Raw genomic sequence first — 115653 nt, 5'->3', positions numbered from 1 at the left:
TATACATATATGAATTAAATATGATAATAGTGTGCTATAAGCTAGATGAATGGACTCTCCTAAGCTATTGATTTTAACAGAGCAACACATTTTCAGAAATAAAGGTAGAGTTACATTTTCACTGATATAGCCAGGATAAATTCTTCAGGAAGAATATCGACAGAATCAATAATTCTAGTTGATTCAATTGAAAGTTCTCTTTACTGAAAACAGTAGAAGGATGCTTTTTGTGCAGGAAACTGTTACATTCAGAAAACACTGTATTTGTATTGAGTTCCACATAAAGAGGTGGTCAGTTGTGGCCATGGACTGTATAGAATATGGATGTAGTATCCGTGACTTCACCCATCTGTTTCTGAAGCGCTGTTTTGAAGCCAATCGTCGGCGGCAGCCATATTGCTGCTGTCGAGCGATTGTGACGTAAAGAGGCGGGCTTTGAGCCTCCTAGCCAACAGCTACAGTGTTCCCGCCTGTTAATCAAGTCAGCTGTGCCTCTCATTGGAAGACTTGTAATCTCAATATCTTTGAAATTACTGCGTTATGAAAAAATTCAGCCTCCGTACAGTGTTTGCCGATCGAGAAATGAGCTACCCAGACTACAGTCGTTTTTTGTACCAGACTGTAAACATGTTTATTTCTGCTGTAAAGATCAACTTTTTTGAATTGGTGTGTGTGTGGTTTCCGGTACTTCCAGGGGCCAGCCTTAAGCGGATCCTTGATGAACTGTAGTTTTTAGAACTTCCGCATTGGACTCATATTTTTAGACTGGAGTTTGCCGCTTGATTTAAATCGAATGCATTTTCTTTCGTCGGTCCTTTTAATAGTACAAAAATAATTTGCACATCATTGTGTTATAGACAAGTGCATAGGAGAGGAATCAGTCCATCATACATGGAATGCAAGCTCCTGCATGCTCTCTGTCAAAATTACTTTTATTGTCATTTTGCTCGCAGAGGTCTCTGAATTGTGACTTAGACAAACTTTTTCTTTTTGAGTCCTTAAAGAATTAAGCTTAGGAGATGATGCAACTCTGTTGTGTTACTTATTAAAGTAAAAAAAATGCTGCACAGAAATATATAACATCTGTATGATACTTTGATATAGTGGTTAAATTCAATATGATTGGTGGCAGAAAGGATTAATTTACGATATTCAGTCAGGTATGAGTGCACACAAACTTCATTCCCCCCCTGCAGGAGTCAGTGCATTGGCTAAAAGGTCTGACCTGAACACACCCCTATCCTGTAGATATTTAGAGTTATGAATAAATTGGTAGACTTTTACCAAGACTGATAAATTACTGTTCTTTATATAAAGTATGTGTTACACACTTTTCAAAAACAGCAGAGGTTTTATCTCATCAGCCTCTTCTCTGCTGCTGCTCTGTTCTGAGGAGTTCTTAGAGGATGACAGAGGGTCAACAGTGGAGGCCGTCTCCATACTAATGAGCTGTTGAAGGCTGTTCCTGCAGAAAAACTGGCCTCATTAACACCATGCATCAAAATCCTGCAGACAGAAGATGCACCAACATAGAGACAAGAATATGCTCTAGGACGTTTTACTACACAAACAAACTAAAATAATATGGACAGATAGCTGATTGGAAATATGTTCTGATAATTGGCACTACTGTTTTATAGCTAAGGGGAAATATTTACAGTTTCTTAGTTAGTTTTTTCAAATGTTTCTCACACTCATGTTGTTATCTCTGCTTCCAGGGTAATTGTGGTGAAAAAACAACAACTTTTCTCATAGTATGACTCCAGAGGTTTCCTCCTGCAGCATCTCACTACCTGCCTGTCTCTACATCTGTCTTTCTGTCTACCTCTCGGTCATTTATTGATTAGAGCTGCCCTGCTGCGCTGCCTCTCTGTCTGTCTGAGGTTTTTCAGTCCATCTACCAGTGATCAGTTTTCACACCACTAGCTGCTTATTCATTTGATAGAATTGTAGTGTGTGCTGCTGCATTAATAGGAGACTCCTCAGAACTCCTCTGCTCTTCAGTCTTCTCTTTATTTTCAAACAGCAGCAGGGTTTGTTTGGTTCCTCCACCCTAAAGGAATACAAATGGAAGCACTTAGAGAGTCTTCATTGAACAGAGCTGGCAACTTTGTCTTGACAGTATGTGTTTTTCTGTCCTTGTGTCCCAGTGGGAGGGAGCTATAATCTATCAATCTGCTATGTCAGCATTAGTTAGAAAGGAAAGAGGAGGGCACTGAGAGAGGGAATTGATCACATTGGTGAGAGAGAGCAGGAAAAAAAAAAGAGCAAGGATGAGAGATGAAAGAGAGTTGAAGAGGCGAGACAGATTGCAGGGGTTTCCCACTGCTGGTTACTGCCTGATCATCAGAATGTCTCATTAGGAAAGAACACAGCACGTTCAGTGTTCACGGCTTCTTAAGGAAAGTGCATCAAGTTTTAAAGATTCACTATTTGAACTTTGCTACACCTAGCTTAATGCAGCAAAGAAGACACAAAATAATGAATTAATTTTCTTCACATAAAGGCTTTAATTTAAAGAAGGCTACTGAGTGCAACATCAGCTATGCAGAGAGGTGCTCGATTTTCCCTCTCCTGCATCACCTTAAATACCCATTACATAAGAGTAATGGTTCCCATCAGGGTGCTTGCTGTATAGTGTGATGTTTTTCTTTATGTATTATTATGGCTTTGTGTTTGCTTTGTTTCAACATCATGGCTAAAATGTTGATTATGTGGTTTTATATATCTTGCATAAGGAGCTGTCAGTCATGACTCAACATAAAGCACCAAGCCTGAGACTTTTGCAGCCTGCAGACTAGATAGACTTCAACCATTGTTGTCTCAGTAAAAAAGGCTGGTTAATAAAATCTTTCATCTTTTGGTGCAAGGGTCCTTTGGGAACGCTTAACACCAGAGACATTTTTTGGCTTTAGTAGCTAGTTTGAATTTGAATCAGAATCTTTAAAGCCAGTCAAAGTGACTCTGAGATAGAAGTTTGCTTCAGTAAAACATGACTCTTTTAAGAGTAATGCAAGATCAACTGAGAAATGTGTGATTTTCTTCTCCCTCCCTGAAGACAATTAAATTAAAGGCCGAGGCTCGCCTGGACCTTCTGCGGCAGGTTGGGGTTGCTGTGGATACGTGGCTGAAGAGCGCCATGAACCAGGTGTGTTACATAACTGAATGCTGGAGTAGATATAGTAGATGTACCCTTACTGCAACTCTATGTGAGTCTTTCCTACTGTGTGAATGATATATGTAAGTAAACCTGTGTGCGTCAAATTAGTCCCATGCATGAACCCCAGTCTGCATCGTGCTGCATCTGCGCACTGAGCGTGTCTGTTTGCAACATGTGTTTAAACCCCTTCACTCTCTCTGTGCATGCTGTAGGTGATGGAGGAGCTGGAGAATGAACGTTGGGCCAGCTACACTTCCCACGATCCCTCACTGTCGGTGAGACGCTTTCCCTCACTGTGCGTGCGTTGCCACTTTCTCGCCAAGACATCCCAATGAGCTCAAAGCGGAAGATTTATGAATGATATTTAAATCATTGGAGGTTGAGTTGAACATCTATACATTTTGATGAGCTCATTATGTTAAGATAATTTAATTCAGTTCGATGACTTGGCGAGAAAGTGCAAAGCTCACATCTACAAATCAGACGTAGGATTATAAGCCTTCACCACACATCAGTGTCAGCTGGTTTGTTTTGCATGTATGATGTTATCTTCTAATGAAAACCACCACACCACTGAATTGCATCACAGTGTTTTAGTCATGTACTCGCTTCATGCTCATCTGTCTTCCCAGTTCAGCACATTCAGTAGTGCAAGTTTGAACTCTACGGCTCTGGCTCATATTCATTGACTTTTCATTCTTTATGATATCATTATACGTGAAAACCACCCACTTCTCCTGAAAAATCACTTTCTGAATGATGTGAGTGGAAAGATAATTGACCTCAGCTTTGCTGCCTAATCATCTGTATCGCCAGTTAAAGTCTCTTACAGTGTTGCACTTTCCAGCTGGAATACTGATGTGGTGAATGAAAATTCAGACTTCATTTCATGACCCTGAACTATATCAGCTAAGATATTATGAGGACAGATCTAAAGCCTGAAGACATCTTAATCACTACATAAGGATTATGATTGGGGAGGAGGCGGACCAAAGGGAACATCACACCTCCTTTATAACAGCACACATCCTCCGTCATATGGAGGGACACTTTGTAATAAAACGTTCTGCTTTCTAGTTGAGAGTTAGTGGAACGATAATAACAATCTCGTATTTATGCTAAATCTGTAGCAGGAGCTTGAGGCATCTTAGCTTAGCTTAGAAAAATTATGAGAAACAGCAAGAAACAGCGACCAACGGTTGAAGAAAATAACTACCTCAAACTTGGAATGCTAAATTTATAGCCGATCTCCAGCAGCCTGTTGCACCAGCTGTGCACAAGTTGTGTCCTAAGTTAGGGTGTAAAGTCCATCCTTAAACCACTTGTTGAAACTAGTTAGTTTGTAGCTTAAGTTGTGTCATTGTTTGGTTTCACCACGGAGACGTAAGGTTCATCTTAACTAGTAGACCGTAACGTCCAAACTAACCACAACATTGTCGCAAATATGACGTTTACACTTCCAGCAGCCAATCAGAGGAAAGCACCAATTCTGATGATCTGTTATCTTTCGTGCCTAATTGTCTCTGAACTGACCAACAGCTGAAGCAAACTTCTGCCAACTGCCGCTACAGTCGCAGAACAACAACATCAAAAGTTATGTAAATCTTGATAAAGTGTCCCAGTAAGGTGATAACTATAGCCTAAATCCTTAATCTATAGTGTCTATAATAACAGTGAAATCAAGTGGTAAAATTTTCAACTACAACATACATCAATATTCAAGAGTGCAAATCTTGGTCATCTTTCCAAAGGATTTAGGCTAATCTCTTGCAGATAACGCGTTGTCGAAGTAATATAGCTGGGAGAACCCTCTGTACCTCCTGATCCTCCAAATGAACTCACCTTTCAAAACGACTTGCCATGCAACAGGTACTCAACGGAGGACTTTACACCTACTAGGAGCTAAGTGTAAGACAGGGTTCTCACGTGTCCTGGAAAACCTGGAAAACCTGGAAATCAGTTGACCAGTTTTCCAGTACTGGAAAACACCTGGAAAATGGGAGAAAAAGTAAAATGTCCTGGAAAATCACATATAGTCCTGGAAAATTATTCCAACATGGCTGTGTGCGACCTGACCCGATTAACAAAACACATCCCCCTTCATTGAAAGTTGAGTGCACGCTGTGCTGGAAAAGACAGCGACACTGCAACTTTTTTCACATCTTTTCTCCTTCACTTCATAATCATGCATTCACAGAAAACGGGGGTATATTGTTTATGTTTTATGGTACATTAACCTTGTAGAGTGCTCTTTTGATTCAAAGAGTCTTATATTTAAGTTATAGTGTGACCAGCGGAGTCGGGCAGAGAGCTTGGCGGTCTGTGCCTCACAACTTTCTCTGCAGGCTGAGAGCTCATTTACCGTACTCTAACTCAGTTGTTCTCAAAGTGGGGTCCTGGGACCCCTGGGGGTCCGCGAACCATAGTGTGGGGGTCTGTGAAATAATTTGAATACATTTCTAATAAATTATAAAATTGTGCTGTGTCATTACAAAACAGCAAATACACCATTGTTATGATACTATTTGGTGGCTCGAAGGGATATGTGAGTCTTGTTACTGTTAATTTTCTGAAAGCGTTTAAGATCACTTACTTGAAAAGTATAAATGCTGTCATGTTGAGTCCACAAGGAATGAAATTGCCCTCTGTTTTAAAGTATACAAGTGGTATTTACTTGATTCAAATTGAAGTGTTATCTGTTTATCACTGTGGTACAGGTCTGAAGTATTTACATTGATACGTTTTACAATACAAATAGTTCCAAGGGAAACGAAGAGTGCAAATGGTAGTAAGCATGTGCTTTAGTGATGGGAAGTTCGGCTCTTTTCAGAGAGCCGGCTCTTTTAACTCAGCTCCCAAAGAAGAGCCGGCTCTATCGACTCCCGAACAGCTCTTAATTTAGGATCTTTTGTAGCCGTATGTTTTACCTTAACTTTTCAAAAAATAATGGTTTGTGTTGAAAACCCCTTTAGGCCTTATAATTGACCAATTTGATGCATTTATACTGTTACAAAACCCCAGGGTTAGGGTAAGAATGGTTAGGGTTAGGGTAGGGTTGTGATTAGGGTTAAGGCTATGATTAGGGTAATGATTAGGGTTAGGATTAGGGTTAGGGTTAGGGTTAGGATTAGGGTTAGGGTTAGGATTAGGGTTAGGGTTAGGGTTATGATTAGGGTTAGGGTTATGATTAGCGTTAGGATTAGGGTTAGGGTTAGGGTTAGGATTAGGGTTAGGGTTAGGATTAGGGTTAGGGTTAGGGTTATGATTAGGGTTAGGATAAGGATTAGGGTTAGGATAAGGGTTAGGGTTAGCATTAGGGTTAGGATTAGGGTTATGATTAGGGTTAGGATTAGGATTAGGGTTAGGATAAGGGTTAGTGTTAGGATTAGGGTTAGGGTTATGTTTAGGGTTAGGATTAGGATTAGGGTTAGGATAAGGGTTAGGATTAGGGTTAGGATTAGGGTTAGGGTTAGGGTTAGGATTAGGGTTAGGATTAGGGTTAGGATTAGGGTTAGGGTTAGGATTAGGGTTAGGATTAGGGTTAGGGTTAGGGTTAGGGTTGTGATTAGGGTTAGGGTTATGATTAGCGTTAGGATTAGGGTTAGGGGGGGTTAGGGTTGGGGGGGTTAGGGTTAGGGTTAGGATTAGGGTTAGGGTTAGGGTTAGGGTTTCGATTAGGGTTAAAGTTAGGATTAGGGTTAGGGTTAGGATTAGGGTTAGGGTTGTGATTAGGGTTAGGGTTAGGGTTAGGGTTAGGGTTAGAACCAGAACTAAATTTAAGCAAACAGAACCAGAACCAAACTCAAGCAATCCCAACCAGAACCGAACCAGAACCGAACCAGAACTGAACCAGAACCAAACCAGAACCATACCAGAACCGAACTAAAACCGAACTGTACCAGAACCGAACCAAAACCGGAACCAAGCAAACAGAACAGGAACCAAACTCAAGCAAACCGAACCAGAACCGAACCAGAACCGAACCAAAACCGAACCAGAACCGAACCAAAACCGAACCAAAACCGAACTGTACCAGAACCGAACCAGAACCGGAACCAAGCAAACAGAACCGGAACCAAACTCAAGCAGACCGAACCAGAACCGAACCGAACCAGCACCGAACCGTACCAGAACAGAACCAGAACCGAACCGAAACCGAACCAGAACCAGAACCGAACCGAACCAGAACCGTACCAGAACAATACCAGAACCAGAACCGTACCAGAACCGTACCAGAACCGTACCAAAACCGGAACCAAGCAAACAGAACCTGAACCAAACTCAAGCAAACCGAACCAGAACCGAACCAGAACCGTTCCAGAACTGAACCACAACCAAACCAGAACCGAACCAGAACAGAACCGTACCAGAACAGATCCAGAACCGAACCAGAACTGAACTCAAGCAAACAGAACCAGAAACAAACTTACGCAAACAGAACCAGAACCAAACTCAAGCAAACAGAACCAGAACCAGAACCAAAATTGGAGCAAACAGAACCAGAACCAAACTCATGCAAACAGACCAAACTCAAGCAAACATTATTAATGTCCTCAGGTTGGCATTGAGAAAAATCAGATGCCTCAGTTTGGATGGGCTGATCCGATTTCTCCTCTCATTGAGTATTTGCCCGGTCTTCAAGAAGACTCTCTCTGAAGGAACAGATGTAGACAGGATACACAGCCTCCCCTCCATCACCTGTATCATATATCCTGACATGTGATTGGCCGCATGGCTGCCATGCTGACCAATCAAAACAAAGTTCTGCTGTGAGCAGAGCTGGGGCTGAGCACTGCCATAGACTACATGTCTTTCAATGTAGACTTCCACTGAGAGGAACATATTAGACTATTTAGGAACTAAATTAGGAACTAAATTTAGACTGTCATACCAGCTTGATCATCAAAAAGAATTAAGTTGTTACTTAGGCTGATGTTGGAACCATCTCAGTTGGTGCAACGCCCAAAACGTTAGTAGAGTGTAAACTCCGTCCTAAAGGAGAAATTACGTTCAAACTAGGCTACGTTTGAAGTTACGCACAGCCAGTGGAACAGGCTGCTGGCATCTTAGCTTAGCAAAATGATAAACAGCAAGAAACAGCTACCAATTGTTGAAAAAAAATAACTACCTCCAACTTGGGATGCTAAATTTTGTAGCAAAAACTCGAGGCAGCTTGGCTTAGCATAGCTTAGCTAAATGTTGCAAAAAAGCAAGAAACGGCTACCAAAGGCTGAAAAAAATAACTACCTCCCAATACACTGAGAAGGCTGTCCCACCCAGGACTTTGTGTGGAGACATTTAGTTGTCAGGACTGAACCTACCCAGTCTGCTCCACTGGATGCACTTGACACTCACATGATAATGCAGCTTGTAGCTAACTCTGGAGAGATACTGAGTGTGACAAGAAAGTGACAGAGAGTCTGCAGAACGAGGAGGAGTGCCTCCAGGAAGAGACAGATGCAAAAAAAGAGGGATACATAATTGAAGAAGCTGGGAAAGGAGAAAAGATAAAGTAATTAAAGAATGAGAGTTAGAGAGAGAGTGAGTGAGAAATAAGAGGTGGTGTGATAACGAGGAGGGGGTGAGGATGGAGCAGAGTCAGGGTGTTTATGCTGAAGCAAAATTGAATGTAGAGGTGAGAGAGACAGATTGTGAGAAAGTGCAGGAAACAGTGATGTTGCTGGAGTCCTGACGCATTATACCTTAAACAGACGCAGTAAACTCTCTGTCCATGCACCCCAGGGACACACCTCATCTTTTCCACTGAACAACACACTGCAGGCCCTGAATTTAGGCTGAGGGGGCAGGACTGAGTGAAAAGTATTCAGTTCCTGCAACTCAAGGTGAATCAGCTGCAGCTCCCTCTCTCTCCCTCTCTCTCCTCAAAACATACTGTATATTTGGGCAGATGTGCAACCTTCTGACAACAGAACACTGCACCTGACTGAAACTTTGCTGATATTAAACATGTTAGATCAAAACAACAGAAAGGCAACTCTTGTCCAACCAATGATTCCAGTATGTTTGTGCCAAGCACTGAACGTTGTCTTCTGAAAAAATACTGCAATCAGAACCCATTCTAGTCAGTTTCCCAGAAATCCACTCAAATCACCACCTCTGGGTCCCGGGGATTCACTACATTGAAAACCCATCATCATAACTAGGGAGTACATACTTAAAAGTCCACGGTATCCAGGAAAATTAACATTTGAATTGGTAAAAATGGACAACATGATGAAGAAAACAAGGAACTCTGATTATATTTGATCCAATCCCAACTCCACACATTTACATCTTTTACATATTACCTGCAGTGTGTTGCTGATTCAAGGGGAATCTTGGGTATTTATTCATGTGTCCTTTGGGATTTTTCTTCTTGCATTATTCTTACGCCTTACTTCTAAGATAAATCAGACTCGACTGTACTTGGAGACTATTCCATCTGGCTTAGGTGTCATTTACAAAACAGACCAGGAGGCATGTCAAGTATTCAGACCTTTGACAGTGACCTGGAGCCTTAACAGAGTTAATCAAAGTGAAGGGGATTAAAATAACAAGGTGCAACAAAGGGAAAGAAGAAGGATAGGGGTAGGAGGGAGTGTTAACCACAGTTTCCTGATTAGCAAGAGGTTAAGAAGTGAGTGATAGTCGAAGGCAGAATAAAGAAAGGATGGATGAATAATTATCTGTTGAGGAGAGCGCAGAAACACAATGAGAGCAGGGAGTAGACACCTCCCTCGGCCCGTTCTCCATTCCACTCCACTTTATTGTTACGACTTTGAAATTCTGTAAGCCAAGAACCCTGGAGTCCGTCGGGCAGCCATTGCCTTCATTACAATATCACTTTCACAGTTATTACCTCCAGGAACAATAAAATCATCCATCGGTCGGCACAGTCAGTACACACTCTGAGACGTATACCTGGTGATTTTTTTATTGGGTTATTACTGAAATACGTGCTGGTCATTTTACCTCAGGGATAAAAGTGGAATCAGTCAAGAGGCAGTGAAGCGTTCTGTTAAATCAATGAAGTAAAGTGGATCAGAGTGATGTGACGCAACAAACCTCAAAAGAGATGTCAAACTCTTTCAGAGACTTCAATTCATCTCTATTGCTGTGTGTAGATCACTCTCTGTTTACAATATGTGTCCCTGCAAAGGTAGTACTGTAAAGATGAGGACTGAAGTGAATTAACTCTATGTCATAACAGTTTCTTTCATACTTCAGTGTGTGTTACTTTAATAAACCCCCTAAAACATCCCACGTAGGAATAAAAACAGTGTTGTGCAGATCATGTACACTTATAGCACACAGTATAGAAAATTGTCAATCATGGTTCCCAGTTGGGACATGTTACATTTTCCATTACTCTGGTTTAAGTCTAATTACCTGCTACACTAATAAGACAACTTGTAGGTTTCCACCTAATTAAGCTTTAGTTTGAAGCTGTAATGATTTCCACATTCATATTCCGCACTACAAATCAACAGAACCACTTGCATTTTACTCAGACCATAGACTGTATAAATAATGGACGTAGTATCCGGGATGTCACCCATCTATGCCTGAAGCACTGTTTTGAAGCCAATCGTCGGGGGCAGCCATATTGGAAATGTTGAACTCAACCTAACTGCTGTCCAGCTAGTGTGAGGTAAAGAGGCGGACTTTGGGCCTCCTAGCCGACAGCTACAGTGTTCCTGCCTGTCAATCAAGTCCGCTGTGTCTCTAGTAATGTAAACTTGATATCTTCTAACCTGGGTTAGAAAAAAATTCTCTGACCCTCCCCCCTACAGTGTTTGCAGATCAAAAAATGAGCTATCCAGACTTCACTCGTTTTTTGTACCAGGCTGTAATCATGTTTATTTCTGCTGTAAAGATTGTCTTTTTTGAATTGGTGTGTATGTGGTTTCCGGTACTTCGGGAGCCAGCCTCAAGCGGATCCTCGATAAACTGCAGTTTTTAGCACTTCCGCATTGGCCTCTTATTTGAAGACTGGAGTTTGCCGCTTGACTCAGACACATAAAAAAAAGACTTAAAAAAGAAATGAATCCAGAGAGAGTGAGGTCAAAAACTGTGTGGCCTCACTTGCTGCTGGTTTGACTGTAGCCCTATGAAATGCAGTTCTTCAGCAACAATATAGTTACCTACTTTTGATATGTCAAACATTTCAGTGATCCTCATACATTATAAATGTGAGACATGAAACACTTTATTTATTTAATTACTGTAAATTTGAAGTGTGAATAAATCTTCAAATTCTATAAATGATGTAAATATTCCTTCCAAATCCTCTTATATCAATAAACCATAAAAGTATCTTACATATAATATTAACCTAAATTATTGCATGCTTCTGTAAACACCATGAACTGCATTAAGGCCCCGAAATTACCGTCAGCGTCATCACTACTTTGTATTTATTGCCAGTAACCAAACGGTAGAATGCTAACTGTCACGTTTAGAGAAGGACCCAAAGTGCAGACTAACATAAAGGTTTAATTAACAAAAAACAACAGGAGAGAAATAAAACTTACTTTTACAAATCCAATGGAAATGAACACAAGATGACATGGTAACACTCAGGTTAGAATTTTCAATGAAGGGAGGAAACAGAGACCAAATACTAACAGGGGCATTCAGACACAGGTGAGACAATGAGACACATGTGTAAATTATCAAGGTGCAATTAAACTGGAGGGAAACATGAGGGCAGGAAGTAAACTAAACCAGATACACAGGGGGCAAAAACTACAAAATAAAACAGGAAACACAGGAGACCGAACTATGTAACACGAGAAAATGCAAACATAAGGAATAAAGAACAAGACATGAAACACAGGGAATAAGACTACAATTAACACAGGAAGAACAATTAACAAATCTTAACAAAAGCAACTCATGACACCTAAGGCTAAACAAATATATCATGTTAGCATGCATTATACTGTTACATACTTAAAAGGTATGTTTCTTTCAGAGGAAATCAAGAAAACATGGAATCATTCATGTGTTTCTGCCGTCTGATCTTTTGTGGCACTAACAGCTTTAAAAAGAGTTTGATCCTTTTAAGAGTATCCACACCTGATTATCCCCCCCCCCCCCTAGAGAATAATTAATGTCTAGGTAACCAACCTGTCTCATATCAAAACACACTCCTGCTTTGTTCCACACTGGTGTCGAGTTTACTGTGTCAACAGAAATCTGATGACTAAACACAATGACTTAGGAATGAATAAACACACACACACACATTCACACACAAACGCACACACTCACGCACGCACACTTTTGTTATGGTCAGCTCGGCTTGCTCTGTGTGATGGATCTTTCTACCAGCTCTTGATCACATGACCCTCATATAAGCCAGTGAAATTCTCATGGAACAAAAGAGGGAGGGGCTGCTGGATCGTATGAAACTTTAGTGCTTTACACCTGTCTCCAGATAGTGGATACTTTGACACCTACACTGAGCTAGAGAGAGACACTGAGGCAGCAAGACAAGGTAAGCACTGCTGTGAATTAAACTGTAAGGAAGGGGAGGGTTAAATTGTTAAATGGACAGAAAGGGGTGAAGAAATCCACATGAAGGAGGAGGAAGAGGTTAGGAGTCATAACAGAAGATGTCATTTGTTGATTAAGTGAAAGAATTAATGGTGATTTTGTTTTCTTTTCAAACTGAAGTAAAGAGTGTTGTCTTTTCACTCTGCTGCCTAAGAAGTGAAAGGGAACTCAAATGCATTGACCTTACCTGGGTATGTTTGTGTGTTAAAGGGCACAGTGGACTTGGAGCGTGAAGAAGGCGAGGAGTGTGAGGAGAACATGGAGGTTTTTGACGACAGCAGCTCCAGTCCTTCGGGAACTCTCCGAAACTACCCGCTCACCTGCAAAGTCCTGTACTCGTACAAGGTATTACCAAACGCACCAACACACACGGAAACACTTGAGCAAAGAAAACCTCTGCAGTTACTTGCAGGTATCAAATGTCTGAAGCTACGCAGAGCCACATGCATCTCCATGTATGTGCTTGGACGGAACAACGTTTTCTGAGTCTTTCAGTAAAATCTATCTGATTGCACAGACTTCGACAGAATGTTAAGTTTTACATATTTTTAAACTCTCTTCTTCTGCGTCTCACCTGCAGGCCTCTCAGCCGGATGAGTTAACAATTGATGAGAAGGAGATGTTGGAGGTCATTGAAGACGGGGACATGGAGGACTGGGTCAAGGTACTCAAACACACACATATGTACATTATTTACGTGTGCAGTCACACATGGAATTATCTAAAGAGCTGTCTGTTTTTGCTGAATTATGCATCACACCTTTGCATGTTTTTCTCCTTACAAGTATGCTTTCATCCCCCACTGTAGCAGATGCACTTCATTGAGTGTATGCTTGTGTGCTTTTGTGCTTCCAGGCTCGCAACAAGACCGGTCAGGTGGGTTATGTACCAGAGAAATACCTACAGTTCCCAACCTCCAACAGTCTGCTGAGCATGCTCCAGTCTCTGGCCACGCTCGATGCTCGATCACACACCTCGTCTAACTCCACTGAGCCGGAGCTGCACTCCAACTGCGTCAATGGAGACACCAACGGTGAGTGTGTGCTACACCAGGCAAGAGGTAAATTGTTCTCTGAAATAATTAAGCTGAGTTTGGGTAAAACAAGCTAGTTCCACTTGTACCATTTAAATGACTCTTTTCATTCCCTTAATGAGGTTATTACGTGCCTCTGATTGGAAGATTTTTCTCTCTGCTGCTCCGCTGGAGATCTTTGATGATTATTCTACAAAGACAGGTGTTATTAGGAAAAGCAAGTGTTGGTTTTCCAGCTTACCGGGTACAACTATTTAAAAGAGGAACAGAAGCAAAACAACTGTATAAATGAAGCTCAGAAGAGAACAAAAAACAAGAGCCTGAACTGTATCATAAACATTAACTTGATTTTTGCCCTCTCTTTAAATTCTGGCTGACTAAATTGCCATTTATCATCCTTGCTGAAGTTAAAAAATCGTCATTCTTCCTTCCTAACCTGCCTTCTGCACTTATTTTTTTCTCTCCACTCTCCTTTCCTCCTCTTTCCTCTCTAATGATATGTGTCAGCTCTACCCGAACACTGAGACTCAGCTCACAGGGAAACCCTGTCACCAATTATACCACAGTTCCTGCCTTCTCCATATCTCCCTCTCTCCAGTGGTGTACATCATTCTCTTTATGACAATGAGGGCCGGGAAGACAGGAACAACAATAACCAGAGCATAATTATTCCCTCCGTGCATCTCTTATTGCTTTCTCTCTCTCTCCCTCCTGCCTTACAGCCATGTTTGTCCGGGCGCTGTATGATTACGAGGGCCAGGCGGACGAGGAGCTGTCTTTCGCAGAGGGAGCGGTGATCCGCCTGCTGAGCCGAGACACTCAGACGGATGACGGCTTCTGGGAGGGGGAGCTCAACGGGCGGGTGGGCGTCTTCCCTTCGGTGCTGGTGGAAGATTTCACAGAGAATGGGGAGACCAGTGGAGGAGTGCTGGGCGACATACAGGTACACAGGGATAGGTGTCGCATACATCACACAGACATATTAAGTAACTCAAGAAACATTTAACGTTAAACACAGAAAAGCAGATTAAAAATGGAATCCTAATCCCACTTAAGTAGCACATAGACATTCAGTGCATCACTTTTGATGAGCTGGAAACTTATCAGTCTTTCCTCAGGGCACAAACACAGAGGATAGAGTCTAGTCTGCTGTGCCATCCCCCATAACTCCTGCCCTTCCTGGCTCTACATTAGATCTATCAGCAGGGCAGAGTTCACAAACAGGAGATCAGAACTGCTATATTCCTGCAGGGCGCTGATAAAACCCTGCACTCCAATCACAGCAAGAGGTCTTATCTTTGGCACTGAGTGCTGCCTTATTAGTGGCACAGCAACAGGAAGGATACAGCCTCTCCCTTCCTACAAGCCTGTAGACATAACACACACAACAACAACTCTTAATGTCTTTAAAGGGGAAGTTTGGTTAGAAGTCTGTATCCTCCTGGTTGCTGCCAGTTCCATGCTTGTGGTCACACCTTGAGCAAGTATAGCAGCTTTTTCCCTGTAAGGTATTCCCAAAAGTAGTTCTATTGTTCCATTAAAGACTACAATTTCAAAGCTGTTCTGATGTGTCTTCTGACAATGATTACAAATAAAATGAAAAAGGATTGCTTCAAAATACAAACCATCATCTTCCCTCAGCTCTATTTGGCAGTTTGGCATCTTTAAGTGCCTTCTTTTCTTTATATAGTGCATATAGATTGTTTCATTCACTTCCACACTTCTTATATATCACTATTCAGCTACATCAGGCCGCTGTTTTCTATAAAAAAAGCTCTAAAAGCCCACTGTGCACTTTCTGCTCGGCACAAACAGCAGACAGCTTTAAGCTAGGTGGCGAACAAATAGAGGTATTAAGCAGCTATGAAATATTTCCCTCAGGAGTTGGTAGCGGCCAATGACAGAGCTAACACACTGAATATTGTCTTTCTTCATTACTTGGTTGTGATATAGCTTATGCCCTGCCCCAGAGTGGCCAAAAAATACATAAATGTTGGTTTAAGGAGCTTCAGCAGTGATTACTCTGAAATGTTTTTCAAAAGATTTGAGATGTGGGTGTCCTGATTTCGTTTTGTATTACTCTCCCCTTCTCTAGATTTCTCCATCCCTGAAGTTGCCATCATCCCTGCCACCTCTTCCGCTGTATGACCAGCCTCCCATCAGCCCTTTCACCAGCCCCGAGACCTCCACCCCACCTCCTCTCCCACGCTCACCCTCCACAGCACTCAACGGGGAGCACAAGCCTCCGCAGCCGGCACCGACACACAAGGGACCGCATCCCACCCACAGTAAGTCGTGCACACACACACGGACAGAATTTGTGTCATTGAATTAATTGAGAAGAGGTCAATGTGGACTGTTTACTGTGAGTTTATAGAAACCTCCCTTCTCTCTTTCTCTCCCTATAGATCAAAACTCTGGCAGGAGTCCAGTGTCTCCAGGATTTCCTCAGCCTCTGAGATTCACCCCTGAAGGAGGCCAGAGCAAACTACGACCTGTTAGTATAATTGTCAAAATAAAGAAGTGTGTTCTGATTGTTACACATCTATGATCTTCTACTCATGGAGGGGCATTCACTGATAATGAAATGCAGCCATTAATAGTATCAAGAACTGGGCATCAATCACTGTTAGACTGCTGTTTGAACTCTCATCCTGACGGAGCTCAGTTCTGTCCACATATAGAAGCTGAGCAAACTGAGGAAGGGACACTTCTCACCAGTTTATTATGGAGCCGCAGACTGATTTAACCCCTGATTTTATAACAGAAATGCAGTAATTTCAAATTAATAATGAAAGACTAAATATCAGGTATATTATTGCTAAGTCATCCAGAGGTGTAACTGTTATGATCACTGAAAAGTTTGAGCCTTAAAGCACTCATATAAAGTGCGGCGCAGACACCACCAGCGCTCAGAAGACGGTAAAAACATCCCTCTAACTTTGTGTGCCGGTGTTTGTGAATGGGACGCTTTTTGCTATGAGGCTCATTTGCATATAAAGGAGTCTATGTTGCCCCAGATGAATGCAAACCGGCTCATTTAAGTTTATTTATTCAAACAACACTGAGGCCCAGTAACGCTATTTACTCTGCAGTTTGTGGTGCATTGAACCCTTTTGATTCCTTGATTCCTGTAATTTGTGTCTTTTGGACTCATTAGCACCTGTTTTGCGGAAAACTACGCAATCTTTTTGTGACTCAGGCGTTCAATATCTCATGTTCATAGGTTTGATTGGTCTAAAAAGGATTTTCTTACTTTTTGTTTTAACACGATTTCTAGATTCACAAATGAAGCTGTCAAACTAAACTTTAGAATTGTTTGCTTACGTCTTGGAAAAGAAGGTAAACTAATAAGAGTTGATATGTGACCTTTTCATGTGGAAGTTTGTTGTTTACTAATGATTTGTGATGCCTATGGCAGACTTCTGTATCGCAATGTTATCTGGAAGATTGTTTGTCGCTGTGTTAAAGATGAGGGCTTCAAGAAAGGGGAAAGATTTTTCACCTTTAAAAGGAAAGAAAGTTGTTGTTGTATGTTGTATTAAATATGTGGAGGTGATAAAAGAGTCAGCAGACAGTTATTCAACTATTTGATTACCTATTCATTGTTAAGCAGTAACATGTGATGGCACACTGAAACTGTTTATGAATTTGGGACAGATAGCCAAACAAAGAGAGCAATTTGACGATGCCACCTTTGGTTTTGTGTAATTGTGTTGACACTTGGTTCAATGTCTTACATCTTTTAGACCAAACAGATTGATGAACAAGGAAAGTCATTATTAGTAACATCCCTTTGTATCACATACTTTGAATCACACTGTTTACTAAGTTGGAAATGTCATATAAGTGTTGAATATTCAATAGTTTTCATCCCAATCATGATTTCCAGTTAAAATGTTCATTGAATTTGAAAGAAATCTTCAAAAATATGATTTGGTTTGACTTTTAAGAGATAAGATTTGTGTTCTAAAAATGTGGCGATGATTTTTATTTGTGTACCACATTATTATGCTGTCAATCAGGGAAAGTAGGACATCTCTGTTATTGCCTGAACAATAGTTCCTCCCTTTTTCTTTGTGCCTAAACTCTCATTTATTGTCTTCATTTTTCTTCACCACTGCAGGTGCGAGCTGCTCCTCCTCCACCCAAACAGCACCCCCGCCGACAGCAGGAGAAGAGCGACAAAACAGAGGAGGTGGAGATCACACTGGTGTGACAGACAGCCAAGCTGGCAGGCGGTGTTACAGATATAAAAAATAAAAACAGATGACAGACATACGTATCCTACAGGCTGGGGAACTGAACTGCTCTGAACTTGAAGTCAGCCAAAAAAAAAGACGTGAAGTAATCTGAACTGAATCACGTCCTGGGCCCCCAGCCTCTCCACATCTTCTCTCATCCTCAAGTTGAGGAGGGGAGCAGAGACAGAGGATAAAGAGAGTATCCAATTAAATAATCTCCATATTAGCTTCCTAATGAAGTGCAGCAGTAGCTGCCCCCACATCCCTCTCTGCCCTCTCCCGTCCTTCCATTCTTGCCTTAAAAACTTCACCTCATCGGGCAGCAAGCCCGAGCACACTGAAGAGGAGGAAGAATGTTTGCGGGGGTTGTGTGAAGTAAAGTTAATGATGGGTTTGGCAAGTTTTCTTTTACCTTCTTAGGCTTACTTTAAATTTTTAAACCTGGTTGTTTCTCTTCATACGAGGATCATTTAGCTGTGTTTGAGAAAGTATCTTTCCTATCACCAGTTAGCAAATTAATAAACCCTGAGCAGCATTATGGAGACCTGAAACTGTCTAAATAAAGTTAAGGAATAGAAGAGAAGTCAGAAATTTGATATGGGTTGTTAAAGAGTTACAGCTTCAAATATTTATTGATTATCTTATTTGACAACATATTGATACATTTTTCCTCCTCAAACTTCAGTTTAATGTATTCTTACAACATTTGATTGAGAAAGTTGTGAAAACTATTGTCTGGCTTGCAATCTTAACTCAAAAACACTGATAGCTAAACAACTTGAGATCCTGTCTTTTAAGCTAGCTAAGTAGCAAAGGCTAAATTACTGCATGCCCAAGCCTGGGCATATTGATACTGTGGTTACTGTAGCTACTACATTCTTCTTTGGCCTCGCTGTACATTTCAAACTCTGCTGGCATGTTCAAAAGCAGTTTAGCTAGCTAGCTGACAAAGCTAGCTAGCTTAATTTTTGAACTTTTGAATTTATTTTATTTGACACTTCGAGAAAAGAGACAAGAAATCAAACATTAATAGTTATTGAGTAGTATTTAAGTTTGTGATGTTAGAGGGCAGCATATTTCTTAAGTAAGAAATAGCCTAGCCATTAGCTTCAGGCTAACCTGCCTGAGCTAAAACAGTCACAAGAGTTGCTAATCTAAGTCTCCAAAACTATGCAATACTTTGAGTTTGTTATGAACAGGAGTGTCATAGCTGGTGTAGTTTTATATCAAAGTAAATTTCCGTCTGTAGCCAGTAATAAAAAGCTCTGCGCTCTTGACGGTTAGCTAACAGTGTTTTCAGGTGAGCTAGCTAGCTAACTCGATTTGATAAGGGAATTGGGGAATTTTGAGAAATAAGCTACAGAAAATTGAAAAACAATTAGTGGATGTGAAATCTTGTAATTTTGACTTAATTTATAATTTAAGCTAGATTAAGAGTGTCAGGGCTCCATGTTGAGTAAGCAAAATGAGAATGAAGAAGAACAAAACTTGCCAAATGTCATGTTTTTGAGTGCAGTTCTGGGTAAATGGACAGAGTAACTGGGTTGTGTGTGGACGCAGAGCCCCCCCTGGCCTACCCTCGCCATATATAGTCCTTATCACCATGCGTATTAAATGTGTAATAGTACAGTACATTACTGTTGTCATAGGAATGTTATGCACAGCGTTTCATATAGACTAACTGCTGAATGGAAAAACATGTCTGATATGTAGTGGAAGTTTTATCCTCATCTTATACTGAAAGGGCATTGTAAATACAGTGTGAAGGAGAGATGAAAGAGGAGAGGAAAGGAGAAGAGAACAAGAGAGAAAACAGAGGCTGGATCCTCATTTCTGCTCTTTCTTTCTTCAAATGTCCTCCCCTCCTTTCTGTCTCTCCCTCTTTTCTCTAATGTCTGTTCTGTCCGTTGGCAGTCAGTGTGAATTGGTGGCTATCATATACACACATTCAGCTACATTATATTACACACACACGGCTATAACTTCTCTCATTCTGTGACCCTCACTGGTTTGTTCAGGAAGAGACCTGTGATGCTTTCAAAGGCAGTGAAGTTGTTGGTATTCACTATGTGGTGACAAAGAAGAGATTTATTAGAGATGATACAGACATTGATCATATTTGGGTTCTGGAGGTTTTATTAATCACAGAGTGAACTGTATAGCTTTTATCCCTACAGATCATATCTCCTCTCACACTGATTTTTTTCTACTATAACATATATCCTTTTGAGCCGACATGCATTACGTCTGCATCTTCATCGCATCACTTCCTCTCTGCTGTGTTAAAAACAAAACATGTACGTTTGTAATACAGAAGAGAAAACATAGCAAATTCAGATTTTCCAATTTTATATGATCCTTGATCCTCGTGTCTTACATTTCCACTCCGATTAAAGGTGGTTCAAACAAAAAATAAAAGAAGTATGCATCATGCTCAATGGACAGAACTAGCAAATGACATTCAAGTAGTGCTAAGTACAATTCCTTTTGTGTTTTTTCACTCAAAGTAAACAAATCCCTCCCCTTAAATACCCTTCAAGCCTTTAAAACTCCTTGCCTAAAGGGCAGCGTAGCACTTTTATTTATTTGTACCTCCCCTTGAAAGTAGCACTACCTTAACACAGCATCAGAATGAGTAGAAAAGACTGATGAATCACTGTAGTTCAATACAGAAGTCAGAGCTTCTCTTTTCATTCAGATTCTGTAGTGGATCCTTTTTTTATTTCAGTGTGACTGATTTCTTTTTTTACTACTCTTCTCTCTTGCAAAGAGTCGGAGAGATAACAGTGGACTGTAATTTGGTGTTCTTCTTAACTTATAAAAACAACAACTAAAACAAAGCCCTGCTCATAGTGAGGGATGTTGTGAATGAAGACTTGGAGAGAAAGCGGTTTTATGTCAAGTTGTTCACATCGATCTGTATTTGATGCTCAAAATTGTCCCCAGTTCCTTACTAACTATATTTATTCAACTTCATTTTGATTTCTCAGAGCATTCACTCTGAAAGCCTTTCAGAATAAAGTGTTCTTACAGTATCATCCCAAACTGCAACACACAAGAAGAATCTGAGCTCCTGAATTAAAAGTTTTGTGCCCTGTTGTGAGACGGCTTCAAGAAACATAGAAATGTTTAATCTGTATTATTTTTCAAACACTATCAGTCGTTGCAGTATCATGGCACATTTCTTGTGGATTGAACTTGTTGAGGTTATTTAGTTTTCTCGTAAACTAACTGCAACAGAGTGTAAGGACTGATATTTAGTACAAACTATATGGTATTAGTGTGTAGTATTGAGGAAAAAACTCTCCTAAAAGTCTGATCTGGGCCTAAATTGTTTGGTTTTGCTGGTGTGGGTGAACTATTTCAGACTGAGGAAAGAGATGCAAGAAATGAAATCAGCCTGAAACATCGTCCACATATAGCAAACCATGCTGGAACTGGTTACAGTTTGAGATCCAACTCTTTGCTCCTCTTCTGTTGTATCGACTTGTAAAAGTGTCATCAAGTCGAGCTGAAGAGGAACGTCTATTTGAGCCGTCTGAGATCATACCTGTTATGATTATTTCAATTTTGTTTAGAAGACAGCAATTGCATTCCTCCGAACTTCCAACCATGAATGCTGTATCAGTCAATCTAGAGTGATGTTCACTTTTTCTTGCTTGTTGCGACTTCAAACATGAACAGATCTCTAATGGTCTGTTTGGCCAGATACAGTGTTCATTTATTTTATATTGGCCTTTTTTTGTATTACATTATTATCCCCCCCTCATTGTTTTATCTGGAGCAGCTGCACTGCTAGTGCAACTAACAATGTGGTTGAACAACTGGCCTTCTCTCTCTCTCTTCGTAGACTATTGCCATGGTGACAATAATGAAAATAGGTGCAAAAGTCTTTCTGCATATTATTATTGGCTGTACAATAAACAAAGTTTGTATTTATTGTGTACAAATGTTAATTAATAAAAAATATTGAAAAGTTGTTTGCATGACTGAATGTCCTTTATATTTTTACATTCACATTGAGAATTTGCATGTGTGTTGAAAAGACACTCATGTCGCCAGGGGAGGGTGTGATCATGAGAACAGTAAACACTGGAGGCCAGTTTCCTGAGTGCAGCAGACGGAGGGAGAAAGGGGACTATGGCAAAGAGGAGAGGTAGAGAACATGTTGAAAGCTGTTGATTGAAGCGTATTAGGAAAACATGGACCGGACCACCTGCAGCTCTTCTTGTATCAAACTCTACCTGTGCTCCAACCCAGAAGGTATTTTGAATCTTCATTTCCCCAGAGCATCAGCTGAGTATTCTGAAATTTGACATACATAGATGTGTATTTTCTTTTGTTGGTGCTCTATAGATAGCGTGGTGGAGCGCAGAGCTTTGAGAGAGAACGTGTTCCCAAAACTTCGAGAGAACTGCAGACACACGCTGGGTCTGGATCTCAGGGTGAGTAGAAACTTTTTTTCCTACTTTGGAAAACAGAACAATAACTGATCAGAGCGCAATTCTTCAAATGTTACTTCCTTTTGACACCATATATAAAAGTTGGCTGAGGTTGTAAGCATGCATCAGTCACATGGTACGACATAAACAACTCATGTACTAACACAACTCACCTACTGACTGTCAAGAGCACCTGGTTATTGGAACAAATCTTGCTTTATTCTAAATCTGTGACAAAAATGAGATCTGAAATGCAATGATAAAACATAAAGTTATTCCTGTTCACAGTTTTTTGTCCCCTGTTTGTGTTTTTTTCCCTCTTTCCTCATCCGCTGATGAAAGAAGTTTATTTTCGTCATAGAAATAAAGCTCTCAAATCAAAAGTAGATGTCTGTATCAATCTATTTAATTTTAACTTTTATCTAATGGTTTATTTATTAATATTGTTTACATTATTTTGCTTGTAAATAAAATATACACAATGGAAACTGCTGGTGCTATCACATGTAGTAGATGTTTAGTGTGTTATTGTGGTGGGTTGGGCTGTGTGTCTTGTATCTTTTACACTTTCCCCCTGAGGCCACTCTTGTGAATGTGCGTTCAATTCTATTCAACTTTTCTTAATTAAATTTGACTGTGACGAGGATGCAACATGACGCTGTGAGCAGTGTGTTAGTGTGTTTGTTGTAGCACCAGGACATTGTGCCATCACCTCTTTTCATCAGCATGTGTGATGAAAAGGAAGGCAGGATATCACATTTCACTGAGCCGGCAGCAGGCCAATTGTGTTCTTTCACAAACCAGTCATCAACCATCTCTCTACTACTTTTATTGTATTTATTACGTTCTGAATGTGTGTGTCTGCAGGTGATCGACCCGTTTGAGTCCAGTGATCCCAGTCGTTGGCCGGATGAAAACACCAGATGGAAGCTGATTACAGAGTGCAGAGAGAGCTCTGCAGGACCATTTCTTCTGGTAAATAAATCACCGGGATTCATGAGCGTACAGTAGTGCAGGATCATGTACAGTTTCCTAGTGTTTGATAATATGCCATTAAATCATAGTTTGACCAGTGGCAGGCACTTAGACTATCAATAACACTCACTGTAAATTATACCAGAGTGGACTATCTCAGAGTTTCCAGTATTTCAAGAAAAGCTTTCTAGGGTTTTGGGGACTGTAATGTGATTTAACAAATTGAGATATGGAGTGTCATTATAGCTGTGTATGTTCAGGTTCAGTTACCAATCTACAACTGAGCTAACTGAGCTAACCAACATACTTTGTACTGTAGGGTTACAACAAATTCGACCAGCTCACCCTCAAATACCTCCAATTAAGTTCACAAGTTTAGCAGCTTGCTTTATTTCATGCAAAACATAATTTAATTTTAACCACAATTAAATTCTGACATAAAATGACACCAAAAGAATAATAACACAAGGTAGTAATGTCATTCTATTACTGTCCAAAATGCCTGACATGACTTTAAGTCAATATAATGATTGTAAGAATCAGAATTTACTGAACTTATCTTATTTTTCCATTATTGCAGCATAGTCAGGAAGTATGATATTTTAAACATTGAACATTTTCAAACCTATACTAACATCTGTCTTGTTTTTAAAGTTTTAAATGGGCTTGCCCCTCCATCATTGATCAAATGTATCAAAAAAACCCCACAACATGATAAATACTAGAGCACAAACAAGAATAGACTGTGATGTACAGAGATGTAAAAACAAATTCAGCCAAATGGTAGTGTCTGTCAGAGGCACACAGTTCTGGTACAAACCACCAGCTCACATTAGGGAGCTTGAGGACTACAGTACCATTAAAAAAACACTTAAACATTTAAAACAAACCAGTCATGTACACATGATTAATCTGTTTCCTCATTTGATGTCTGTTCCCGGGGGCTTTAGACTCCGCTTCCGTCCTGTTTTTATAATGTCACAAAAATGTAAGTTTTTTATGTAAAATTTGTTTGTAAGTCAGTTCATGTAGTGTCCTGTTAACTGTCTTGTGACATCCTGTAATTTTTAATTTTGTTGTTTTATGTTTTATGTAAGTATCTGCCTTAGGACTACGGATGAAATGTAGCTATTGTGCTAATTCCGGCATATTGACATTAATGCATACAGTTGAAAGGTTGGTTAATGTGCATTGTCCTAATCAAATAAACTCAAATGAATTAATTTTACCATTCATTACAAGTTTTTCTGATATAAAACAATTAATCATTTTTCTGACAAATCAAGTAGAATTGAGGTCCACACATTTTGGTCATTCACAGAATCTGAACATTTCTAAAAATAATAAAAGAAGGTGTCATCTTTAAGTCCAGTACATACATAAACACAAATACATGTGTACTTTTTCAGTGTTATAAATATACAATATCTAATGTGCTGCTGTTCCTTCTGCCTCCACATGGTGGTGCTTCAGGTTCTAATAGGACACCAGTATGGGACAGCCAGTCTACCCGCCCAGGTAGAGGTGTCAGAGTACCAGCTGCTGCTGCAGGAGAGCCAGCAGGCGGGTGTCAGCACCCAGGAGCTGGAGAGGGTGTATCAGAGGGACGAGAACAGCATCCCTCCCTGCTACTGCCTGAGAACTTTACACACCTGCTGCCCTCAGGTAACCACTCTGAAGCTCAGGGAACAAACTATTGATGTCTTAAATTACTGTCTAGATTAAATTAAGTAACAATCCAAACTTTCTTATTGAACGAAGAGTAGATTTTTAAGTACAGCTTCTAAGTGCAAAGTAACGATTAGTTCTCTCACTGAGTAAAATGATCTGTTTAGTGTTCTTTATGTTGTAAATATAAAATAATGCTGTTTTAAATCATGCATTTATCTGTAAGCCTTTTACTTGCATTGTGTAAGCGACTATCCTTAAGACACATCTGACTTGATAAGTAATAAATGCTTTTTAGAAACAAGTTACCACAATTCTGATGCTTTCTTAAAAGAATCAAACCTTCTTTATTAAAGCAAGCAGAGTTTAAAGAGCGAGAGGAGATTCAGACAAAGGCTAAAGAAGAAGAACTAAGGAACATGATTCAGACCACTGTGAGTCGGTGTGTCCAAAAAGGTCTCATGACCCCAGCGAGAGCCCAGAGCTACTACAGATCAGGTGAGATACACATCCCTGTGTGTGTGTGTGTGTGTGTGTGTGTGTGTGTGTGTGTGTGTGTGTGTGTGTGTGTGTGTGTGTGTGTGTGTGTGTGTGTGTGTGTGTGTGGTTGTGTGTGTGGTTGTGTGTGTGTGTTTTCTGTTGAAGTGATGTGTCACAGGGTTTTTCTGTTTCTCTCCAGCCCTTGACGCAGACCTGAGATTTGCTCTGGAGAACCGTCCTGATAGTGACATCATCAGACGCTGCCTGGTTTACATCCACAAGGTCATTAATGCTAAAGGTCAGAAGCTGGTGAGGTCAAAAAATCTGCTGCAGTTAGAGGTAAGAGCCATTCATCCCTTCCTCTTATGTATTTATGTATCTGTTGTTACTAACTGCTGGATAAACATGTAAACTCTTATCTGTTGAAAAAACTCCTCTCTTCACTTCCTCCTGTGTTTTCAGGTTCCTACATTAGAGCTAGGGTCAACCCCCTCTGATAAGCAGTTATTATCAGAGCTTTGCGACAACTTCCTCCCAGGTCTCGTCACTTCCTCTCAGCTTCTGGTCTATACCATCGCCACGGAGTGTGATCGGCGCCATGGTTACACTACAGCCAGGAGGCGGGGCTACTCTGAGTCTCTGTGCCAGCAGGTGTACTCTGACCTCTTGGGGTTGATTGACAGCGTGAAGGTGTTTGACACCAGTGAAGACATTCAGCTGGGTGATGCTTTGACCAGAGAGCAGGCTGAGCAGGAGGAGCTGTGTAACATCATGTCACGATTTTATGACATCAATCGACCAGAAGCAGAAAAGGTCAGGATGGAGGTGTTTTCAGATTATTAACAGCCTTGTGAAATTAAATCAACATGAAAGAATGACTGAGCAATAGCTGCTTAAAACAAAGTTAGCTGTTGGGCAGGCTCTGATTGATAATACTATCCAGTAATTTATTAATCAAAGTCAAACAGGTATTTTCTGATCTATTTCCCTGTGTTGTGACACTCTGATGAAACTTGATGCTAATAGTTTACACTGCATGACCAGAGTTTCCTGATCATCTCTTGCAGGTCAGAGCCTTTGTGGAGCAGAGCCACCTACAATGCCCACTAGTGGTGACAGGAGGACCGTGCACAGGGAAGACAGTTCTGCTGGCACACTGTGCTCAGCAGGTGAGTGGACAGACCTTTAACTGAAGATAACCTCCATTATCTTGACATACCTTTGATACATAAAAGCACCTGTTAGAAATGTTGATGAGTTTGGCGCACCCCTGTGGACAACGCAGGATGGTTTTCCCCTTAGCTGATCTTGTCCTGTACAAATATCTAATTATTTGGTGTGGAAAAATGTTAAAAAAGTGTCTCTTCTGACACTTACCCTGCTGCAGGGGTGACAGGCATAGAAAATAACAGCTGTAAAGAAATAATCTCCTCTTATTTGCTTTTGTAGAAGTTGAGAAAATCATTACAGGAACTTTAAGTATGAATTCAGCACATTAATTGACAAAAAAAAAAACAATTTTAATGATATCTTAATAATAAAATGCATGTTTTGAAATATAGCAGGGCTAGGGAAAACATTAACAGTTGTGTGGTATAAAGACTTGAACTTTTTCTCTTAAACACGACCCACAGAGGGTAACTGTTGTATTGTGGGAGGCAGGCAGTGTGAGTGGAAAAGAGAAAAGAACTTCAACCAGGATTTTACTTTTTCTATTGGCTCAAGTTTTATTCAGGCCAGGCTCAAACAAGAAACACACAAACATTAATGGGGAAAACTAGAAAAAAATATGACTCAAGCAGGAGCAAATACTCCTCTCACTACAGTGACCAAAAACAGAGCAGAGAGCCAACTGCTATTTCCCTAAACCTGTAATAGCAGGCTACCAAATCAGGCACGAGCTCTGAAATCACTGCCACCTCAACTCAGGTGGGCGTAACCACCTCACTAGAAAGGCTCAGTAGTTAAACAATATTAATGCACAAAAAATGAACCCTCCCAAGAGATAAACCAAGCATATTTGAGTGAGAAAGCAAATCAACAATAACCATTTTTTCATTTTACCTAAACAGAAAAACAAGTAGAGTTTTAATAAAGTTCTAATTTAAATACACAAAGTAACAAACACTGACTCCGACACCACTGATTTTAAGATCAAGACAAATGTGCACCTTCTTATTGATATGACTTTCAAAATTTATTTCAAACCAAGTCAGAGTGTGGCATTAGGCTTCATGACAGTAACAGAACAATAACACTTAGTAGTTTGTCAAATAATGATTAAAGTTATTTTTTAAAAGCAAACAACACAAAATTCAGGGATTCGAGCCTCTCATGTATCATTTCTAGTCCACTCTTATGTTTTTGGAATGTGTGATAAAAAATCAAGATGTTTGGAGAAGCGTTTTTGGGTCTGAGAAAGGGTGAATTTTTCAAGTCCTGACACTTTATTAACCAAACATTACATTAACTGATCAGGTACACAGAAAATGGCATTTATTTCTTTACCCTAATGGAAATTGCACAAGTCAGGGCCTACAGGGCTTTTCCATAATAGTACAATTTACATAGGTCCTCCTATCATGTTAAAAAGTGTTCTATTCTCCTCCTCAGATAAAGTCCTGGCTACCAGACTGTGATCCCGTCGTGATCAACTATTTTTGCAACCTGTCAATCAACCTGTCCCCAAAGCACCTGTTGTCAAGCCTGTGTCACCAGATTGCTGCTAGATATAAAAGCAGATCCTCCTCAGAGCAAAACACCAGCGACCTTGAAGATTCAAGCTGTGACCAAAACTCCAACTTCCTGACGTCAAACCTCAACCCTCATCATAAAGCCACAATAAAAGAGGATGTCTCTGACCAAGACCTTGGCACCACACCATGCCTCGATCTTTATGGCATCATTAAACCTGATATTTGTCTGTCTGAGCTTAAAGAACAACTCTCATCCTTCCTCTCCCTCATGCCTTCCACCAAACAGCCTCTAGTTCTAATCCTTGTCGGTCTGGATCGCATTGAAAACAACTTTGGACTTGAAATCATTAAAAGCCTCCCCATGCCAGCTCCTCCAAGCATCAGATTTATCTTCTCAGTGTCCTCCATCAGAACCCAAATCCTTCAGGCACTCAACCAACAAAGAGGTCCATCTTCATGTATGCCAGAGTGCAGTGAGGAGGAGTCAGGATACATTCATGTGCATCTAGGACCAGTGGACAGGAAGGAGTGTTCGAAGATGTTGGCATCACTGCTGAAAAGTTCAGGGCGGAGGGTGACGTCAGGGCAACAGGCGCTGGTGAACCAGGCGCTGGCTTCTTGTTGTCTGACAATCTACGCTCGACTCCTGAGGCAACACACCGCCCTCTGGCACTCTGGTAACCAATTAACTAAACTAACGGATGGTATCCTGAAGGATAGACTAATGACATTCTCTTACATTTTATTCCTCTCTCTTTTCTTCTCTTCATTAGATTCAGATGTCATCGAGTCGTCTCTCCCTGATGGCGTCCATTCCTCCATTTCTGCGATGCTGGATCACCTTGAGCAGAAACACGGCCACTCTATCGTGGCCCGTGCGCTCTCCTACCTCACACTCTCCAGGACTGGACTCACTGAGGCAGAGCTCGCTGATCTGCTGTCCAGCGACGACGTGGTGCCGTCTGAGAATACTCAACATTCACACTCTTCCGCTGATCAAGTTCTGCAAACTGATGTTGAGAGACTGTTGTTGGATTTGGGGGAGTTTCTAGGAAGACGGACTGTTGGCGGGTCAAAAGTTTTGTTTTGGGTAAGCAGACATTTCAAGTTGGTAGCTGCTAGGAAGTATTTTGGTTCTCCTGAACTGAAGAGAGATATTCATTCTACGATGGTGGACTATTTCAGTGGCCGATGCTCTTACAGTAATGATCAACCGCTTCTTGTAAAGCAGAAATCTTGTACCAACAATGAGAACACCAAAGTGGAAACATCCTCAGACAGTCAGCCATTCATCTTCACCTCTGGACAAGTTAACTTAAGGAAAGTTGTAGAACTGCCGTTTCACTTGCAAGAAATTAACAAATGGGAGGAGTTGGAGCATGGGCTTCTGTTGTCTTTGGGGTTTCACGAGGCTATGGTCCAAGCAGGACTTCTGAGAGACCTGGTAGCCATGTTGGAAAGTGAGCAAGGATCCTACCATTACTGTTTTTTAAAGGAAAGAGCAATCCTTGCAAGTGTTTTCAAGTCCTGTGCTTGCTTGCTGCAGAGCTCACCCCTGCAGCTGCCCACATTGATGGAGATGAGCCTTGTTCCTTATCTTGAGGTCTTTCCTGCACTTAAGCGTTATGTCAGAGCGATCAGAGAGGACAGGAAGGAAAGAGGAAGTGGACTAGGAGTAGTGCTTTGCCCCGCTCCTTCCTCAGTCCCCTCTGTTCAGTGTTTGAAGTGTGATGTAGAAACCAAAGGTGTTTCTGTTACAGGAGCAGTTGGGACAGAGTGTGGGGTTGTGGTGGAAGTCACGGATGATGGTGCGGCTTGGGTTTGGAAAGGCTCTGGGTGTGATGTAGTTAAACTATCTCTGAGGTCTGAGCAGAAGGATGTGAAGTTTGCAGGAGTGAAGAGTAGTGGTCAGTTTGTGCTGCTTTCCACACTGTGCAACAAGTTTTTCTTGTGGGATGTGGCCGGCCCACAAATGATTCTACAAGTCAAGGACACTTTGACGACAGAGTCAGGTACACAACTAACAAACAAACTTGAAGGGTTTGTTACAAGGCAGAAAAAAATGTTCATGTGGTGGGAAGATGAGACTTTTGTATGTGTGTTGGATGTGTCCAGTGACACTTTGATGCATTTCCAGTGTCAGGGCAGTGTGACCTGTTTGGTTTGCTCCTCTGATGGCGCTCACATGTACTGTGGGCAGGAGGAAGGAACAGTGTCTATATTTGACACCATGAATGGTAGTCTGCTTGGAACATGGTCAAACTCAAACAACAATGCGGTTACCTCAATAATCCCCCATGAGGATGAGTTGGAACTGGCATGTGTTGACAAGACGGGCAAAGTTACCCTGTGGGAATTGGTTGCCAAATTTGAACAACCTAGACTTGTAAAAGAGATCCGTATTGGGGGGGAATCTTGCGACATCCTCAATACAGATAACTCAGAGGGACATAACACTTTGTTGGTGTGTCACTCTCACCAGGTTACACTATGGGACACATGTGACTGGGAGCTGTGGGACCAGTTCCTTGCTCCACAGGGAAAGGCCTTCACTCAAGCTTTGCTCTCCCAGGAAGGCCACCTTTTCCTGGCTCTGTTAGACGACTGTCCCTTTGTCTTGGTGTGGAGGGTGAGCACAGGGGATTGTCTTCTCTCTTTAGAAACAAACAGGCAGCCCCACTCACTCCTCAAGACAGCCTCAGATGTGATATGTGTTGCTGATGATGGCTGCCTCACAGTGTGGGACTCTGCGATGATAGAGGCCGCAGGTTCACTCCCCAAAATGAGTTTTGGAGTTGAAGAAGTTGCAGCTGAAGGAACAGGGGACTGTTTCTACACCACTGATGGGTCAGAGGTGGTGTGGAGATGGAGGTTGAAAACAAGACTTCCTCATGCCTACTTCCTTCATGATGGTCCTGTGGAAAAACTGTGCCTTTCTCCTGATGATGTCCACCTTGTGACGCTCTCAGGAGGTGAGGTCTACACTTGGCAGACAGAGACAGGTCAAAACATTCTGCGTATCAGAGGCAGCAGAGCGACGGACATCCTGATCACCCCGAATGGTCTCTTTGGCGTGAGTATTTCTGATAGATACTTGTCCCGGGTTTGGAAGCTGTTGCATGGGAGCATTGTGTGCAGTATAAACCTGTACCTATCTGATGCAAAGGTGTCACCTGAGAACACTTTCCTTATTGGGCTTCGCCATGGAGACTTGTTAGCCGCCAGTTTGTGGACAGGCTCAATTAGCAAGCGTTTCTCCTGTGTGATGAGCTCAGAGCCTGTTGTTGCCTTCTCAACACTTTCAGAGCACCCAGACTTTGTGGTAGTATTGGCTGCCTCAGGAGCAGTATACACTTGGAAAGTAGCAGAGGAAACGGTGTATAGCCACTTTCAGCTGCCTCATACATTTCCCTGTCAGCCACAAGACTTCCAAATGTCCTCTGATGGGAGCTACGCCCTGCTGTCCGCTGAAAATGAAGCTATAAACCTTCTGGACCTATGCCAGGTAAGACTGTGCTCAATCAAGGCAGAGGGTCCAATCACCAAAGCCTGTTTGGATAAAACAGGAAGCTATGTTGCGTACATTTCCCATCCCAGGAGCCAACAGAAAGGCTGTGTCTGTTCTCTGCATGCGAGGCCTGTTCTCACAGTTGTGTGCCTGGCAGACGGGGAAAGAATGGGAAGTGTATGTCTGTGTAAGAATCCATCCACTTTGGTCGTGTGTAAGCGGCAGTTTGTGTTAGTGGGCTTTGAGGACGGGTCTGTAGGTGTTTACTCTATTTGTGATGTCATGATCAACGGTGAGGAGTCATTTGGGCGCAGGAGAAACGCAAAAGGTCAGGTAAAGCAGTGTCCCTTTGACGTAGCACCATTCAGCTGGTCACCTTTAGACACCCCCAATGTGAAATGGCCTTAGGATATTTATACGCTGTCGCTGGAATGTTTTTTTTTTAATGCATTAAAGCTGCTGTTGGTAGTTGATATAAGTCAGTTCTGAGAGATTTTGAATGTCAACACTACTCCTCCCCTCTCTTCTGTCGTAACCCCGCCCACAAAAGATCGTTGTGCGCTTTCTATGAGGAAGTTGTGGCTTCCCAGCCAATCAGGGCGACGTAGTGGGGCTGCCACTCAACCATCAGGACAGAGGGTTGGGGACTAGCTCTGATTGGTCCGTGATAACGGGAATGAGGAGAATAATAACATTGCTTGATACAAAGGCATTGGAAAACACAGAGATTTAGCCATAATCTCAAATTACTTCAATTACAGATGAGTACCGATTGGTATTATGACCTTTTCTCCAAACCCAGCTGAAAAAGTACAGTTTTTTAAAACCATTCATACCAACAGCAGCTTTAATATAGACAATAAATGTGACAGTACACATAAAAATGTGACTTATATATAAATATACTGTAAATAAAAACTATAAATTATATATATATATTCTGCATAAATAAAAATACTGCACACTTGTATTTGCTCTATTTCTGGTGATTCTAAATTGTTTCTAAGCAGAAAACAGCCCTGCCATAAAACTACAACCTTAAGTTTCATTATCACCTCATTGCACAAAAATGCAGCCAGCAGAGCACGTACTGTACATGGTTGTCACTTCTATGAAAACAAAACCTATAAACTAATTGTTTAGGCTGCAACTACAGAACAAATTGATACAAAGAAATCATCCTGGCATATGTCTGTGACATAAAATAATATATTATTGCTGCTTTATTGATTTACCCATTTCAATGTTAAAAAGTAATGACAATTTGGAATACATATAAAACTGCAAATGTCCTTGGATTACATAAATCAGAAAATAGTGGATTCATTTTGACGTTTCACAATTTGAAACATCAAAGTTAATGCCTCCTTATAATAAAACAAAAACATTACATTTAATATAATTGGAAACGGTTCACCCATAACAAAATCAACGTACTAGTTTATTAGTGTAAGTCGTTATCACATGACATGTAGTTCGTTGAACTTAAAACAACAAAATCTACTGAAAAGGCAAAGCTCTAATATTTCACATAGCTGCGGCTATTTCTATGCTGCCTTTCCTAAACCTTGGTAAGCTCGTAAATTAGGGTTCTTCATTCTATATTTTATTTGTGGTGAATTTCTCGCTTTGATCAACAAAGTAAATGAAAACAAATTATAAAATGTTTAGTATCTTAGAACAAACAGAAAACAAATTCATTAATTCGCAGAATAAGTAATGCTATTGACCAATTAAGATAGGGAAATTGAAATCTCCGACGGCACCTGAAGGCAGCATTAGATATGATAAAGTTTTACCACTGAGACCTTTAACACATCAGACCAGGTCAGTCCAGCTGTAGACATGGTGCAGCTGTACTGCTGGGGAGATGGCTCCTGCGGACAGTTTGGTCCTCAGACGGCCCTCAGCCCGGTTTCCTGGACAGTTCCCGGGGTCATCACAGACATCTGCTGCGGGGACCAGCATACTTTATTCCTCGCCGAGGATGGAGGTGTTTTATCAAGTGGACACAACTCTCAGGGACGAATCGGGCGAAAAAAATGCAAAGATGGAAGGACACCAGGTAAAGTTACAAATCTGTAATTTCTGAAAAGTGGACACAAAGAGGAATTTTTGTTTTCTCTTTTAGAACTACTTAATTTACAGGTTAAAACTGAGTATCACACCAATAACATCAAAGTAAAGTGTTGTGTGGTTTTTTAAAAGCAGAGTTTGACAGAGTTGGCTCTTTTCCACGAATCTGTAAATCAAATTTAATCTGGGGGTGATTTATTTTTATTTTTCATAGTGATAATAAAACAAGTGTAAATAGAGTCTTTCTCCCCGTTAACATCGAGATATCACGTTTCAGTTTCGTTTCTCTTCAGTCCTCCCAGAACATGAAAGTTAGAATAACTTCACTTTGACTTGTGAGGAGTTCAAGTGCAAATAGGAATTATGAGAAGTCAATGAGTGACGTATGTTGCTTGGAGGTTGCAACGAAAAGTTAGCAATCTTAAGTGGATTGATAAGAGCAAAAAAGAGATTCAGACTACAGGCAAATTACTAAAATGGTACCAAAACTTCCCAGCATTCACCCCAGAAGAGAAACTGCACCATCCTATGGTGTTTGATTTTGGGTGAGGACATTGAGATATGATATGTATGTGATGAATATAATATGTAATGAATATGGTGTGTGATTAATGTATATGTGGTGAGTGTAGTGTGTTGTGGATATATATGTAATGTATGTGTATGAATTGATGTGCTTTGGCAATAACATGTCTTTGTTCATGCCAATAAAGCAAATTGAGAGTGAGAGAGAGAAAAGGTCAATCAAATTATTGTGGTTCAAGAAGTATTTAAAGTATTAAGGTAAACATTTAATTATATCAAGTGAAAATGTAAAAACAAAACACTTAAGTTAGTAATCTGCAAAGCTACGGAAGAGGATTAGGTCCACTGGAAATAAAAAAAAATAAGGTCAAAATGATTCTTTAGAATTATTTTTCTGAGAAAAAAGTCAGATTTTAATCTCAGAATTCTGACTTTAATCTCAGAATTCTGACTTTTTACTCATAATAATAATAATAATAATAATAATAATAATAATTACTTTTTTTTAAAATTCTCTGGTGGCCCTAATCGTCTTCCCTACGAAGTAAATTGTTCATGAACGTGAAAGATTATTAAGTATGTATATTTATTAGCAGATCATTGTACCTTAAAGGCCCTGTGAGGAGTTTTGAACTGGCAGAGAAACAGACTGAAAATGATACTGATGCCTCTTTATGACCTTTAATAGCAAACAAGACCATCAGCAGCAACACTGACACCTTCTCTGTTGTAATTTTTGATGCCTGTGTGAGGGGGTAGGTGTCAGACCAGATGATGGACATCTCACTTCAGAAACAGCCTTTATTTGACTGTTTTCATGGAAAATAATCACATTGCCTGATAATGTTGACTGTTGAAGAGAACAGGATGAGGCTTTTGTTGAAAACACTACTTTTGCATGTATAGGACAAGAGATAAGAGGTATCACTTTGTCCACAAGGGGGCGCCAGAATCCATACAAAACAAAAGTTCCTCACAGCAGCTTTAAGTATTAATAAATATTCAACATTTTTTTTTTTATAACTTTATTTTTCAAGTGTGTTACACCAATGTGACATACAGTAGGGTAATCTCCTTGTACACAACAGTTACAAAGTAGACCACCTAAACAGAACAAAACAAAAGGAACAACAAAAGGAACAACAAAAGGAACAAGACAGATTAATCAAGCATACAGATTTAAAGTTTTGTACTGACAATTACACACACAAAAGATCCATACACTTTTTTTTCTATCATACTCCACCCTTTCTATTGTTCATCCCCACATGCAGTACTTCACCTGGGGTGCATAGCATGAGATAAGTTAATGGGAAAAGAATAAAAAATAACAAAAATAAAAATAATAATCACAAAGCAATCACAAATATTCAACAATTAGTTGTCACAGGGTGAGAATGAATGTATTTTTACTATATTTTACTGGTTTACTGGTTTTTAATTTAAGCTTAATGTAACTGTAGAAAAATAACCTGCCCACACATTTCAGCAGAGTCCAATAGTGTACAAAAAATACACAAAATAAGTGCTCAAACTTGAGTAGAGTTTGGGGAAAGATGACTGATTATTCCATTCCACTAAATAAGTACTTCACTGTTTCAGACATTTGATTTGGACGTTTTGAGAAGGTTTCAGATTAAAAAGTTCAGGAGGATGTTACAATCTGTTTCTTCACACTAAACATCTCAGTTGATGTCTTTCTGTTCATCTTTCTCTCTCTGTGTCGTGATTTTTAAGGTCGTGTCGAGGGGCTGGGTGATGTGGTGTCGATGGTGTGTGGACAGGATCACTCTCTGGCTCTGTGTGCATCTGGACATGTGTTCTCCTGGGGAGCCAAAGAGGACGGACAGCTGGGCATGTTACCGGGTCAACAGGGCAACAGTCACAGACCAAGGCATGAACCTGTATGCACTTATCACTGTTCATCATCAAAGCTCTTTATTTTCTAACTAGTTTTTGTCTCATCAACATGCAGTCGTGTGCCCATACCAATGCCAGTACCAGTGATTCAAGTCGCTTGTGGAAATGTTCACTCTCTGGCTCTGACTAAAGGTAAGACCACAAACATGTTCTGATTACGTTTCTGTGTGTTTGAAGCTCATTTTGACTTGAGCTGACTATGATTTCATATCATTGAGATAAAAATGTTCTTCTTGAACCTGTATTACTTACTTCCTGTTTTACACTTTCCAGGTGGAGATGTTTTCACATGGGGCCGCAACAGCTACGGTCAGCTGGGTCTAGGGAAGAACCACTTACTGCAGCACACACCTGTCCTGATAACAGCTCTGACTGGCGTAGCGGTGACACAGATTTTCGCTGGAGCAACCCACTCTTTCTTCCTCACACTGCCCGGCCTGGTGTACTGCTGTGGGGCCAACAAATCAGGCCAGCTGGGGCTCAACAGAGTGGATGAGAAAGGTACAAATACTACTCTCTTGTTCACATTCGGTAAGCAGCAGATTGTCTCAATGAGACTACTACTACATGTGTCAGTTTGCAGGACCCACAGGAGAAGGAGGTATCAGGCATTGCAGTCTTAACATTTATGCCACCATGAGGCAGTACAGGTTATTTTTTATCATCTTATAAGTAGGTGTTTGAATTTTTGTTGTTTTTGAGGGGTTTCATTTAGTGCTGAAAAAAGAAAAACTTATAACTGAACTATTGACCTTATATGTTTGTATGTTTTCATCATTTTTTCAGACACCTTTAACCACCAATCTCTTTTATTATGATCTCTCATCAACACAGGCAGGTTCAACATCTGTGTGGTACCTGCCCTCAGACCTCTGGACGTCACCTCTATCAGCTGTGGAGAGGCACACTCTGCTGTGTTAACAAAGGTACACTCACTCTGTCTAGTTGTCTTACTGTAAAGGTAAATACAGTGTAAGTATTTTTTTATGATACTATGCTGTGATTTTCCAGGATGGTAAAGTTTTCACTTTTGGAGAGGGCAGCCACGGTCAGCTCGGTCACAACTCCACTGAGAATGAAACGAAACCCAGACTGGTTGAAGGTCTGGAAGGACCCACTGCACAGGTATCATGTGGCAGGTAAATAAATCTGTTTTTAATGAGGAACTCCAAAACTGTGGTGGATTTCAATAAGGAATCATTTTCATAATTCTGAAGTTGAGAAAGCAACACATTAAGTTTTTCAATATGTTTTAAATCACTTGTTTCCCAGACGTCACACTCTGGTGTTGGGCTCTTCTGGCCACCTCTGGGCTTTTGGCAATGGGGTCAAAGGTCAAATTGGAAGTGGATGCACAGAGGACAGTCTGACTCCCACTGAGGTGAAACTTCCATGGATGACTGACAAGGAAGCAGTCGCACCCAAAGGTACGAATGTATCTGTTTGTATGTGTTTGGTGGTGTTTGGTGTGAGTAACGGTCAGACCTGTCTTTGACATTTTATGCTTTTTGTAAATATCCCATTAGACACATCAGGCTTTCTCCTCCTCTGGAACAGCATTATTAGATTATGTTTCATGTAAAGTTCCCCACATATGTGCATCATTTGGCAGTGAAACAGTGCATGGAAAGCTGTTTTTTTTTAAACTCTAAGAGATGTGTTGAGAAGATGTTATAAGACTGGATTTTAAATAACATTCCTGATTCAGTGTTGATTTTTTTTTTTGTGCAGACCTGAAAATATCTGCTGGTTGGAACACAAACTTTGCTTTCTCCTCGCCTGCACAGGTAATGTGTTCAACTGATTAAATAAATGTTACTTCAGGAAATGCGTGTTTGTATAAAACTGATATCCATCTTGATTTTCCATGTTTCAAAAATACTGTTTATTCTCTTGAGAATAAAGTTGTTTGTCTCTCTTCCAGAGCTTGGTCCAAAGACAGATAACAGGGCGCCTTGATGAGACCAAACTGCAACGTTGGTTGTCAGTGAGATCCGGCACCCCAGAGGCGAAGAGGTCTTCACTCATAATTGCTACTGTTTGTGTAACTAAAATTGTGTTATCAGTCTTGTGCATAAACTACAGCGTCCCTCTTTCTTTCTTCTTCAACAGAGAAATATGTGAAATATTTTTCACAGGTTCCAGTCTTGTTGCAAGTTTCACAAAAGCAAGGTGAGTCATTTTTCTATCAGCTATATAGCTATAAAGTGACAAAATCCGGCCTCGAACTACAAAAATCTCTTTTACTGATTTTGCTGCTGAATTCTTGTTTCGCTCTTTGTCAGCAGCTTTCCAAAAGAAGCAGGTGCTCTAACGGTGGACCTCGAGGCAGCTAGTCGAGTTTTCGATCAGCTGCTGGCCGTACCATGGATCAAACAAACAGTTAAGAACATGGATCATTGTCATTGAGATCATATGTTTATTTACACGAGGCACAACCCGCTGTCATGACTTACAAGCCCCTCACATCTTTTAAAAAAGGACAGTATACGGTGGAAACAGTGCCAAGTTATCTCATAAATCTCTGTTCTCTGCAGGTGAACCTTAAGGTCCTGTTTGACTTGTTGATGGCTTCCAAAGATGACATCAAATCACCAGAGATCATCTTGCTGCTGCTGACGTGTCCCCTTCTCCTAGAGGACTGTCATGTCATTAATACAGTGGTGCCTTTGTCTATCGTCATCTCAGATCTGAGTCAGAAGAATCGTGAAGCACTAAGTAAATAACTCCTGCTTGCTTGGTCACAGGGTTGGGGAGATTTTTGATGATTCATGTTTACTGTCAATTGTTTTAAACTAACACAGAGTTAGACTTCAAATATAACAGGGAGCCTGCAAAATATAAATAATCAAATATGTACCTATCCAATTACAAACCACTTACTAAATTGCATGGTATCTAATCAGGCATGATTGTCAGCAGTTGAAAAATCTTTAAAAAGCATGGTAGTTGTACTTGATATGTTATTATTAAATGTGCAGTATATGTTTGTTTTTGTTTTTTTGCAGAAAGTTGGTGGTCGTCCCTGACACCCGCCATGCTGACCAAGCACATCATGGTGTTCAAAAACGCCCTGGCCTTCATGCTGAAAAACGGCCTCCTGGAAACTCACAACCCAGGAGTTGGATTTCTGCTGGAGGTCCTCAAACTTCTCTACAAGGTCAGTGTTGGGTTGTGTGTAGTATCTGTGACGATGTCCAATCAGAAAGTAGATAAATGATCTATAGAAGCACATGGTGGATTGGAATTTGACCTCTTGGGGTCTAGTAAATGTAGCCTAGTGGTTAAATTGCGCGCCTATATACATCCATAACATCACCTCTCTTTCTATTTTCAAATCACATCTCAAAACACATCTTTATAAACCGTCATGTTCACTCTGATTACACCTCTTCACTGCACTTTATCTTATCCTGTTCATTTTATTTTCATTTATTATTTACACTGGATCACGTCTTGTCAATTTTATGAGCCTAATTTTTATATTGTTCTTTTTAAAACTCTGCCCTGTACAGTGACCTTGCTTGCTAAGAAAGGCACCTTTAAATAAAATGTATTACTATTATTATTGTTAGTAATATTGATTTAGAGTTATAACATTTTTTTAAATTTTGATTTTACAGGCAAACAAAGCTGGAAAGCCCTACAAAGTCCCACTGAGCACCTTTTACGTTGAGGAAATTGATGATAACGTGGATCCAATGTCCGATGTCGTTCTTTGGGCCCAGTTCTGTAGAGTGGAGGTGTGAAGATGCTGTACAATATAAATCATGTTGCAGTATTTCAGAGGAAAACCTTACTGTTTATTCTGTGTTCGGTTATTTCTGAGGTATAACTCTGTAAATCTTTCTCTTAAAGCGCGACGGAAACATACCGACAATTTTCTGCTGCTACCCGTTTGTGTTCACTCTGGTTCACAAGGTGGCAGTCTTTAACATCTGTGCAACCGTGATAAAGGTACAGTACACACATATTTGTGTTTTTGTACATAACATTAAATGTACGATCTGTTTTGAGACATTTTTTTGTCTAATAACAGAAAGGACAACAACTAGTACATCAAATGTCTGGGAGGATACCTGCTGAATTAAGTAAAGGACTTTCAGACCCTGCAGCAGCCCCGGTCTTCCAGCTGACTCTGAGACGTACTCACCTGGTGGAGGACACCTTCAGACACCTCGCTGCAGCCGACCACTGTGCCTTCCAGAAGGAGCTTTTGGTAAACACTCAATCAAAAGATTGCCCACTTTTATTTTGTTTTCTTAAGCCTTTACCTGAATTTGGTATTTTAAGAATTATTATATCCTTTCTAGGTGCTGTTTAAGGATGACAGGAAGTTAATGAATGTCAACAAAAGCGACCTCTTCTTGCACATATTTGACGAGCTGATCCAACCTGAATCTGACATGTTCATGTACAACAAGAGCGAAACTTTGCTCTGGTTCCCTTCCAAGGTAAGACCAGATCCTCAAAGAGGATATGGCATGTAGTGAACTGATTTGAAGCTCACGAGTACATAAAAGTCTGCAAATTACAGTGAAAATAAACAAGTTGTCAGAGTTTACGTCCTTTACATTTGATCGTTTCATCCCTTGAAAACTTGACCAGTTATTTTTTATGTTTGATCTTGTCCAACCAAACAGCCAAAAGTTGAGAAGAAGACTTACTTCCTCTTTGGTGTTCTGTGTGGACTGGCTCTCTACAACAACAACATCATCCACCTGCCCTTCCCGCTCGTGCTCTTCAAGAAGTTGCTTCGTGTCAAACCCTCGTTGGATGACTTGAAGGAGTTTGACCCCGTGATGGGAGAGTAAGATTTAACCAACAGCTGTTTTTTGCCACCTTATTTGACAAAAGTTAAAATGTCTTTGTTTGAGTTTTGATGTGTTTGTGACATTTTTAGGTGTCAGATGTGTCAAAGTGATGTTTTTGTGTGTCCTCAGGTCTCTGCGGTGCATTCTGGAGGACTACACACCTGATGAGGTGGACAGCCTGGAGACCACTTTCACTGTAGGTTTAACAGATCACTGAACGACTGCTAGTTTCACTTCATACTTTCACAATTGACTCTTGTTCCTGAACATTTTTCTTATGATACTCTAATCGGACTCTAATTATTCATCACAGGCGCCCTGGGATGGTGAGGAAGTTGAACTTGATCCGAAAGAACCTGGAAAACCCGTCACAGCAACAAACAAGTATGTTTACATCAAATTACTGTCCTTATGTTTTCACCAGTTCAAGAGTTACTGAGGATTTGACTTAAGGATATTTTCTGATCATTCAAATACAGATTGCACAGGTGACAAAAACAAAACAGGAATGTTAGAAATGTCAGCTCTTGGTAAAAGCTGCTCCTATAATGTTTGGATTTTTTTCTTCTGAATAGAAAACAGTTTGTGAACGCCTTTGTGGACCATGCCTTCAACAAATCAGTGGAGGGAGTGTTTAAAGAGTTCGAGAGAGGGTTCTTTAAGGTGTGTGAGCACGACGTGGTGGGCTTCTTCCAGCCAGAGGAGCTGCAGGCTGTGATGGTGGGCCAAGAAAACTATGACTGGGATGTGTTTAAGCAGGTATGCTGAAAACCTGCACAATAGTGTACAATATTCATAAACCCTTAGCTGGTCCGCTCGGCTGCATTGTATTTCCCGCATTTACAGCACACCGGCTGTGTATATCATCTCCTCCTCTCTATTCTTCATGTAATCATGTTTGTATGATAAACAGCAGCATGTATCAGCTGTAGATTAACATAACACGCTCTGAACTACTGTGGAAAAGGAAACAGAGATCATAGCGGGCCCAGAAACAGGCGACCGGCTACCAGAGAGACCACACTGCCCTCAGGCGTTTTGGCTGAGAATTGCTGCACGTCACGGACACATCAACGCAGAATTATGTAGAGCCATGTCTGCGTCAGCCCCTGCTGTGTAGGGGCGACGCAGAAGTATAAATCAGCTTTAAGTCCTCACTTGCCCTCCAAGACACCAGGTTCAGTGACTGTGGTCACTACTCAATGAAGCTTGCCAGGTGCAAAGTGAACTTTGAAAACTCCAAAATCAGCCCTGAATGTAAATGGCAACACAGTGGCAGTAGTGGCATCTTCCCCAGATATTCTCCTACCCACAACACCCAGGGAGTCATAAATCTATGGGTGGAATGGGTCTTTATCAGGCTGCACTGGCTCTCTTGTCTCCTTGTATGCCCTCTTCTGATCCAGAGACTCAGTTTATGCCTCTGATAGTGGTCTACCCAGTCACACTCCTGTTTATGCCACATTACCTATAATAGTCATTGCCTTCAATGGAGGGATGTCTGAGACACTTACCATGTGAGGCTGATTTAATTCTCTGTTGGAAGGGAGGAAAGAATTAAATGTTTATTGCATCTTTTCAATCAGAACACAGTGTATGAAGGAGACTACCATGCTGAGCATCCAAACATCATTGCCTTCTGGGAAGTGTTTGAGAAACTGACAGATGAGGAAAAGAAAAAACTCCTCTGTGAGTATGAAACATGACAGCGATGATCATCAAGGGTCAAATGTTGGATCATCATTTCATCTAACACAGTCCCTCTTCTTTTTTTCTGTTCCCAGTGTTCGTCACAGGCAGCGACCGTGTCCCTTTCCTGGGTATGGAGAGCATCAGGATGAGAGTTTCTGTCCTTCCCAATACCAACGAGATCCATCAGCCAGAGTCCCTCACCTGCCACAATCTGCTGTATCTGCCCCTCTATCAGAGGTACCCGGTCGAGGAGACGATGCAGACAAAGCTCCTCCAGGCTATCTATCACAACAGAGGCTTCAGGAAAGAAGACCCCGCAGAATAATGTCACCACGGCTTCTTTAAAAAGATAGCTATCATTTTTCAGTTAGTTCTTGTGTTCTTATGTCTTAAACCTGCCTACTGTAACTTTATTTTAGTTTTAATGCTATATAATCATATGATAAATTCAGTAATTACATTATAAAGGAACTTAAGAGCAGTGGAAGAGTATCCTTAGCTTTCTCTTATTTCATCTCAGTTTTTTAATGTTCAATGTTTTGCAAATTACCCACATTAAACACTTAAATCTTGGTCATTAAACTCTTTTAAAACCTTCTGTTTAATGTTTAGTTGATGAAGCAGCACAGCTAAGAGTTATGAATGGAAGTGTAGTCATTACTCCATCTCAACTTCACTTCTTATTGTAAGTAAATAACTCCACAGCGTTCTACTTTTTGTATCTTGAAGTATCTTGTAGCATTAAGTTCTCTCTGTTGTTCATATTGTACACCTTAAAGAAAAACGTATATATTCATGGTGTCAGAAAGAACATTTAGATTTTAGGAAGTTGATTATCTTGTACTCCTCTTTGTACCCAAACAACCTACTAAATAAAAGTATTTCACTTTAAATCTGTTGAGTTGAAAATGTGTTCATTTAAATTATGCTATTTTATTTATTTTTCTGTACACAAGCTCCATCAGTCAAAATTCTTATTTATACATCATTGATCATGTCAGTGGTTTGAAAGGTTGTGCACTTTCTGTGTACTTGAGCAGTCAAGGCTAAGATCCATTCACAGTCAGGGTTTGAATTTGTATAGGGGACTAGTGTTTGTTCCAGGTTTTATCAGATGAAGTAACCTCGTATGAGTATCTGGCTGACATGATAAGGTGGCCTAAGTCCTCAGCCAGTAAATGAAACTGAAGTATAAGTGTTATCTCCGACGACACCTGAAGGCAGCATTAATTGTGACTTAAATTCCACCACTGAGACCATTAACACACCAGACCAGCTGTAGACATGGTGCAGCTGTACTGCTGGGGAGATGGCTCCAGCGGACAGTTTGGTCCTCAGACGGCCCTCAGTCCGGTTTCCTGGACTGTCCCGGGGGTCATCACAGACATCTGCTGCGGGGACCGGCACACTTTATTCCTCACCAAGGATGGAGGTGTTTTATCAAGTGGACACAACTCTCAGGGACGAAAAGAAGGCAAAGATGGAAGGACACCAGGTAAAGTTAAAACAAATAAATAATCTGATACTTCTACAAGATGAAGAAACAGGAGTCGACATAAAGTGATTGTGTTTCTTTTAAGAATTGACAAGTTTAAAGTGAGTATGCATACATTTTTTTTTTTACTGGTAATCCGTTTTCCCCTTAAAAGTATTAAATACAGTGTTAAACTAAGGTTGTGTTTTTCATGAGAGTGGCAATGAAACGTGTCATTGAAATTCAAAGCCTATGCGTCACTATCACAATAAACATCACGCAGGTAAACAACCTGATCAAAGTTTCAGTTTCGTTTCCCTCTGATCTCTCCAGGCAACGAAAGTTAGCATTACTCAAAGCCCTCTGTCATATGTTGAGTTCAAGTGCAACTAGGAAATTTGAGATGTCAATGAAGGGGTTGAAAATTAAGTTTTTTTTTAGCATTCAGCCTTTTAGTGGACATAAAGGGGGAATAGTTAAATTAGCATTGAAGAAAATATTTTAATATTTGTTTTATACAATTGAATTAATTATTATTATTACAAATCATAATTAATGAATGTGACAGTGTCAAATGCAATATATGTGGCAATGCGTTACACTACATTTTCCTTAGTGTTATATAATTTTGTACAGTATGTATAATATTGGACCATCTTACCCTAAATGTGTATAACTAATAATTATAAAAATATAATAACAAGAACTTCATCACAGAGTGAGATGGAATTTATTTTCACTATATTTTTCTAGTGTACTTGATTTTGATTTGATTTGATTTGATTTGATGACTTTATTTCGAACACGTAAAAGTAAAAATACAAAATAAAAGCATACAAGTAGAAAAGAAGAAAGAGTTATACAAACATACAAGAAAAAAAGAAACAGTTATACAAAAGAAACAAAATCAATATTAGCAAGCAGTGAAACAATTTACTTTACATGTGCGAAAAGGAGTAGGAAGAAGTAAAAACTTATCTAATTCTACCCCTCTATTCACTATTTTCTGTCCATATACGAGTGCAATCCCACAAGTCAAATCTTCATATATTACCTGCATATTTACACCAACAAACAAAAGTGAACCCCTGGTGATTCTCAGCACTAGTCTTCCTCCTTGTACCTCATGAAAATCATTTCTTTGTACTTCTTGAATTGAATTGAACTATAAAAGGTTTTTGCTTTTACTTTTTTTATTTCAAACTGAGAAGTTCATGCACACTGAAGAGTTAGAGGCTAAGATTTAGTGAGCAACAAGGCATATATTCTATAGCTACCAATTCTAAAAAACATACAATTGAAATAGAGCTTTTCTGACCCCTCAGTAATCTATTATATATTTTAATTTTTTTACCTTGATTGGTCGCTGTGACTGTGCTGTGCTGCAAAGACGAATTTTTTGGTGACTCAAAAAATCTGTTAAAATCTGTTGAGGTATTTTTCCCTCCCTCAGAAGACTTGCAGCACATGATTTGAAGCTCCAATCCAATTATCCTCTAAAATTGTGAAAAGCATATAAACTGCTGATTCCATTTTTACTTTGTTGTCATCTTGTTGAGGCTGTGCCTGTTCTTCTTCCCTGTGCTGTACAGGTGCTTCTCAAAAAATCGGAATATTATGAAAAGTTATTTTTTCTGTGATTTGAAGTTAAAATTGTATGTTTCAATTTACAATTAACATCTCAGTTGATGCGTTTCTGTCCATGTTTCTTTCTCTCTGCCATGCTGTCTAAGGTTGTGTGGAGGGGCTGAGGGGTGTGGTGTCGATGGCCTGTGGACAGGATCACTCTCTGGCTCTGTGTGCATCTGGACATGTGTTCTCCTGGGGAGCAAATGAGGATGGACAGACCAACAGTCACAGACCAAGGCAAGAACCAGTTTGCACTTATCACTGTTCATCATAAAAGCTCTTTATTTTCTTACTCATTTTTGTCTCATCAACATGCAGTCGTGTGCCCATGCCAATGCCAGTACAAGTGATTCAAGTCGCTTGTGGAAATGTTCACTCTCTGGCTCTGACTCAACGTAAGACAGCAATCATGTTCTGATTACATTTTGTGTTTGAAATAGAAAAGTGGCAGCTCCAGTTTTAAATCTCCAGAGCCCCTTGAAGTCTAAAAAATATATACATTTTACACTGGTAACATGTTATTAGTGGTCTTGTGGACACAATGCAATTATATTTAGGATGCATGTATGGCAAATATATAAATATTTGAATGCAAAATAAGAGAAACATCCAGAAAGAAAAAACTATACTAATAACAAGATTTGACATTTCACACATTATTCCATCATCCTTTCAGAGTGCACAGATTTCTCATTATGTGGTAATTCTCATTACCTTCACTATTTTCCACTCTCCAGGCGGAGAAGTTTTCACGTGGGGCAGTAACAGCCACGGTCAGCTGGGTCTAGGGAAGGATGTGTCACTGCAATGCACACCTGTCCATGTAACAGCTCTGACTGGCGTAGCGGTGACACAGATTTCTGCTGGGGCGACCCACACTTTCTTCCTCACACTGCCCGGCCTGGTGTACTGCTGTGGGGCCAACAAATCAGGCCAGCTGGGGCTCAACAGGGTGGATGAGAAAGGTACAAATACTACTCTCTTGTTCATAGTTGGCAAGCAGCATATTGTCAAAGAAGGGCCTCTTCACTCTTATCAGTCTGTTCTTACATTTGTTGGTAGTTTGATGCTACCGGCTGGCAATGAGCGTAATAGCTGCTGTTTCATCTTGAAAGAAGCTGTTTGATTCCTTTTTTGCTTTTGAGGTGTTTCGTTCAATGCTCATGATTGCTAAATCAAATGTAGTAATATCTTTTAAACATCAACATGGTTTTATTATGCCAAACAATATTTCTATCCTGTGAACAGAGTTTTTTTTATTTGTCCAAATGTCTACCTAGTTTTCTCCTGACAGCCAAAAGGCCCAAACATTTTTAAATATACCGTATCACCACAGGCAGGTTCAACATCTGTGTGGTACCTGCCCTCAGACCTCTGGACATCTCCTCTATCAGCTGTGGAGAGGCACACTCTGCTGTGTTAACAAAGGTACACTGTCTTTGTAGTGTGGATTTGATGGTTCACTGTAGGGATCCACTGATATTGGTTATTCAGGGCCAGTACTGATACGATTATGTGTAGTTGATTAGATGGATAAATGATATTTAGAACCGATACGCAGTTAGAGTAATATTTTTGTTGAAAGTTAGAATTAGGGACAAACTCCAACAGAACATCAAAACTGAAACTTCTAACATTGTATACATGATTTAGAAGTTACCAAGTTACACTAACACATTTACACCACACAATTGTGAGACATCTAACCAATCAGAAAATGTTGTGGGAGGTAAGACAGAGTATGTGTAATAGATAATGTTCATCTTTTCATCAATATCTGGGGGCATGATAATCAATGGCAATTTAAAAAAATAACATTATATGACTCTGTGATTTTCCAGGATGGTAAAGTTTTCACTTTTGGAGAAGGCGGCCACGGTCAGCTCGGTCACAACTCCACTGAGAACGGAATGAAACCCAGACTGGTTGAAGGTCTGGAAGGACCCACTGCACAGATTTCATGTGGCAGGTAAAACTTAAGGAGGTGGTTTTATGAGAATCTATAATTTTGATGTTATTTAATAGTGTTATAATTGTTGGCATGTTTTAGTGACATAATAAAATTATATATTTTTTTACAAGCTGTTATTGAGAAAACTTGTAATTAAGTCTGTCAATGCATTTTGAATCACTTGTCTCCCAGACGTCATACTCTGGTGTTGGACTCCTCAAGCCAGCTGTGGGCTTTTGGCAATGGAGTCAAAGGTCAAATTGGAAGTGGATGCACAGAGGACAGTCTTACTCCCACTGAGGTGAAACTTCCATGGATGAATGACAAGAAGGCAGCCGCTCCCAAAGGTACGAATGTGTCTATGTTTATATGTGTTTTGTGGTGTTTATCATATTTTAATGAGTGTGAGTAACAGTCGGACCTGTCTTTGACATTTTATACTTTTGCAAATATCCCCCATGAGATGCATCAGGCAGTGAAGCAGAGCACTTTCTCTTCCTCTGTAATGGCATGGCTTCCAAAGATTATTAGATTAAGTTTCATATAAAGTTCCCCACATATTTGCATCATTTGGCAGTGAAACATTGCATTTTTTTTAACTCCAAGAGATGTGTTTGAGAAGGTGTTATAACACTTGTGGATTTTGAATAACATTCCTGTTTCAGTGTTGATTTTTTTTATGTGCAGACCTGAAAATATCTGCTGGTTGGAACACAAACTTTGCATTCTCCTCACCTGCACAGGTAATGTGTTCAAACATATTTGGGGCCTGATCAGCTCTTCGATTGACAATCAAATATTCAACATTTTCACTAAAGACAGTATTTTAGATGTGCCATAGCTGAATATTTTTTACAGTCAAAATTCACAGCACATGCAGTAAAGCACTAGCTCTTCCACATTGTACTCAGAAAAATGTTGTATGTCTCTCTTTCAGAGCTTGAACCGAAAACAGATAACAGGGCGGTTTGATGAGACAAAACTGCAACATTGGTTGTCTGTGAAAAACGGCAACACAGGGGCAAAGAGGTGTTCATCAATACTCAACTAATGTTTGTAATAGTGTAAGGTGTCAGTCTAATGCTCAGTAACTACAGCATTCCCCTTTCTGTGTTCAACAGAGAAATGTGTGGGGTGTTTTCGACATGTTCCAGTCTTGTTGCAAGTTTCACTAAGACAAAGTGAGTGCTTTTTTTATCAGCTGCACTTGTTTAGGATATATTGGTGCAAAATTACTTCTCATTTTAAGATTTTGAAAAAAAAAGGAAGATGGTTTTGTTGCTGAAACATTGTCACACTTTCTATTTTTAGTTGGTCTTTAACAGAAGCAGGTGCTTTGACTGTGGACCTCGAGGCAGCTAGCAAAGTTTTGGACCAGCTCCTGGCAGTACCATGGATCAGAAGAACAGTATAGAACATAAATTCTTTTTTACATGCATCCTTTAGATCAAATGTTTATTTGTCTGAAAAAGTAACTGGCAGTAATGACTTAATAGTCTCTCCTCTTCTGATTTATTCCTTTACAAACAGATCTATGTGGTGGAAACAGTGCCAAGTTATCTCATAAATCTTGTCTCTGCAGGTGAACCTTAAGGTCCTGGTGGACTCGCTGATGGCTTCCAAAGATGACATCAAATCACCAGAGATCTTTTTGCTGCTACTGACGTGTCCCCTTCTCCTAGAGGACTCTCATGTCATTAGTACAGTGGTGCCTTTGTCCAACATCATCGCAGATCTGAGTGAGAAGCATCGTGAAACACTAAGTAAACAGCTCCTGTTATCTTCATGTTTGGTCCAAAGGTTTGGCCAGTGTCAAATACTTGTGTACTAGTAAATAAAGCAAATGAAAAAAAAAAGTGTTTTTTTTCACGATGATGAAATAAGTTTGGATTTTCCTTGATGATCCTATTACAAACCGCTTTTCTTTATATGTCACATCAAAATCTGTACATAGTTATGAGTCTTATAAAACTTTTCCTGCTTCTGGAAACTTTAAAAAGTTTCAACTGGATTTGATATGCCGTTATGGAACACTCTGTATGTGTTGTGTTTTTCCACAGAGAGCTGGTGGTCTTCCCTGACACCAGCCATACTAACCAGGCACATCTTGGTGTTCAAAAATGCCCTGATCTTCATGCTAAAAGAGGGCCTCTTGGCAACTCACAACCATGAAGTCAGACTCGTGTTGGAAGTTCTCAAACTGCTCTACAAGGTCAGTGTAGGGTTGTGTTTAGTGTCAGCTGTGCTGTGTTTTGAATGTGTATCACATACAAGAGACAACTAAAGGGTTTTTATAAGTAAAGGGTAAGATAATTTAACATCTTGCCTCGATTGAATGAGGAATTGGTCAATAACTGAGAAAAAACAGAGTGTTTCAGTGATGTCTTTAACTATCAAACTGCTGTTGTCTTTTGATTTCACAGGCAAACAAAGCTGGAAAGTCCTCCAGGGTCCCACTGAGCACCTTTTACCTGGAGGGAATCAGTAGTAAGGTGAAGCTAGTTGACGATGTAACTTGTTGGGACAAACTTTTAAACCAAGAGGTAATAAAATTAAGTACAGTATCCACGATAATTCAGAGAAAAATCTGACCTTATATCCTGTGTATTCTCACAGCTTAATGATCTCTCTTTAAACCATGTTTACTTTTTGTTGTCTTAAAGCATGATGAACAGACCCCCAGCAATAAGGAAGCAGCAGCAATTTTCTGCTGCTACCCGTTTGTGTTCACTCTGGTTGACAAGGTGAAGGTCTTTAACTTCTATGCAGAAAGAATAAAGGTATAGTATATATTTTTAAATCATTGCATCATCGCTGCACTTTTCATAATTTGAGTAGTTTTATCTACTGTATAGTTTTTTACTGTAAAACATTTATTGATTCCTTTGTGATAAGACATCTTTGTAAAAGAGGGTTTTGTAATTACAGATAGGGCATAGAGTTATATATCAAAAGGCTCTGATAAAGTCTGCGGAGGTGAAAGGACTTTCAGACCCTGTGCCAGCCCCGGTCTTCCAGCTAACTCTGAGACGTACTCACCTGGTGGAGGACACCTTCAGACACCTCGCTGCAGCCGACCACTGTGCCTTCCAGAAGGAGCTTTTAGTAAACACCAACATGTTTGTCTTCTTGTTTGCTTGAAGGCTTTGTTATGTAGATTTGTCTTTAGGACACAAAACAAGAAAAATATTATAGCAGGAGTTTAATATAATATGATTAGAAGAACAACTCTTCATGCTTACCTGTGCAACTGAAGTCTGACAAGAACACAGCCAAAAAGGTCAATTTGTTGGACTGATTTACATTAAATCTCACTATTAAAAAAAGAAGAAATCCAGAAATGGTTACATGTGAAAAATTGCAAATATAAGGGAACGAGAATCTCTGCAGCAAAAATCTCAAAGGCTTCTGTCTTGTGATAAGAATGAAATAAATCTCAGATTTGAATGACTTAAAGCTCCTGTGAAGAACTTATGTGTTCAGTTTTGGCGCCCCATGTGGACAAAGCAGTATCTCTTCTCTCCTTATCCTGAAACATGCAAAGATATTTTCAAACAGTAACCTGCTCTCTTTGAACTGATGTATACTCTATATTTTGTATTCAATGTAACTTGAGCGAGGTATTCTAAGAATTATCATATCATTTCTAGGTGCTGTTTAAGGATGACAGGAAGTTGATGAATGTCAACAGAAGCGACCTCTTCTTGCTCTTGTTTGATAAGCTGATCGCTCCTGAATCTGACATGTTCATGCACAACGAGAACATGTGCTGGTTCCCTTCCAAGGTAAGACCAGATCATCTAGGAGGGAAACACTGGCATGTAGTGATCTTATTTGTAGCTATCTTGTACATAAAAGTCTGCAGATTACAATGAAAATAAGAGGGACAAATGATGAAGGAAAACTCTGCCTTCACTGATGTCTGTTGCCCCACTGTACATTTCCCTTCCTTTATATTTTAGTTTATATCCTTTAAAAGTGACCATTTCATCCTGTGAGAACTTCAAAAGTTATTCATTATCACAAAATCCAAACTATGTTTGTATCATCAACCAAACAGCCAAAGGTGGAGAAGCAGGATTACTTCTTCTTTGGTGTTCTGTGTGGAATGGCTCTCTACAACAATAACATCATCCACCTGCGCTTCCCACTTGTTCTCTTCAAGAAGTTGCTTCGTCTCAAACCCTCGCTGGATGACTTGAAGGAGTTCGACCCCGTGATGGGAGAGTAAGATTTAAAAACACAAAGCTTTATTCTTCATGCTTTTTTAACCTACAGCTGTTTTTTGACATCTTATTTGACAAAAGTTCAAATTTCTTTGTTTGAGTTTTGATGTGTTTGTGACATTGTTTTTTTTTTGTTGTTGTTTTTTTATAAATATATTTATTAGATTTTTTTAAACAAACAAAACATATACATTTGGCTCACATATATATACAGTTAGGCCCAAAAATATTTGGACAGTGACACAAGTTTTGTTATTTTAGCTGTTTACGAAAACATATTCAGGATACAATTATATAATCAATATGGGCTTAAAGTGCAGACTCTCAGCTGTAATTTGAGAGTATTCACATCCAAATTGGAGAAAGGGTTTAGGAATTACAGCTCTTTAATACCCAGCCGCCTCTTTTTCAAGGGACCAAAAGTAATTGGACAATTGACTCAGAAGGCTGCAAAAAAAAATAACAAGGCTGCATGGGCTCTTCCCTCATTAACCTGTCATCAATTAAGCAGTTAAAAGGTCTGGAGTTGATTCCAGGTGTGGCGTTTGCATTTGGAAGCTGTTGCTGTGAACACACAACATGCGGTCAAAGGAGCTCTCAATGGAGGTGAAACAGACCATCCTGAGGCTGAAAAAAAAGAAGAAATCCATCAGAGAGATAGCAGAAATGTTAGGAGTGGCCAAATCAACAGTTTGGTACATTCTGAGAAAAAAAGAGTGCACTGGTGAGCTTGGGAACTCAAAAAGGCCTGGACGTCCACGGAAGACAACAGTGGTGGATGATCGCAGAATCCTTTCCATGGTGAAGAAAAACCCCTTCACAACATCCACTCAAGTGAAGAACACTCTCCAGGAAGTAGGTGTATCAGTATCTAAGTCTACCATAAAGAGAAGACTTCATGAGAGTAAATACAAAGGATTCACCACAAGGTGCAAACCATTAATCAGCCTCAAAAATAGAAAGGCCAGAATTGACTTTGCCAAAAAACACCTGAAGAAGCCAGCCCAGTTCTGGAACAGCATTCTTTGGACAGATGAGACTAAGATCAACCTGTACCAGAATGATGGGAAGAAGAAAGTTTGGAGAAGAATTGGAACAGCTCATGATCCAAAGCACATCACATCTTCTGTAAAACATGGTGGAGGCAGTGTGATTGCATGGGCATGCATGGCTTCCAATGGCACTGGGTCACTTGTGTTTATTGATGATGTGACAAAAGACAGAAGCAGCCGGATGAATTCTGAAGTGTATAGGGATATACTTTCTGCTCAGATTCAGCCAAATGCAGCAAAGTTGATTGGACGGCGCTTCACAGTACAGATGGACAATGATCCAAAACATACTGCAAAAGCAACCCAGGAGTTTTTTAAAGCAAAGAAGTGGAATATTCTGCAATGGCCGAGTCAATCACCAGATCTCAACCGAATCGAGCATGCATTTCACTTGCTCAAGACAAAACTTAAGGCAGAAAGACCCACAAACAAGCAGCAACTGAAGACAGCTGCAGTAAAGGCCTGGCAAAGCATCACAAAGGAGGAAACCCAGCGTTTGGTGATGTCCATGGGTTCCAGACTTCAGGCAGTCATTGCCTGCAAAGGATTCTCAACAAAATATTGAAAAGTAACATTTTACTTAGGGTTATGTTTATTTGTCCAATTACTTCTGAGCCCCTGAAATGAGGAGCGTTTGTATAAAAATAGCTACAATTCCTACATGTTTAATCATATATTTTTGTTCAACCCCTTGAATTAAACCTTAAAGTCTGCACTTCAATTCCGTTGTAGTTGTTTCATTTCAAATCCAATGTGGTGGCATGCAGAGCCCAAATCATGAAGATTGTGTCACTGTCCAAATATTTCTGGGCCTAACTGTATATATCATGGTTATATATATATATCATGGTTAGCATTCAGGTTAAGCTATAGCACAAAGCCTCTTGTAAGAATAGTGGAAACATTTAGCCCAATATATATATCAGGAAGGGTTCCCATGTTCTACGGAAAACATCGTTTCTGGAATGTAGTCTGCAAGTTAAGTAGTCCAGTGGGACATATTCAAGTATAACTCTCTGCCATTGTACCTTGGAAGGGACCCTATCTGTAATCCGGTTTAAAAGAATACATTTTCTGGCACAGAAAGTTAACATCTTATAAAGTTTCCTCTTATATTTATCAGTAACAGTAACATTAGGTATACCTAGAAGTAATGACAATGGTCCACCTTTGGTATCAATATGTAGGATCTTGTTAATTTCTTGTTCTATGACCTGCCAGAACCGCTGGATTTTTCTACATGACCATAGGCAGTGTGTGAGACTACCGGTTTCTGCCTTACATTTTTGACATTGTGGGGATGAATTTGGATTAAATTTGGCGGTGGGAAAGAGATATATGAGCTCTGTGCAATATCATTAATTGAACTGCCTTCACTCTGTTACATACACTTAGTGTTTTTGCATCCTTCCAGTTATCATCTGTGATATTAACATTAAGTTCTCTTTCCCATATGCTTTTTAAATATGACGTACTTTTAGTGTCATTTTCTTTAAGTATAGTATAAAAGGAACTAGTAGAGCTAGTGGTTTTTAAGAACAGCTGCCTCTCACAGTTTGAAATATTTTGACACTCGAGTATTGAGGTGTCCTTCCTGACAAAATTCCTCAACTGCAAATATCGGAAAAAATCTTGTTGTTGAATTTTGTACTTTTCCTGCAGCTGAGCAAAAGACATGAAAATGGAGCCCTCCAGTAACTTAGACAGATTAGTTATGCCTCTCTCTGCCCAGGAGCCAAAACATTTTTTGTTCGCTGTTCCAGGTTGTGTGTGTTCTTGACATTGTTAGGTGTCAGATGTGTCAAAGTGATGTTTTTGTGTTTCTTCAGGTCTCTGCGGTGCATTCTGGAGGACTACACACCTGATGAGGTGGACGACCTGATGTATACTTTCACTGTGGGTTCGATAAATCACTGAACAACTGATAGTTTCACTTCATACTTTCACAATTGACTCTTGTTCCTGAACATTTTTCTTATGATACTCTAATCGGACTGTAAATATTCATCACAGGCGCCCTGGGATGGTGAGGAAGTTGAACTTGATCCGACAGAACCTGGAAAACCCGTCACAGCAACAAACAAGTATGTTTACATCAAATACTGTCTTTATGTTTTCACCAGTTCAAGAGTTACTGAGGATTTGACTTAAGGATATTTACTGATTGTTTAAACGGGGAATGCACAGCTGACAAAAACAAAACAGGAATGTTAGAAATGTCAGTTCTTGGTTAAAACTGCTTCTATAATGTTTGGATTTTTTTCTCCTAAATAGAAAACAGTTTGTGAACGCCTTTGTGGACCATGCCTTCAACAAATCAGTGGAAGGAGTGTTTGAAGAGTTCAAGAGAGGGTTCTTCAAGGTGTGTGAGTACTCCGTGGTGGGCCTCTTCCAGCCAGAGGAACTGCAGGCTGTGATGGTGGGCCAAGAAAACTACGACTGGGATGTGTTCAAGCAGGTACGCTGAAAACCTGTAGTATTCATTGCTACCATTGTTCTCAAAGTAGAAAAACTATCTCTCCACCCAGTGACATATTTAATATATTTGGGGACTATGCAAGAATGCAGCAAAGCAGTATTAGAATCCCCACATATTTCTGCTTGCAGCTGCTGTATGCAAAGTCACAAGATGCTACCTAAAGCATCATTGGCCCTGCAAGACACCAGGTTTAGTTACTCACAGAATCTCAGGACCCCAAACAGATGTAACAGTGTATGTGGTCCTCAGACATCAGTCCCTGAATGTAGATGACAATGACTCAGTGGCGGCTGAATAAATATTTGACAGATCCTTCCCATGGCCCCCAGGGACTCACAGTTGCCTGCTGAAAGACCTACAGGGGTCAGTATATGCCTTTGATTGTAGTCCTACGACACTCCTGTTTAAGGCACACATAGAGCTGGTCAGTTGCCATGAGGGCCGGTCTAGCCCTGACATACAGTTCTGGCACTCTGACAGGGCAAAGTGTGGATTATATCCATCTTATTATGTCTCTCTTGTAAAGGCCGAGAAAGGACAAAGCTTAATCTTTTGACTGAGATGTGAATCAGAGGACACCTGAGGCAGAAAGGCTGGACTCTACAATCCTCAAGTCCTTTAATTGTGGGATGTCTGAGACCCCTATGTGAGGCTTGGTATTAGTGTGTGGTCTGAAGAGAGACACTGATTTCACCTGGTAGTCTGGTTTTCATAATGTGTACACCTGAGTGCTAGCAGGCCTGGTGGTTACACTGATTGCTTTCAGTAGACAGCTCAAAGAAAATAGTAATCACAAACACAGCACTGCTTTATATTGGCCTCCTGAAGTATGCTAGTAATACTAGTGTGTCTTAATTATACACCCTACATGCAGGTGGAGACATTTGCTTGTACGTACATATGAAATATTTATTGCATCTTTTCAATCAGAACACGGTGTATGAAGGAGGCTACCATGCTGGGCATCCAAACATCATTGCCTTCTGGAACGTGTTTGAGAAACTGACAGCTGAGGAAAAGAAAAAACTCCTCTGTGAGTATGAAACATGACAGTGATGATCATCAAGGGTCAAATGTAGGATCATCATTTCATCTAACACAGTCTCTCTTCTTTGTTTTTGTTCCCAGTGTTCGTCACAGGCAGCGACCGTGTCCCGTTCCAGGGTATGGAGAGCATCAGGATGAGAGTTACTGTCCTTCTCGATGCCGGCGAAATCCATCAGCCAGAGTCCCTCACCTGCCACAATCTGCTGTATCTGCCCCTCTATCAGCAGTACCCGGTCGAGGAGACGATGCAGACAAAGCTCCTCCAGGCTATCTATCACAACAGAGGCTTCAGGAAAGAAGACCCCACAGAATAATGTCACCATGGCTTCTTTAAAAAGATAGCTATCATTTTTCAGTTTGTTCTTATATTCTTATGTCTTAAACCTGCCTACTATAACTTTATTTTAGTTTCTAATGCTATATAATCATATGATAAATTAAAGTATTACATTAGAACAGTGGCACACTCGGGCTGTGTGAGGGGCAGGAGAGAAACCCCCCTAAAGAGGGCACCTTCAATCAATCAATCTCTTTTACAAACAGAGGAAGTCTAGACCATACTCCAGGTTCAGTTATTAACAAAGACCCAACATCAAGACAGGATTATCCCTGTCCCCTCTTACAGACAGGACTCAGTCTGATCTGATCTTAATGCACCATGAGCATTGCATGGGGGGGGGTCTAAGTCTTGGTAGTCTAAGCCTATTGCAGCATAACTACGAGCTGGTCCAAGCCTGAGCCAGCTCTAACTATAAGCTTTATCATTAAGGAAAGTTTTAAGCCTAATCTTAAAAGTAGAGAGGGTGTCTGCCTCCTGGACCCTGACTGGTAGATGATTCCAAAGGAGAGGTGCCTGATAACTGAAGGCTCAACCTCCCATACATATGTAGGGTCTGGAAACCCAGGAAACTTTGAGTATCTAACACTTAATTTCCTGTTCTGGTGAATACTTTTGTGACCTTTTGTGGTGGGAATTGAATTATGTAAAAGGAAAATACAAACTGATTTATATATTATTGATTATATTATTTAATTAAAGAAGAACAAATCCATGCATGAAGCTCACATTCCAGTAAAATGTGTACTCATTTTTGCACCCAAATAACCTACTAAATAAAATATTTCACTGTAAATCTGGCTGTCATGTTCAAAATGTGCTAATTTTAATGATGTTTTGTTTTTAAGTCTAAGGAAATCCATTTAACCATAACCAAACTCCATCAATCAAAATTCTTAATTTATTCATCATTGATCATGTCAGTGGTTTGAAAGGTTGTGCACTTTCTGCGTACTTGAACAGTAAACGCTAAGATCCATTCATGGTCGGGGTTTAAATTCCCCACAATATCCAGGTAGAGTCAGTCCTTGTGAACACGATGAGCACTTTGTCACACCATTCAGAGAAAGTTTTTATTGGCACCTCAGTTCACTGAACATTGCAGGAAAATGCAAAGCTCCTGATTGTTTTGATTAACCTAAAGTGAATGTGAATCTTACCCTGGTTTGTGTTTTACAAAAAACACGTTAAAGCAAAAGAAGTGTTCCTGACATTAAATCAAGGACATTAAATTTGAAGAGCAGTATATGATTTAGTCGCTTTGTTCAAATTTCAAGCCTGAAGCTTTCTCTGAGACAGCAGTTGGTTGGGTCATCTCCCTCTCCTGGCAGAGCAGGGAGCAGGAGTTGGAGATGGAGATGATAAGGGTCAGGTGTGGTCATTTCTTTTCCCTTTGTCTTTGAACATGCTGGCACTGCAGTCAGGTTAAGTTGTAAGGAAGCGTAGAAGTTGATATTCGGCTCACAGACTGAGCATGAACTGAAGAGAACCCTGCTAATCCTCCATTTTGATTTATGGATCATTCATTATGGAAGTTCAGTCCTGTTCTTGTTTATTGTTATTTTCAATTACAAATGACAATGTATTGATGTTATTATCATTTATTGTACAGAAGCAAATCATCCTTTTTTCATCCATTCTTCATCCATCCACCCTCAATTCATCCTCTTTTAGTCAATAAACAGAGACTCTTGGATTTCTGTGTTTAAATGTGCACACCAGCTAAGGGTTCAATGATCACTATTTTCTAAGACAAAAGTAACTGCACCAATTCTAGCAGAGTTACGTAGCGGGTTTGTGTGATGTAGTGTGCTGTTATGTTTTAATTTGGAGTAGTTTATTTTAGCCCTAGGCTGCATTATTATTATTATTATTATTATTATTATTATTATTATTATTGTTATTTTTATTATTATTGTTATTTTTATTTTTTATTATTTTAATCATTATTATCTAAACCATTGTTTTAACATGTATTTATTTATCTTATTTATTTTGTGTTCATCTGATCTCGTTAACTCTACCTTATTTTTAACTTTTCTTTCCACTCTTACTTATTTTATTAATTTTACTGTGTTGATTTTCTTTTTTAAGTATTTCTTTCTTAATCATGCCTTTTATAATTATACCATTGCTGTTGTTTTCTGACTGTCTGTTACTCTGTGAAGCACTTTGGGCTACATGTTTTTATGTATGAAAGGTGCTATATAGATAAAGTTGAGTTGAGTGCTTTCTTCCTGTCGGCTGAGAAATGTCACTGGATATCAGACAAGAGCAACATCTGTAATAATACATTTTCAACCAAACATATATAGGCCTACTGAATATTTATTTAAAAATTAATAAGCCAATAATTATATGTGTGGAAATAAAATGAAAGCCACTTGCTCGAATACACACACTACGGAGCATATTGCATTCATATGAAAAAAAATATTCTGCCCTGTTTTTCTGAATTAACTTATTTATTTATTTAACCAGGTGAGTTAATTGAGAACCAATTCTCATTTGCAATAACGACCTGGGCGAGATAATTTTCTCTGAATTATAAATAAATGAAAGTTTTTCTCTAGATTAAAAAAATGTTTTAAGTTTTTCTAGATTAAAAATAAAAATCTGCTCTGTTTTTCTGAATCAACGATATCGCTAGTGTAAAATCCCAGCAGCACCTAAAGGCAACATCAGGAAGTAAACATTCCCCGGCTGTTCAGTTTAATTCGGTGAAGATATTTTTCATTCACAAAAAAAAAAAGTTCTAGTGATTCCAAGAAAATGATTAGTTCTGAAATACAGAGATTTATTTAAATAATGTGAATGTAAGACCCCCTTAAGAAAAAGACAAAAAACAAAGGTGAGACAGGTGACATGTTACTGTAAGAGTTTATGTGTGTTTTCTGTGGGTAAAATGCATTGACTGTATAATGGCGTTGAGACAGCCAAGTTCATCTTTTAGTGGACTAGTGTTTGTTCCAGGTTTTATCAGATGAAGTGACCTCGTATGAGTATCTGGCTGACATGATAAGGTGGCCGAAGTCCTCAGCCAGAAAATTAAACTGAAGTAAGTCCTCAGCCAGTAAATGAAACTGAAGTAAAAGTGTTATCTCCGACGACACCTGAAGGCAGCATAAATTGTGACTTCAATTCCACCACTGAGACCATTAACACACCAGAACAGCTGTAGACATGGTGCAGCTGTACTGCTGGGGAGATGGCTCCAGCGGACAGTTTGGTCCTCAGACGGCCCTCAGTCCGGTTTCCTGGACTGTCCCGGGGGTCATCACAGACATCTGCTGCGGGGACCGGCACACTTTATTCCTCACAAAGGATGGAGGTGTTTTATCAAGTGGACACAACTCTCAGGGACGAAAAGAAGACAAAGATGGAAGGACACCAGGTAAAGTTACAACAAATGAATAATCTGATACTTCTACAAGATGAAAAAACAGGAGTCGACATAAAGTAATTGTGTTTCTTTTAAGAATTGACAAGTTTAAAGTGAGTATGGTATGCATACATGTAAAATTATGATTTTTGATGGGTTACCTGTTTTCCCCTTAAAAGTATTAAACACAATGTTAATCTGAGGTTTAACTCATAGACAGTGTTTTTGTGAGTCTGTAACAAAAATCCATGAGAATCCTGCTTATGTTTTGAGAGTGGAAATGAAACAGGTGTCACTAAAATACATATAGCCTGTGCGTCATGATCACAGTAAACATCACGCAGGTAAACAACCTGATCAAAGTTTCAGTTTCGTTTCCCTCTGATCTCTCCAGGCAACGAAAGTTAGCATTACTCAGAGCCCTCTGTCATATGTTGAGTTCAAGTGCAACTAGGAAATTTGAGATGTCAATGAAGGGGTTGAACATTGTTTAGCCTTTAGATTAAACTAAGAGTGAGAAATGAGAAGTGGACATAGAGGGGGAATATTTGAAGTAGCATTTTGAGTTCAAGTAGCATTTGATTAAACATTTTTGAGATTTGTTTTATACAATTGAATTCATTATTATTACTTATAATTAATACATGTGTCAATTTCAATGCTTGTAGGTCAGTGGAGTTGCGTATGTGTTTGGGGAGGGAGTTCCAGAGGGTGGGGGCAGCAATGGAGTATGCTGCGAAGATTACTTTTTTGGTGACTCAAAAAATCTGTCAGAACTTGAGGACTTTTTTCCTCACCTAAGAAGAATTGTGGAACATGATTTGCAAGCTGCAATCCCGTTATCCTCCTCTGAAATAGTAAAAAACCTTTACAGTGGTGATGTCATTTTTACTTTGTCATCTTGTTGAGGCAGTGCTTGTTCCTCTTCCTTGTCCTGCACCTCAACAAATATGAATATTGTTTTTTGTAATTTGAAGTTTAAATTGTATGTTTTGATATACACTTTAGGTCTCAGTTGATGTGTTTCTCTTTGTGTTTCTTTCTCTCTGCCATGCTGTCTAAGGTTGTGTGGAGGGGCTGAGGGGTGTGGTGTCGATGGCCTGTGGACAGGATCACTCTCTGGCTCTGTGTGCATCTGGACATGTGTTCTCCTGGGGAGCAAAGGAGGATGGACAAACCAACAGTCACAGACCAAGGCAAGAACCTGTATGCACTTATCGCTGTCATCATAAAAGCTCTTTATTTTCTAACTAATTTTTGTCTCATCAACATGCAGTCGTGTGCCCATGCCAATGCCAGTACCAGTGATTCAAGTCACTTGTGGAAATGTTCACTCTCTGGCTCTGACTCAAGGTAAGACAGCAATCATGTTCTGATTACACTTTGTGTTTGAAATAGAAAAGTTGCAAATCCAGTTTTAAATCTCCAGAACCCCTGAAGTCTAAAAAAAATATACACTTTACACTGGTAACATGTTATTAGTAGTCTTGTGGACACAATACAATTATATTTAGGATGCATGAATGGCAAATATGTAAATATTTGAATGCAAAATAAGAGAAACATCCAGAAAGGAAAAGCTAGAGTAAGAAAATTTGACATTTTACACATTATTCCATCATCCTTTCAGAGTGCACAGATTTCTCATTGTGTGGTAATTCTCATTACCTTCACTATTTTCCACTCTCCAGGCGGAGAAGTTTTCACGTGGGGCAGCAACAGCCACGGTCAGCTGGGTCTAGGGAAGGATGTGTCAGTGCAATGCACACCTGTCCATGTAACAGCTCTGACTGGCGTAGCGGTGACACAGATTTCCGCTGGAGCGACTCACACTTTCTTCCTCACACTGCCCGGCCTGGTGTACTGCTGTGGGGCCAACAAATCAGGCCAGCTGGGGCTCAACAGGGTGGATGAGAAAGGTACAAATACTACTCTCTTGTTCATAGTTGGCAAGCAGCAGATTGTCAAAGAAGGGCCTCTTCACTCTTATCAGACTGTTCTTACATTTGTTAGTAGTTTGATGCTACCTGCCAGCAATGAGCGTAACAGCTGCTGTTTCAGCATCTTGAAAGAAGCTGTTTGATTCCTTTTTGCTTTTGAGGTGTTTCATTCAATGCTCATGATAGCTAAATTAAATGTAATAATATATTTTGAGCATCAACATAGTTTTATTATGCCAAACAATATTTCCATCCTGGGAACAGAATTATGTTTATTTGTCCAAATGTCTACCTAGTTTTCTCCTGACAGCCAAAATAAAAGGTCCCCTTCATTTTTCATATCACACACAAAAATTAAGAAATGTTGTTTGTTATGGAATGTATGAAATTTTCAAAACTTCCTTAAAGCATCAGTATAACTTAAAAGTATTACAAATAACATATCATTTAAAATTTGGTTTATGTTTAAAAAAAAATCACAGCTGTTATTGTTTGATAAGGAAACACAGTTGTAGCCTTAAAAACAGATCAAAAATCTGTAATTGAACTATAAAACTACATGTTAGTTTCATCTTGATGATGAAGAAATCCTTTGATGTTACCTAACAGGAGGATTGTGTTGGTTGTTTTATTTTCTGCAGAAAAAACTTCCCTTTATTATGTGACTTAAATGTAGTGATAATGACACAAGGCATAATCTGCGACTATTAATGTCACACATTTGTATGTTTTTGCCATTTTGTCAGCTCATTTTAGTCAAGCCTTCTTTCCAACCTTTTTTAAATACCTTATCACCACAGGCGAGTTCAACATCTGTGTGGTACCTGCCCTCAGACCTCTGGACATCTCATCTATCAGCTGTGGAGAGGCACACTCTGCTGTGTTAACAAAGGTACACTGTCTTTGTAGTGTGGATGTGATGGTTCACTGTAGGGATCCACTGATATTGGTTTTTCTGGGCCAGCACCGATGATGTTTAGAACCGATACGCATTTAGAGTAATTATTTTTGTCAAAAGTTAGAATTAGGGACAGACAAAACTGAAACTTCTAACATTGTATACATGATTTAGAAGTTACCAAGTTACACTAACACATTTACACCACACAATTGTGAGACATCTAACCAATCAGAAAATGTTGTGGGAGGTAAGACAGAGTATGTGTAATAGATAATGTTCATCTTTTCAGCAATATCTGGTTAAATGATAATCAATGGCAATTTAAAAATATATATATTATATGACTCTGTGACTTTCCAGGATGGTAAAGTTTTCACTTTTGGAGAAGGCGGCCACGGTCAGCTCGGTCACAACTCCACTGAGAACGAAATGAATCCCAGACTAGTTGAAGGTCTGGAGGGACCCACTGCACAGATTTCCTGTGGCAGGTAAAACTTAAGGAGGTGGTTTTATGAGAGTCTATAATTTTGATGTTATTTAATAATGATCACTTGTCTCCCAGACGTCACACTCTGGTGTTGGGCTCCTCTGGCCAGCTGTGGGCTTTTGGCAATGGGGTCAAAGGTCAAATTGGAAGTGGATGCACAGAGGACAGTCTTACTCCCACTGAGGTGAAACTTCCATGGATGAGTGACAAGGAAGCAGTCGCACCCAAAGGTACAAATGTGTCTGTGTTTGTATATGTTTTGCATAGACTGTATAAAATATGGATGTAGTATCCGTGACATCACCCATCTGTTTCTGAAGAGCTGTTTTGAGACCAATCGGCGGCGGCAGCCATATTGCTTCTGTCCAGCCAGTGTGACGTAAAGAGGCGGAGTTTGAGCCTCCTAGCCAACAGCTGCAGCATTCCCGCAGGCAGCTGTGCCTCACATTGGAAGACTAGTAATCTCAATATCTTCGAAATTGCCGCGTTAGTAAAAAATTCACCCCCCTCACTGTGTGAGCTGATCGAGAAATGAGCTATCCAGACTACACTCGTATTTTGTACCAGGCTGTAAACGTGTTTATTTCTGCTGTAAAGATCGACTTTTTCCCATTCATGTGTATGTGACTTCCGGTACTTCTGGAGCCAGCCTAAAGCGGATCCTCGATGAACTGCAGTTTTTAGCACTTCCGCATTGGACTCATAGTTTTAGACCGGAGGTTGCCCCTCAGTGTTTTGTGATGTTTATCATATTTTAATGAGTGTGAGTAATGGTCAGACCTGTCTTTGACATTAAATGCTTTTGTAAATATCTCATTGGACACATCAGGCTTTCTCCTCCTCTGGAGCCGCATTATTAGATTAAGTTTCATATAAAGTTCCCCACATATGTGCATCATTTTGCAATGAAACATTGCATTTTTTAAACTCCAAGATATGTGTTGGTGAAGGTGTTATAAGACTTGTGGATTTTGAATAACATTCCTGATTCAGTGTTGATTTTTTTTTATGTGCAGACCTGAAAATATCTGCTGGTTGGAACACAAACTTTGCTTTCTCCTCACCTGCACAGGTATTGTGTTCAAACATATTTGGGGCCTGATCAGCTCTTCGATGTACAATCAAATATTTAAAATGTACACTAAAGAGAATATTTTAGATGTGCCTTAGCTGAATAATTTTTAAAATCAAGATTCAAACACAGCACATGCAGTAAAGCACTAGCTTTTCCACATCATACTCGATGTTGTATGTCTCTTTCAGAGCTTGAACCGAAAACAGATAACAGGACGGCTTGAAGAGACAAAACTGCAACATTGGTTGTCTCTGAAAAAGGGCAACACAGTGGCAAAGAGGTGTTCATCCATACTCAACTAATGTTTGTAATAGTGTAAGGTGTCAGTCTAATGCTCAGTAACTACAGCATCCCCCTTTCTGTGTTCAACAGAGAAATGGGTGGGATGTTTTCGACATGTTCCAGTCTTGTTGCAAGTTTCACTAAGACAAAGTGAGTGCTTTTTTTTAACGGCTGCACTGCTTCAGGATATTTTGGGGCACATTTAGCTCCCATGTTAAGATTTTGAAAAAAAAAAGAAAATTATTTAGTTGTAACACTTTCTATTTCTAGTTGGTCTCCAACAGAAGCAGGTGCTTTGACTGTGGACCTCGAGGCAGCTAGCAAAGTTTTGGACCAGCTCCTGGCAGTACCATGGATCAGAAGAACAGTAAAGAACATAAATGATCAAATGTTTATTTGTCTGAAAAGTAACTGGCAGTAATGACTTAATAGTCTCTCCTCTTCTGATTTATTCCTTTACAAACAGATCTATGTGGTGGAAACAGTGCCAAGTTATCTCATAAATCTTGTCTCTGCAGGTGAACCTTAAGGTCCTGGTGGACTCGCTGATGGCTTCCAAAGATGACATCAAATCACCAGAGATCTTTTTGCTGCTGCTGACGTGTCCCCTTCTCCTAGAGGACTCTCATGTCATTAGTACAGTGGTGCCTTTGTCCAACATCATCGCAGATCTGAGTGAGAAGAAACCCGAAACACTAAGTAAACAGCTCCTGTTAACTTCATGTTTGGTCCCAAGTTTGGCTATCCAAATTTGGATCCTATTTCATCCCGCTTTTCTTTATATGTGACATCAAAATCTTTTCAGAGTTATGAGTTTTATAAAACTTTTCCTGCTTCTGGAAACTTTAAAAAGTTTCAACTGGATTTGATATGCCGTTATTGAACACTCTGTATGTGTTGTGTTTTTCCACAGAGAGCTGGTGGTCTTCCCTGACACCAGCCATACTAACCAGGCACATCTTGGTGTTCAAAAACGCCCTGGTCTTCATGCTAAAAGAGGGCCTCTTGGCAACTCACAATGAAGTCAGACTTGTGTTAGAAGTTCTCAAACTGCTCTACAAGGTTAGTGTTGAGTTGGGTTGTGTTAAGTGTCAGCTGTGCTGTGTTTTGAATTTGTATCACATACAAGAGACAACTAAAGGGTCTTTATAAGTAAAGGGTAAGATAATTTAAATCTTGCCTCTATTGAATGTGGAATTGTGCAATAACTAAGAAAACCATAAAGAGTGTTTCAGTGATGTCTTCAACTGTCAAACTGCTGTTGTCTTTTGATTTCACAGGCAAACAAAGCTGGAAAGTCTTACAGGGTCCCACTGAGCACCTTTTACCTGGAGGGAATCAGTAATAAGGTGCTGCTTAACCTCGTAACTTATTGGGACAAACTTTTAAATGAAGAGGTAATAAAATGAAGTACAGTATCAACGATGTTGCAGTAACTCAGAGAAAAATCTGACCTTATACCCTGTTTATTCTCACTGCTTAGTGATCTCTCTTTAAACCATGTTTACTTTTTGTTGTCTTAAAGCATGATGAACAGACCCCCAGCAATAAGGAAGCAGCAGCAATTTTCTTTTGCTGTCCGTTTTTGTTCACTCTGGTTGACAAGGTGAAGGTCTTTAACATCTATGCAAACAGGATAAAGGTATAGTACATATTTTTAAATCATTGTACTAACATCGCTGCACTTTTCATAATTTGAGTACTTTTATCTACTGTATAGTTTTTTACTGTGAAACATTTTATTGATTCCTTTGTGATAAGACGTCTTTGTAAAAGAGGGTTTTGTAATTACAGATAAGGCAAAAAGTTATATATCAAAAGGCTCTGATGGAGTATGTAGAGTTGTACGGACTTTCAGAGCTTGCACCAGTCCCGTACTTCCAGCTGACTCTGAGACGTACTCACCTGGTGGAGGACACCTTCAGACACCTCGATGCAGCCGACCACTGTGCCTTCCAGAGGGAGCTTTTGGTAAACACCAACATGTTTGTCTTCTTGTTTGCTTGAAGGCTTTGTTATGTAGATTTGTCTTTATATTACTTAATTGTCAAGAAATTAAAGGGGAACTCACACTGATGTAGCTCACACTTTTAGTTATCAGGACGTTTTAAGACTCATACAAGAAAAACATTCTAACAGGAGCTTAATATAATATGATTAGAATAACAAGCATTTATGCCTACATGTGCAACTGAAGTCTGACAAGAACACAGTCCAACAAATTTATCTTATTGGCTGATTTACACTAAATCTCAGATTTGAATGACTTAAAGCTCCTGTGAAGAACCTATGTGTTCAGTTTTGGCGCCCCATGTGGACAAAGCAGTATCTCTTCTCTCTTTATCCTGAAACATGCAAAGATATTTTCAAACAGTAACCTGCTCTCTTTGAACTGATGTATACTCTATATTTTGTATTCAATGTAACTTTAGCGAGGTATTCTAAGAATTATCATATCATTTCTAGGTGCTGTTTACGGATAACAGGAAGTTGATGAATGTCAACAGAAGCGACCTCTTCTTGCTCCTGGTTAAAAAGCTGACCGCTCCTGAATCTGACATGTTCATGCACAACGAGAACATGTGCTGGTTCCCTTCCAAGGTAAGACCAGATCATCAAAGAGGGAAACACTGTAGTGATCTTATTTGTAGCTATCTTGTACATAAAAGCAGATTACAATGAAAATAAGAGGGACAAATGAAGGAAAATTATGCCTTTACTGGTGTCTGTAACCCCACTGTACATTTCCCTTCCTCATAAGAGTTTATATCCTTTAAAAGTGACCATTTCATCCTGTGAGAACTTCAAAAGTTATTCATTATCACAAAATCCAAACTATGTTTGTATCATCAACCAAACAGCCAAAGGTGGAGAAGCAGAATTACTTCTTCTTTGGTGTTCTGTGTGGAATGGCTCTCTACAACAACATCATCATCCACCTGCGCTTCCCACTTGTTCTCTTCAAGAAGTTGCTTCGTGTCAAACCCTCGCTGGATGACTTGAAGGAGTTCGACCCCGTGATGGGAGAGTAAGATTTAAAATCCCAAAGCTTTATTCTTCATGCTTTTTTAACCTACAGATGTTTTTTGCCACCTTATTTGACAAAAGTTCAAATATCTTTGTTTGAGTTTTGATGTGTTCGTGACATTGTTAGGTGTCAGATGTGTCAAAGTGATGTTTTTGTGTGTCTTCAGGTCTCTGCGGTGCATTCTAGAGGACTACACACCTGATGAGGTGGACGACCTGATGTACACTTTCACTGTGGGTTTGATACATCACTGAACAACTGCTAGTTTTACTTCATACTTTCACAATAGACTCTTGGTCCCGAACATTTTTCTTATGTTACTCTATTCGTACTCTAATTATTCATCACAGGCGCCCTGGGATGGTGAGGAAGTTGAGCTTGATCCAACAGAACCTGGAAAACCTGTCACAGCAACAAACAAGTATTTTTACATCAAATTACTGTCCTTGTGTTTTCACCAGTTCAAGAGTTACTGAGGATTTGACTTGTATAATGTTTGGATTCATTTTTCCTGAATAGAAAACAGTTTGTGAACGCTTTTGTGGACCATGCCTTCAACAAATCAGTGGAGGGAGTGTTTGAAGAGTTCCAGAGAGGGTTCTTTAAGGTGTGTGAGTACCACGGGGTGGGCCTCTTCCAGCCAGAGGAACTGCAGGCTGTGATGGTGGGCCAAGAAAACTACGACTGGGATGTGCTCAAGCAGGTACGCTGAAAACCTGTAGTATTCATTGCTACCATTGTTCTCAAAGTAAAGAAACTATCTCTCCACCCAGTGACATATTTAATATATTGGGGACTATGTAAGAATGCAGCAAAGCAGTATTAGAATCCCCACATATTTCTGCTTTCTGCTGCTGTTTGCAAAGTCACTAGATGCTACCTAAAGCATCACTGGCCCTGCAAGACACCAGGTTCAGTTACTCACAGAAGCTCAGGACCCCAAACAGATGTAACAGTGTATGTGGTCCTCAGACATCAGTCCCTGAATGTAGATGACAATGACTCAGTGGCGGCTGAATAAATATTTGACAGATCCTTCCCATGGCCCCCAGGGACTCACAGTTGCCTGCTGAAAGACCTACAAGGGTCAGTATATGCCTTTGGTTGTAGTCTACTTAGACACTCCTGTTTAAGGCACACATAGAGCTGGTCAGTTGCCATGAGGGCCGGTGTAGCCCTGACATACAGTTCTGGCACTCTGACAGGGCAAAGTGTGGATTATATCCATCTTATTATGCTTCTCTTGTGAGGACGAGAAAGGACAAAGCTTAATATTTTGACTGAGATGTGAATCAGAGGACACCTGAGGCAGAAAGACTGGACTCCTCAAGTCCTTTAATGGTGGGATGTCTGGGACTGGTTACACTGATTGCTTTCAGTAGACTGCTAAAGGGAAATAGTAATCACAAACACAGCACTGCTTTATATTGGCCTCCTGAAGTATGCTAGTAAGCACCCTACATGCAGGTGGAGACGTTTGCTTGTACATGATATATTTATTTTATCTTTTCAATCAGGACACGGTGTATGAAGGAGGCTACCATGCTGGGCATCCAAACATCATTGCCTTCTGGAACGTGTTTGAGAAACTGTCAGATGAGGAAAAGAAAAAACTCCTCTGTGAGTATGAAACATGACAGTGATGATCATCAAGGGTCAAATGTTGGCTCATCATTTCATCTAACACAGTCTCTCTTCTTTGTTTTTGTTCCCAGTGTTCGTCACAGGCAGCGACCGTGTGCCTTTCCAGGGTATGGAGAGCATCAGGATGAGAGTTACTGTCCTTCCAAATGCCAACGAGATCCATCAGCCAGAGTCCCTCACCTGCCACAATCTGCTACAACTGCCCCTCTATAAGAAGCGCACAGTCCAGGAGACGATGCAGAAGAAGCTCATTCAAGCTATCTATCACAACAGAGGCTTCAGGAAAGAAGACCCCACAGAATAATGTCACCACGGCTTCTTTAAAAAGATAGCGATCATTTTTCAGTTAGTTCTTGTGTTCTTATGTCTTAAACCTGCCTACTGTAACTTTATTTTAGTTTTTAATGCTATATAATCATATGATAAATTAAGTTATTACATTAAAAAAGAAACTTAAGACAAGCGGATGAACAGCCTGTACGTTTAGCTTTCTCTTATTTCATCTCAGTTTTTTAATGTTCAATGTTTTGCAAATCACCCATGTTAAACATGTAAGTCTTGGTTATTAAACTCTTTTAAAGCTTTCTGTTTAATGTTTAGTTGATGAAGCAGTAAAGACGAGGTATGAATGAAAGTGTAGTCATTGCTCCATCTCAACTTCACTTCTTACCGTTGAGTAAACAACTCCACAGCGTTCTACTTTTTGTATATTGAAGTATCTTGTAGCATTAGGTTCTCTCTGTTCATATAATACACCTTAAACAAAAGCTAATATTTTCATGGTGTCAGAAAAAACATTTAGATTTTAGGAATTTGATTATCTTGTACTCCTCTTTGTACTCAAACAACCTACTAAATCTGTCAAGATGAAAATGTGTTAATTTAAATTATTATTTTTTTTTGTACACAAGCTCCATCAGTCAAAATGATTTATTTATTGATCACTGATCATGTCAGTGGTTTGAAAGGTTGTACACTCTCTGCGTACTTGAACAGTCAAGGCTAAGATCCATCCACAGTCAGGGTTTGAATTCCCCACAATATCCAGGTAGAGTCAGTCCTTTTGAACACGATGAGCACTTTGTCACAAGATTCAGAGAAAGTTTTTATTGGCACCTCAGTTAACTGAACATTGCAGTATTACTCAATAACATGTTTCATCAATGCAAAGCTCCTGATTTTCTAAAAGTTTCCTGAAATAACTTAAAGTGAACGTGTATCTTACCCTGGTTTGTGTTAATATTAGCTACATTTACAAAGAGCAGAGTCACTCATTTCTCAGTGACCTCAGGTGATTTACAAACACGTTTAAGCACAAGAAGCATTTCTGAAGATAAAACATTTCAAGTATATCAAAGAGACTAGAAACATTTTCCATAGAACAGACCATCTCATCTCTCCGTCTTTATTCCCTCTGACTTTAAATTTAAAGAGTGGTTTATAATTTACTTGTTTTTTAAAAAGATATCAAAGTCATTGTGAGCCCTACATCTTAATGTGACTTTAACAGTTCTATTCAAGAGTTGTCAGGCAGCAAAGCTCATACATTTTCCATAGCACATACAAAACGGTTGAACACATAAAAATGAGGTTTCACACACCCACACTTACACAGACCTTATTTCAAGATCCATTGATTTTAAAACCTTAAGTGGATTCCTTTCTCTTCATGAAGTGGACGGTTTGTGTGACGTTAGTGTGCTTTTTTCCTGCCGGCTCAGAAATATTAGACAAGAGCAACATCTGTAATAATACTTTTTCTTTAAACAAATGTACATACTTAAATATTGCTATAAAACTTAATCAACAAATAATTACACACCATAGAAAAAAAATATTAAAGCCACTTGCTCTTGCTACAAACGTTTAAAGACACCATAAAAAGAAAACAAAAGGAAAAAGGCAAGACTAATGACGTGGTGCTGTGCTGTAAGAGAGAAGGCTGTGATGCATCACTTCTTCTCTCAGTCGTCTTGTAGCATGTGATAGTTATCTGTTTGTAGATGAAGCGAGTCTTCTGAATGTACACTTGTGTCTTTATGTCCGAAAAAAGATGAGATACCATCCAGACAAATGTGTGTTTCATCCAACTCCAGCTTCTTTTGATATGTTAGCGTCTGTGTGTGTGTGTGTGAATGTGTGTGTTTTTTGGGGGGTGAGATGGCGTTCAAACAGCCGAGTTCATCTGTGACGCAACAAGTGTTTGTCCTGTTTTATCTGATGAGGTGATAGGTGAGCCAGTACATGAAGATGGGCTGTGCTGCTGCTATAGACATGGTGAGGTACATCCTCAGCTGGTTTCTGGTTCCTCTCACCAGCCGTCCCTCTGCCGCCGCCTCGGATAACAGCTTCAGACGCAGGGTGCGGATCTGAGAAGAGACAGAGATGAGGTATTCTGACAACCAAAATACAAATGTACATTTACTTCGGATAATTATTACTTTTATTGTGGGGGTGTGATGAAAACATACGTCAAAATGCTGACCACTTTTGATAAACATATGGGGAAAAGACTGCTCACGTTTTACTCTTTGAAATTTAAATGAAAGATTGGGAAAAAAAAGCAGTAATGCAGCACTTTTACAAAGCTTATAATGTTCAGATCATAGCAACTTTGTTAAAATGTGTTATATAAATAATGTTTTAGTAGAGGTCATAAACGCAGAGTAAGTCAAGACATGATACCACTGCAGTATCTGTTACATAGTAGGGCTGCGGTGTGTTAAATTAGAAGGGAAACTTGTTCACAGTATTGTGAACTCTCTATTAATACACTTCTGGAGGTATGATAAGCCGCTACTCACCATAAAGACAAAAATGGCAGCACAACACCACAGTAGAGAGAGATAGTACGCTAGCCTCCCAAACAACAGGCCTGCAACCACACCTATGATCATCCTAAAGACAAACACACAGACACACACAGAAGATAAGAGTCACACATCCGTGTTTTCTGGAATAAACGAATGATAAAAAAAACAAATCAGACTGATAAAATGTGGCTTGCTGATCTTTACATACCCGACATATTTATATCCAGAGAAGGCGAGCAGGTCTATGGTGGTGAGGTCGGTGTTTACCGTCACGAGGTAGAGTGACAGCAGGACAGCCAGGACTTCCATGATCAGCCAAACCAGCGCTGAGCTGGCCTGAACTCCCAGCAGCTCTGGGGAGAACCTGCAGGGTGCACAAAAAATACAGTGTCTAATTTATTTGCTGTGACAAACAAAGCAGTCACATGTGCAACATAGATGCTCATTAAGTTTCACTGGTGTATTTGTGTCTGAAGTGCATTTACCAACCCAGTTTTAGAATCATCTACTATCCATTAAATCAATTAGTGAGGTTAATTTATTACTCAAACATCCTGCTGTGGCGTAAAAGTATCAGATATTTCTGTGTTTATTTGGGAGCAATAAAAACATAAATACCTGCTTTCTAGCTCCTCACTGCTTTAGACTCAAGTTATCATGAAGCACTGAAGTAGCATGTCTACTTAAACCCAGTGTGACATGTATGAAAACATGAATGTATGTGTACTTATTCTGTGTGCCGAGGGCCAGCCCAGCCACCAGGACGTATGTGATGAAGCCCATGGAAGGGATGTACAGATCGGGAGCGTTCACATCAAAGCGTGGAGCCACGGGAGTGTCCTGTTGGTAGCTCACCTCCCAGTTCTACAACACAAGAATGATCACAACCTTAATTTCATGAGTGAAGACTTAAATATTTAATCAGTTGCAACATACAGAAAAATGTCAGTTTTTCTCATGCTCAGTGATGAAAAAGCACCTGAGGTTTTATTCATTTAAAAACATTTATGTGGAGTAGATGTTAGCAGACTTACCTTATGCATGTAAGGAAAAACTAAAAGGCCCAACTTCTTTCCCACGTACACTGTGTCCACAGCAAAGTAGTATTTGAGCTTGGAGATTGGGATGAACCTGTCCAGCTGAAACAAGAAAGCACAAAGACATTACTACATTACCACACGTTATTGATGGAGTATGTTATTTTCTGATATAGGATATCGTCTAATGTGGCTTTTGACTCTTGACCTAGATTGTTTTGAGGAAAGCCCATTCAGTAGAAATATCCGTGAGTATTCTCACGTTCTTAACTCGACTGTTTCGAGAGAAGTCTGTCATATTCTTTAAACTAAAAGTATCTGTGGATGTTTCTTACATTCTTGTCCATCATCTCCCTCCCCTGGGATGCCAGTGAACTGCCGTATGCCATGGCCAGGTTACCCATTGGATCTGACAGGATGGACTGTCCAGTGATTCCAGCTGCTTGAGGTCCAGGTCCACCTTGCTGGTTTCTGGAACAGGATGGAAAAAATGCATCAACTGAAGGAATATGATGAATGAGAAAAACATTTAGAGTAATATATTGTTAAACTAAAACTACAATGAAACAGACTGTCGTATATACAAAAGGTTATGTATCTTTTCTTCCATGGGAAGTTACATTTGGCGGCATGAACTCTTTGCTTTCAAAATGTCTAAGAATGTACAAAATGTATCCCACCTGTACCCCGCCTGTGATCCAGGTGTGGCTCCGCTTGTGTCCTCGAACAGCTGGTTTCCATCTGAGCCATCCATGGAGCTATTCCTCAGACGCATGTTAGGCTCTGGATAAAAGAGGCCGTGGTTAGGGGAAGAGATTAGTCAATAAAAGAGTAGATCTGAACCTCCCAAATCATAATACAATTTGATTGGTTACAACAAAAACCAAGTGAAGATTAGTAATGCAAGCAAATGCAAGGCAGCCACGAGTTAAGGGGAGTACTCAAATGATGGTCATGTACGTCCAGTCAGTCACCAGCACTGTCTGCATTATGGGCATGCTGGTACTTACTGGAGTTCTGGGTTCATTTTCACAAAATGTTATATCAATACTCCACTCATAAATGGTAAGGTTAGGTGTCTTTGCAACATTTCTACAGTTGTTTGATTTTCACAGTTTCAAAGTCTTTCTTTAGATAACTTTTAGAGTTATACAGCATATTAGACATAAACCACATCAGGTGTTATTAACATAAATCAGACATCATTGGACTGGATCCCTTTAATTTAATCTTGAACGACTTCAGCACACAGTTCATTCCCCACTTCTCACAGACAGGGCTCTAATGTAAAACTGAATGGCGGAAGCATCACTTAACGTCATAACACAGGAACTGCACAAAGGCTATATTGTGTGTATCATATCCCGATCTCAATGCTCAGAGAAGGATCTCTTCAACTCTATTCCCTCGAGCAGATACAACACCACCACACACTTATTCAAGAGCAGATTACATCATCCTTCTCCCCGCGACACATTAGTTTACTCCTCTCCTTCTCCTCCCGGATGGCGAATTAAGTATGATGACTCAGGCATTTGACCTATAATTTTCTCGGTCCACGCAATTAAGTACATTTAAGTTCAAAATCTGACACACTTGGTGAGCAGCAGCCTCGTGAAGAGTATGAAATAACATGTTGTGCACTTTTCTACCGGGGACTTCACATACCCTTATTAACCCTCCTGTTACCCTCAAATTTCCTAACATCTTTTATCCTTGGGGTCAATTTGACCCCAACAATTTAAACCTCCAGAAACTGACCCAGGTTTATGTGTCAGGTAGTTTATGTTTCTTTGTTGACTACCTATAAAGCCCTTTAAATAAAATATTTTTCAAGCATAAACATAATTTAAAGCATTTAGAAGGACTCTATTTGTAAAACAGAACATCAAGCTGCTGTGAGTTTGTCATGCTCTGGTCAGCCCTGCCTTGTTTCTATGTTATCAAAACATATGACACAGGACTCATCATTGAATGTCTTCAGAGACATGGTGGCTCGAAATATTATATCTCAATATAAAGGTTGGCGGTTCGATCCCAGCTCCTGAAGTCACATGTGGAAGTGTCCTTGGTTATCGTGACCTCAATATCATCCAATACAACCAAAACAAACGTGTGTAAAATGTTGATATTTCTTATGTTATATACAGCTAAAACACCCTGGGGTCAAATTGACCCCAAGGAACACAGGTGAGTAATTTTTTTTCAAAAATGTATAAGCATCTACAGGATTATACAATAATGGTAACAGGTACATGAGTGCCTTTTGAATTGTGGCATCAATAATGCACATATGAGTAGACTTTTTTTTTAAAAAGTACAAAAATCCTGTTAACCTAAGAGACAATGTTAAACAAATACAAGCAGAGATATCTGAGAAAATAATAGCTGCATTAACATATTTGCTGATGACGAACAGACAACTTTACAAATAACAGTGACCGCACTTGTGATTCCAGCTTTAACATAAAACATAAGGAAAAAAAGAAAAAAAAGAAGGTAATAACAACAACAATAATAATAATAATAATAATAATAATGATAAAAGTGTGGTAAAAATAATAATACAAATATATACACATAACAGAAATGTATATACAAAAATTTGTAGACATAGTACATTTTGTTTTACAGGAAATTGGATATATCAACATTTTAATTTTACGTTTTCCCAGTTGCCCCCATTAAAATGGGAAAAGTCATGAAATATGAAGCCAGATTTCAATTTAGAGACGTTAAACATTAAATGGGGTCCAATTGACCCCAAGGATAATAGGAGGGTTAAATCCTTAGCTTTAAGCCTTTCTATAGTTTATTCGGACATCAAGCATGTCAACATATCTGGTAGCACACAATACGTCTATTGTAGCTCAATGTACGTCTTGTCAAAGCGAAACTCCAATGTCTAACCCAGAATGAAGCTTGGAAACAAAGCATCATCATGCTAGGCTAACGTAAACGACATCGTTTTAAAGTCCAACACACGTAACATCTTAATATAACACCACTGCTCTGATGGATCAGCCATACAGTCTATCTATGGTGTCAGCCTGTAAATATAACAATACCCCGCGGACACAGAAACCTCCACACAGAGGGGTGTGTACAGCTGAGCCTGTTCAAAGCTAAACACATTGGTGAGTTAGCACTAATTAACTCGTGTTTATGGGTATACTAAGCGCATTTATGAAGCCAGTGGTCTTTATTAAGTTGTCTAAATTTAGCGTTTCAGCGTCCCTGTTTTGAGAAGTTGTGTAACATTAGTTGTTAGCCCCGATCGGCTAAAAATAGTGGTGTTCAGAGACAGCATCATGAAGCTCAGTTCACATTTTAACTCTGCAAGCTAGCAAGAACAAGCTTTACACGTGCAGCCGATTAATGACTGATATGATCATAAAATCACGTACGTAACTTACGCTGTCTGAAGCCACTCTGAGTCGCTGTATAATCCATTTTGGCTTATTTGTGGTGGCAGTAGTCGTGAGAAACCCTCGACACAGTTGCGAGTCAACTTAAGTTAGCAAGCTAGTCAGGGGAAGTTGGAGTCATTCATAAATTTACACGGAAGCAAACCAGATCTTCTTCTTCTCTGGTTTCAAACTGGGCAACAACAACGTGTAGTGCAAACACCGCCGCCTAGCGTTTCGAAGTGACCTCTTTTCAGTGATACAGCTGCAGTTGGTAGGGTTGGGGTAAAAAAAACTGTACTTATTTTGTGCTGTGTTTGGCAAAAAAGTCATAACACTCATCAACAGCCATCAATAAATGAGGTACTCTGAGATTATGGCAAAATCTCTTTTTTCCTCTGCCTCTTCTGCCAGCAATCCATAAATTCCAATCGCTCCCGTCAGCTCTGACCAATCAGAGCCACTCTCCTGATTGGTCCTCCTACATTGTCCAGAATTCAGCTGCCCTGTTACTCACCCACTCCCGCTCCAGAGCTCACATCACATCCATCCTTCAGCACCTCCATTGGCTCCCCATACAGCACCGAATCCCCTTCAAGATCCTGCTCATCACCTACAAAGCCCTCAATAACCTCGCCTCCTCATACCTGACCGACCTCCTCAAACGCCACTCCCCATCTCGCCGCCTCAGATCATCTGATGCCAATCTCGTGTCCCCTATCAACAAGTCCAAGCACCACACCTTGGGGGACAAGGCCTTTGCCATCGCTGCCCCGGCTTTTTGGAACTCTCTCCCTCCACACATCTCCACACTCTGACTCACTTCAATCATTCAAAAACCACCTCAAGACCTACCTGTTCAAAAAAAGCATACAACACATGACCCCTACCCCCGCCCCACCTCTGTCCTTGTTCTGTTTTATTTACCTGCGTTATTTTTACTTTTATTCTATGTAAAGCGACTTTAAGTATTAGGAAAAGCGCTATATAAATCCTATGAATTATTATTATTGTCCTGATTGAGCATCTGTTTGTAGGCGGGGCTTACAGGAGCAGAGAGGAGGAAGAGGGATGTAGTGAGAAGGAAATCTGGTGTGGAGGGGTAGTGTAAACATATAAAATCTCTCCCAGAACTGATGTTTATTCCAGGACTACCAACAGCAGCTTTAAATGAAAAGTTATTATCCATCTTATTCTTCAACGACCTTAGTTTTTATGTTTAACTTTATTCATTTTTCACCAAGATTAATATATACAATCTATTTTTAAAATATTAATCAAAACACATTACAATGTATTTGCTGCTTAAATGTTGGTGCTAATGGAAACAGTCTGAAAAATGGCGAAATGAGGTTTCTCCAACATCTTAATATTGTATCATATTATAGCTGACAACAGAAAATGCTGGCAACAGAGATTTTCAGGGAAGATTTCCATATAAAGATACAGACAAAGTTAGGTATACCTTTAAAACAGGAACCGCCATATTCAGTGGTCAGCAGTGTCAGCAAATATGTCTGTGTCCATGGGAACAGTGTCCAGGAACAGAAAGGAATAAACATTATTGGGAAAAGTTAAACTGCTTCTCTAGGGAGAAATTGAGTCTGATTTACCAGGAAAACTCAAACATAGTTATTAAAAAAGATCACATTACAACATTTAAAGTATAAAATATACATGACATGCTTTGTTATCAATGGCTGTTCACATTTCACTTATTCATTTCCCTGATATCAAGTAGTTTAAATTTAGTTTTTGACATTTAATTCAATCATGTTTTTGTTCTTTAAATAGCCAACTACTTTGAGTAGAGTACAGCTGATCAAAAGAGGCTCTTTTAAAGTTGGTTGTCTGGTTTTATTTGTGTGTTTCTACTGTATATGTGAAGCCTTCGGGTCCTTTAAGAAAGTGTCTTTGATACCAAGATGACTCCAAAGTGTTTTACTATTTATGCCAAAGAGCTTTTTTCCTCAGATTGAAGAATGTATTATGAACTGCAAACAATATGCACACATGCACACACAGGAACACTGCAGATAGAACACTCTTTCTTTCAAACTATTAGAGCCCAAAGGTAACTGCAGATCAAATATTGGGAAAAAATAAACACAAATAAATCTATGACCCAGTCACTTACCTGTCTCTCTATATCAGTGCCTTTTTTAATTTTTTTTCTCTTTTCTCCTTTTTAACTGTCTCACTCTCAGCTGACAGCTGGACTCAAAGCCCTTCGGGGAAAATGACCATCTTTCCTGAAATGTCCGGGGCTGTGCATGAAAGAGCCACGCACTGCATTAAAGCACCCTGCTTCACAAGCACATGCGTTCATGCTCATGTACATGTAGGGCACATTAATGTACAGTCATTTTACACACACACACACACACACACACACACACACACACACACACACACACACACACAGATAGATAGAGAGACTGAGAGAGAGAAAATAGACTATTTTAAGTGGTTTCCTCATGCGGCAGTAATTGTTCCAAAGGCCACAGAGAACAATGGAGGTCTACAGTTAACAGCTTGGTACGCTGTCACATTAGAGACACTGAAGTGGCTTGGGGTGATTCTGTCGTCAGAAATTACATTCAACATCACAGACAAGCTCATTTCGCAGCACCGACCTGCTCGTGCATTTCCGCCTGGCTGTAACTGAGCATCACTGCCATTTGTGTCTTTCTTAATGTGATGTATTTCTGAGAGGTTTTTTTTTTATTCAAATCCTCCAGGGCCATTTGTTGTTCCCAACAGGAAAATGCACTTCATGGACTGCACAGGACCCCTGGTTATGAAGTGATACATACAAACACACACACAAAAGGCCACCCTTGGATGTACTAGCTGTAGTCCTCAGGAGTTGCAGAATGACAACTTCAGTGGTTGATGAGGTTAGCATTATCCAATAAACAACATTCCTAGATAGTCTACTGGCTATCAAAACACAAAACCTCTGTCTCTGATGACAGCAGAGCAGCCCAGGCTAGTTTGCTTAAACTGAGGAGTTGATGATGATCCAGTCTCATCTCACAGGCAAGACTCAGTCTAGTCTCATCTTATTCCACCATAAGCAGAGATCTTTGCTGCATTTAGCAAGTCACAGAGACAAGGAAAAACACCCTTTTAACAGATAAAAACAACAAAATTGATGCCAATGGTAACAGTAAAAGCATATGTACTTTTTGCAGGAGATGCAAATTAATGATAACAGACTAAAGTTAGTGACAAGCAGACAAAGAAGGGAGAGAGTGGAAGACATGAGCTCAGTGTGCCAGTTCCCCTGGCAGTTAAACCTATAGCAGCTAGTCCAAACCTGAACCCGCCCTAACTGTAAGCTTTATCACAAAGTAACATTTTAAGCCTACTCTTAAAGGTAGAGAGGGTGTCTGCCCCCTGGACCCTGACTGGAAAGGAGAAGGATCAGATAACTGAGGCCTCTACCCCCCATACTACTTTTAGAGACCTTAGGTAATGCAACCAGGCCTGCATGTTGGGAGTGTAGTGTAGGATAGGGCACTATGAACTCTTTAAGATGTGAAGGTATATTGGGGGTGTTTTTAATGTTACTTTTAATTTATTTGGGTAGTATGAAACTTTACATTTCTAATTAAAGGCTGATTAGTATCAAGCAAAGAAAAGAAAAAGAGGAGGTAAACAGCACAGAAACAACAAGATAGTTTAACACACACAAGGAGCTGAGTAATAGAGACATGCAAGTTGGAGAGGACAGACACAAAGCTTACTAAATGGAACACGGCCTTGAACAATTTACTATCATTGGAAATGACAATGTTCAGTGTAATCAATTTATTACAGAAAAGCAGGATCATGTTTTAACTTGACCATGAATAGAAATGTCCAGCTTAATGTTAATTTGACCTGCAAGGATAATTAAACCGTTGCCACATGAAAGCACTACCAATGGTAATGTGTAGTGAGCGGATGGTTACAGCAGATTGGAACCCCTTCAGGGTGAGACAAGACCCCACCACATTGTGTTGAGGTCCTGTTGACCTTGTCAGGATTCCAGTCTGCAACAACCACCCACTTACTATACATTTCCCTTACTTAGACTCCAACAATATTGTATATTATTTTCTGTTTAGTTGCACAATAGCTTACAAAGTAACATCACAAAGCTAGACAATTTGTTGATATACAGACAATAACATAGGGCAGGTACTTTGGTTAATAAGACGTTTCCAACCAACATTGAAAAGAAAGAATAAATGCTGCTTTTCAATGTTGGTTGGAAACGTTCTTAAACGCTTCCATGTATCCTATCAATGGTTTTGATGCTTTCAGGAAAGATGGATCTAAGGGTAGAGGTGTTGAGCTGCATCCCAGATCCATCATGCATAGATGTGTCTCAGCCTAACCTCACAGTGATGACATACAAATTAATTTTCTAGACTGATATCAAAGAAAATTGATGCCTCTATTAAAGAAGGGAAGTTCCCAAAGGTTTAAAAGTCATCTGAAGATGACATGGCTCATAAATCAAGGGCCCAGATTTAATGTGTGTAATTACAGACCTATTAGCATCTTACCTGACGTCCCCAAAAATTGCAGGGTAACATTTTGCTGAACAGCTGGCTACTCATCTCAACACTGCATACAATTCATTTAGGATTATGAGTTAACTGGGAGAGCAAATGGAAAACACAATCTAAATGTGGGCAGATAGGGTGATGTTGAGATAATATTTCAGACATAATGATGGCATTTGGTATTGTCAACTGCCAAACAGTACTCTCTAAACTAGCCAAGATAACTGTATCGTACAGCATGTTAAATTCAACAATGTGTAAAGTTCAGTGTATAAAAGGTTGAATTGTAAAATATAAACGTGCACAAGCAATGAGAATAAGAATAAAAATATGAACATATAAATTTAACAACAATGATATTTGGAAGTGAGTATATTGATGCACTAATTTCTTCAATTTAAGTTTGACATTTTTAATTTTAATTTAACCGATCTGACAATGATCCCAAAGGCTCCCAAAATCAGAGGGACTGTGTAAATAGCATTATGTATCTAGAGTTTTAAATTAGATACAAGTGTTTTTGGTTGCAAACAAAGAGATCCAAATCTGATCCACATGTTGCCTCTCCCATCAGTTGTCATTAGGAGCACCTGTGATTTCCCTCAGCTGGAGTCAATCAGCTGAGAGAGGCTATATAAGGAGTCTGGATCGCTTTGTTCAGTGGGTTTTTCCTCACAAGAGGGTCAAAACCTTCTTTACCCCTGATAAATGACTCTGATTTCCTTTTGTATGTGGCCAAATTTCTTTGTTAATCTATGATACTTGTTGTGGAATTTTCATAGTCTTATATACGTGTATGTATGAATGTCTGTGACGGGCGAGATAGTGTCAGGGTAGTAGTCAAGGTCTCTCCCCCTGCTCCCGTCTTTATCTGGCCGACTTACTGTCTCCAGAACCAGAACACAGGTCTTCTTCCCACTTGTTGTGTTCCTATTGTCCAAACAGGGTTATCTAACTTTAGTGTTGTCTTCGGAGGGAATAAATACCATGCCTGAGGATTTGTCTGACAGAGCTGACTTGGCATTGCACTGCACTCTCCTGCCTGTGTACTGTTATGTTATTTCTCCTTGGCCAAGTTCCACATAAACTATTTCAACGTAAGCCATCAGAATCTCCTGTGTCCAGTGTCCAGTTTGTTGCTGAATTCCATCACAATACTCTGTGGGTAATGATATTTCTGAAAAATGTTTTTTCTTTTCCTTTGATTGTGTTACCAAGTGCAGTGTTTCTTTAGTTTCCAACACGCAACCCCTGTCCTTATTATTAAGGGAAATGTAACAATAGCCTCCTGTGCCAGATTATGTTGCATTCTTGACTCCTATCCTTCAAAAGCAGAGGAGAAAATACTCAAATGCAATCCGGTGATACTAAAAGAAAATACTACAGCAGCAACTTTATATCAATGAAATGATCATTCCTCATTGGATATTAGAAATATTCATGTTGAACACATTATGAGGTACCTCTCATCCCCCGTGTAAAAATGTATGTAAGGTCAAAGAGACAGATGGATGATATACAGTATGGTTGAGTAGCTCCCTAACACGTTCTGCTGTCACTTGCAACAGTTGAGCTATGAAAACAGATTGTGATAGAGCAAAATTATTCAAATGTATCTAATATAGTCAAAATAACAGAAATGCACTGCTTGTCACCAAGCGGCAACCTCCGGTCTCGAAATATGAAGCCCATGGGGAAGTGTTATAAACTGCAGATCATCGAGGATCCGCTTGAGGCTGGCTGCAGAAACACCGGAAACCATATACACATCAATTCCAAAAAGACAATCTTTGCAGCTGAAATAAACACGTTTACAGCCTGGTTCAAAAAACTGCTTTGGCCTGAAGAGCTAATTTCTCTATCAGCACACACTGTACGGGGTGAATTTTTTTCTAACGTGGCAGTTCAGAAGATATTAAGATTACGAGTTTTGCCCATTTAAGGACATGACTTACTAGACTGACAGGCGGGAAGACTGTAGCTGTTGGCTGGGAGGCTCAAACCCTGTCTCTTTACCTCACACTATCTCGACAGCAGGTTGAGTTCAGCATCCCCAGTATGGCTCCCGCCGACGATTGGCTTCAAAACAGCGCTCAGGAACAGATGGGTGAAGTCACAGATACTACGTCCATTGTTTATACAGTCTATGCTTGTCACTTAATTTCCAATTACTATAGAGCTAAACACTTTTCATTGCACTATTACCTGAGTGTATATCCTTTTATAAATCCTCCATGCTTTGTTGCAAATAGTTTAGGAGCTTGTTAATTGTAACTTAATTTTGTTCTTTATTTTTCTGTTATAAAACAACAATAATAACAACAAAAGAACAGAGCCATGAGAACTGTGAGACTTCAGTGTTAGACTTTACACTGAAGTCTCACAGTTCTCATGGCTCTGTTCTTTTGTTTTTCCAAGAGGCCTTTAAGTCATTGGCAGAGTTTTACTCTGGTTGTGCAACCGTGTTGGAAAATGTAAGCTTTAATTGATGTTCCCAACAGCCACAGTCTAGTAAAAAGCCTGCTGTCACAGAGAGAGATGAGGTACGATAATCTTGTAAATATAATAACAGTGTACAGTTTTGGACATGCTCTCCTGGAAGGCATGGTGTACTGTTGTTGAAACAAAAAAGTAACGCAAATTGTTTTGAAATGTGAGAAAATATGGTTAGAGAGAGGTAAATAAGTTAAATCCCTTCTTCATCTCGTGAATACATTTGATCATCAATGAGATCACTCGCAACAAACATTGTTGGAGACAGTCTGCTCCGTTATGGCATTGTATAGGTGTGGAGATCAGAAGTTTCTCCAGCTGTTCTTACATACTGAGAGCTCAGGTTTTTTTTAAATAATCTGAAATAAAAAATACTAACGAGTAATAATAAAAGGTTTTTAAAATTGTCTATCAACCCTCCAGATGTAATGCTCGTGTTTTGAAAAGATTTTCATTGAATTAATTCAGCTTCATATGTCTGATTAATTAAAGATCAAGCTAAAAGTAAAAACCACTCCTGTTGGGGATACACACAGGCAAAGGAAGCTTTTAAACCCTTGCAAACTCAGTTATTGTTATTAATGCATTGTAACAGATCTATAAAACATTTTTGAAATCAATAATTGATTGCTTTAAAGCCATTAGTTAAATTACATAAAACCTTTATAAACCTGTGATAGATGCAAGTAAGACAAAATTGAATCAACAAATGTATACAAAGAAAGTTTTTAAGATTGTTTTTGATGGAGATGAATAATTCAAGCATCATTTGAAGTTTATTGCAAAGCAAGTGGTTGCAGAGCTATGTATTGAGTAGCAGTGACAAAACAGCTCACATGCAAAAACCACACCAACATCAATAATTCTGCAAGCTTTATCATGGCATGCTTGTAGTGCAAGTTTACCCCTTGCATTCCCCCTCACGCTTAACATATACATCCATACAGTACAGAGAGGGAGGCAAAGATTGGCTGAGTGAATAAACTCTTCCTTGAAGCATGAAAGCATTCATTGTGTCATTATGTAGCACATCCATACCCGCACACATCCAGCGAAGCACAGTGCTGCGTTTATAACTGTCCTCCAGCTCCTGTTCGCATCTCTTCGCAGTTTTTTACCATCAACCTGACTTCCCCAGAGAAACTTTTTTTGTGTTTAAACAATCAAGCTGGCAACCAGTGATCCAGGGATTATGGAGTTTTCACTGATGGCAGCACAGGTAAGGATGCAGAGATACATTTAGTTCATAATTTAAGGACATTAAATCCCTTTGTTTTTGGTGTTATTTATTTATTTAATCCTTACTGTGGAGGAATGATGTACTGGATGACGCTGCAGATGAGTTTGTTAAGTGTCACAGTTTTAACCCTCTAAGACAAGCTCTCATAGAGACTGTGCTACTGAGCTTTAATATTATATGTGTGCTTTATATTTAATGTACAGTTACTGAAATGGCTTGGAACAGTCTTTCTGTATTCTTTTCTTTGTGTGTACTGTATATCTGATGATTTTTTTATCCTCTGACACAAAAATTCACAAGAATCATTTTGGAGAAAACACTTTGTTGGATGAAGTTGTTACAAAAGTTGTCAGTGCAGATGCAAAAGAGTCTACTGCTATCAACCAGATATTGCAAAGAAAACTACAGGGAGATCAAACAAAGCTGCACATGGGTATACTGAGTCATGGGAGTGTTTGAGGAGTTTTTAGACACACGTTTTCAGACTACGCACGCACAGAGGTATGACTCAGAACTTTAAAGGAGCCTCTACAAAGAAACACACAGACATGAACTGCTTTTTCTTAACAAAGTCACTTGTAGGTTGTTGTCTTGCAGACTTATGAATTAAAACAATATTTGAAATGTTAAACTGATGAGTAATGCTTAATATGGAGGATAAAATGGGTGTTCCTTACCACTGACTTTAAATAATCGACTTCACTTTATTAAGCTATTCGGAAGGAAGTCAAAATATTGACTTTCTATGGCTGCCATTGGAAAACAGAATTTGTGGTTAATAACCTGCTTATTTTACTGAAGGTTTTAAAAATACACAAAGCATCCAGTATATGTATCTTAAATCGTTCACATGTTTAACTTTTTTTATCTGCCAGGAAAAATACACAGTGAGTTTGTTTTCTCGTGTCAAAGTCTCATCATCATTTTATTATTTGCCTGCTCTTTGCGCTATGTTGTGGGAAAACATTCCTGTCCTCTTTTCTGCTTGTTTTCTCTCTCTCTGCCTCCTCTGACCTATGATGCTGAACTTTAACTTGCTGGGGGGCAGAGCTTTATGTTGCAGTCCAGAGCCCTCTGTGAGCTTTGCAGCCTATGGCTATGTTTTAAAAGCAATTACTCAACTGTAGCTCTAAAGTGGAAGCACAGTGGAAGGCCTGCTTTTACTGCAGTGAAGACCTGCTGCTTTAATGCTCAGTTTGCAAAATGAACACTTTAGAATGCTCTTTATCAGAGTATAATACAGGGTTGATGATCTGTTGAGGGGAATGGTTTATTACAGCAACAGTAAGTCTTTGGATCAGGAAACCGCGGGGGTTGTGACATACTTTTATGACTCAGGCCAAACCCCGACCCCGGGGGGGAATAGCATTCACTTACCCTTTCACTCTCCAGTAATCAAATCTACTTGGACCAATATGTGTATATGTGTATATTTTAGACATTAACAGATAACACAACAGAATGGGAGCTTTAAATTATCTTACCTATTTTTATCCAAAGCCAGAATTTAAGTACTAACAGATGGAAATGTCCTACATTGAAATGCATAGAAAGCCACTAGAGACCTGTTGCAACACAGCCCACTTAATTCATTTTAACACAAGTCCTGGCTCTGACAAGACAAATAGACAATCATAGTTTAGGATTCTGGGGTGGCCTATCACATTTCAAGTGGGCCATAGCCATCCCCTGGACGCATCCCCTCAAAATCAAAGACATAAAATGTCAGTTCAATTGAATTTGAGAAGCCTACAAGATACTGTTTACTGCAATCCATTAAAACAAGTAAATATATTTGAACAAGGCAAATGTGCAAGTTTGGAATGAGTGTCACTTCTTTTAATAAACCCCTCATGATTTTGAAATGGTAAGAAATGTTATCAAAGTTTTGTCGGTTAGCCTATCAGTTTAAGAGAGTGCCTTCTTAATGGAGGCTGTAGTCCTTGTTGCAGTAGTTGCTGGTTTGACTCCCTATCACGACCCTCTTCTCCCACTCTCTGCTCACCATATTTCCAGTCTCTCTTCAGCTTTCCAATCATTAAAGGCAAAAATGCCCCAAAATTTTTATTTTCTCAAAAAAAAGTATGAGGTGACACCATTTGACTGTTTTTTATTACCTCTGCCACAGAAAATCTGATTTACCACATCTTGAACTCAACTGTCAGTCAGATTGGAAATGATCCATCTGCTCTCATGTGAAATCCTGCCATCTGCTGGCTGCCAAAAGAGAGAGAGAGAGAGAGAGAGAGAGAGAGAGAGAGAGAGAGAGAGAGAGAGAGAGAGAGAGAGAGAGAGAGAGAGAGAGAGAGAAAGCACAATTCACAATTCCCATTCAAATTTTTGTGGACTTTAATCTCTTCACACCGTGGAGCTTGATTATATGGAAAGCAAACCAGAGAGGCTCCAGGAGCTGATCATCGTTCCCAAAGGCTCCACCGTCATCAGATGATAGCTGATGGTTCAAAATGTAGATGAAGTGTTTCCTTCAGAGCGCCCTGTCTAATGTGTAGATTTGATGAGTCTCCTATGACAGCCATCTGCTCCTAAATCAACAAAGCCTCTGTGCAAAGACAAAACTCAAGTAATGAAGGTGCAGATGAGTCTCCCTGAAGCAGATTTCTACTACCATATCACAGGGTTAACTTTCATCTCTGTTATATTCCCTGCACATAGAGCAGATTCAGTGCCCCATTTTCTGGTTTGTTGATTGAGTGGTATTCCCCTTTAAATCACTGAATGTTAGCACTGAGCGTGCTCCAGACGTGATCCCTGTCCAACTGAATGAGTTTGATGGAAAGCCTCATCTGATAGCCATCTGTTCTCAGATAGTTAATCAGGTGTGCTCAATGTGTGGTCTTTAATCACCCTACACTAACTGTCTGTGGAGCCTCTGCAGTCAACCACTAAGTGATGCCACTGAAAAAACATGCAACTCCAAAACTTTTCCCCAGAAACTAACAGAGAGGGTGGGGATTTTTTCCGATGAATGGCTCTATGATTCCTGAAACACACCTGGACCTGAGAGTCAAAGTTTGTCTTCATTCAGCTGCTGTTCAAAGTCAGATTGTTGAATGATTATGACTTTTTTTGCCACCATGTCAAGCGTTCACCTTTTTCCATGATGAATGTGGTGATGTTTTTGACCAATGATAAAGTTTCCTCAGTAAAAGCTGAACCCAAACAGGGACCAACACATGACCTTGTGTTAAGGACTGCAGGTTCTCTCTCTGTCTATTCCAAATCTCCTCTTTTGAACTGAGACTGAATGTTAGATTGGTCCTAATTAAGTTGTGTCTATCAAAGTGTGGGTGATGGAGAGCTGGGTCAGATTACCATCTGCTCAAAGGTTTATCAGGCTCTTCAGGGGAGCTTCTCAGTGACACACACAGTAGACCTGATCCATCATGAGCTGCTCCCTCTTTCATTGAAAGAGAAAATCTGTGTTTAATGTTGGAAAGCTGGAGCAGGTTTTCTTTCTTTTCAATAAAATAATGGAAGTGTATAGCTTACAAAGTAGGCTCTGTGCTGGAGATTGTTTGAAACATTAATAATACCATTCTGTATTTTAATATAAAAAAAATGTTAAAACTATCTTTTCATTTTAAAAAGAAGTATGTTTTTTAATCATGTTATATATTCAAACATGTCCAAACCATTTTCTGTCACCTTAGTTTTAATGTTATGATAAAGTATAGTTACTTTTGAGTTTTTTTGGAGGAGAGGACTTACTTTAAACATATGAGTTTTACTTCATTTGTCTCTCAAAAAGTTCAACATGTTTCAGTTTACGATCTGTGAACTACTTTTAGATAAATCAGTTCCTGAGCTGTTAACATGCAACAGAGATACCTCTGTCATGAACAATATTTTGCCTTTTACTCATTATTTTTAACCTGCCTGGGTAGCTTCCTTTTTCTTATGTCTGTATTTTAACATGAGTGCTGGACAGTTTGGATACTAACAATGTTGAACCTGTTGGGACAGCTACATAAGGTGTGTTTTGAAGCCCACTTGTGAAAAACCTGGTGCACTTTAAAGATTTGATGAAACAAATATAGACCAGAGTGCTTCTACAGAAGTAGCCTGGATCCACGAGTGAAACTTCAAAATCTTGAAGAATTAGTTGGTTATCTCACCGAATTACTTACATTCAAAACATATTATCTGACTTTGATGTAAAGGGCTGCAAGTCATTTCCTTTCAAGGTTTTGTTGTAACTTCACATGATTTTAGATATACCTCTTCTGTCTAAGTCCTAAAAGAATTACACATGGGACATGTATAAAGCCCTTTCATATCAATCCCAGTATGGTGTAATATTGATGTCCCTGTGAGGGGCAATCAGTTTGGCCACTTAGTGAAATAATCATCACAGTGCAGGGTCAGGTGTGTGTGCCTGATTGGCCTGATTGGGAGCAGGTGTGGGAAGCTTTTATACTCTCTCTAAGTCTTGGTCTCCAGTTCACTGTGCTGACTCATTAGCTCACCTTCTGAGGTAGTGAGAAGTTGTGCTTGTGTTCTCAGTGTAGTGTGTCTGCATAAGCACCACATTCTTCTTCAGTGCAGTTTTCTCCAGAAAATAGCTATTGTCATGGGGCCTCTTTTCAACCCCTGCCTCTTTGTGTTATCTTTAAGGGCATTAATGCTCACCTTTGTTTTGTAAAAGGAATGAGTCCTCTGAATTTGGTTCTGTTCAGCCACAGTAGCTTGTTTCTCTTTTCCTGAGCTTAATTTTTGTGTTTGCCTGTTTGGATCGTCTAAATATTATTTTATCTTTCCATCTCCCCTTCTAATTGTTTGTCATTTTTCTGGTTAATCCTTTCTCGAAAACTTTTAGAACCCCTTGGTCCAAAATAACGTCCCACTTTCTCCTGATCCTGACTGTCCCACTGTGGGATATCACGTTGAGTTGTGGAAGCATGAGAGGTAAATAGAGCTCCACGTACATGTGCGCACACACAAAGTGCTGTCCTGCCTGATCAGTCAGCTCACAGGGATCACGTCTTGCCTCTGTAACACCTCTCTTACTGACTCCGATGCTGGTACAGCGGTGGGATGACTACGTAGGTTCCACCATCACACCTTTAAAACATTCTTACTGAAAGGGAGACTCACAGGGCTGTACATATTGTGCCTTTAACTGGCAGTGTAAAAGTGGTTTGAAAGGCCAATCTGTATTACTTGCAAAACAAAAACTTGAAACGAGCATTTAAAAAATATATGATAGCTGAACGAAGGAAGCTCAATTGGACAGGATTATAGGAGATATTATTGAATTGTCACCTGCAGTTCTTTGAGTCTCCAGTCTGCCTTCAAAATGCCAAGGTAACCCCATTAGCGTCCATATTAGATTGCAAATTTTTACACCAGAGGTTCAACATGTTACAGCCTGGTTCAAAACAGTTTTTGATCTCTTGAGTTCTTTTTTGGAGTCAAAAACTATTGACATGTCCCTGAATACAGGTAGAGTTTCCTAGGTAGAGGGCTGTCCATTCTAGCTGGCTTTCTTTTTGTGGTAAACAATGACTGCATCTTTAATGTTTTTGTGCTGTTGTTTTTCACATAGAGAGTTAAGATAACCTCTGTTGAGTAATCCAGCATACAGCCAGATGAGTCACTCATGGCATGCCAAGTATGAACTGTGTGAAGCTCGATTCAGGATGGATGGCATGACAGATTAGACGTATATGCACATGTCAGACATATATAGGTAGACATGAACACGCTTTTTATTATGTAAATGAGTCAGTTGTCAGCCCTGTTTACCTCAGGGATTAGTGTGTTCCTTTATGATGTAAAAGGAGCAAAAACCTGAATTAAATATGACTTTGTAATCCAGCATCAGTCATATGATGTGTTTCAAAATATTTGAAATGTAATTCAATTCAAATTAGAATTGCATGCCTACATTGGTGTATGTTTATCATAACCATGAACTTGTTTAACCTGAAGCATCATTACATAAAAGTGTATTGTGTGAGTGGAAGGTTATTTCTTTAGTGCAAGTAATCACGTTGCTTTAGCTTTAGATTTGTAATGCAGAATTGGTTTTATGTGATACTCTGGCTGTGTTGCATAATCTCTGTTGAATTTTTGTTCTCTTGTTAATTAGAGGATTAGGATAATATCCCTCTAACACAGCATCACTTTCAATCCATTACAATGTGGCCCTACACAAGCCCTGATAAACCAGGGAATATTCTTTAAAACATGATGTGTGATTGGAACAGTAAGTGGAATGACTGAATCAAAATATGTTGCAGTCAAAAACTTGCACCTTTTTTTTCTTGATCAGCCCTTTGCAATGAACGCTGACCCCATGATCACACATTTGGCAACATATGGTAGTAAAAAGTATGGGCTAGTTACCAGTTGTGGCTAGACCCTGCAAGGAAAATAACAGACTTTGAAGACTTTTAAAAATGAGTTAGAAATATGTATAAAATAAAATAAAGTTAGTTAGTTAAATGTATAAAGTCTGTATAATGTTACTGATAAGTACTTCAGGTGCATTTGCTTCTCTTCAATACATAGAACTGCAGTTCCTCATGTGTCCAATTGTCTACTTGAGGCTGGAGGCAAAAGAAAAGGAATCCTCATTAGCTACCGTGTTAAAATGTCTAACTTAACAGCAGTAATAAACATGTTTACAGTCTGGTTTAAAAAACACATTTGGTTTCTTGAGCTCATTTCTTTATTAACACTGTGCAAGGTGATGCATGTTTGATAAATGTACTGTGTTCAAATCACGCTTTTTCTCGTCTTCTGATCATTAAAAGCACTTTTAGATTACATGCCACATTCACCCATTCACACACTGATGGTAAAGGCTGCAATGTAAAGAGCCTATCAGTATTAACTAATCCCATTTACACACAGATGGCAAAGCCACTCATGGGGGCAGTTCAGGGTTCAGTGTCTTGCCCAAGGACACTTCGACATGTGGACAGCCAAACCTGGGATTGAACCCTTGACCCCCAGATCAAGACAATTGACTACCACTGAGCAACAGCTGCCCCACATTTCTGCATAACGTATCCTGTTAGAATATAAAAAGGCTTTAAGAGTTTTCTCATAAATTTGCATAATAAGGGGCACAGCTGAATTGATTGCCAGGAGGCTTAAAGCCGGCCTCACGTTTGTTTGTTTTTTTGCCTGTTTCTAAGTTAACTGAAGGATCGGTCAGTCAGAAGGAGGAGCACAACTGCTGTCTGTGTTTAAATTTCAGCCAAATTTACCACAATGTTGTTATAGCCTGTTGTCTTGAACTGATCATCTAACAACTCAACATGAAGTCTTTCCTTTTGTCATTTCTCACTGCCATGTCTACCGCTAAGAGTCAGCTGAAAACCAAGATGTCTTGTTGACAACATTTGGATAAAAATTCAATAACAGCCATGTGTCATCTGCTAAAAATGCAAGTGAAGCAGATGCAGTTAGATTTTTGATTGCTTAAAAAATAAACAAATGAAAAAGAACCTGCAACTTCAATAACAGTCATTTCTTAACATTTTTTAAAGGCACATGCAGCAATAAATAAGCATTCCCCTCAATTACGAGGATATCCCTGGGTTTCTACAGTGCTTACATCAGGCATGACTCACCATATTCTGACATGTTAATGAGGAACAGCTCTTCTCCTTGTCCTCTGAGTTCACCTACTATTACAGAATTAGCAGGACTTGCTTCTTTAGGTGTTAACAGAAGGCCAGGTTTCATAAAATACACTTAGTTGGGTTTGTCTCAGTGCATGTGACAGTAATGGGGCTGACACGTCTGTTCAGCAAAGCGCAGAGTTATTGAAATGGAGCTCAATAGAGCATGAACATGAAGCGTACAGTAAGCTAAGAATTAATGTGAGAGCAGTAAGTCTGTGTGTGATGCAGTGTGTGTGTGCGTGTGTGTGTGAGTTGCAGTCTCCGCACGCATATCTGTTGTGTGAGTGCTCACTAAGTTGCTTTTGTGCTTGGTTGCAGGTTTACTTGCCTTTTCACTACACATTGAATTTCATTATATATTAATATGTTGCCTTCATACAAAAACATTGACTAAAGTTATTTATGTAACTACTTTCTGGAACTACTTTGGAAGCTGTTACACAAGAGAGAGAAAAGGAAACTTTTTTGGTAGAGCTTTCAAAGTTAAAACTTTTTAAGATTATTAGTTTGACATGTTGGCATGCCAGACTGTGGAAACAGAAAGGGAACTTGGGGTGATGGCGTGACGGGCAGCACAGGTAGAGAGGGTGATTCTTTGGCTGTAAAATGGAAATATGTTTCCTTTCATCTAAAGTTGACCTTGTTGCACACTCAAACTGGACTTGGTCGATTCTTATTCATTTGTTCATGATACATTTAGTGTAAAACACATCTCTTCTTCACTGCACTTTTTTGTTTTCACATGATTTTTTGAAACAACATAAGTGGGCATTAATTTTTATTACATGGCAAGCTTACTTCATCTACCTGGCTGTGTTAAATAGTTCATTCTGATTGGTTAAGACATCATAACAAAGGTATTTAATTCTCCCTAGCAAAAGCTGATCACACACACAATGTTTTAAACCAATCTGCAGAAATGAGTTCTGACTGCCTGTTGTCACTGTGGCAAAAAAGGTTGGTTTCCATTGGCACTCTAATGGCCCTTTTCCACTGGCCCGTCTTAGCCCTACTCTACTCGACTTGACTCGACTCTACTCGGTTTGTGTTCAGTTTCCACGGGCGCGGTACCTCGTCTCAGATACCAGTTTTCCGTACCTGCTCTGCTCTGGTTCCAAGCGAGCTGAGCCGATACCAAAAGGTGACGTCGAAGGACTGCCGGCCACTGATTGGTCAGAGAATATCGTCACTGAAGAGTCATGAGCGAAACACCCAATCGCGCCCAACACAGGAATCAAACCTGCCATTTAAAAAAAAACTGCATCAGTTCTCTTTTGCTCTTCTTTTGCTTTCCTCTCTCACTCAACCTGCAACAAAAAAGGCCACTGACTGAGCAGCAAGTAAACCATTGCCTCCATTGTTTGTGATTGTTGTGTTTGTGCAGCGTTCAAAATGACGTGAACGCGGTTTCGAGCAGCTGTGTTATGACGACCCTGCCCACCGTGAGACGGTACCTGGGCTAGTGGAGAAGGTACCCAAAGCGAGGCGAGTAGAGTCGAGTAGAGCCGAACGAGTCAAGTAGGGCTGGAACTGTATAGTGGAAAAGGGCCATAAGTCAGCTTCGCTTCAGGATCCTGCTCACTCTGTCAGTAGTCCAATTCACATAACCACCTGTTCACTATACATTATCCATCACTTTCAAGCCTGAGGATTTTATGCATCACCGTGCAAAGTGTATAGGAGCAGATAATCTTCCTACACATTATATTATGTATCTTTGCTATTTATTTGTATGTATTTTCTTTTAATTGTGCGAATAACTAAACATAAATGTAAACATAATAGAAGCTGACGCAGAGGAGTCAAAACTGCAGTTCCTTAAGTGTCCACTTGAGGCTGGCTATAATGGAAACCCTATTAGAGCCGATTTTTAAATGCTTAAAAACCAAGCAATTCCAATATGTTGACCGCCATGTTTAGGCATCATAACATCTCTTGAGAAATCAATGGATGACGTCACAGGGACTACACCCAAACACTCACTCGTATAAATATATCTTACAATAGCCAAAGTAGAGACAAAATTAGCATATTTCCAGTCTAGTAAAATGCACTTTTTGGAGTCTCTACGACTTAGTTCTCTAATCATGACTGTACACAAATTTTGTTTTTATATAGCTCATGAATTAAAATCATATGAAGGCTTTTATATGACAACAGCAAAAAAACTGCAAAGCTTGAGGCGGTAAACAAAGCAATGGGTGATGTCAGAGAGGCTGCACATTATTCATACAGACTGTGGCAAGGATAGCCTTGAGGCTAAGGCAAAAACTGCGTTTTGCATTCCATATGTTATGTCTTATTTAAGTCATTTGAAGCATTATGTGCAGTGCATGCCTTGAATAAAATAACTTCAGAACAAGTGAAAAATCTTTTGTGTCTTCCTCGCCTTCGTTAGTTAAAGATTAAAAGTGTTCATTGAGTGATTAGTCATGTTTTAAAAATAAAAAGACATTATGTAATCTTTTTTTCTACAATGGCATGCTAGAGGAATATTTAATGGATTGTAAGCAGGCTTTCTGAAATCAAAATCAGAGTAATGATGACTCAGTTAAATCATGCTGAGCTCGCATTACATCACAGACCTCATGGCAGCTTGTTTTAATAATTCAGGTTTTTAAAGTGGCTGTGTAACATGTTCGTGTGACTGTGCATCTTACTCTATGACAAATAGAGTAACCATGGTGTACTTTCAAAGATGTTTTCTTTCCTCATTAGTTTGTAGGGAAGAAAGACATTAAGTATGAGGAGAACCAAGAGAATGTTTCAAGAACAATATTAAGTCTTACAATCTAAAGAGAAAATGAGACTAACCCATGTCCTCTTGAGTAACACATAGAAGTGCTTTTGTCAACCTTTCTCTGCACCCTGGCCTACCTGTACAGATTTTGTTGTTGCCCCACAATAATTCCAACAACCAATAGAAATCTTTGTTAATTAAGCTAAATTAATATTTTTAGGACAGTAGAAGTGTGGAGTGGAAGATGCTGTTATTTAACTTGGAAGCATTGAGTAAAAATCCCAAAGCATTTGCATGGTAGCTGTGTGTGAATGCTTGCAATAAGGTTTGTAATTATGATTTAATCTTTCACAATGTGTTTGTGTGTGTGTGTTTCAGTGTGTGTGTGTGTGTGTGTGTGTGTGTGTGTGTGTGTGTGTGTGTGTTTGAAGCATAAAGGGTGTTATGAAAGCAGGATAAGGTCACTTAATGATGTCAGTGAGTGCTGTTCTTTTCTCTTCTGTCAGCCTCTAAGCCTCCAGCAAAAGTACACATAGATTCAACCAGCTGTGAGAACAATCCTTTCTCTCTTTCTCTCTCTTTCTTTTGGATCCATCACACTCTCCTCACTTACCTACAGACCAGACCCCTCAACATTTTCTTTATCATCTTTTTGCCCAGTCTCTTCTTCTCCAGGTTCTCTTGCTCATTCGCTCTCCCTCTACTGTCCTGAATTCATCGGCTTAGGTCCCCTCTGCAGTGTTTTCATCTCATTCCAAGGTTCAATAACTTAGAAATTCAGCAAATTATTGTCAGCTGCTTCTTCTTTCCTGTTAGTTTGCTGAGTATTCATTGTTGCAGGGTGGAACTCAGTATCCCATGAGACTCATTTGAAATAAAATCTGGTTTATTTCAAAATGAAGATCCACTGCCGAGAGTATCATTCATAATGCCTCATTGAAATACTTAAAATTCCTTCACTCCTTCAGTCTTTAGCATATTGACAAATTCCTTTCATTTCATTTTCAATTTGCTAGCCTAATAGTATAAAGTTATATGGATTGGCAAATTAGTAGCAATTTTTCAGTCACTTCATCAGTTTTAAGATTTCACTCTGTGTTACTGAAAATAAATCCAACACTAATCACAGAATATTATCTAATTGATGGAATAAAATGTGCCTCTCCAGTTGGCAATGCTAGCCAGTTAATCACTTAAGTCATCTGAATAAATTTAGGAATGTTTGGAGTCCATGATAACAGACATTTAGTGCCTGTGCCAATTCAATTTTAGAGTGCTTCATACTAGTTCTTACGGTTCTCTGGGTTACAAAAGTTGTCTCACAGCACTTTTGCTGACTGCTACACCAGTTTTAAAATGCTATTTATGCTTCTCATCTGCTTTATTTCAAGGAAATCTGACAAAGGATAATTAAAAATATAAAAAAGAATGGTGTCCTGGTATTAGCTAAAAACTGGAAAATTGTACCCTAGAAAAAACGAATCTCAGTTGATTCACCTCTGCCATGTTGTTGACAATGATATCAAAAGTCCTGCTCCTTCTAGATTTTGATAGGACGGTGATGGAGAAGTGGTATTGACAAGTGCGATAGTGATATAGAAATTGAATTGTTTTCAACTGAAGGTGCTGTGAGTGCAGTGACAAAACAAAGCGCTAACAATACTGTGTGCTGGGGGACCCTTTGGTCAAGTGGTTTTAGCGGTTTCCCAATATACAGAAGCTATAGTCCTTGTCACAGTGGTAGCAGATTCAACTCCCGGCCTCGACCATTTGCTGCATGTCTTCCCCTGCTCACAATGCTGCGCACTGAAAACGCTGAACTGCATCAGTTTGAGTGGAAAATAGAAGCTGCTAGTATTTGAAAGTATCAGATCTTTCTAGTTCAGCAGAAACTAGTGGCGTCCTCTCTATTCTTAATTCTGCTAGTGTAAAGTGCTAAGTATTAAATATTAGCATTCTGAAATGCCAAATCAAAAGGCTCACCATAATCCACATTATTTCTGAATCACTTAAGCGTGTTAAAAATGTCACTGAGGGCATTTTAGCATGCTATTTTTGGCATTAAGTGTAAGCCAGGCAGTGCTCAGCCTTATAGAAAAGCATTGCTTTAGCCTTTGCCATTGCATGACAAGGTGAAGACACATGTTCACTCACATGCAGTGACACATCAGACATGATACTAAAAACACATTTATATGATGAAATTGTACGACCTAGTTTTCTTTATGTATTCAGTTTTACATGGGTGGATGGCGCTGCCAGAGAATATAATTGATAAAACTGTATTCTTTTTATTAATTGGAACCAGAATAAGATTTATTGCTTGCTGTTGGCACATATAATGAACTTGTTTTGGTATTTTTAAATCTTTGTGTTTTCAACCTTTCTTTGCCCTCATCTGTTTGTCTCTATTCTTCTTCAGTTTCATTCCCTTCTCAGCTCTCTCTACATCTCTTTTGGTCTCCCTCTCTCTCTGACAGATGTTTCTGAGAGAGAGGAACAGCTGGCTGCTGTGGGGCTGTTTATTCACCCTTTACTTTCTTTCACTTCTGTCCTCTCCCTTTTTTTCCTTTTTCATTTCATACTTGTTTTTTTGTTAAAGCGGTTGCAGATGGAATCTCAAATGTCCAGCCTTGAAAATATACTGTGGACTTTTGTGTTCAAATGTAAATACAACCCTCTCTTCTTGGTAAGTTGTGTATTTTTAACACAAAAATAAAATGGTCCCCATGCCTTGGAGCAAAACGTTACACAGTGAATACACTAATAAGTTGTGAAATAAATAGCTTGTGAATACATGCCTCATTAATGATAAGTGAGTCTCGGCTCTCTTTGCCCCTCTCTTCTTTTCTTTATAGGCCAATTATGGAAGAGTTCTAATTTTCTCCAACCAAAATCTCCTTATTCCGCTAGAATTCCCCTCAATTTAAGTAACCCTGCAGCCTCCAGTGTGTGTGTGTGTGTGTGTGTGTGTGTGTGTGTGTGTGTGTGTGTGTGTGTGTGTGTGTGTGTGTGAGTGTGTGTGTGTGTGCGCTTGCACTCTCATTGATTGATGAATTTGTGTTCCTGCTGGCTATGTGCGTGCACTCATTTGGGTCCTGTGCATGCATGTGTGTACGTTGTTCCCAAAGGCTGTTTCTGAAGTTCTTCCCAATGTTGAGGAAAATGATATAACTTTATAACTGACACACACACATGCACACAATTACATGCACATGCAGGCACACAAGTACATCGAGTGAACAAAAGGGCAATGCATGCACCTGAGTATAGAACAAGACAAGCAAATTAACACAAACTTCACACATGAGCTTCCTCTTTTGCCCCCACAGTGTACACTCAAGATACACAAAAGTTATGTTGTACACTCGATTCATCATGCAAAAGATTTTCAGGGATTTCGTGGACTGCGGCTATAAAACGTTTGTCTCTTAATCCCTCTATCCCTGCAACACTGCACGCTATGGGATGATGTATTGTCTGTGGGCAATCAGTGGCTGCACTAGTATAAAGGTACTATATGTGAAAATGGGCGAAAGAGAAGAGAGTGGGAAAATCTAGAGAAAGATAGAAGATTAAGAGAAGGAGCCTCTGAGTCTCCCTTTAGTTAAAACAAAGTGACAGGGTGGTAGATGGAAAGGTGAGAGAGAACAGAATGATAGGTAGGAGACAAAGAAAAACTAAAGAGTGTGTAAAGGGGGAAAAAAGGAATAAGTCAATTCTCATATTGTTTCTTTTTCTTTAAAGACACATAACCGCATATTTGTGGGGAAGTCGTAAAAGTTCCTTTATGTTAAGATGGATGTTATCTGCATTAATATGCACACAAAACTGCACACAAGCAGAGTTCTTTAACCTGTGAATGCACAGTCATCCATGCATATAGATTTATGCTATTAATAACTGTACAAACACACACTTAAATACACACCAACATGCACACATAAAGTCCCAACATACACGCAGAGACGCAGGTGCAGGCCATATGTACCCCAGATACACAAATGAAGCCTCTGTTTTGATTGATTCACCTGTGTGTACACACGGCCTCAGATGCAAACAGACTGACTGTCATAGGGTTCAGTTCAAATCTGATTTAGGTTTTCTGTCCCTGCTGTGGTTAATGGTGATTCTGTTTGGTCAAAACCTCATACTGACGATCTGTTATTCTTTAAAAAATCCTACAATGTGATTTCTTGGATTGTTTTTTTCTCATTTTGTCTCTCATAGTTGAAGTGTATGTCTGATGAAAATTACAGACCTCTCTCATCTTTCTAAGTGGGAGAACTGGCAAAATCAGTGGTTGACTAAATACTTTTTTGCCCCACTGTAATTGTGTTTAAGGGCTGGTCAATTGGAAAGTAAGTGGCATGGACTGACAGCAATGAGTCAAAAAAAACAATCAATCGTGTTCTCACATTGGCAGCAACTTAATCTGAAAATTATGCCCTCATAAAAACAAGTCAGGTTACTATGTTCACCTCAATTTTTTTTAAATTTTGATTGGTCAGTTAAGAAAAGGTGACACTGACAAGCATGGTGGTGTTCCTAAAAGCTGAACTTCTTTCAACTGAGAGTACTGTGTGAGCAGCGACTAGAAAACAGCTTACATTTAGAGTGTTTGATGCTTTGGACTCAGAGCACTGAACATTGAACTACATTGGTTTTGTATAGAAAATAGGCACTGCTATTGCAAAACATGCACCGGTGAACACAGGCTCTCAGGGTGACGGTGTCATGCTCACACTGTCAGTGTTCCAATCTGCTACAACAACTAGCTCATCATCCATTACTTTAAAGCCATTAATCGTTTCAGTCTGTATAATAAAACAGAAACCTTCTGTTAGTTTTTCCTCTGCTAATTTTATTCTGGAAGGTTTGGATGTAGCATGACAGAGACATTGCTTTTATTGCTTCCACATAATTCATTTGGACAATACATGCCTCCACACTGTGAAAATGATTCTTGTATCTTTAAAACTCTCAACACAGATCAGCCTCTAATGAAACAGTTTTATGTTTTACGGCATTTGGAATTCTTCTTTTTATAGTAACAGTGCAACACTTGTTTCTGACACTTTTAACTGGGTTTGTTCTTCATGATCTTAATGAAAACCCAGCTTGGAGCTTTAGTCCGTCTGTGTGAGGCTGAAAACATCCGGCTCAGCTGTTCCATAAATGGAAGGCCCTCCTGGAAATCCTCTGTCTCTCACACACTGTTTCCTCCTGCACCTACACATGCTCATGGTGTGCCCTGTCTCTCTCTGTTTGAATCACACGCACTTTCTTTTTTTTAAGCACACACTTACTCACACACACTCGGAGCAACTCTGTCTCTCTCACACACACACACACACACACACACACACACACACACACACACACACACACACACACACACACACACACACACACACATGCTCTCACAGTGTGTGCTCAACTCGCTCGCTCGTTCTTTCTCACAGGGAGGGAAACTCTCTCTTTCTCTGAGTGGACACTCCCACTATCACTCCACATCTCTCTCCCACATGGACTCTCACTCTCATGCAGTGCTCATCCTCTCTCCCCTGTGGATGCTCTCCGTCAGAGTGTAGGACAGGACAGCCAGGAACACCACAACTGATTTCTTTCTGCACATACAGCCGGCAGTAGGTACAACTCTCTCTCTTACCCTTTTTGTCTTTTATTGTGCTATTCTTGCATATTTTCTATTTCTTACAATGCTCTCTCAGTCAGCTCTGATACAATTTTAGACCTACAGAAGCCTCTCTTTTGTGCTTTTTTAAGCTTGCACTCACAAGCAAACGTTATAGGGGACCTTCTATAAAAGCCTGTTATAGAAGTTCTTTTTGCCACATGGAACATTGTTGGCTCAGTTTTTGATGCTACATAGCTTCATTTGTTAAGCTATCATTACGTTAATGCTGCTTGTGTTTGGTGTAGCAAACAAGCTATGATACCTTGCTGCTCCAGATGTGAGAACAGTACTGACAGAGAGACAATAAAACCTATATCTTGTAAAATTCATACAAACTCTGTTCTCCCTTCTGAACAGTTTTTCCACTTATAAAGAATCTTTAATAGTTTTGACTTGCATTAAGTTGAACCTTTTTCTAATGACATTAAAAATGTATAATTAGGCTACTTTTAGGTAGCTTTTTAGCTTCATCTTTTTCCCCTGTGATTGAAATTTTTAAAATCACTGTTTCACTATATTGGTCCTGAACTGACTCTCTGTGTGTGGGCAGCTACTCCTGCAGCGGGTGTCAGTTTGCTGTAACTCTACCTGGCATGTTGTCGAAATAGCACCTATCCATTGTGTGAGGAGTCACATTACTTCATGGATGGGTTTTATTAATTGTGCTGTTTTTTTCACCTATATGTGTGAATAATGTTTAATCATCTTTAAATAATATATCATAATGAGACTTTCCAATGTGCAAAAAATAATTATTCCGGTTCCTTTTGACAAACTTCATTCATGATTTATTGGTAGTATTTGTATGCTCATGTTGAAAGTCAACATAAGTTGTTGGACAGCTGAACTCTGCAGTTTTAAGATAAGATAAGGTAAGATAAGATAAGATAAGATAAGATACTCCTTTATTCGTCCCACAACGGGGAAATTCCCCAAGTTACAGCAGCAAACAAGAAGGTGTACAGTACCCAAGAATTTCATCAAGAATATATATGTATATAAAAAAAAAAGTCTATCAAAGACGACAGCTTGGCCATAATTCTCCTGTCAGCCACCACCTCCACAGGGTCCAGGACTGAGCTGAGCTGGCCTTCTTCACAAGTTAGTTCAGTCTTGCTCTCCTGTATCCTGTCCGCCCACAGCAGCTGAAATCCTTCCAATGTGGCGTTTAAAGTGTGACAAAAAGTTTGACAGCTTTAAAATGAACAAGTGAGCACAAAGGTGGATAAAATCTAAACAGATAGATGATACATTGAAGTGGCCGTATAGAGATCTGTTCCTTTCATAACTTTAGTCTGAATGAACAGATTGCTGCCTTTTAGCTTGATATTTAGTCCACTGGCTGTAAGTGTGTGTATGTGTGTGTGCGTGTGTGTGTGTTTGCGTGTGTGTGTGTGTGTGTGTGTGTCCGTGTGTGTTTGTGTGTGTTTGTTTGTGTGTGTGTGTGTGTGTGTGTGTGTGTGTGTGTGGGGGGGGGGGGGGGGGGGGGGGTCCTGATCTCATCACTCACTCTATATGCTAAAGTCTCTGTGACGTTCAATCTCGCACAGGATCTAATCTCATTAATTTCCTCGCAACTGGTTCGTTATATGATGAGTCCAGATGAGTCCTCATTATGAAACATCAACACCATACAGGACTGTACTTTCAGAGAACTATGTGAACGACAGATGAACTTGCAGGATTATGTGGTGAAGTCATCAGAGATTAAAGTTCACAGATGAGGTCACAATGATTGACCTCTTGTCTTGAAGTGATTCTAATTTGATGTGTGCATCATAAATGCTCAAACAAACAGAGGGCTGTTCTTTCTGTGTGTGTGTGTGTGTGTGTGTTTGTGTGTGTGTGTGTGTCCCTGCTCTATTCAAATCCAGGCAGACAGCATGCTGTATGCACACTGAAGTGTCAGAGCATTACAATAAAATGTTATAACAAATGTTTGCATTGGAGACAGATGTTAGACTCTGCAGTCACAGGATGGGATTGCTGGTCTCGTTATTTGACAGTTAAATCTAGGAGATAACCACAGGCTTTGAGTTGATCAGTAAAGTCAGATTGAAGTGACTTGTCTTGTAACCACATGTATCATTTATCTTATGCACTCAGTTCCTCGCCCTGACAAAATTATTCATATTCAGAGGAAGTCAAATTTGAGCTTCAGCTTTTCAAAAAGAAACTGCAAAATTTCTTCAAAGTAAATGAAAAGGGTTAAGTTAAAAAATACGCCTTATGCAGAATGAAATGACATTACCATGCAGAAATGCAACAACATTTCCTGACTTTACACGGTGCATGATTTGTCCTCCAGCAGGTGCAATAACACCTGCACATGCTTGTACCTGCAGCTGTTTTTGTTATTGAACTCACGGTGCTATTATGCTCTTAAAACCAGACACAGCTCTGAGGCAGAGACGTATTTAATGAGCAGGTGAATAAACATGAAGCTCCTCTGTTTCCGGCTGGTATTGTGTCTTTATGAATTCATAGTCAGCTGCATAGTTGAATTCTTTACATTGTATTCTTTTGAAAAACCCCCATGAGTACATCAAAATTGACTCCTATGCTTGTCCTTTGCTCAGGACAAATCCTGGGAGGCCGTTTTAATTAAATATACATATTGAGTGGATGATCTGGAAGCTTTTAAGCTCTTAGCATTTTCTCATAAATTATGCTGCCATATATTAACTGTTGCAACATTTTGGACTTTTTTCCACTTTGAATCTGTGTGTGTTTGTCAAAGTGTGTGTTCATTCCTTTCCAAACAAGGGTTCTTCTTTGTTGTATAGGAAGAACATATTTTAACATGGGTGTTAACTTCTGTACTGCTTTTTTATCCCATTCCTTAAACTTGCCATGTCTTTTAAAGCTTATTTGAGGACATTTTCAGGGGTGTATTTACTGTAGATTTTATTATGAAGGAAGGAAATGCTTCTGTATTTCCATTCATACAGCTCCAAAAGTTTTGCCCCTACAGTATATTACATAATGGGCAGGTCTAGCCTACAGCCTTTGTTACATTATAATAAAATATTAGATCATTATATACCAAGCACATGGTATCACTGGCGAGGACAAATCTCCTTCAAATAGAAACCCAGTCTCATTGGTCAGCAGCGATCTGCCATGACATAAAACAAAGATAGTTTCGCAAAACTAAGGATAAATTTAAACCATGTCAGTGACCTGTGACTCTACTCAGACCACTGGTGTCAGATACAGTCATGTCATGCCCCCCCCCGCGGTTTGTGCACCCTCTCTTCAGAATGTCTCGGTATGCTTTACTTTACAGCGACAAACACTCTTCTCTTTACTCTGTGAGAAAGTTTTTTAGGTTCAACAACTCCTCCACCCTCTTAAGCCAAATAAGCTTTAGCACTAGATGTGTCATAATGGCTTTCTCTTGTAACATCCATTGACAACAGAAGTGAAAATGCTTCTCTTTTTTACTCCCCCAGTATAAAATGTTTCCTCTGCAACAATTTACCCTGAAGCCACATCTGCAATTTGGAACAGAGGCATGGGGACACAGGAGAAGCCTGAGGAGCACTTTGGGACTGACTCAACCTGAGGCCTGACATAACCTCATCCTGGAGACAAACTGTGAGAAAACACAGGTCCATTAAAATCCTGGAGGGTTGGAGCAAAGCTGCAGTCACACAAATCTGCTCCTTCTCTAACCAGGTAGCTTTATTGCAGTTGTCTTTGGGATGCATTACTCACTATAAACCTATAATTAAGGATATTGATATGTAACATCTGTTGATTTTGATGATTTCTTCGTTGTAAGATATTAAAAGTCTGCATCCTTAAGTAAAGGATGATGTGCAGTGAACTGGTGGTTATGCAAATTAGAAATCTCGTAAATGTGATTAAGACCCAATGCAAAGTGGAGGTCTCTTGTTCACCATGAAAGGACTCTAATTTGCCTGACCGCCCTTTAATGGTGCATTATCCCCATTATTACCCAGCTACTATCTAAAGAAATAAACAAAGAAACACTCATAACAATGGATTCTTGTCAGCCTCCTTGCCTTGTGACAAATTAATATTCAACTAAACTGAACACCCCCCATTGGTGAAGCCTCTGTAGTGAGTGTAGCCTTCAAGCACAAAAATCTCCTGTAATACCTGATAAGTATGGTCCTCTATTTGCCAAGTTTTTAACATCTATCTGTGCAAATTATTTTGCAAACAACAGCCACTCTTCTTCTTCTTCCAAGCGATGCATTTCAGCCATGCCACTCACTAAATACAAAAATGCACATGATATTAGTTTGTCAATTCTGTGCTACTGTAGAAACATGGCGGTGCAAGAGGGCTGCTCCCATGGAAGGGAACCCGGTTCTTATGTAGATATAAAAGGCTCATCCAAAGTAAACAAAACCAAAATGCTACACTTATTTCAACATACTCTTTAATATTTTTTCCCATTTTAAAAAGTCTGTTCTGCTAAATGCCACTCAATACTACACACTGTACCTTTAAAAAAGTAGCTTGTTTAGTTGATATAATAAATTACATCAAATTGGATATTGAAGGTAACGTTAGACAAGGTGAATGAGATAAAAATAGAAAAGTAAGTGGATACAATCATTTTTTTGACAGAATCTGGAGAGGAGAATCTTAGGCTCCCTATCAAACCTGCCTCTACAAATCAAAACACTTTTGTTTCCCTGCAGAAAACCAGCACATCAAAAAAATTTAATCTATCAAACAAATGATGGCTGTATTTCTTTCTTCACATCTTTTCCAAGAAATTTCAGATTGAACCTCTATTATTTCAGCACTCAACGTGGAGGTCATGCTGTTCGGCGACCGCAGGTCATTGCTTTTTCATGCCAAAACACCCACAAGTTAAAGGGTCAAACTCCCTTGAACCTTTCAGCTGTCAGAGTGAGTGCTGGAATTATTAATGGCCACTGAGCTGTCTGTTTCCATCAGACTGTTCACTCTGTGCTCGGCATGTCAGGGGATGAACAGGCCTGTGTGCTTGTGTTATCGTCACGGCGGAGTATTGATGTTAGCTTGTGTGAAAAGTCACAGTGAAGTACTCACACCTGAGTTTACCATCTGAAGCCGCTTATGCGTCTGTAACATGTGTCACATCCAGAATAAAGGGCTGGCAGCAACACACAAAAACTATATGATGTAAATAATGGGCAGCTTTTATGTGTGTATATACGAGTGTGTGTAATGAAAGTGTATGAAAGAAAGGAGGAGAATGTGTGTGTGTAGTTTCCTCCTGGATTGACATTTAAGGTTATTAGGCACCAAAAATAGATCTGTATATACTGTAGTCTTTTCCTTCTGTTCATCTGTTCTGGGTAGTATGGAAGACCCTCAGGGACAAAAACACATCCAGCTGTGGCAAACATTGGGGTTCATTATATGCTTCACTTATTTTGTATTTTCCTCTATTCCTTTGTGTACATATGTGCGCGTGTGTAGGTGTGTGTCTATGTCCTTTTTTACTATATGTGAAGCAGACTCTGTTAATCCATCTGAGAATTAATCCCTTTGAGATACTGAATCCTCATCTCTCTACAGTACAACTGTCCAGAGACCAGGCACAGCTGGGAGGCTAACCTCCAGGGCAGATCGTTTGATTGTTCAGACTCTCCTTGTGGGGCTTAATGAATCATACTTTTAGCCTTTTGTGACTAAAATTGTAGAAATTAAAATGTCAGTGCCTTCAGCGAGGGGAAGAAATCAGAGCTTAATCAGCAATAATGATCCTGTCCGATCAATTCAATTAACAATTCAGCAATTCAATTTTTCACCAAGATAGCACTGTCACACTTTCCCTTGCAACAAAAAGCTAGTTCTGACTTGAGTCACTACTTGTGTTGTTGATTGTTGTGAAAGTGCTTACAGAAATACTTCAGCAAAACATAGTTCTCTTTCACTTTTACGCTCTTGTATAATTTATTCACTAGCAAGGACCACACCAACAAAAGAATGAGATTTGAAAGATAGTTTATTGGTTACAGATTATTGTATTGATCGATTTATAAACTCGTAGTCACTATGGGGAAGCTTTGTAAGGGATTCGCCGTAGCACGACGAACCCCCTCAGGGCTCTATGGATGAGGAGGAGAGGAGGAGAGGAGCAAAAGGGGGGATAAAGGGAAGGGAGGGAGGGATGCAGAAACGAGAGCGAGAAAGGAGGAAATGGTCAGGTTTGAATTTATGGGAAATGGAAGAGGCGCAGTTGAGTTGTGGCCCTGCTCCTGAAATTTTGCTATTATCACCACTTGTTAAGTTAGCATGTCTGTTTTTAGCCATGCTACATTTGAATAGCTTTGAAAATAACAGTTTGGTTTATTTTTACAGCTTGACCTGTATGGCTTTCTTATGGCTTGTAATAACACATTATGTAGCACACACTGTACATCTCATTCAATGTATTTCTTCCACTTTTTTCCCCTAATATTTCCAGACATTAATCTTCTGTTTCTTGGTCTCTTTATTGCTTAAGTCTTCTTAAATCTGTATCCAAATCACTAGTTAATAGATTAGAGTCACAGCATACTAACCCTTCATCTCACCTTCTCTGGCAGCATTTCCCGGCTGTGAGCGGGGCCTTCATGGATTCCCCGTACAATGGCAACACGTCCTTGCAGACGTCCACCTCCAACCTCAACGCCGGCTACTCTCGACCCTCAGAAGCAGAGGATGATGGGAAGGTATCCAGCGACACCATTTGGCTGTGGATCGCGGTGCTGGCAACCATTGGAAACATAGTGGTGGTGGCCGTGGTTTGTGCCTGCGCCTTCTGAGGAGATGGAAGAGAGGAGCGAAGATACCACTGCTGTTGGATAATGGAAAATCTTGTACAATATGAGAATATATTTTTCTTCAGAGACGATGTAGCCTGACTTTTAGACTGATGACCATGGACTTCATTTGAAGCGTGATTGGTATTTTGAGTTTTAAGAGAAAATTTGCATGGGATTCTTAATTCAAATATTCCAGACGCTTTTTTAACCAACGGACAAAGTTTAGAATAAAATGAGGTAAATTAGGGAACAAAAACACTTTTACTTGTACAAAGTTTTCATCCTATTGAATAATTGTCCAGATACAAACAAAGTTATGTGTCTTATTATTTTTTATGTTCAATTCTCTCAAGCAACAGAGTCACCACAATATGGTCAAGCACAAAGAGAGCACGAAGAACCTCATACTGACCAAACAGGACCACAAACTAATAGATACCATGCATATACTTCTCTGCCAGACAGCCATTAAACTTTTTTTAACCACACCAATTCAGTAGCCAAAATATACATGACACCACCATCCATAACTTGTATCATATCAAGAGAAGTCACATGAAAACCCTGTAAAAATGACCTTTTTGGCGTGTTTTAATCCATGGCAAAGTAAAGATTGGCATTCTCTCAACCAGAAAATCTACATTTAAGTACACTTGTTATTCTGATTCACCTTTCTGGTTTGAGCTGCCACATGAGGGGACTTTTATTTTAGCTTCCACATGTGAACACCACATCAACATTTTTTTAATGAGCGCCAACCCCAGGGCAAAATACTAAATTTATGCATCCTACATCCAGGTTGAAAAAAGCATTGGCCTTAACATAATAGCCTAGTGTGCTTGCCAATAGTCAGTTGGTTATACAAGCCACGCTGGTGTTATATAAACCCTTTCAGTCAGAGTTACACCATGAGCTCAGCAGCTTCAGAACTACAAGGATTAGAAATGATCATAGTTTGATCTCTTAGTGGGATCAGTGGAGGCAATGTGTTCCACTGCGGCAAAGGATTAACAGTGTGTACTAGTTCAGTAGGAACAGAGGTCAGTGTTTCAACATCATATGACATCCTGATGATACTTGATCAACGTACTGAACTCGCACCTTCACTGTCTGACTTTTCAAAGATATAGTTATTATTTTGATTTTAACATTTCAAGCAATTGTTATATTTACTTAACTTATTTTGAATCATCTGATAAATAAAAACATTTGACTCCTGCTAATCCTAACCAAAGACTGTATAATACATGGACGTAGTCTCTGGGACGTCACCCATTTGTTTCTGAGGTGAAGTTTTAAAGCCTATTTTCTGCGGTTGCCATATTGGAAATGCTGACTCAATCTAACTTTTGGTGGACCTAGCATGAGGCAGAGTTGATGTGGGCCTTTAGCCTTCTCGCTAAAAATGACGGTGTGCCCACCTGTCAGTCAAGTCAGACGTGCCACTAATTATGCAAAACTCGTTATCTTGACATCCTCTAAACTACTGACTTTTTAAAAAATTCAGCCCCTTCATTTCTCACAGCCAGAGTTTTCTGCTTGATCCCAACGCCCTTTTGTTAACCCAGTTGCTATGCCTGTTGATCGATTTCATTTCTGCAAAGCATGCAGTTCTATGAGACTGATATGAACAAATGAAAATAAAATGAAGATACAATTTCAATAAATGTGTCCCTGATTTCAAACAGGCCTAAACAAAAGCCAATTTTTGTTTCTAGGTGGCATTTATTGCCATCTCAAGCTAGCTAGCAAGTTAAGCTAATGTCAGCTCCAAGAGTTGGTTAAAAAAAGGCACTGTGACTCTCTGGCTATTTTAAAACTAACACTTTTCAAAACAAAATTATTCAAAAGGATCTTAATCTTACGCTATCATATCTTATTTTGCTTTACAACTTATTCTAATGTTGCATGGCCCTGGCAGTAAGAGAGCAGCCTTTTCCAAGAATGGATACCGATAGTTGCAAGATAAATAAGAAACATTATTCTTATGTTTGAAGAATGTTCTATAACTGTAGGCAAAACTGTAAGAATAAAAAAATAAATATGTATCAGTGGATTCAATGTTGTGTGAAATGCCTTTTAACCATGGTAACAACACTTGACTTTAGCTGACTTAAGCTATGTAGCCATACATGCTACAGTTTGCAAAAGAAAACAAACAATGATAAATAACGGCCAAAAATGCAGCATTAATCATTTACAACTCTGTTAGCTACATAAAGAATTTCCCAAACATAATATAACAAGTAGAGAAATCAAAGTTTAGAGGATCTACTGTGTGTAGTTGTTACCAAGCTGTAAATGGATGAATAGAGAAGTGTCAATTACAATGATATGTTTTGTAACTTAAAAACGTTCCCTTTATATTTCCACTTGTTACTTCTTTCTTGTAGCTCAAATATCAACATTGATACAGTACAAAAAAAAATCATGTTCATCCGACAGGAATGTTTTGGTAAGAGGAAACTGTATCACCCTCAAAAAGCCCAGCGGCACCATACTCATCTATAACGGAGCAGGGCTCAGCTGTGACTGAGCAGTGATTTGTGGAAATTTAACGAGCAAGGAAGGTCAGGCAGGGGCATCTCTTTCTGTCAGGGTTACTTTCCCCCGATTATAAAGATAAACACATCATTAAAAAGGTTAGTTTCATTCGCTTACAGCTCACTTGGGATCTATGGGATTGTCAGTGTGGAGTTGAAACTTTGTACAACAAGGGTGGGCACAGGAAAAGCACAGAGAGGACATGGAGATACAAAATTAGAAAGATGAGGGTCAGTAAGGGCAGAGAAGGTCAGAAAGGAAAGGAAAGAAACTAAATGAAACTAGGGGAAGGATCAAACTGAACCTCTATTTTCAGGTAGTTTTGAACTTTCTTTGCCAATCCAGTAAGAAACAAGAAATGTTGTTTACAGGATTTAATGTTGGGGTTGTTGAGTCCATTGACTGTTTCATACTGCTTATTGTGGGTCATGGAGTTCTGTAAAAAGATTCTTCTGAGTTAATCAGCCAGACGGTTCTATTTGTACTAATATTGTCACTGTGCCGTCTCAGATGACTTGCACTAATCCAGTCTAGTCGGACTGAATTTTTCAGCCATCGTCTTCCCTGCATGGGTTTATGTGTATGCATATGCATGTGTTTTCACATGAATCTCACTTTCTCCCAGCTGAGATGCAGCCTGTATGAACTGCCTCCTCGCCCTGTCAGTGCTCGGCAGAGTAATGAGCTGTAATGTGCCTCCCGAGCTTACTATCCGTTCTTTCTCTTTCTTTCTTCCCTTGCTCAACATCCCAGAGGGAAGTGTGCCTTGGGCAGCTTTTAGAGCAGTCAGAGCACATCACATCTTTGTGGATAACTTTATTAGAAAACGATTTTACCGACAGAATTGAGCTAACTTCCGCCGCCAGAGACAAAGATGTAGACTAGATAGAGAAAAAAATGGGTATGGATGAGGAACAATTTACAACATTGAGATGAATAGTGGCAATGAGTGACACCCTAAGAGAACAAGGATTATGTGAGAAGGAGGGGAAGATAGTGAGGATGGAAATGCTCATTTTTATTCCTGTCATTCATTTGTTTATCTAATTGAGGAAATGACAGAAGATAGGTTAAAACCAAAGGAAGAATGGAGAAGAAAGAGGCGCGCTCTCAGGATGAGTTACACAGATTAAGTCTGAAGAAAATGCTAAGTGAAATTTAAAGAATAGAAGGATGAAAAAGTGTGATAACACAACACTCCAAACCAACTGTAATGTGTTTGTTGCACTGCATTTATTTGGGATTTGAAACACAAGTAGGACAAAATGACCCTGGATACCAAACACTTGTTTGAAATCTGCAGCGTATTTCTTGCAATAATGATTCAAATGTCTTAGATCTATTTTACCAGTGCAGTTAGCTGATTCAGTATTATGCTTCTTCAGGAACAATGACTGAGCATGTTGACCTCAGAGTAGAAACAAGTAGTCCTCACCACTGTATAAAAATATGCTACAAAAATATTGCTCCAGGCAGAGTGTGATTGTGGTCTTTGTTTGGTCATACGAGGCTAAGCGGTCTGATGTTCACCCTCAACTAACCTCGACCACTGCTCACAGTCAGCACGCAGTTTCTGTGGAAGTATGGACCCATATCACCGAGTAAATACTGTTAAATCAGTGTATTTGGACTGGATGACCCAACGCTTTGGAGCTTGCTCTCTGGACTCTACAAAGGGGAGAGCATCTAAGCATCATCTGATCTCTTTCATCTTCAGACAGGATGTTCCAACCAGGCTTTATCTGTTTCTTACTGACTGCAAGTTACATGGAAGTAAAGGATAGCATCTCTACTATGCTGTCCAACTCCAAACACCTGGTACCAACCCAGAAACACCAGCGACTCATCCACACAAGCAGGAGGTGAGAAGGAATATTCAGATTTTTCCTGGTGCTGCACAATAGCCATGGGGTCTCATTTAGGAAAGGGACTTAGAATCCATAGTTTTGATATACAGATGCACGAAAACCAGAGAATACATAAAATATATATATATTTTATATATATATAATATATAAAAGAAAAATCTTTATTAAGAAAGCTACACACACAGCCCCACATAACTTTACTTTTATAAATCACCAACAACCCACCATTTACTAACTGCCCCGCCACCAAACTGTAGCAGTGGCTTATTCAGCCTGTTTTTGGGACAGGGGCGAAAGCAAGTAAAGGGCACCTCCTTTCAAACCCGTGGTACCCACAGTTCAGGGTTAATGTAAATGTAATGAGGAATAGTTAACAAAAATGTCTGAGACATTTTGAGCATTCAACACCTAATTCCTTTCATCATGATCAATAATTCTGTGACCAATTGTAGTGGACATTAAATTATGTAAAAGGAAAACACAAAATGATTGATGCAGTTCTGTTTAATTGATTATATAATTAACATAACATATTTAACTACAAGGGGGCTTTTTTTTGCATTTTCACACACTACAGTGGGAACTATAGAACTCTTTTTTTACCTGAGTATCCAGAGTGCACTTTTTCATGTTAAGTTCATCAGAAGGATATCCTGGCCCTTTTTCTGTGAAGTTTAATAAAACAGCATTCATTACTGTTATTTACTGAAAAAGTCATACAGTGGGCACTTTTTTAACAGTCAATTCACTGGAGGGCAACTAAAGGGCACTTTTGTGTTTTCAATCCAATGGACAGGAACCCAGAGGGCACTTATTAAATATGTATTGACTGTAAGGGCATTTTTCCACATTAAGTTCATTAGCATGGCATCCAGAGGGCACTTATTAACATTTCATACATCAAAGGGGCATCCAGAAGGCAGTTCTTTATCCACTGGAAGGGCATCTACAAGAACAACCTTTATCAGTTTTCCACTGAAAGGGCACCAGAGAAGGCAATTTGTAATGTTTTATGTACTACAGTGTGTCCAAGAGGGCCCTTCAGTGCGGCTTCTTTCGGACATGAGGGCACCAGGGGGGTGCATATGCCCTTTGGATACCCTTCTGATGAACTTAGTGTGAAAAGGTGCACCCTGGAAGCACTTCTATTAAACTTCAGGTAATACAGGCCAGATGGACAAATGAGACCCAGGTGAGAGCCACCATAGTAAAGAGCTTTACAAAAGAATTGGTATTGAGAACGAGGATGTTGAACATTATGTAGCTCTTATTTTGTTATTGATGGACTGCTCAACTGTATCGCAGAAATTATTCTAATTGCCCAACCTAATATAGAAATGTTGTAGAGTACGGTTTTAGTAAGGTTATCTACTGTGCATATACTTCATGTTTGCATTTTTTCATCTATTCTTAAAACAGAGCTTGTTATCAGCATTAGCGTGACATCACTCAGTAAAAGTGATGGGCCACTCTACTTCAAACGTTAGTCACCAGAGACCTTTCTGCCCAAAATCTGACAGTAAATCAATTCTTACACATTTAAATTGTCTTTCAAGCTCTTTCCAACACTCCTAAAAGTCAACATATTATTTCATATCTTGTGAAACAAAGGTATCTTGCTAGGCAAAGAGATCACAAGAAAATGTTCCTGTGCAGTTGAGTGTTGTGACATACAGTTTCTTGCAGGATATGAACCCAAGATGGCAGTATAACAAACATAATTGTACAGACAGAGCTGACAGGGGATCTGAGCAGTAATCTGACCCTGAAAGCATCCCCCTTTTTTTTTTAAATAACAGCCTCAATCTAGATCACTTTTTAAGGTTAACCCAGTTACCTAATGTTTTAGTTTGTGTATAATTTAAGAACACAACATTCCCGGTGACTTCCTCTTTGTGTCATGTTGTACCCTCTGTTCTCTTTCCTTCATCTCTTCCCCATCAACCACAATCCTCCTTTCATGCATGTGAAGCACCAGACCGTGAAGTCCACTTTGTAAAACCCCTTTTTTCTGCAAACACACGCACACACACACACACACACACACACACACACACACACACACACACACACACACACACACACACACACACACACACACACACACACACACACACTGTCCTCATCAGAACTCTGACTCAAGGAATCTGTCATCTTCCCTTATCCATCACCCCCCCCCCCCCCACTTTTTCCTCCTCTTTCTCCATTTCCCTCTTTATTTAGTGTTACTGTAACAGTCTAGTGTCAGTTTTGGGGTAAATCGCAACATGGGGTAACTTGAGTTCAGACATGGTTGAAGATAATAAGAAGAAACAGGAAACATCAAATCTTGATTTCTGAAATATAAAAGTATGAAAAAAACCAATCAGTTCTTATCAAACCATAAAAACAACGTAAAAAAATAAAATTTCAGCACCATAAATCTAAAGGATAAAAATATGTTTTTGAACTTTTGATGTTAAATACATACTATTATACACTTAATCTTTTGTCCACTTTGCAGTGACTCCCATTGCTCTATTGAGAAGACGGACAGCAGCTTTGAGAGATCGACCAACCAGACCGGCTCATCTGCTACAAACAAGAAAAAAGAAAAAGAGAGAGACTACATTTTGGGACAGTTTTTATTCTTACCCATTTCCTGGATTTTAAGAAAACAAGTGTGCATGAAAATACAAGTGAGTACTGATGACTCTATGACGCAACATCCTCCAGGGGGGATTTACACTGAGCGTGACTCTAGTCTGTGGAGCATCTTCAACATCCTTGCAATGTGAGACGACAGATAAGAAAAAGCAACTACAGCCTCACGGCCTCTTGCAGAAACTCACAACATGTTTCAAGATTCCATTTTCTCTGATTATGAGGCACCAGGGTGGTACAAGTATGTGTTGCTTGCATGACAAACATTTTGATCCCAGCAATGAGAATATTGGGAGGAATGTAGATGTAGAGTTGAAGCTGTTCTAAAGTGTGCATTTTGCATATCCACATATGGCCGTCTTGAGACGAAAAACAAAGTCTGACTGAACACTTGTAAGATTTCTTGCAGCAAAACAGGATAAGGAGGAAGATTGTTTTGCAAATGA

General features: G+C 39.6%; 6 protein-coding genes and 1 long non-coding RNA gene across 12 annotated transcripts in view; 5 read left to right on the top strand and 2 right to left on the bottom strand.

Moving 5' to 3' along the window:
- Nucleotides 1-18044, top strand: part of LOC117825859 (F-BAR and double SH3 domains protein 2-like) — a 79813-nt gene extending 61769 nt beyond the window's left edge. For both annotated transcript variants that reach the window (XM_034701822.1, XM_034701823.1), the window contains 9 exons: nt 3059-3148; nt 3373-3435; nt 12932-13066; nt 13302-13385; nt 13577-13754; nt 14477-14697; nt 15850-16042; nt 16163-16251; nt 17881-18044. In XM_034701822.1, coding sequence (XP_034557713.1) covers nt 3059-3148; nt 3373-3435; nt 12932-13066; nt 13302-13385; nt 13577-13754; nt 14477-14697; nt 15850-16042; nt 16163-16251; nt 17881-17973 — 1146 coding nt within the window. In that variant the 3' untranslated portion in view covers nt 17974-18044. The remainder of the gene's footprint in view (nt 1-3058; nt 3149-3372; nt 3436-12931; nt 13067-13301; nt 13386-13576; nt 13755-14476; nt 14698-15849; nt 16043-16162; nt 16252-17880) is intronic.
- A 4156-nt stretch (nt 18045-22200) lies between these two features.
- On the top strand, nt 22201-32256 carry LOC117825654 (NACHT and WD repeat domain-containing protein 2-like). The gene is made up of 10 exons (XM_034701568.1): nt 22201-22261; nt 22355-22443; nt 23308-23415; nt 24889-25080; nt 25440-25581; nt 25763-25902; nt 26026-26376; nt 26631-26732; nt 28177-28936; nt 29033-32256. The coding sequence occupies exons 1-10, from the start codon at nt 22201-22203 to the stop codon at nt 32173-32175; spliced, it is 5088 nt and encodes a 1695-aa protein (XP_034557459.1). The 3' UTR covers nt 32176-32256.
- Nucleotides 32257-33567: 1311 nt separating this feature from the next.
- On the top strand, nt 33568-43687 carry LOC117825789 (probable E3 ubiquitin-protein ligase HERC6). The gene is made up of 23 exons (XM_034701730.1): nt 33568-33832; nt 36106-36262; nt 36344-36420; nt 36562-36789; nt 37123-37214; nt 37300-37427; nt 37561-37715; nt 38020-38075; nt 38213-38304; nt 38401-38460; nt 38577-38670; nt 38826-39006; nt 39297-39448; nt 39912-40031; nt 40147-40245; nt 40328-40507; nt 40602-40742; nt 40932-41098; nt 41232-41298; nt 41416-41486; nt 41678-41861; nt 42689-42791; nt 42887-43687. The coding sequence occupies exons 1-23, from the start codon at nt 33613-33615 to the stop codon at nt 43117-43119; spliced, it is 3057 nt and encodes a 1018-aa protein (XP_034557621.1). The 5' UTR covers nt 33568-33612; the 3' UTR covers nt 43120-43687.
- A 296-nt stretch (nt 43688-43983) lies between these two features.
- On the top strand, nt 43984-57054 carry LOC117824872 (probable E3 ubiquitin-protein ligase HERC4). 4 transcript variants are annotated; one of them, XM_034700360.1, is made up of 23 exons: nt 43984-44289; nt 46002-46134; nt 46216-46292; nt 46635-46862; nt 47234-47325; nt 47739-47866; nt 48041-48195; nt 48536-48591; nt 48786-48877; nt 48970-49029; nt 49160-49256; nt 49431-49611; nt 49909-50060; nt 50272-50391; nt 50524-50628; nt 50777-50953; nt 51499-51633; nt 51909-52075; nt 54956-55022; nt 55140-55210; nt 55401-55584; nt 56536-56638; nt 56734-57054. In XM_034700360.1, exons 1-23 carry the CDS (start codon nt 44079-44081, stop codon nt 56964-56966), a joined length of 3024 nt encoding a protein of 1007 aa, XP_034556251.1. In that variant the 5' UTR covers nt 43984-44078; the 3' UTR covers nt 56967-57054. The 4 variants fall into 4 exon arrangements, with proteins under 4 accessions (XP_034556251.1, XP_034556252.1, XP_034556249.1 ...); XM_034700361.1 differs by having other exon boundaries at nt 43985-44289; nt 50512-50592; XM_034700358.1 differs by having other exon boundaries at nt 43985-44289; nt 50512-50628.
- A 2602-nt stretch (nt 57055-59656) lies between these two features.
- LOC117824873 (probable E3 ubiquitin-protein ligase HERC6) lies at nt 59657-70357 on the top strand. Its single transcript, XM_034700363.1, has 23 exons — nt 59657-60383; nt 61435-61567; nt 61648-61724; nt 62063-62290; nt 63112-63203; nt 63573-63700; nt 63775-63929; nt 64716-64771; nt 64963-65054; nt 65147-65206; nt 65327-65423; nt 65575-65755; nt 65970-66118; nt 66337-66453; nt 66582-66698; nt 66851-67027; nt 67523-67657; nt 67918-68084; nt 68251-68317; nt 68435-68505; nt 68604-68787; nt 69602-69704; nt 69800-70357. Exons 1-23 carry the CDS (start codon nt 60173-60175, stop codon nt 70030-70032), a joined length of 3030 nt encoding a protein of 1009 aa, XP_034556254.1. The 5' UTR covers nt 59657-60172; the 3' UTR covers nt 70033-70357.
- A 458-nt stretch (nt 70358-70815) lies between these two features.
- On the bottom strand, nt 70816-77180 carry yif1b (Yip1 interacting factor homolog B (S. cerevisiae)). 2 transcript variants are annotated; one of them, XM_034700364.1, is made up of 8 exons: nt 76986-77180; nt 74259-74361; nt 73914-74049; nt 73576-73680; nt 73269-73405; nt 72750-72905; nt 72533-72626; nt 70816-72097 (listed from the first exon to the last, which is right to left on the bottom strand). In XM_034700364.1, the coding sequence occupies exons 1-8, from the start codon at nt 77029-77031 to the stop codon at nt 71942-71944; spliced, it is 933 nt and encodes a 310-aa protein (XP_034556255.1). In that variant the 5' UTR covers nt 77032-77180; the 3' UTR covers nt 70816-71941. The 2 variants fall into 2 exon arrangements, with proteins under 2 accessions (XP_034556255.1, XP_034556256.1); XM_034700365.1 differs by having other exon boundaries at nt 76995-77179.
- A 30152-nt stretch (nt 77181-107332) lies between these two features.
- On the bottom strand, nt 107333-108622 carry LOC117825537. The gene is made up of 2 exons (XR_004633864.1): nt 107922-108622; nt 107333-107453 (listed from the first exon to the last, which is right to left on the bottom strand). It is a non-coding gene; the product is annotated as an uncharacterized LOC117825537 (long non-coding RNA).
- Nucleotides 108623-115653: the final 7031 nt, after the last annotated feature.

This window comes from Notolabrus celidotus, chromosome 14 (assembly GCF_009762535.1).
Source record: "Notolabrus celidotus isolate fNotCel1 chromosome 14, fNotCel1.pri, whole genome shotgun sequence".
Classification (NCBI taxonomy): Eukaryota; Metazoa; Chordata; class Actinopteri; order Labriformes; family Labridae; genus Notolabrus; species Notolabrus celidotus.
This window is presented reverse-complemented; position numbering and strand designations above follow the sequence as displayed.

What these genes read in the sequence shown, in the direction of transcription:
- LOC117825654 (XM_034701568.1), top strand. Translation starts at nt 22,201, where the DNA reads ATGGACCGGACCACCTGCAGCTCTTCTTGTATCAAACTCTACCTGTGC. An exon ending in TGGCACACTGTGCTCAGCAG is followed by an intron (nt 26,733 to 28,176) that starts GTGAGTGGACAG and finishes TCTCCTCCTCAG; the next exon opens with ATAAAGTCCTGGCTACCAGA. An exon ending in CACCGCCCTCTGGCACTCTG is followed by an intron (nt 28,937 to 29,032) that starts GTAACCAATTAA and finishes TCTCTTCATTAG; the next exon opens with ATTCAGATGTCATCGAGTCG.
- LOC117825789 (XM_034701730.1), top strand. Translation starts at nt 33,613, where the DNA reads ATGGTGCAGCTGTACTGCTGGGGAGATGGCTCCTGCGGACAGTTTGGT. An exon ending in CAACAGAGTGGATGAGAAAG is followed by an intron (nt 36,790 to 37,122) that starts GTACAAATACTA and finishes TCATCAACACAG; the next exon opens with GCAGGTTCAACATCTGTGTG. An exon ending in CCCGTCACAGCAACAAACAA is followed by an intron (nt 41,487 to 41,677) that starts GTATGTTTACAT and finishes TCTTCTGAATAG; the next exon opens with AAAACAGTTTGTGAACGCCT.
- LOC117824872 (XM_034700358.1), top strand. Translation starts at nt 44,079, where the DNA reads ATGGTGCAGCTGTACTGCTGGGGAGATGGCTCCAGCGGACAGTTTGGT. An exon ending in ACTCTGCTGTGTTAACAAAG is followed by an intron (nt 47,326 to 47,738) that starts GTACACTGTCTT and finishes GTGATTTTCCAG; the next exon opens with GATGGTAAAGTTTTCACTTT. An exon ending in GCACAGATTTCATGTGGCAG is followed by an intron (nt 47,867 to 48,040) that starts GTAAAACTTAAG and finishes CTTGTCTCCCAG; the next exon opens with ACGTCATACTCTGGTGTTGG.
- LOC117824873 (XM_034700363.1), top strand. Translation starts at nt 60,173, where the DNA reads ATGGTGCAGCTGTACTGCTGGGGAGATGGCTCCAGCGGACAGTTTGGT. An exon ending in CAAAGATGGAAGGACACCAG is followed by an intron (nt 60,384 to 61,434) that starts GTAAAGTTACAA and finishes ATGCTGTCTAAG; the next exon opens with GTTGTGTGGAGGGGCTGAGG. An exon ending in GGCAACACAGTGGCAAAGAG is followed by an intron (nt 65,055 to 65,146) that starts GTGTTCATCCAT and finishes TGTGTTCAACAG; the next exon opens with AGAAATGGGTGGGATGTTTT.
- yif1b (XM_034700364.1), bottom strand. Translation starts at nt 77,031, where the DNA reads ATGGATTATACAGCGACTCAGAGTGGCTTCAGACAGCGTAAGTTAC. An exon ending in CTTCAGACAGCGTAAGTTAC is followed by an intron (nt 74,362 to 76,985) that starts GTACGTGATTTT and finishes TCTTTTATCCAG; the next exon opens with AGCCTAACATGCGTCTGAGG. An exon ending in TTTTTCCTTACATGCATAAG is followed by an intron (nt 73,406 to 73,575) that starts GTAAGTCTGCTA and finishes CTTGTGTTGTAG; the next exon opens with AACTGGGAGGTGAGCTACCA.